Source organism: Magallana gigas, chromosome 4 (assembly GCF_963853765.1).
Source record: "Magallana gigas chromosome 4, xbMagGiga1.1, whole genome shotgun sequence".
Taxonomy (NCBI): domain Eukaryota; kingdom Metazoa; phylum Mollusca; class Bivalvia; order Ostreida; family Ostreidae; genus Magallana; species Magallana gigas.
In genome coordinates, this window is record NC_088856.1 from 56,371,839 (window position 1) to 56,508,895 (window position 137,057).

A 137,057-nucleotide genomic window follows, 5' to 3' on the forward strand; every position below is an offset into this window, starting at 1 on the left:
TATAAAGAGCTTTTGCATTTAATATATGTTTTTATTGTTCAGCTTGATCAATATTGACTTAAAGGCCACTTAAAGACAGTGTAAAGGCAGTGTAAAGAGAGCGTAAATGCCACTTAAAGATGCTTAAAGGTGGCTTAAAGGTGGCTTAAAGAAGTTTGGACATTAAGGACCTATAAGCACTTGCTTAAAGGTGACTTAAAGGCGGCTTAAAGGTTGTATAGCCTTTAAGCTCCTTTAAGTCACCTTTAAGCCACCTTTAAGGACTTGCTTAAAGATGGTTTTTCGCCCTGTGAGATTGAAATTGTATTGACTTGGTATTTACTTCTGTACTATCACAGATAAAGTCATGCATTGGTATTATGTTCACAATGTCCTGATATTAAATGGTGAGGCTCGTGGTCCCAAAGGCCATGGGGCAGAAGTTGAGGCGGGGGGGGGGGGTCAAATGTCAAATATGCCCATATATTGAACATGTATTATTATTAAGGTAAATTGCTGGTTGTCATCCATTAAGAATTTTAACTTCATCTTGAAAACTACTGGTACATGGTAAATTGACACTTGGCAGTATTGAATTGATAGAAGTTAGACGCTTCCATCCCAAGTGGTCCGAAGCCTGTATGACAAAAAATAAAAAAGTTGGAAGTGATTTTTTAAACATTTAAATACTTTCAGGGGCAATAACTACTAGAAGGGGGCTTTAGATCCTTTCGGTATGAATAGACTGAAGAACTCTATTAGTGTACTGAACAGATTTTCAAATGACCTTGACCTTTGACCTTTATGTCATTTTGTTCGGCCAAGGTAGACGCTTCCATCCCAAGTGGTCCGAAGTCTGTATGACAAATAATAAAAAATTTGAAAGTGATTTTATAGAAATTCAAATACATTCAGGGGCAATAACTACTAGAAGGGGGCTTCAGATCCTTTAGGTATGCATAGAATGAAGAATCCTATTAGTGTACTTAAGACATTGGTAAACATTTCAAGTCTCCATCTCTTTTGGTTTTAGAGGAGTGCTATAACATGCTATTAGTACACAAGGGCAATAACTTCGTAAGTTCTGTGAGTTATCAAGCAAAGGGTCATTTGGTACCATGACTTTTAATGGTCAATATCATAATACAAAATTGTTTCAATATCTTTAGCAATAAAAATGCTGTCCCTGGAAAAAAAATAAGAAAAAAAATAATAAAAAACGTAAGAAATACAAAAGGTCTTTCACCTGAAAGGTGGAAAGACCTAAAATGAATTAAAAAGGTCTTTTATTTATTTAAAACAAAACAACTAAAACAGTATTTGAAGTTTTAAAAATTAACAGTAGACTTGTTAATATTAAAGTAAAACTTGGCTGGCCAAAAATACTGAAGTATGGTATATGTACAATCATTTTTGAATAAATGCCAGATGGTATTGTTGAAAGGGGGGTGGGGTGTTGTTTTTAATAAACATGTATACCAGCCATCTTTGTTTTATCGATGAAAACATGTATAAATGTAAATTATAAAAAGCTATCTTGAAATTTAACAAATATGGAACAGTTATTTCCTATCAATGTCCTTGTGTAAGATTTCAGGTAGGAAGGTGGTGGTCATTACCATATTTAAGATTTTAAAAACATTTTACTCTATAATGAAGCTTAATTAAATGCATATATGATAATCCGTAAAAGGTGTTTGTATTGGCTATGGAACTCAGGTGTTCGTTAAGGTCTGTTGACCTCCCGTTACTCAGGGTATTGCTGTGCATGTGTAATCCATCAGCAGTTTTATCTTCTTCTTGGAAACTACATGGTAAAAGTTAACATGTAATGAAAACTAATTTGAACACGTATCAAATGATGCATGAATATTTATTTTAATATGATGTGTTCATTTTTTAGGTTTTATCCTCATTCAAGGTAGTAACAACTTGTCCAGTTATGGGAAACCAACAACTAGTTGTGGTATAGTATGTACATTTATTCAATTATGAAACATTAATAATTTATACAGAGAATCAATCATTATAACGGTATTCCCCCGCTCCGAAGGAATAGCCATTAGGCCTAAAAAAAAGTTGTGTGTTTAGGGTAACCCGACCTAACCTACAAAAATGCCCCGATCCTACCATTTTTAGATGTCTGTTTTTATTCGATTGTCGTTGTGACTTTTATATTATTTCTATTAAAAAAATCCTTTTTTAAATAAGGCACAAACAAACATTCTTAGGATTCATGCAGAAAAAAATATGATAAAATAAAAAAAAAATCCCTACCTACCTAACCTAATTAATTCATCAGTGTTACCCTATACACACACATTTTTTTTAGGCCTTACGGGGTATACTGTTTTACCCTTGTGTGTCTGTCTGTCCGTCTGTCTGTCTGTAACCAAAATTTTGTCACATTTATCTCTGCAACTGTTCATTGCAGATGCCTGAAATTTTAACACACTATTTATTTAGGCAAGCCATTTCATGAAACATAGTTTTGTACCAATTGGACGTCAACTTCCTGTTAAAAGAGGACTTTGTTTATTTTCAGCCTAAATTTTCAAACAAATTTTCGTCAACAATTTCTCAGCAACTATGTATCGCTGATGCTTGACATTTTCACACACCATTTGTTTTGGCATGCCATGTCGTGGGATATATTTTTGTACCAACTGGACGTCAACTTTTTGCTAAATGATGACTGTTTATTTTCAGCCTAAATTTTCAAACAATTTTTTATCAAAGATTTCTCAGTAACTATTTATTGCAGATGTTTACAATTTTAACACACTATTTGTTAAGGCATACTATATCATGAGACATATTTTTGTACCAATCTGACGTCAGCTTCCTGTTAAATGACGAAATTGTTCATTTTCAGCCTAAATTTACAAACAAATGTTTGTCAAAGAATTCTCAGCAACTGTTTATTGCAGACGCTTTAAATTTTAATACACTATATGTTTAGGCATGCGATATAGTGGGATATTTTTTTGTACCAATCGGACCTCACTCAATCTAATTAAAATTAGATCTTTGATCCGCTCCTATTGGATCGCTACACAAATTAGATTTGACCTCACTTCCTGTTAAATGACTTTACTAATTTTGTATATTCACATCAGAGCGGGGGTATTACTAGTGAGCATTGGCTCACAGATATCTTGTTCTTTCAACAATGGTTTAAGTGAATTGATTATTATCTGTTTACATTACATACAAAACTCAAGTCGAGGTAAATTAACACTCTCTGACACTTATTCCTATGTATTCAGTTTTAAAGCAGTAATGTTGTTCATTTTAATCATATTTAATTGAGCTCATATCTTTGTATTCTTTCAATAATAGAATTAATAGATGAATTGATTACTAGATTTTATGTTTACATATACGAATGTGCAGGTTCATTTGGCTAATTGTCTTGGACACCACCACGTTAGATAAAAAAAGTCTTACTGCTCAGACAGCGTGAAAAGGGGAACAACTCAATTTCTTTTTTTCAACAGCTTAAACAAATAGGAGTTATTCCCCTTTTCACATGTTTTTTTAAAGCAAGTTTTTATTTAATGTTAAATTTATTCATCTTCCTAAATCATTGCACTGAAGTTTGATATAGCTACCAATGCACAGAGTAACAAATTTAAGCCATTACCTAGTCAGAATATAAGTAAAATGCAAAGTATCCTAAGGAAACTGATCCAATACTAATGTAAAATTCTTTGAATAAATGCATGTACCTGAAATGATTGATTAAGACACTGCCAGACAGACACAAACACAAGTAATGATGATGATTGTTCAGAGTCAATTTCTATCCCAAGATATCCATACTTAATTTCTTTCTTATCAACAACTTTAAACAAAACTGATTATGACAATGTCGTGTTTTAGTGTCCAATAACTATCTGGCCCCGGCATCCCAACCGGTGTCGGGTCTGACCGTCAAGTTTTCACAATTTTCACCCATAATTGTTTTAAGTAGCGGAATAGCTCAATCCCTAACTTATGGTTTCTGCCATCAGCATTTGTTTGTTTTTTTTCTTTTTTTGCATGTGTGTTATCCTGCTTGTCTTTTGGTTTTTTAAGGCGTCGAGCTAATGCTCGGCAGCCTTCTAGCGATTGTCTGGATTGGCAATCTTCCAAAAATTCATGCTCTGCACCGCCTTTTAAATGCGCATAAGAAATAAGTTCCTTAAAGTATTAAACGTATTACAAGATTTTTTTTCCATTTATTCAACTAAATTGTGTACAAAAAACCCAACTTTGCCTCCCTGGTTATTGACAACTCGCATTTTAATTGGAGACCGTGCCCGATAGAAATAACATTTTAGATGTAAATTTATTTGTTATCGGGCACGGTCTCCAAAATAAATGTAAGCGATAAAGGTATCTATCAATTTTGTTGCAAAAAATAAAAACGATAATGCAGTTGGTTCGGTCGAGCATTTTAGATAGCACGTGTTGTGGATTTGTTTGTAAACAACCATACCATAGGAAATCTTGTTTCATTATTGAAATAAATAAATGTATGTTTTTTTATTATAATTAGGGACACGCTGTTAATGCATTCAAATTATGAACCTGTGAAAGTTGTTCAAAGACTGAAGCAGAAAGAAAAAAAATATTTTTGAACTTTGAAATTTCTTCGATTTTTGCAACTATGATGAGTTATTGTATTATAAAAGCACCACTACCTATTTTATTAGAAAATATACCGAATTTTGTTTTTAAAGCAGCAGAAAACAGAATTCATATACTTTTCTATTCTAAGTCTAACATTTGATATGACTATTAGTACAGAAATTGAAATTATTGATATCATTCTATATAAAAGAAAAAAAATGTCAGCTCGACGCCTTTGTGGCCGTTCCGGCCTTTGATGTTAATACATGTACCATTGTGTAGAATTGTGTGGTCTCTTTTTAGATCTATACAGTATGGTTTTCAAAGATACAGTAGACAAGAGAAAGAAAAGAGGAATTGTATATGGTATAGTATTCATGAATATTATAAACTGTTCATAAGGCAGCTAACCTGTTCCTTTCTTGGTTACTCAGGTGACCTATTGTTATCGTAAGTTCGTTGTTGTGTGTCATTCATAGACATTATATTAAACAGCTCTTAAGTGGGTATGCGGGCAGTAGTCATTGTGTTAGCCCTATGGTAAGAACTAGTTGTTACTTGAGAGCATAGCAATTTCTTACCAAGAGATTAACAAAATAAGAACCACGCTCATTCCCATTTAGGGATTGTTTTTTCAAACAAGGGAAAAAAATCCATGTGGTTATGTGGAATACTGTCAAACTATCTGCCCAGGGGGACAGTCAAATAATCAGCCAGGTTATGTAGAATAGCAAAGCATGGGCCATAAGCCAGTAGTCAAACAGAGAGAGAGAGAGAGAGAGAGAGAGAGAGGAGAGAGTACATTTATGTTAAGGAGAGAAAGTCAGAGAAAGGTAGTTCATACTGAGGAGAGAAAATTTGAGAGAAACAGAGAGAGATATACTAGTAAGCTGAATGTTCAGGAGAGAAGGTCTTACAGAGAGAGATAGAGAGTACATGTTAAGGACAGAAAATCTGAGAGAGAGAGAGAGAGAGAGAGAGAGAGAGAGAGAGATAGAGAGTACATGTTAAGGACAGACAATCTGAGAGAGAGAGAAACGAGAGATAGAGAGATAGAGAAAGAGAGAGAGAGGGTTGTCCAAAAAGTTCATGGACACATGTAATTTTTTTTTAAATTATGGTGCCATTATCAAGAAAGTATTATAATATATTAATATAGTGTAAAATAATGTATGCGTATAAAAATAAGAGCAATGTATGTTTTGTATTGAAGTTGTCATTATATATTCATTGCCTATACAGGCCACATGGCCCAGTCTGACGACAAGTTATAATGACGTTTCTATAACGTCGTAGGCCTGGGTTTATCTGAGAGTAATATGCCACTTTCACCGTTTGGTCAGAGGGTAAAATCGCATACTCCATCAAAATATCGCTTGTGCCACTTGTGAATAAGTAAATTCAAACTATGTCGATGTTTTTCGTGTTTCCAACACCATTTATTTTGTTTCTTTCGGTGATTTGCCTCAGTTGATACAATTATATAATGGCGCGCTGTTCCGTGGTCAGTTGTAGTCGCTTTTTAGGCGTTTTTAAAGACACGTTCTTGCCGCAATATATTTCAAAGTCCTCTGCTAGTTTGAAAATAGCTTCAAATTACGTATGTAAATGACTTACACCATACAGACTACATCATAAATTAATAGAAGATTATGAAGTTTTGAAATGTTTTATAAAAACTATAACTATTCATAATTAAAAACTCAATTACAAACTTTGGACAATTTTTACGCTGGGCCGTGCCTACTTTCCGCGACTCTTTGATACATTAGAATTTTAGTTTATTTCTATTGAAAACATTCAAAAGCACTTTAGTTTGATACGAAATTTTATGACAAAGATTTTGATATACATTATGTATTTATAGATCCATTTAAAATGACGAAAGCGCGATTGTCCACGATTTTTTTGGACAACCCTCGGACATGTTTGACATAGAAAGTTCAATAGATGGAGCATGAGTACGTGTTGATCAGAGAAAGAAAGAGTGAGTAAAAGTTTGTTTGAAAGAGGAAAAAAGAGAAAGAGAGATACACTTATAGAGAAAAAAGAAAGAGAGAGAAGTAGAGAGGAAGGCTACATGTTACGAAAAGAAGACAGGGAAAAGATTCATATTTAATAAAGAAAGTGTAAGCAAGGGAGAGAGAAAGACAGCAAAAGTACAGAGAGAGAAAGAGAGGGAAGACAGTGTGCAAAAGTTCATAAGTCTGATAGATTTACAATGTACATACTATATGTTTGACAGGAAGTTAAAGCTTTAGCAGAGAAAGTTAGATAGAAAGAGAAAATAAAAAAGAGCAATAGTACATGTTAAGTCTGAGAGAGAGTTAGAGAGAGAGAGAGAGAGAGAGAGAGAGAGAGAGAGAGAGAGAGAGAGAGAAGTATACATGTTAGTACAAAAAAACAGAAAGACATGGAGATAGAAATTAAGTGAGAGCACAAGTATACATTTATCAGATAAAGTCAAAGAGAGAGAGAGAGAGAGAAAGAGAGAGAGAGAAAAGAAATCACATGACTGAAAAAGAGAATAAAAGTTAGGTATAGCAAGTATGAGAAAGAGAAGGACACATATACACATAAGTACACGTTTTGCAGAGAAAGTGTGAGAGAAATAAAAAATACATGAACATAGCATACTTCTGAGGTTAAACTCTAGTTGATGATCTATTAGAGACACTCTATCTCTCTCTCTCTCTCTCTCTCTCTCTCTCTCTCTCTCTCTCTCTCTCTCTCTCTCTCTCTCTCTCTCTCTCCTACACAGTCATTTTTGGGGGATAATTTTCATTTTCCTCCTGTTTGAGTCTTCTATGATCTGTACCAGAATGATGAACCATCATATATTTATAAAGAAAAATACATTTTTACCTTAAAGTTACATCTGTTGTAATTCAAATTTTCTAAAGATTTGATTTTATATCTAAAAACAGTTTTGAAAGAAAGAAGTTTACATGAGTGACACTGATTGACAACACTCTCTGTTTTCATTGAACTTGCAGGTAAGGATTAAAGACCTAGACCCTCCAGACCATGGACCCAGCAAGTACAACATATAAAGTGCATCAATGCTCAAAGTGTCCGGGGGGCACGGAGTACTATTGTGAATCGTGTCCATGTGATCTGTGTCAAAAGTGTAAAGAAAACCATGTGAAAAACCTCAAAACAATAGACCACAATGTTGCCACATTCCGTGATAAATTCAACTATATCCCAAAACAAGAGATCTGTGTGAGACATTCTAGTAATGTTTATAGAAAGTACTGTGAACTTTGTCAAGTTCCTGTGTGTGATTCTTGCTTTGGACATAAATCTCACAGATTCCATGTTTCTCTCTTTCGACAAAGTAAGCACAAGATTCTAAGCATACGAGGAAAATATAAAGCAAACCGCCAACAACTCAGAGGAACCATTCACACCATCAGAAGTGAGGCTCTCTTTTACAGACCTGTTCTCCTGCCAGGAATCACAGATGACATCAAAACCTGTCGCACAGAATTCTCCCGCTATCAATCAGAGATGTTAACAAAGGCCCAGAAACTGAATGATCTCATTGACTATGTGGTATATGATCTATTGAATGATGTGTTTTGTGACTTTGATTTCAAACACAGATGTTTAAAACAGAAGATAGAAACAAACAGACATATTGTCAGCCTACAGAGATATGTACACATGTATGAACAGTCAACATTCAGTGCGCTACAATTCCTCTCCTCCATAAAGACAGCCCTCCCCCAGATACATCTTACACTCCACACCAGCCAGCTCTCCATGACTGAGTCACTCAACAAGGAGGATGTGATGGAGTCACTGAGTGCAATCCAAATCACAGAGAGAGGAAACCGACGCGTAGGAAACCAGTGTCTGCTGAAACTGACGTCTGGTGCTGAGTTCCATCAATCTCTCACAGTGACAGGTGTTGATGGTTGTGATCACATTTCCTGTGTGACATCAGACCGGGTCTGGGTCAGTGATCGGAAAAACAATCTCATGTTGACAGACACAACAGGTGTCCCTCTACATCGTTTGAAGGATTCATGTAGTGGTGTATATAGAGGATCACACACAGTGAACAGTGAGAGTGAACTGATTTATGTAGATAGGAAATATAACATCAACAAACTGTCAAAGGATATGAAAACAACCACCACATTTATAGAAAGAACAGACTCTACATGGGAACCACGGTGTGTGTACTGGTCCCCGTCCACTGGGGATCTACTGGTCGGGATGTATAGAGAGATTACAGAGTATACAGGGATAGGCAAGGTAACCCGGTACAACCAGAGGGGGCAACTCACACAGACCATACAGAACAATAACAACACAGGACGGGGACTGTATAGAGAATCTAGCTATATAACAGAGAACAACAATGGGGATGTCGTGGTGTCTGACTCATTCAGTGCTGTAGTGGTGACAGAGCGTGGAGGAAGACATCGTTTCTCCTACACAGGACCTCCATCAGGATCAGAACTATGGCCACGTGGCATCTGTACTGACGCGCTGTCACACATCCTGGTGTGTGATATTAGAACCAACACAGTACAGATGATAGACATGGACGGTCAGTTCCTGTCCCATCTACTGATAAGACCATCAGGGATATTCTATCCACGGAGCCTGAGTTATGATGTCATCACTCACTGTCTCTGGGTCGGATCACGGTCCAACAACACGGTGGTTATATACAGGTATATCACCAGACAGGACGCTCTGACAGGTAAGTCTGAGTCATTATCATTGACAATCATGTAGAACGTATATGTATCATATGTCTGGTATTGATTGATTTGTTTGAGAACAAAATTAACACGCTGTCAGTAGCAGCTTATTTATATTAGTTTATTAACTTCATGTACAAGATTTAAGCTGTTGATAGCTAGTTAAATGCAAATAACACACACAGGAATAGGCTATTATAATTAGTTATTTATAGATACACCTGTGTATGATTTAAATTAATCAATTAATTAAATACAATTACATGACATTGTAATTAATTTATATAAGCTGCATTTAAACTGTTTATGTCTGATGTTTGCACATTTTCTTGCAGCCTCAGCTGATGTGATGGAGTCACTGAGTGAAATCTCAACCACAGGGACAGAAACACCACAGCAGGGTAATTGTTTATTAGATTCAAAATCACATAGGAATATGTTATTTAAATTAAGTATTTAGATACATCTGTGTATGATTTCAATTAATTAATCAATTAAATACAATCACATGCCATTGTAATTACAATGTTATTGATAAACTGCATTAATACACATAGAATGTGTGTTAGTAAACAAAAGCAGACAACTGTTTAAATAAGATTTATTATTTTTATTCATTAATCATATATAAAGCAATACATGTCTGATGTTTGTTTTATTGCAGACACTGCTGATAAACTCCACACCAACCAGCTCTCCATGACTGAGTCACTCAACAAGGAGGATGTGATGGAGTCACTGAGTGCAATCCAAATCACAGAGAGAGGAAACCGACGCGTAGGAAACCAATGTCTGCTGAAACTGACGTCTGGTGCTGAGCTCCATCAATCTCTCACAGTGACAGGTGTTGATCATTATTATCACATTTCCTGTGTGACATCAGACCGGGTCTGGGTCAGTGATGATGAAGACAATCTCATGTTGACAGACACAACAGGTGTCCCTCTACATCGTGTGGAGGATTCATGTAGTGATTTATATGGAAGATTACACACAGTGAACAGTGAGAGTGAACTGATTTATATAGATAGGAAATATAACATTAAGAAACTGTCAAAGGATATGAAAACAACCAAAGCACTGTTAATGAAAAAAAAATTCTTTAATTGGAGACCATGGTGTGTGTACTGGTCCCCGTCCACTGGGGATCTACTGGTCGGGATGTGTAACAATGGTACAGAGACAGGCAAGGTAACCCGGTACAACAAGAGGGGACAACTCACACAAACCATACAGCACGACAACACAGGAATGGGACTGTATAGTGGACCTATCTATATAACAGAGAACAACAATGGGGATGTCGTGGTGTCTGACTGGTTCAGTGCTGTAGTGGTGACAGAGCATGGAGGAAGACATCGTTTCTCCTACACAGGACATCCATCAGGATCAGGACTAGGGCCACGTGGAATCTGTACTGACGCGCTGTCACACATCCTGGTGTGTGATATTGAAACCAAAACAGTACAGATGTTGGACAAGGACGGTAAGTTCCTGTCGCATCTACTGACAAAATCACAAGAGATGCGTTTACCATACAGCCTGAGTTATGATGTCAACACTCACCGTCTCTGGGTCGGATCAGGATCACGGTACAACAACAAGGTGTGTGTCTACAGGTATATAGACACACAGGACGCTCTGACAGGTAAGTCCGAGTCATTATCATTCACATTAATTAGATAAAGATAACTAAGACACACAGTCCGTGTTAATTATCAGTCAATAAGATACATGTAAGACATGTTTATCTGTGTGATTGTTTGTCAATATAAACAGCTCATTGTTACAGGGTTAGTGGCATCTACCAGTCATTGCAAATTATTTCTTTAAATAAAGTTTGTAGAAAGTGGATATATTAACTCAATAATTGGATGTTATTGTACAGTACCATCGCAATGTGTATTTACATGTAGTTGATTTAATTTATTAGAGGTCATTTTAATTAGGTAATAAGACATAGTGACACATATATTTGTAATAATGTGTTTTGTTACAACTCATTATACCCCCGCAAACGAAGTTTAGGGGGGTATATTGGTTTCACCCTGTCCGTCTGTCTGTCTGTCCGTCTGTCCGTCTGTCTGTAGACGCAACTTTGTCCCCCCTATAGAATTTTTTATTACTGCATGGAACAGTTTGAAAATTTGTACATATGTTGAACACCATCTGAAGATGTGCACCTGCAATTTTTTTTAAGATCAGACAAGATTTAATGATTTTATGACAGTTTTCATTTTCCTTATTCTATATATTGTACACTAATGTTGAAAAGTAAGGGAGGTAATCCTTACAGATTTTATTAATTAATTAATAGTATTAAAACACTCAAAGATATATTTATATAAATACATCCAGATGGAGGTTTTTGTCTTTATGTCTTAAAAAATTATTTTTTATAAGTATTCTATCAACTGACAATGCAAAGTTTTTGTTTGTCAATGATAAATTCTTGGGAGCTAATAAGAACATCAAAGACAAGTGTGGCTGAATTCATTTGTCCCAAGGGAGCCATTATCTGAGCCATGGTTCAGATGGAGCATGTGTTTAGGGGAAATTGATAATCTGTAAAATGGGTGATGGTTTTGGGGCTATTTTAAAACTGTTTTATGTAAACCAAAAGTTCTATCATTATAAGGAAATAAATAATATCATTATTAATAAAGAAGTTAAACTATTTTTAGAGGTTGTTGAAATTTATTTGTCAAGTAAATTGATGAAGTGACCCTATTGGGCATTAATTTAAATGAAATTCTAAATTACTGATATGATTGTAGTGTTTTGGCAATTTTAAAATTGTTTGTAATATTAAATTTTCTTTTTTACATATTTTTACATAGTATGGTAATTATGGTAATGTTTTGGGAGTTTATTAAACTTAACAAGCTCATCAAAGAAAATCATAGTCCTATGGGATCAATTTTCTGATATGGAGTTCCATTGTGGCATAGGAGAAAGTGAGGAAAATTTGAAACAACTAATTGCATCTGTCAAGACTCTTATTAGAAAGATATTGAAAGTTTTATCAACAGAAGAGCATTGCTTGGCTACTGGTATTTCCATTTACTGCAAAGGGAGGGGTTATTGTCATTTTGTTGGTTTCTCTTTAAATCAATTAAGTTAAAAAATATATATATATATCATCAGATACATACATTTGTAAATGTATTACTGTTATAGATATGTATATACAGTGAAATTCTGACAATTTTGATTTTAATTTTTCTTTGTTAACTATTTTTTTTTTTTTACAATTCTAGAATTTTTTTTTTGTATGTGTTCCAAACCTTTATTATTCAATTCAATTCTTTGTCCCATTTGAAATTAGCCTTGCGGGGGTATTAGTCCCATTAGGACAGTTCTAGTTTTAATTAATTTTATTGACTAGCTAGAAAATTGAAGAATGTGAAAATGAAGTTGTTCTAAACTTTTTTTGTGAATTTAACTTGATCAATACATGTACATTTACATGTACTGTATAATATCTATTAATGAACAGCTATTAGATGATTGTTGTAGATGAGGACACACACTCAACTGATGAGGACACACACTCAAGAGATGAGGATACACACTCAAGAGATGAGGATGTCTTTTCCAGCTCAACACCAGCCGTATAATGGAGATAGCTTGGATATTGACAGGTTGTAAATGTTTCTGTACAAATCTAGTCTGCTCCCAAAACCACACATGTTGTTTGTCACTTTGTTCAACATCTGCAGCTGAAATTGAGCTGTGTATAATTCACATGGACTGTAATACTTACTCCTGTTTATTTCACACTTGGAGATACTCCAAACATGGCTGTCTGTTGCTATATAGGGAAAAAAACATCCATCAGATATTCAAATAAAGTTGATATTTTAGCAAAATTGAACATTATAGGTTTGAGAATTAATTTTAACCCTCTTAGATATGCCATCATATAATAATATTCAATTGATAAATAATAATCATTTACAGACTCATTAATTGTTATTTCTGTATTATGCAGGTGAGCAAACTTTATCTCCATGCCTTGTGGTGGAGTAACTGCAGCTTGACTTGTTACAGAGAAAAGGAAAAAGGGTCATATCACTTCTATTCTAGAGACTTGCACTGGCTTCCACTAAAATTCCTTCCTACATACAAAACTCTTGTGTACGCCTACCTAGCATTGCGTGGATCGGGTCCAGGACAAGAACTGATTATTATCCGTAAAATAAACCGAATCCTATGATCCGACGGAAGCTTGCTACTTAATTTATCGAGGGTGTGCACTTAAAGGACAATTTGTCTATGATGATCATTCCTACTTATGACAGTATTCCGATGTGTTTTCCTCATGCGTAATCCGTTCAAAGTTTTTAAAAGACAATTAATACAATTTTTCTAATTAGCATTTAATTAACTTCTGAGAATTATCAATCTTGTGATTTTTTTGGTTTGAATTTTAATTATCCTCATTGTTATTTGTTGTAAAATAATGTTCAATACTATTATTTTTTAAGTGACCTATACATGTACTATGTTTTAGGTCATGTCCATTTTATATAAAGTTCGCTAGAGTGATTATGTTATTATATGGAGCGCTACAAAACTTATTTATTTATTACTATTTTATTACATATGTTATGGTAATATAAAGTTTCACCAATGGACTCTGTGTTCTTTTATATGACTTACACACTAATCCGTGATTGTAATTTTTATAAGTTTTATATAGATAAAACTTTCTGTAGATTGTAATAGGTATAGTATCAGTATTTATACACTTTTTCCCTGTATTTATATCCCTTGACATTTTTGTAAAGGGCGGGATGCAGTTTGGTGAAAGGTTAAAGCTGTCCCTTGAAATTTTTGCTGTGTGTGACAAAGTTTTATTTTTCATTTTTGAGAAGTACACAGGCAATCTTGCATATTAGCTTAATGTCATAGTCAAAGGGGAATAACTCAAATCTGTATATTTCAGTTTTAAGATGGTATCATGTTGTGACGTACTATATTTTGAAATAAACAATAAAATGAAGTTTAATTTATAAATAGTTTCTTCTTAAATTTTCATCAAGAAGTTTTAGAAAATAGTTTTAGTTAAATATTGTAAAATTTAAAAACTCTGAATCGGTGAAAGTATTTTGATAATAATGTACTTTTTCACACTAACATTGACAGCTGTCCAATACCTCCCTAAATAAAAAGAGTTAGTCACCTTCTTTTAATCTTAAGATAAAGTCAAAGTATATATTGTGATAGTTCATGTATTATTGAGGTTAACAGAACGAATCTGATGAATATACACTACACCAAAAATATATTTCAATATGAAAGAAGCATTGCTCTAATACAGGAGAGAATTTAGAAACACTGAGTGAATGTTTTGCACTTGAAAACTTTTTGAGGAGTTGTTCGCCCTTTATTAAAATTAAAAACAAATCATTTTCTTAAATTTGTACAATAGTCTGTTTCATTTTATTGCTTCCTTCATATTTTGATGATTTTTGAATTAAAATAAACATGCCTGTCAATGAAGTACAATTCAATTTGATCAAAGGGAAAAAATATCCAAGATTTCCTCTTTAATACATCATCTGTTTATGCGAGGAGAATTTCACATGAACAAAAAACAAACATCGTACAGAGATTCAAAATGGGATATGTTAACATTTTTTCTCCATTCGGAAGTACTCGGAACACCTCGCACATTTATAAAGTTATCATCCGGAGTGCTTAATTTTGTTAACAATGCAAAATTCCCGTAAACTTTCTATTTTTGGTTGTTTATTGAAGCCTGAAGCGATAGAGGGGGCGTTTCAGAACAAATAATCTGTATTTTTTAGCTTACCGAAACGGAGTCGGGCATGCAAAGCTTATGCTATACCCCCAGCGTCGGCGTACGGACCTGCAAAGTTTTTGGTGTAGGTCCTGTATCTAAGTAATTACTTGTCCTATCTTCACCATATGGTGCATCTCTACCTCCTTATAGACTTGAAAGACTTGGATGCTGAATCTGGGTCATGAATTGCAGATGACGGAGGAGGTTAAGGTTTTTGAAACAGGTTAAAGTTTTTAAGCAGGTGCCCTTTGGTAGTAATTCTAAGTTAATACTGGTTCTAACTTCATCACACTTGCATGGATGGCACGTCTTATGATACTGATGCATCAGACAGGCTTGAATGCTTAATTGAGGTTAAGGATTTTGAAGCAAGTGCCCTCCGATGATTATATCTTAGTTATTACTGCTTCTAACTTCACCAAACTTGCGTGGATGGTGCGTCTTTATGATACGAATACACCTGACAAGATTGGATGCTGAATATGAGTCATATGTTCTAGATGTTTGAGGGGGTTTGGTTTTTGAAACAGGCCACATGTTTATATACTAGATACTATTTACATTTTCAACTGTCTTTGTCTGTAAAAACATTACGAATAAATTTTGAACTCTTAAACCCAATAAATTCATAAAACATGAGTGACACAAAATGGGCGAATGTTATAGCATAACCGAAAAACGGTTTTGGCTGCGCCGCCTAGTAATACATAGAATGTGCTACATTAAAAAATAATGCTTTTAGAATAATGTTGTTTTGAAGTGTACAAATTGGAAATATTAAAAATATAAGTAATAAGAAATCGTTCTTTGAATATTATGAGGTGATAATGTCGATCGGAGCGTGGTCAAATCTGTCATAAATCCATCGGACTTTATTGGATTTGACCACGCCCCGACTGAAGTTATCACCTCATAATACTCAAAGAATGATTCTTTATTCCTTAAATAGTACTATTTCAAACTTGCATAGTTGATTTAACTATATAAATGAATCGCAAAGGTAGCTTTAGATACAGATATATAGTGATTTTATGATCTAGATGCTTAGGCCGGTCTAAGATGTTGTAACAACTCAAATTGTGTTATACTCAGAGGGCTGGTTATAAAATATAAAAACAATCTGGCAATTCATAGTCCGCCTCGCCTTCTATGGACTTTACCGACCCCACAAATTTCTGTAAACAGTCAGTAACGAACCTTATCAGTAATAGTGGTTGTCTTGTTGACGTGACGTCACACGAGGTCGCCCATGCAGAGCGCGGTTGCGATATTGCTGAAAACGTCTCCATAATGACTGGGTGGTGTTCCGTTGAAATCCAAAGTGTCTTGCTACGGTATTTTGTGCCATTCCAGCTTGCAGCATCTGAACAGCACGACATAGGTGTTAATTTTGTTGAAACTAAAGTGCATGATTTCCTTAACAATAAAAATTTAAACAAATCCTTTCTAGTTCTTATTCCCAACAGTATTGACCCGTAAAACTAGTGCGTACAAATGCTTTAATAAACAACAGGTGTTCACTAACCATGAAAAAGTCCGTGCACCCGGACGGTTACCATCCGATATTGTCAAAGTTATTACCATTATCGATTGTTGAAATTTTATATTAAATTTTAGTATTCACATAATTTAAATGAAATTCTAAATTACTGATATGATTGTAGTGTTTTGGCAATTTTAAAATTGTTTGTAATATTAAATTTTCTTTTTTACATATTTTTACATAGTATGGTAATTATGGTAATGTTTTGGGAGTTTATTAAACTTAACAAGCTCATCAAAGAAAATCATAGTCCTATGGGATCAATTTTCTGATATGGAGTTCCATTGTGGCATAGGAGAAAGTGAGGAAAATTTGAAACAACTAATTGCATCTGTCAAGACTCTTATTAGAAAGATATTGAAAGTTTTATCAACAGAAGAGCATTGCTTGGCTACTGGTATTTCCATTTACTGCAAAGGGAGGGGTTATTGTCATTTTGTTGGTTTCTCTTTAAATCAATTAAGTTAAAAAATATATATATATATCATCAGATACATACATTTGTAAATGTATTACTGTTATAGATATGTATATACAGTGAAATTCTGACAATTTTGATTTTAATTTTTCTTTGTTAACTATTTTTTTTTTTTTACAATTCTAGAATTTTTTTTTTGTATGTGTTCCAAACCTTTATTATTCAATTCAATTCTTTGTCCCATTTGAAATTAGCCTTGCGGGGGTATTAGTCCCATTAGGACAGTTCTAGTTTTAATTAATTTTATTGACTAGCTAGAAAATTGAAGAATGTGAAAATGAAGTTGTTCTAAACTTTTTTTGTGAATTTAACTTGATCAATACATGTACATTTACATGTACTGTATAATATCTATTAATGAACAGCTATTTGATGATTGTTGTAGATGAGTGACACACACTCAACTGATGAGGACACACACTCAAGAGATGAGGATACACACTCAAGAGATGAGGATGTCTTTTCCAGCTCAACACCAGCCGTATAATGGAGATAGCTTGAGGTGATAATGTCGATCGGAGCGTGGTCAAATCTGTCATAAATCCATCGGACTTTATTGGATTTGACCACGCCCCGACTGAAGTTATCACCTCATAATACTCAAAGAATGATTCTTTATTCCTTAAATAGTACTATTTCAAACTTGCATAGTTGATTTAACTATATAAATGAATCGCAAAGGTAGCTTTAGATACAGATATATAGTGATTTTATGATCTAGATGCTTAGGCCGGTCTAAGATGTTGTAACAACTCAAATTGTGTTATACTCAGAGGGCTGGTTATAAAATATAAAAACAATCTGGCAATTCATAGTCCGCCTCGCCTTCTATGGACTTTACCGACCCCACAAATTTCTGTAAACAGTCAGTAACGAACCTTATCAGTAATAGTGGTTGTCTTGTTGACGTGACGTCACACGAGGTCGCCCATGCAGAGCGCGGTTGCGATATTGCTGAAAACGTCTCCATAATGACTGGGTGGTGTTCCGTTGAAATCCAAAGTGTCTTGCTACGGTATTTTGTGCCATTCCAGCTTGCAGCATCTGAACAGCACGACATAGGTGTTAATTTTGTTGAAACTAAAGTGCATGATTTCCTTAACAATAAAAATTTAAACAAATCCTTTCTAGTTCTTATTCCCAACAGTATTGACCCGTAAAACTAGTGCGTACAAATGCTTTAATAAACAACAGGTGTTCACTAACCATGAAAAAGTCCGTGCACCCGGACGGTTACCATCCGATATTGTCAAAGTTATTACCATTATCGATTGTTGAAATTTTATATTAAATTTTAGTATTCACAGTTTCTTTTTTCCGCTAGTATATATTATGCATAATAATTGCACGCGAGGGTGATATTATTTAAAATTTCAGGAGGAAAATATTATTCAAATATTGCTGTTTTTTTTTTTATCCTTCTGCTTTGTGAAAAATGTAATTCGAGGGTAGCTAAATTAAGAATTGAAGTGAAAACTGCAACGATTGTTGTATTTTAAAATTCAGCAACGAATTGATACAGACATCGTTATGATGCTGTTGTGGTGAATGATCATTATTTTCAAGAAATTGCTTGGTGTTTATATACTCGTTTATATAAACAAATGTTTCTAACTCGCGGTGTTCAATTTGTCTACACGACCCGCTGTGTTTTTGGACCTGTGTTATGAAGAATAATGACCCCCGTAGAATAATGACCGGGGGTCATTTTTCTACGTAGAATAATGACCCCCCTAGCTGAAGAATATTTGGATTTTTCTGAAGAAAAAAGACCCAGGGGTCATTTTTCTTCATGTTGAACATGAAGAAAAATGACCCCCATAAAAAAAGGAACCCCCCCCCCCCCCCCGTAAACATGAATAGAAATTGGTTACCCCGTATCCAAGATACGACTTTGAAATTACTTAATTTTTCACTCTGTTCAACTGACTTTGAAGTTATAAACACCGACCTTGTAAATTAATCGATGTATATAGTTTTTCATATCCGTAGCAAGTACGCGCAAAACACTCTGACATTGCCACAAATTGATTGTTAACAGTTACGTCACTTCTCTCGTCGACATACGGCGGGAAATGACGCAAATAAAGAAAAAAATTCATACACAATGAGGATATTGTGTGATAATTAACGAACAATAATCATGAAAGAATAATTGTTGTAATGATATAAGCAATATTTATTGGTGAATGAATTGTCAATCGAAGAATGATACGTGTACATATCTTTATGGAAAACGACTAAGGGGGCAGGTAACGTAGGAATATGAATATATACTTCTTATTTACATTTCTTGGGGAAAGTGATTTTCCAAAAAATCATTCAGCGTTAGTTTTGTTTTCTTCTACGTAATACATGAACATCAATATTCTAAACATTTGTTGTAATGTTGTTTTGTGATCATGAATAGACTTTATTCTTTAAGAGCAAATTTGTGAGGAGTACCTGACTATAGTAAATCTTAATAGATAATAAACACTGATCGATTATAATAAGAAAAGGTTGTTTCTAAGGGCGTTGATAAGAGGTTAGGGCCCATGTAAGGGGTTTATATCCCGCTAGTGATCACACGATCTTTATTGTATCCAAAGTTACCAATGCTCATACAAACTATTGAAGCATTAATCATCTTGATATTAACTAAACTTACTAAAGTATGCCGAGGATAAAGTAAAATATATTTTCTGTACGAGTACTCTCAGTACTTTGACGATTTTCCTTATTGGCCATTAACCTCTACTGGCGTAATGGCTGCTGTCAGTCCCTACTAACTTCAGCTTGGTTATAATGCCTAATAGTGGAGTAAACTTTTCATAATTTTGGTTTCATCATTAATTCTGGGTGTTGAACTAGTATATCCGGCATTTTGTATTGTGGAAATCCTCAATGCAAGTATAATTCATGAACAATATGAAGCATATAGAAGATGCGACGGCAAAGTGCGAAGATGCGAAGACGAAAGTGCTAAGTTGCGAAGGCGAAGAAGTGATACTACTATCGCTTCTTCGCCTTTGCAACTTCGCACTCTCGCCTTCGAATCTTCGCACTTTCGCCTTTTTAGCTCACCGAGACGAAGTCAATGGGAGCAAATGCTATACCCCCGGTGTCGGCGTCCGGAGCTGGTTAAAGTTTTAGTTGCAGCTCCTGTATCTAAGCTATTACTTGTCCTCTCTTCACCAAAATTACATGGATGATGCATCTGGACCTACTGAATCTGGTTCCTAACTTTCAGATGCTGGAGGAGGTTAAGGTTTTTGGAGCAAGTTAAAATTTTTGTTGCAGGTGCCCTTTAATGGCGATATCTAAGTTACTGCTTGGCCGTACTTCACCAAACTTGCATGGATGGTGTGTCTTATGATACTGATGCACCAGACAGGCTTGAGTGCTGAATCTGAGCTATAGGTTTCGAATCCTGGAGTAGGTTAAGGTTTTTGGAGCTGGTTAAAGTTTTTGAAACAGGTGCCCTCTAATGATTATATCTTAGTTATTACTTGTCCTAACTTCACCAGACTTCCATGGATGGTGCGTCTTATGATACTGATGCACCTGACAGGCTTGAATGCTGAGTCTGAGCCATAGGTTTCGGATGCTGGATAATGTTAAGTGTTTTTGGAACAGGTAACATGTTTATTAGATATCAGTACTATTTCAAACTTGCATAGCTGATTAAACTGTAATATGAATGAATCGCAGATGTAACTTCAGATGCAGAGCTTGATCTCCATTATTAAGGATGCTCAAAATATATATCTTAGTTATTTTAGGTCCTAACTTCACCTAACCTGAATGGATGGTGTGTCTTATGATACAGATGCACCTGACAGGCATGGATGCTGAATCAGAGCCATAGGTTGGAGATTCTGGAGGAGGTAAAAGTTTTAATTGCTGGTGCCCTCTGATGATGATATCTTAGTTATTACTTGTCCTAACTTCACCAGACTTCCATGGATGGTGCGTCTTATGATATTGATGCACCTGACAAGCTTGTATGCTGAATCAGAGCCATAGGTTTATGATTCTTGATTAGGTGTAGTTTTTTGGAACAGGTCACATGTTTTATAGATGATAGCTTGCATAGTTGATTTAACTATATTATAAATGAAACGCAGAGGTTGCTTTCGATGCAGAGCCTGATCTCCATTATCAAGGATGCTACAGAAATCTTCTACCTCACTCAAACCTGCTTGATAGATAGATGTGGTTGTTGTTAAATGACGTAACATGTTTCCTATGATATAGTATTGTATGATTTGAAACACTATTGTTTAATAAGATACAATATAATACCACATGTTATATTGTAAAACGTAATATGATACGATAAAATATTGTATCATTTTTTTTTATATTCTATGATATGATGTTGTATCATGATATTGTTAGGTATAGTATTGATTATTATGATACAATATTGTATAATATTATATTGTATTATTTATTAATTATTTAATCACATGATACTATTACATATGACATTGCAATATATAATATTGCATCCTATGATATTATATTGTATATTCTATGTATTGATTAACATATGAACATATGATTATCAAACAATTTTTTAACAAATAACATACGATATTGTTTCAAAACAGAATCCATGAATATCCAAGATCATAATGGATGGTTTTCATATAATATGAAAAAGGTGGTCTCATAAAGGTGATGCCTCATAAAAGTGATGCCTCGTCTCGGTGAGCTTTGTAATCTGTGATTACATATGTTTTATAATTGCGGAGCTCTCCATCGTTTAAAGGGTTCCAAGGCATATTTTGGATTTTTTAAAAAAAATAAAATTAATAGAAATAAATTATCCAGGGGGATAGGGTCCGGACTCCCTCTCCCGTTTTACTGCGTAAAATTCATTATATTGAATTTTCCGGGGGCGGACCCCCTCTCCCCCTCTAGATCCATGCATGAGCAAGGGGTGTCGCATAATGAAATTAGAATGTTACTGTGTCGGTCCACGGTAAACAGACGGCTGGTAAGTGACAGGAGTCTAGAAGTGCATATGTACACATTGTGGCGGACATTAAATTTTGTGCGGAGTAGATAATGATAAGGCACAGCCAGCACTGGTAAACATATATGTTATATGTACATATTAAAATATTTATAAACATTCATAGTAAGCGCGATGGCCTAGCGCATGGGTACAAATAATAGCATGGATTAATCGGAAAACCTTGGCGAGTACGGTGCCTGTATTAAAATCTATGTAATCGACCGAGACTTGCTGAATGCAATCAAAAAAGGTGAAGGCGAAGTTGTGTCGGTCATTGGTCCGAGTGCTTAATGCGTCTTGAAGTCTCAAACGCTTCGAAACTATTTAGCAGATTTCAAATTCACGGTAATCGATTGGTCAAATTATGCATGACTTGCAAAATATATGCTAATTGTTTTGGGTCACAGACAGTTGAAACAATTAAAATATTAATCAACCTTGTAAGTGCAATAATCAATTCTTGAGAAATCTTTGGAAAAATAAAGAATCTAGGCCTTTTCTATTCAGACGTAACGATAACGTAGGGTGAGTCGTTTTTCGGAAAACAGAACGTACGGGAGAGTAAAAAAAATAGTGCATATTTAATTTTTCTTTGAACGATTATCATTTTGCAAAACGTATTTAATATTACGTATCAATAGGTAAAGTAGAAAATAGTGCATAATGTATAAATTTTAAATATAACATAACATGCTGTATTCGTTTTTGTCATTTGTATATCATATACGTATTTTTTATCATCGTTGGGTTTCCTCTCTATCACACTCTCAATGATACATGTAGAAGTTAAGGAAGGAGTCTTTTCTGGTTTTCGACTTGTCACATGTAAATTTGATTAATTGTTCATTAAATCAAGATGAAAGGAAATTAAAATAGTACATTTTTCTTTCTTTTTTACTATTATACAACTTGGCATAGAAAAATGTAATCAATGTTTAGAATGGAACAAGGACTATATTTTTGGCGTAATATTGGCGTAGGAAAATATCACATGTTGTGCAATTCAGAATTGCTGCAGATTATATATATATAATGAGTCTGTTTTAGCATTTTAAAAACAATAACAATAATGTTGGATTTTTTTTTACTAATGTGAACTAATAATATGATACTTGGGTTTCAGAATATGTTTTTAAAATATGATTTGCCTATCAAATAACATTTTTATAAGCTTTTTAAGGCAGCTCCATACTCGTAAAATTCTCTGAGGAAAGTTGAAAAACCGAACCGATTTCGACTTAATAGACTTAAATTTCATCAATTGTTAGAAAAAATATACATGTCATCACACTTTTTGAGATGCCAGATAAACATAAACTAAAGCATATTTTAGCATTAGAAAAATGTATTTTTTTCTGTTAAAAGTAAAATCTTGAAGTCAGAAATTTGTTTTTCTTGTTTAATTTTAATGTCAACTTTATCAGAAAGATAAAATTACAATTTTTTTTTAAAAATTAATCGTTGGAATAAGAAAAACTATAGCATTTAGACATACAACTGAGAGAAAAGTCAGAAAAAGAGTTATTTCCCCTTTGCATAGATAAAATATATAAAAATTTGGAAATTTAGTATAAAATTAAGTGCGTAAATATCTTTAACCTACCAATAATTCTAATTACATCCATGTGATTATATTCACATAAAATAAATAAAACTATCTTGCACAATTTTTAAAGAATTCAAAGTATTACAAAAAAGTGTGACGTCACAGAACACTGGATCTACTTTAAAGCGCCCATTCTATACATTGATTTTTGTGAAAAAATCACTAAAATCAGTTTTTCTCTCTTATGAAACGGTCAATATATTAGCTTTTCTGTCAATTTATATCTTTATATAAAGTCTTCATAATACATAAAAATTAGAAATATTTTATTATTGGAAGCATAAAAGAATATTCAAAATTTATAAGAAATTTATAAGAAATTTAAAGGAAATGCGGGCTAAGCAATATCAATTTTAGTATAAATATTTATTCCAATTTAGTAGTATAAGCTGATAGACACTCTCATGGTCTATAATTTCATTGAAGATTTGAATCTTCAAATCTTGAACAAATGTCTACAGAACTATAAAGAGCTACACTTATTTTTATCACTCTTTACGTTGAGGAAAAAGGTAGTTACCTTGACCTGACCTTTATCCGAAAACAAAAAGGTCAAATTTAATTAAACTGATAGAATCATTAAATAATATGATCCGTTTGACTGTGTCAAAATTTCATGCATTTCTTATTATAAGAAGTATGTTTGATAATAAAAAGACTCCTTCCTTAAGTTGAATTATCTGCCGCTTTCGTGTTCTTTTAAGGAGACGAGGGTGGTTAGTGGGTGCTCTTGTCGATATGATCATCTAGTAAGGCGTCGATGAGTTGTAAAATTGTTTTTGTGGTGTCTGCAAATTAGTTCTATTCCTGTTAACTGTATACAAACAGAATGTCTGCGGTGTTGTTGTTGTTTTGTTTTTTGTTGTTGTTTTGTTTTGTTGGTTTTTTTTTTTGGGGGGGGGGGGGGGGGGGCGATTGAAACATAGTGTAGAGAAACTATAAATTGAATACTTAGTATTTGACCTTTGATTCTTGCAGATAATGTTAAACAAGCTTCCGAGTCCGTATCTTGTTTCATTCACTACGTCAGAGAGGTGTAATGTGACCGGCATTTACAACAATACAGTTGATCGGCTAAATGTTTAATTTCCACAATTCTTCTTCCATCATACCATTGGACATCTTCTGAATCGTGGTCCTCGACATCCAAATGCAAAGCAACGTCAGGCACGTCCGGCCACGGAGCCGGTGGACAGGCGGCATTTTTGTCATAGAAATAGTCATGGTCGTTCTCTATTTCACCTACATCCCTTTTCTTGTTCATATGTTTTAATCTAGATGACCGCCATGGTTTTATACGACTTACAAACTTCCCTTTTATTCGTGGTATTTGTTTGGACTCTGAATCGTCTGCCCCGTCGGGCATTTTGTTTCGATAGACAATAATGTATATTGTATATACATATACATTGTACGGAGATAATTATCTGACGGCGTTCAGAAATCCGGAAAAATAGCTCGTGCTAAGTGGCGAAATCTGTCAATCCGTCTCTACCTTAAGGGATATATATAATCTTTAAGCTACCTTTTAGTCACCATTAAGCTACACCTAATACAATATTGCTATTGCAAAATCACTCTGAAATTTATACGTGAATCTGATTGGCTACAGGATGCAGGATAGGATAGAATGGGATTTAACTTTTATATTTCTATCATGTATTGTGCATCCTGCATCCTATCATTTCCTGTTCTTGTCAATTTTTAGGATGACAGCACCGTAGGTCCTTATAAATTATTATTAATTTCCAAACGTCTTTAAGCCACCATTAACCCACATTTAATCGTCTTTAAGTGGCGTTTACGCTACCTTTAAGTCGTCATCACACCGTCTTTAAGTTCCTTTATCAGTTAACTTTATCAATGACATTTAATGCAAGACCTCTATTGTAAAGGTAGGGGGGGGGGCAATCTGAGTGATGACAAAGTTTCAAATGTGTGTGTGTGTGGGGGGGGGGGGGGGTGGGGTGGGGTGGGGTTGGTGTTCATGGTGGTCTTAGTTGTCTATACACATCATGCAGAAACATGTATCTACACCCGGGTTTTGCTGGCGTAAACATTTTGCCGCTCCATTGAACACATATCGCCATTATCAACAACATTATCAACAACAATTTGATGAAAATATATCGCCGGTATAAAATTTTCTGGTCCATTTTTTTCAAAATTATTGTAGCGGCAAGCGCAGTCCATATCTCTAGATATGCGCATGGAATAAGATTAAAGTATCATTTCTGCCTTTTATTATAACTGTAACGGGATGAGAGAAATAATGACGGACCAGACCGGGATTCGAACCCGGGCCCCCTGAATCTCTAGTCAGGTGCTCTACCAACTGAGCTATCTGGCGCCGGTATTCGAACCGGTCTGACCGTCACATAACTAATCAGTGAAATCTCTGTCTGTCTGTCTGTCTGTCTCTCTTTCTCTCTCTCTCTCTCTGTGTCTCTCTCTCTCCTTCTCTCTCTCTTTCTCTCTCTCTCTCAGTTTTTGGATGGTGACACGTGATCTTAAATTCATTTTTTTCATTGTACCGGATTTATAATTCAATACAAATCTACTTTTTTTCGTTTTTATTCAAAATTTGTTTTCGTAAAAGAACACGCTATCTCACAAACTAACAACGACAATGGGTTTCTTTCTTTTCATTAAAAAAGTGTATTCGTTCATTAAACAAAGTTAAAAAAGAAGAAATAATACACGATTTAGTTAATAATCAGTTTATGGAATGTATTCTTTCAACTGTAATTTTTTCTAAGCTCAATAAAAAATTGCTAAAAGGTGGCTTAAAGGTGGTTTAAATACGTTTGGACATTAAGGACCAATAAGTTGTCTTTAGAGTTCGCTTAAACGTCGTTTAAAAGGAGTCTTTAAGCAGCATTTATAGCTTAAACGTGGCTTAAAGGTCGGTTAAAGATCGCCTTTAAGCACCTTTAAGCACCTTGAGACAAATCAGCTTTAAATTTTTTTAGTCTTATATTTAACCTATGTAAACAAAAACAGGGCACGAGCCTTGTTTACATGACAAAGAATTGTGAGCCTTGCTTCTAACTTAAAAACTGGCTCTTAAATTTCATTTGATCATTAGAAATGCATTCCTAAAGCGTTGTAAAAAATAAAAACAGAAAAATAGAATTTGACCAAAATCGTGACCATGCCCCTTTAAGCACCTTTAAGCTATCTTTAAGGAGATAGTCATTCATTATGTGACATCTTTTGTTAGTTTGTTATTCTCAAAGTTAAAATAAACATATTCAAAGCATATTGAAATAAAACTTAACAAGACAGCGAAGTGTTAAAACGATGGATGTGTTGAAATGTGTATAATAATTAGCATTGCAGTTGTTTTTCCGGTCATTTATTGGAAAAGTAGAAAAAGATGTGCAAAATTTCTTTACAAAACAAACGCTGCATAAGAGGAGACCACAGTAGTTTACACTTATGAAGATTCGCCCAGAACTTCGAGACGGGTGTGATTGCATTACGACTTCAGAATATAGTTTCTCTTTTATTTTAATACATATATACTATTTTTAAAATGATGGCCACATATGTATGTTACCTTTCATATTTCTTATTAAAAGCGTTAAATAAGTGTTTACCATTGCGAAGTAATACAATTGTATCAAAAGCCTTATCATGTATTTAAAAGATGATACAGTCAATGCTAAAGTATCACTCCAAGGGCACTGTAATGAGTTCTTTTTGGATTTTGTCAGCTGAATGAACAATAAGATTTTGTAAAAAAAAAAAATAAACAAGTTTAATTTGAAAAAAAAATTAATAAACAAAACAAATCATTATTCTCACTCCCCCTTTCACACCACTCCCATTCGAACATAACAAAAAAAAAAGAATAATAATTCAATTAAACCAATGAACAAAAATATCTGATACTATCAACTAAATTCAAGATTAAATCACACTGTATCAGATATAAAATGGAAGTAAACTACCAAATGTTGTTTATAAGCTATTTCAACCAATAAAACTCTTGTTGAAAAATTTACTAGAAAAATGTTAAAGTTCAATAATTCAAAATACCGTGATATTACAATTAGTTCAAATTTCAGCTCAAAATTGTGTATATGAAAATTAAGCCTGTAATAACAGTCGCTTTTAAACACTTAAAACCTTTCTGAAAATGAACTCAAGGTCACTATGCACTCGAGAAGCTCCTGCCCTCGTCAAATTTCCTGTTCCTCTTGTCGCTATCCTAACCGAAAGCCCCGGACTCGCAGGTCTCTCGCTTCCAGTCTACGACCACTGCCCGGATAGAAAGCCTCGCCCCACTCAGCACAGAATGCGTCCCCGACATTCGTCAGTTGCCCACCTGACCTTCCATAGGAAAACTCCCGTCTAGCACACCAGTCTGTATTTCAGGAAATTGTATCAAACACCCTTACGCACTGAAAATAACATACTGTGACTAATAAAGTCCCGATAAACATACAAACATACTACCAATTACACTAAGAACTAAATTACCAGCGAAATGTACAAAATAACAACAAAACAACCTTACCGGCTAGGAAAACATGTGCCCGCCTAACAGAATCCAAAATTCAATGGCTACCCGTTTCTCCTTAGTATTAAGCTAACTGGAGATATTCACCATATCTTAAAACAGGAGCTGCAAAACGTGGCACCCGGCTGATGTCGTTACCGGACCCTCTACTGACCACTACACCCAAACCGGTCACTTTAAATACTCGATCTAAAAATAGCACACTCACCCGACACTCGTCACTCACATACGGTAACCCATTCATAACAAAATTAAAGAGGAACACAAATATAAACATCAGTATATACAAAACAGAATCAACTTTATTACAGGCACCTTGAAATCCTCAAGCTAAATTGTAAACACTCAAATGCACACCAAGATATAGTAGATGGTTAATTGCTATAAAATAAATCTTGTATGCCGAGATTTTGCTTAAATTAATAATACTTTATAATATTGTTACTCTGTTCAACTCAGTCCCATAAAATGATTTTATATAGCATACACGCACAAATGAACATGTTTCCATTAGTTACCTGTTTTTACTTGTTTTTGAAATTGACCCACTTATTTTTCAACCCGATGTAAGGTCACTTTATGTATGTACCACGCACTGGGATTTTTGGCCGCTCAAATACAATTAACAAATTCTATTTAAAAAAAGTCTTCCTTGCCACTGAATATCCAATGTTCATCAACCATGATTTTTTTATTTCACAACTTTCTAAATGTTCTACGGGTTGCAGAGCTTAAAGTATTAAGATACATTTCTCTCCTCTGTATTTTAATAATTTTTTTAATAAATGAGTCATATTTATTTTAATTAAAAAAGAAACTATTAAAGTATAAGTGGTATTTGTTTTTGTGAAGGTGTTATTGAAAAAAAAACAAATTTTAAATTTGACGGAATGCAAAATACGAATACATTGACCTACTTTTTGTCTGAGTTCAAAAGATTTGCATATATTTGTGATAAAAAATTAAAATGCTAAATACGTAGTCAATGATTTCCAAGTGTGTTTAGGATTAAGATGTTATGGTGTTCAAACTAATTAACATATCTTTCCGCATACTTAATATCTTCAAAAGCATTCTTTTAGTAACTATAGGCGTTCTTCATATATTTCATTCATCAAAACCATTTGAAAAAGATTGTTGCAAGTTTCCCTCATAATATATTGAAAAGACAGTATAAAACACAATTTGTTTTTGTCATATAAGCCCCGTTAACATTATAACTGTAATTTAATAATATGAAACATTATTAAAAAAATTCGATGTAAGCTCAATTTATTTACTAGATTTTAACATTAAATGAGGAGAACATATGCCTTAAGCTAACTTTAAGATACTTCAAGTTGTCCGGTTTTGCTTTTAAATAAATAATGCTATGTTTTAATATATAACAGTTATTTTATAGATGTTCATAAACACTCAGACACACACTTGATTTAATTAAGATGACTAGAAAGTTGTAGCCATACGAGGAGTGTTCGAAAATAAATTCAGTTATCTGATTCTATAAAATACAGGGTTCAATGTCTTTAATGCATGATTTTGTGTATATTCTATTTATGGTCGTTTATCTGACCACGTTTCATCATCGAATACCTCTTTGAGAGGCTGATATATAACTCGTACTCGAGACACTGTTTTAAAATGTAACTGGTAAGTCATCATTCAATAAGGCTGAAATAAGAGGCTACATAAAAACAAGTGTCATACTTGGTAAAAATTTGAACAAAGTTTTCAAAACGCTGTGTGATTTGTATACAAACAAGTGTATGTCACCGAGGCGAGTTTACAGGTAGACTGACCATGAGGATAAGCAACGTCTTTGAGCACCTCGTATGGCTTAAACGGATGCAATACTTGCAAAATTACCGATATCATTACTGATGATGGTCAATTAGACATTAAACAAAAGCAAATTTAGTAGGCATTTCATCGGGGACTGTATTTACAATTTTTAAGGAACAACTTGGACTCAAAAAGGTAGGTACAAGGTGGGAACATCATCTATTTAACAGAAAAACAAAAACAATTGCGGGTTGAGATATGTAGAAAATTATTTAAAATATACAAAAATTGCAATGGACGACGTTTATCGAATATTGTTATAGGTGGTGAAACATGGACACATTTAATTGAACCTCAGAGAAAATCTGATAACGCGGTGTGATTGATTAAAAAGGCAAAACGCCATGTTTTTAGCAAACCGATTCCCAAGTACAAAGACATTATAATACTTATTTAACATTTGGGTACGTTTACTTAGTAGATAACATGAGCTATGATTTTTTTTCATTTGCAACAAGTTAACTTTAGAAGAAAAAATTCATTCGGTTCTCATTTTTGATTGAAAAGGATTGCTTTGTATACTTGCTGTTACATATGCTTTAATTTTTGTTTTCTTTAATAATGGATACTACCAGTAACCCCGCGAAAAGCCATGTAAAAAACTGAGCAAATTCTTAACCTTTTTAAATGTAAAAAAAAATCACAAAAGATTACAGTATTCTTTAGCAAAGAAAAGATTTATTCTTCGTGGGCATTTAAAATATATCTAACATGTGGATTATTTTTAAATAACCATAAAGGCAATGACGTTGAAACATATTCATACAAATGAATAAAAAAAATTGTCTCATGCACATTGTTTGCATTTAAATATCATTTTCTGAATTACTAGTATGCTTCATGTTTCTCCTCCTTCTGATGTTTGTCAGTGATATTACAAATATGATAAACCGCTTTTGGCACAAGACAGACGTTATATGAAACCAATATACAGAATGTTCGCTACTTGTACATTAGAATGATTACAAAACAAATGAATGAAAAAAATTGTCTCATGCACATAGTTTGTATTCAAACATCATTTTCTTAATGCAAAAAGATGATCACAGTACATGCAACTTTTTGGAGCATGCACCTCATCACACGTGATCTTACGTGGAATTTAACTACGTTTTGAGTTCATTTTGCAAGCAAATGGGCACTGTCTTAAAAATCATCGCAATTAAAATAACAAATCCTTTGAATATGTAACCAAGCAATGCAATGTGAAAAAAAAAATGTTTCTATATTATCTGTTATCCTAGATTACTCTATTTCATCCAGATTTTTAATTCTTATTTGCAAGCGAACGACTACTAGCTTAAATCAAAGGCCGGAACGGCCACAAAGGCGTCGAGCTGAAATTTTTTTCTTTTATATAGAATGATACCAATAATTTGAATTTCTGTACTAATAGTCATATCAAATGATATTAGACTTAGAATAGAAAGTATATGAATTATGTTCTCTGCTGCTTTAAAAACAAAAATCAGTATATTTTCTTATAAAATAGGTAGTGGTGCTTTTTTAATACAATAACTCATCATAATTGCAAAAATCGAAGAAATTCCAAAGTTCAAAAATAATTTGTTTCTTTCTGCTTCAAACAGTCTTTGAACAACTTTCACAGGTTCATAATTTGAATACATAACAGTGTGTCCCTAATTATAATAATAAAACCTACATTTATTTATTTCAATTCCCGTTTGAAACGGTATGGTTGTTTACAAACAAATCCACAACACGTGCTATCTAAAATGCTCGACCAAACTAACTGCATTATCGAGTTTATCTTTTGCAACGAAATTACTAGATAAGTTTATCGCTTACATTTATTTTGGAGACCGTGCCCGATAACAAATAAATTTACATCTAAAATGTTATTTCTATCGGGCACGGTATCCAATTAAAATGTAAGCGATAAACTAAAATAATATCTAGTGAATCTTTACACTTAGGCCTGATTGTATTCATCCGCCATTTCTTGATTAAGCAAATTTATTCTTATGCAATGAGTTGTCAATCACCAGGGAGGCAAAGTTGGGTTTTTTGTACACAATTTAGTTGAATAAATGGAATAAAAATTTTGTAATACATTTAATACTTTTAAGAACTTATTTCTTATGCGCATTTAAAAGGCGGTGCAGCGCGTGAATTTTTGGACGATTGCCAATCCAGACGATCGCTAGAAGGCTGCCGAGCATTAGCTCGACGCCTTAAAAACCAATGCACTAAAAAAATCAAAATACTTTCAATTTGTGACCTAGTTATGCAATGTGCTTTGCAAGAAGTGAGCACTTCCAACATCTAAAACTACCTTAAACAAAAAAAAAGGAAGATATGAAACGGGTTCTTTTTTATGCTTCCTTTTCGACGTCACCTAATACATATAATTGATATTCGTTCCAAAATAAACGTAGATTGAATTGGTACTTTCAACACCAATTGTCACTCGAATTGCACTTGGATATTAGAATTTTTCATTTCCTCCTTGAAGATTGCATCGAAATTTTCATTCATAGCAACGGTAAAATGGTTCTTCCAGTCTCCGATTTCTCCTGAAACAGAAGAACATATCTATTCCTGGGTCATAAAATTGTTCAATAATCGCGAAATCTGTTTGGCTATGTAAATACATAAAAATCAAATTAAGACAAAATGTTTATCACTACTCTATTGCAGTATGCTTAGTGCATCAAACTCAATATTTGTTATTTCTATTAAATAAGGAATAAGGATTCATTTTTGAGTATTATGAGGTGATAATTTTGGTCGGGGCGTGATCAAATCCAATAAAGCTCGAAAGGCGTTATGATAGATTTGATCACGCCCGACCGAAATTATCATCTCATAATATTCAAAGAATGATTCCTTATTATTTTAATTATATAATTTTCCACCATCGTACAATTAAATGTTTAAATATGAATAAGCAAACCCTGCTGCCGCTTCAATTTGGCTTTATGAGTTAATTAGTAAAAATCGATACGTAGTTTTATCACAGGCATAGACACTGGAAAAATGTAAATATATGGTGATAAAATCCATACCTTTCCTATGAACAAACGGCTCCGTCTTTTTAAAAAGTTCAACATTCGCCACTAATGAGTTGTCTTTGACAGTCTGACTGGCCAGCTTTAGCTTCTTGAAGCTACATTTATCCGATATTTCTGTGATTTCTTCCTTACTAAGTTCAACATTCAAATACTCAGCCAGTCGTTTGGTTTCTTGAACTGGATTCTGAAAGTGTACAAAGTAATTGGTATATCTTTGTTTAGCACATCATTATATATGACCTTTTATTAGTTTGTTTTTCTTTAAAGTTTAATTAAAAACATTGTTGCAACAAATGTTGCAACCACTATTGAAATAAAACCACTATTGAAATAAATTATTTCAATAGTGGTTCGGAATGCATTTCATTAGAAAAATCACTTTGCAACCACTATTGAAATAAAACCACTATTGAAATAAATTATTTCAATAGTGGTTGGGAATGCATTTCATTTGAAGTATCACTTTGCAACCACTACTACTATTGAAGTAATGATTTTAATAGAAGTTCGGGATGTATTTCATTAAAAGAACTACTTTACAAACACCATTAAAGTTCAACTACTAGTAGATTTATTATTTCAATCGTAGATGGGAATGAATTACTTTATAGATATAACTATGTAATCACTAATGTAACACATTTGGAAAAAAGAAGTTGAATATCATATTTGCAAACTATTTTGAAATAAAAGAAATCTAATGAATAATTTCAAATGCACAAGTATGTTGCAATTTTCACTGCTGTGTAGAAATTAATAACCAATTCTCGCAAATAAACATGCAAATACATTTGTTTTTATCTAACAAACAATTTCAAATACACAATTAAGGTACTAAAGACTTGCATATTTTACGGTAATGATTATCAAGACTGTGAAATAAATGTACTTACTTTAGGATTTTTATTGTTGTGCAGAAATAACCAATCCTCGCAGATTAACATATAGAATTGTTTTCATGTTTTTTCTTTACCTATTTCTCTTTCTATAGATATATCAGGTTTTATGAAAATTGTAAATTATTCGTACCAGAGGACAACGCAATAACTTCTATTCAAAACCCCTGCATATTAAAAAATATTTTATAGCTTACATGTCATTATAGATATATGTTATAATGAATATCACTATTGAGATAAATAATTTCAATAGTGGTTGGGGATGTACTTCATTATGACCAATATTGAATGAAATAAATTATTTCAATAGTGGTTAGGTGTGCATTTCATTACAACCACTATTGAAGTAAAGTATTTCAATTATGGTTAAGGATGTGGTTCATTACAACCATTATTGAAATAAACTATTTCAATAGTGGTGGAGATGCATGTCATTTTAATGCCTATTATTCCGACTGTGCATGACACTTTCGGTTCCAGATGACAGGTGGTATGGGAAACATGACCATATAGAGGTAAATCAAAGAACATCATAATCAAAAAGGAATTTATCATCTCATAAGACATACATCTTATATTCAGAAACTCCCCTAGCAGAAAGGAAAGTGTTACAAACAGACATAATAATTGACATAACAATGAAATGCATCATCAACCACTATTGAAATACTTTACTTCAATAGTGGTTGAAATGAAAGGTATCCCTAACCACTATTGAAATAAATTATTTCAAAAGTGGTTGAAATGAAACGCATCCTTAACCACTATTGAAATAATATATTTTAATAGTGATATTTATAATAATATTTATCAATAATTAATTATTCAATATACAGCTGCAGGGGGTTTGAATAGAAGTTCTGGCAATTAAAAAGATGTTCACTATTGTGCAAATAATATACAATATCCATAGGACATGAAATGTTTGTGGAAAGAGAAATTAAAAGAAAAATATATAAATTTTCAAAGTGATATTTATAAAGAAATTCATTCTAAGCTACGATTGAATTTTTTTTTTTAACAGTAGTTTTACTTCAACAGTGTCTGTAAATTGATTTTCAAAATGGAATACATCCCGGAACACTATTTAAATAATTTATTTCAATAGTGGTTGTATTTCAATAGTGGTTGCAAAGTGATTCTTCAAATGAAATGCATTTCCAACCACTATAAAAATAATTTATTTCAATAGTGGTTTTATTTCAATAGTGGTTGCAAAGTGATTTTTCTAATGAAATGCATTCCCACCCACTATTGAAATAATTTATTTCAATAGTGGTTTTATTTCAATAGTGGTTGCAACAAACATTCACACAAAACATTTTAAAATGAAACTTAAAAAGATTGCGAAGTGGTTTTTTTTTTATAGATATATTCATATTATGGTCAATTAATTCTCTAAAAAGTGTTATCATTATAAAGGGTAAGACCTATTTAAAGCAAAATTCCTGAAAGCTGCTTGTTCCTATTTTATATAAAACTTCATTTATATACGCTTTAAAATGATAAATGTGCTAAAAATATGTATAATAATTGGCATTGCGGTTTTTAACGAGGAAACGTTTTCTGGAAAACAAACTCTGCATAAGATGAGACCGCGTTATTTCGCCACTTATGAGGATTCGCCCCCCCCCCCCCCCCCCCCCAAGCAAGACAGGTTTGATTATTATGCGACTTCGTCATTAGCAGTTGATAAAGCAAATAAGTTTAATACCATGATTTCTAAAATGAAGAGTAATTTGTTTTAAATATTTCTTTCTACTTTTATAGTCCACAAAACATATGCAGCTTTAATTAACCTAATATATTTATAAAACAAAACGGTTTTCTTTCTAAACACGTCAATGATACTGGTGTTAACAAAAATAATTTGCTTTTGTAATAGCCACAAAATGGAGTAGCCAAAATGGAGTCATTAGCTTTTTATTGAAATTACCTTTTTTAAGCTCTCATAATGAACAGTGATAATAGCTCCACGTTTGTCGTTCTTTTTTGCTTTTTCAAAGTCCTTCTCAAACTTAAACCATCCATCCATAACTTGAGCTATCAAATAAAATATGTTTTAATTTCTGCTTTATCAATTGACATTTGTAAGAAGAAGAAAACCCCAAAATCTTTTGATTGTAAACTCTACAACCAACGTTAACCAATTAACATTTCTTCAAACATCCTTCTTGCTCCCTCTCTGTATTAATATTTGTCTTTGTCTTACCTTTTGGATTCATGAACATCTTTTCCAAAAAGATTTGAAAGTTTTCGACATCGCCAAGCATCCCAACATTTTTGAAGTGGTGATACATTGACACAGCGATATCTTTAGGATTTCTTAGAACGTGGACAATTTTCGCGCCATTTTCGATATGCTGCTTTGGAAACCATCGAATAGGAATGTGCGTGTTGAAGATCCTAGGGGAAGGCAAATTATGCACAAAATTGAAATCTGGCATAGCTTCCAAAAAGAAACACTCCATTGGTTCCTTTGAGTATTCCGCTCTTTGTTTCAGTAACATGGTTACTATTTCCCACGCCCAGTGCGTGCCTAAACAAGAACAGAAAAAAACGTACGTAAATGACAATCTTCTTAGAAAAACATCTCCGCCGGGGCGGGGCTTTGAACTCACGACCTCTAGAACCTATATGCTTCAGGCATTGAGCGGCCACGGTTCTAACCACTCGACCATCCAGACATATTACCAATTACAAGTAAATTTTGATCATTTTTAAAGTATTTACAAAATTAATATTTTTTTTGGAACTCTTTATAACGAGGAGATACAAAAGGTTTCTTGAGGAACGTGTCGTCTGACCTTAAAGGCAGCGAACATGAAAAAAAAGCTCAAATTGGTCAGTATGACACATGTAAGGATATCTGAAAACCATTTAGACACAGCCTCTTGCAGTAAAAAGACAAACCATTGATAATAGCTATTTTTTGCAATCCATTATCGCTGCCATATTGTTCAAAACATTACTTTCCTGCTGAGTTATCTCTAAACATCCAAGATAGGGCAGCACTGCTGACGTCAGTGATATACATCGCATTTTTGCAAGCGCTTAGCAACAGAGTTAAATTGTTATATTGCCATCATCAAAATGAGACTTTTAATGGATGTACAAAGTTTACATGTTCACAGTTTGTGGAGGAAGATTTTGAATCTCAGGATGAATTCCCACCCGCAGTTAATGTTACATGTAACTAAATAGAATGTTCTTGGATCAACATTATTGTTATCTAATTTTTTTTTCATTTAAGGAAGGTGTTACATATTACAGCAAAACTCGTTTATAACGAACACGGATATAGAGAATTTACGGCTTTAACGATTTTTTTTTCAAGTCCCGGCCAAGTCCTTATATAATCCTTTATAAAATTGTCGCGTATAACGAACACGGCTATAACGAATTTACGGTTATAACAAAGTAATTTTAAGATCCCCGCTGATGAAATTTGAACTTTTTTATCATTCCTATAACGAATTTTTTTTCACTAAAAAATTCATTTAAGAAACGGGAAAATTCCTATATTGAATATATTTTTTCAACAAAATTTATTAAAAAATGTACGTAAGAATTTTAAATTTGTCTTGTGTAGTGATGTAAATAGTAAAGTGTTTACGATGATGATGTTCCGTTAGCGCTGTATGCTCAGAGATTCAACGGGTCATTTGAAGATATTGTTCGTGTGGACGAGAACGTGATAAGTGTTGAGACAAGATCTGAAGATGACATCGTCAACGATATTCTTGGCGTTAACTCTGAACCAAACAGCGCCGATAGCGACAATGATGACGAACTCGTAGAATCGACAGATCTTCCAAATCCGGACGATGGCATTAACTCTATTCATTCGTTGAGGCAATGTCTTGAAAGAAGTGAAAATGCCCCAGAACGTCTCTTTACTTATCTGTGTGAAATTGAAAAGTTCATACACGCCAGTAAATCAAAGCAGTTAAAACCCGACGATTACTTTAACGTGGCATAATGCCCGAGATAAAAACCGGTTTATGCCGTGAACACATATTCATGTATCTATGTTTGTAAATCTAATTCATTTTTATTGATTGCCACAATAAAAGAAATGTTAATAAATTGCATACAATTTCATTGTCTACCACAATTAAAAGAAATTCTATAAATATATATCTTTATTGAATTTGTTCTATTTTTAATTTGCCAGTCATGTATCCGGTTGCAAGTTTGTGGTATGAAGTTAAATGACGTATAATTAAGTTTTATTTCTTTATTTTTGCTAGTTACAACATTTAAAAAAACCCAGATTATATATTACGCACAATATCGTTGAATTGAACAATCACATGAATAAAGTAAAATATTGTATTGACTATTTCTTTTTACTGACGATGGTCTCTATTAACGTACAGTAGTTTGAAGAATTGTCAGCTTAAGTGCAGTTTTATAGCGAATTCGCTATAAAAAAATGCGAATTCGCTATAAACGTATAACGAATTACGGCTATAACGAAGTTTTTTCTGTGGTCCCCTCAAATTCGCTCTAAACGAGTTTTGCTGTATCTTGTTATGAGTTTGGATATTATATGTGCTACATAAAAAAACCCACATTGCTCAGCATCCTAAATTCTTTCTGACAACATAAACCAAACCGGCAAACGTATCATCAAGATTTAATATACGAAAACAATAAGGGAGAAAGATTTCTAGCGCATTTATATGAAAATTAAAAGTCAAAGACCCATACAAAGAAAAACATCCATTTTTTATTTATTTGAAATCTATTAACAGCATTTTATTTATGAGAACACTGAACTCTGACTGCCAAATCACCGTACAAACATTCATAATGCATTGGTCTCATATTTAAGAAATTAATTATTAATTTTTACACAAACCAACTACTGACGGTAGGTCAGTAGAATAGAATGAATGAGTCCTTGTCCTCTCATGACAGAATAAAATTTTGCTTTACATTTAGGCATATTTTTTGAATAAGTTTTATCGCCTCTGTATAAAAAATGACCCAGTTCTATTCAGCAGCAATGCAGCTTATTTACGTAAAAACAGATGCATGTTGGGAAATATGGATTACAACATTAATTCTTTTACTTAGAGTGTTAAATTGATAAAAAATCGTAATGGAAATAAAGAAACATTTACAGGCCTTGTCATCAACTTTCACAAGACTATTACAATTTATTCAACAACAATATTTTTTCTCATTTGCTCGTCCTTCAAAGATGCAAAAATCTATGCTAAAGTATCCCTCGGAAATGTCTTGGAAACCCTTTAGCTAGACTATAAACGTTCAAATGCACAAGCTTTAAGACGATATATATTGTAGATGTAATATGACTAAAAAATCAAGCAATTATTTAGTCAGAAGCTTTTATTGATTATAAATAAACAAATTAATATTTTTTCTATATCTTGTATGCCTAGACTTTCTCTAAACAAATGATAATTTCAAATTTTAATTATGTTATACTCGGTCACAGAAATTACCTGTTTTTGTAATTGACCCACTTATTTTCAACCCGATGTTTGTTTGTTTGTTGTTTTTTTTAATCCAAAATTAAGGTCATTTCTATAAATAACACACCGTTGTTTGCTTTAGGAGATTCAATTGCAGTAAGCAAATTCCATTTTAATAATTATTAATTACCACTGAATATTCACTGTTCACAAACCATAAAGTTGTTCTATTTTATAACCTTCTAAATGTTAAACAGGTTACTGACCTTAAAATATTAAATAAAATAGATAAATACGTCAATCTGTATACACGCTGCTATCATTTACGTTCTTTTGTTGATGACAGAGACCCACTTATTTTTCAACCCGATGTCTTTTTACCGAAAATAAGGCCACTTTTTGTATATGCTGCATAATGTTCTGTTTTGTTTGTTTGTTTTTTTATTTTTTTATTTTTTGTTTTTGCTTTAGGACGTTCCATTACACTCAGCAAAATCCATTTAAATTATTATCTATTTCCACTAATATCCGATGTTCATCAATCATGATTTTTTTCCATTTCATAATTTGAAATGTTCTACAGGTTACTGACATGAAAATATCAAGATAATTAGATTTGTCTCCTTTGTATACTGAATAATAAGTCATATTAATTTGAACTTTATTTTAAAAAATCGTTATGTAAACCTAGTATTTGTTTATGTCAATGTGCTATCGTTAGAAAAATTAGAATTACCTGATTTTGGATAAGTGACTACAATGACGTCGTCTTTCCGGCATTCCATGTTTTTTATTTCTTCAAATCGTTTCCCGGCATCTTGTAAAAGTGGCGGGAACGGCGGAACGACCATTCCATCAAACACAACGGGTCCAGTAGGTTTTGGTTTGGATGTCTCTTCCATATTTGATTGAATTGAGAAGCAACCCCGCTCTGTCTGTTTGATATAACGGAATGGCAAAAAACGAATAAATTGACATACTTTTTGGCTAAGTTCATAAGACCTGACGCACAGGGGCATCGTATCCGCTCTACACTCTATGACATATATATAATTATACACAAGGGAAGAATCGAAAGTAGGACACGATTTGTAAACAATGTCAAAAAACAACTTACTTCACAAAAGTTACGCAAATCCTCGCACACAATGTTGCAAATGTTGTCAAAAAACACGTTCACACTCAAATACTCCTTATAAACTCGGTAAAAAGCGTTTTTATCCCATTAAACCGCTGTCTGCTGCAGAAACCCAATCTCTTCGCCCAAGAAAAGATAACTCTGTACTTTCTCTCTCTATATTTTCAGTAATGATAGTAGAAATGTCGGCGGTAAACATAAACTGTAAAATGTCTGGGGATATTTCCGTCTTATGTAACTACCGTAGGCATAGTAACATTCGTTCCGATATATTTGGCATGTACTTTAATTAGCGTAATTTAATATGCAAATTGTTTAAAAACAAATATCTTTCCTATCATTTTTAAATCTTTTGTAGAAATGTACATATACTAGTAATTTGATGTTGACAATTCAAACAATGCTGAAATTCTTAGGCAACGACAATTAATTTTGAAGAAATGGGTTGCAAAGACAATAAATGAATTATGAATATTTTAATTATTGAATAAAAAAATAATTTAAAAAAATTATATGTCAACACTAACGCAGTTTTTCATTAACATTTTAGAGAAGAGAAATAATATTTAAAAGTAAAAACTGTTTCTACACTTTTTCATCATCATTAATTGTTCATTCTAAAATTACTAAATATATTCCTTACTTAAATTTAAACTATACGAGTCTTTTTCTTCTAAATCAAATGGTCTTGCTCTAGTGGTCTGTATAAAGTAATTGCAGTAGTAGGTCGAACAATTCATTGTTCTCAAATTTCCTATCATTATATTTAAGACCACAAATATATTCACCATAAATATACATTGTGACAGCAGATCTGAACATTATATAAAAAATTATACATATATTTTGACATTTTAAATTGAATTCTACTTATTTATTTTAAAAATAAGATTGTCCATCATTCAAAATTCACCCCTACCCCCGCTGCAAATTCAGATCTGCAGATGACATGTATAAAATTTATTTCTTTGTTTTGTTATTGGTGTTTAGCGGAATTTTACAATGTATCATGACTGAACATATAGATGGTCCCGAGAGTTTTCGGATGGCGAAAGTACAGAGTTATCTTTTCTTGGGCGAAGAGATTGGGTTTCTGCAGCAGACAGCGGTTTTAATGGGATAAAAATGCTTTTTACTGAGTGTATTAGGAATATTTGAGTGTGAACGTGTTTTTTGACAACATTTGCGAGGATTTGCGTAACTTTTGTGAAGTAAGTTGTTTTTTGACATTGTTTACAAATCGTGTTCTACTTTCGATTCTTCCCTTGTGTATAATTATATATATATGTTATAGAGTGTAGAGGGGACACGATGCCCCTATGATACAAGTATAAAACTATGCCTTTTTAATCACTAAGAAGAGCTGTCGAACTGCATATTTTTTGAAGATCTAAATATCTGAAAAATATGAAGAGGGTTCATAGATATCCTCTCTACAACGATTTGTTGAGAAAAACTTTAAATTTTGCACATTAATGTTGAAACTTTGACTTAAAATATGTTACTCTATATTAATTAGTCGACATTGGATCTTTTTTAAGAACAAGAAAAATTCAGTCTATACTTAGAACTCATGCGTCGATGGAGACACACTGACGTTATCTTTTCTTAGACAGAAATAAATGTCAATTCAGAACAATCTGCATTCAATGAGATATATACCACCTAAGTTTGTTCTTTTGGTTTCTTTCAGTTCTATAGAAAAACCAATTATGTGTTGCCACCGGAAGAGGAAGTATCTATGGAAAATGATGTCGAAGAGCCATACAGTTCAAACAACACGAGAAGATTTTTCAGACGAAGAAGACAGTTTAACGATAAGCAGGATCAGTCTGTGGAGTCAGGATCGGATGCAAACCTGGAGCAGGTAAAGGTAAACACAATGATCAAAACTATGAGATTCCCTTAGGTTCCCCAAACGTACCCGTAGACGAAGATATAGACATTTTTGAAATGAAGGATAAAGTAGGTTTATGCTTCACCCCTAACCCCAAACTGCGTAAACCAGTCCCCAAACTGCATAGAAATCTAACTGTTAGTGTACAACAGCATGTAGAAAATTGTCTTGTTATTATGACGGACAAAGGCTGACGTGATTAAAGAAATGATATAACGTTTTTTAAATAAAAAAAAGATATTGAATATTCCTAAGCTTTGCATATAATATTATACGCAGAAGAATGAATAAAGCAATTGGTAAAAAACTGGGAAAGTAAGTTATTTAACTTTAGATGTCTAGTAATCCTGATAGATTAGATACCGGAATTATCGATGATGCCCTCTTGAGACGTTCTTGTTAAAGTGAGACTGAAAATAGGGACAATGATCGACTTTAGATATTTATAATCATGACGTGGCTGAGGGAGGGTCCTCTGAAGTAGTTCTAACCTTAATGGGAAAAATTATGGGTATCGGAACCTAGATCCCCAAAATTACTCGTAATCGCATTAACACATGAATTGTGCATAACAATTATATATTACACGCCTTTGACCGGATAATGAAATACCACTAACTAGTAAAAAACAAACGTAGCACCAAGAAATTTGTGAATGCGGAGTTAGAAGATTTAACAGTTCGAAATATATGAATCGACGACTGAAAATTTAGATATTTAAGATTAATTGTAAAAACAATTGATAAAATATAACGATAAATATCTTAAATTAAGGACATGTTGTTGTTTTTTCGTTTCATTGTAAATACCTAAAGTGTCCCGAAGCATGCCAATTTCAGAATCCTGACAAATTAAAAGGCAGAAAGGATTTCCCTATGAACACACTCATGGCGGAATTGCCAGAAAACAGTAATTTACAATCTATTGAATTATCAGTTTGTATGGGATGTATTTAGGTTTTTGTTTTTTTGCGGTTTTTTTAACTGTGGTTGCTGGTCAGGTTGTCGAAAAGGGGGTAGTGACAGAGATGAGAAAAGCTCTGGCGGACTTTTCGTAAATTGTGAATCGTGGGCAACGAAACTTTAACGAGACTTTAGAGACGTAATTCTTGGTGAAGGACGCCCGACTCCTTAGAAACCCCGACGAATTGGAACTGGTAGCTCGCAAAATCTGTTGCAGTACTAGCGCACCAACTGAGTGAAGGGGAAGGAACTATGATTTACCATGGCCTGGATGTTACAGACCGGACTCGGAATTGACACTTAAATACCTTGAAGAAAACTAGTTTTTGTCTAAGGAATAGATGAATGCAGCAGATGTTCTGCGAGATGTCACCTCGCCATCCGTAAATGCCGTTGATATACAAATAAATATTGTGTATGCAATGCATCTCGCAATGTAAAAGGAGCGAATTAAAATAAGTGGTGTAAAATTTAATAATCTGAAATCAGTTCTTGAGAACTGCAAACTGCAATTAGAATTCGTGAACTCTGAATTATGTACACATTATCCCGATCACCGATACGCCTTCCTTGGACTGGCTGTTATTCTGTGGACACCGAAAAAACTTTATTATGAACTCTTTGTATGCGTGACTTTGTCAACTAAGAAAGTATGCTTTTGTGTTTTATAAAAGTCTTAAATATGTTTTGTAGACATTGCCATTTAATCATGGACATACTATTTGAATTAAATTGATCTTTTATTATCAACCAGTTGACAATTTTGGTCGACATTCATTAATCATGATTGAATTTTAATTTGATTTTCGAGTATTATTGGTAGTGATATTTTTTGACTTAAATTACTTGATATTGATTATTTTCGTTGGTGTGAGTTTTATTGATCTGTATTGACTTGTCGTTTGTAACAATCAAAAGATTCTGTGTAACTATGTTATTGTGTACATTTTATTCAATAACTATAATATCGTGGTGTCCCAAACTGGTAAAGGGAATACACACTTAATTCTACTCCTTTATATAGACGTTCCGACTGGTTTGTCACTAGAAAGTTTTGCTGACTGAGAAGATATTAAAGGGTAATTTTTTACACCGAGCACTGGATGGAAAAAACCTACCTTTGGGATATTTCGTTTGTTAGGTTAACGTTTGTAACCAGGTTATGTAGCCGACTTGGCCGTATTTTTAATTACAGGTAGTCGAAAAAGGTGACGAACAATGATTTGCTATATGAATTTTATTCATTGAATCATTTGCTGAAATTAACACCAGTTTGACATTTTTGGTCGATTCTTTAATGTTGACGTATTTATATTAAGCGCTTCGACAGCCATATAATTAACATTAAGTTATGATGAATAGTTTATTTGTTTTGGTCAAACAGAGTGTTGGCTATGTACACGGCTTAGAATGTAACAGCCACGGGGCTGATGTCGCTATAGGTTAAATGTATAGAAATTATGCTCAATGTGAAGTGTTAATAGTTATAGATGACGATATGATTATTTATGATTTTAACACTTAAACAGAACCACATGTAATCTGAATTATTTTTCTCTTAATGTATAATATCACATATAAGTCAATTTAAATAGATGCTGTTGAGATGGTGAAAATGGCCAGATAGTTCGAGAGTTTGAGAGTTAAATTTGTAGACTATGAAAGTGGCATTCTAAAATGCAAATTGTACAAGTCAAAGTTAAGTTATGAATTATTTAAAATACATTTTTTCAAGGTTTTTAAGTTTTGACCTGTTCATTTTAAATATTAAAATTGTGTAACTTATTTTTTTTTTAAAAACTTTCATTTCATAGTTATTACTATTCTATTGGTTAAGAATCTATGGAATTATTTGTATCTGACTCTTTTGTCGTATCACTTGATATCAGTGTTGTACATCTAACGCTTTTTATACCTCCTTCCATGCATTCATAAAAGAGTTCCATCTAGGGTTTTTTTTTCATTCCTGTATCTCTCTGTATAAATACAATTCTTAAATGGCCTGCATTTTAAGAAACACTTTAGACCTAACATGTTTTAAATTAATGATGCTTTAATTTAAATATATTATTTTCATTAATTTGTTTTCAGATTTTTTAGCGCACAAGTCTTGCGCTACAACAGGGGACCTTCACCAAGCAGATAGTGGCAGCGAAATTGAACTTAGCAAGGACCAAAAGCAGGAAAGTTAACTATGCAGTACAGCAATGAAAGTTCATAAAGGCTTGTGTATATACACATTATAAATTACTGCGTATACTATAAATAGTTTTACTGTAATAACTGTAGTAACTGAAATAATCTGGAAGTTTTGTAATGTTTTTATTATTATCATGAGTGTTGAGAATATAGATATATTTCCAAATTATTTATAATTAAATGTATATGTATCTAGAGTAATAAACCTGAATATATTACTTTAGTTGTTATGAATAGTTGTTGTATTCTTAAAAGGCTGCCAACCACATTCACGGTATATCACTATATGTCAGTAGTTTTGCTGTCCTACCGGCTGGGGTACATGAAATATCTGAAGCAAGCTACATCTCTACTGCCAACCAAAGCTTTCATATTTGGATACTCAATGCTGCTGTGCAGTACTAATTTAAATATTTGAAACATGCTGCAATTCTACTGCCAACCAACGCTTCCATATTTGGGTATACAGTACTGCTGTGCAGTAGATATTTGAAACCCACTGCAACAGTTCTACTGCTTAGCAGCACTATTTAGTACTGCAGGCCAGTAGACTTTAGAGATATTCAAGAATTCTATTGCAGGGCAGCATATACTGCCTTGCAGTATATACTGCCTGGCAGTCCTATTTGCACTAGAATTGCAGTCTTAATTAACATATTTGATACATACTGCAAGACTGCTGCTTCATTGTATTTTTCCATTTAAAAGCTCTGCAGTACATTTGCAGCACTACTGTAGCTCTACTGATAGTCTACTGGGATATTATACTGATAATGTGCTGCATATGTACTGCATTTATGCTGCAATTCTGTAAGGGAATTTACAAAATTTACAATGTTGATTATTGCGATATTTTGAAGTCCTGATCAGGTATATTCTCTATTTTAAAGGTAAACATAATCATGTTGAGAATTTCATTAATTAAAAAAAAATTCAACACCATTAAGAAAGTTTTATTCTTGTGTTATTAATAAGTTCAAAAGAAGCCATCAATTTAATAATCAAATTTATGTATAAATTAAACTCGAAGTTAAACGTATAACTACATAACACAAACTTGAAAAGATATCGCATTAAATCTGAATGATGTCTCTTTTAATAATTAAAAGACAATGATTTGGACGTTAAAAATATTCGTAGTAATTATAAACATCAAGTGATTTTGAACACAAACAGAAATTATCATTAATAACAGTAAAGATATACGTAAATATCAGCAATTCTCAGCAATTACAGTACAAAGTAATTATTAGCAATTTTTAGCAAATTCCGTACATTATCAGTATATATCAGACGTTATCAGTAAAAATTGGTACTTCAAATACTTTTTAGAGCCAGTAGTGATACAATTCCCATTAAAAACATTATATGAATGCATTCAATGCTTGAATATATCGGGTGAAATTATGTGTGTCTGTTAAAGGACAGTATTTAGGGGGTTGTCATTATATAAATAGTGCCTGTTTTGGAGGGTATCAGTTGAAATTGACACCCCAAGAAAACCATGTCAACCGACGCGAAGCAGAGGTTGACAATGGTTTTCGAGGGGTGTCAATTTCAACTGTTATCCTCCCAAACAGGCACTATTTATTTTGTTATACTGAATGTCTTAATGTTAAAGAAAACATCACTGCTTTTAGATAGGAATAACGTGAATTCTAAGCCGAACCGTACGCGCATGATTTTCGCGCATGTAACAATTCTTAATGTTACCCGTTGCTAACGCTGAGGGTACTAGAACAGATTATGAACTGCATCTAAACCAATCAGATTTCAGTATTAAACATGAAAGTATTAAACATGAAAGTATATAACAATAAAAAATAACAAAATATGTGTTATTATATATTTTTGTAAACACAATGACATTGTTGAACATCTGTGAATTAAACTGCCCGACCCCGTCCTGAACCATGGAAATCCAATAGCTGTAAACATTAATAAGCATGCTAAAGGTCTAGTAAAGTAAATTTTATACATAATCCATGTTTTGACAAAAAAAAAAAAAAAAAAAAAGAAATAACATTTTGTGTAAAACATAATAAAAAGGAAATAAATCTTCATTTCTACATTTATTCACTTATTTGAAAATGAACTGATGTAGTATGACGTTTCTCTTTCACTTATCTTCATGGGTCTTAAAAGGATACAATAAACACAAAAAACACAGGTCATCTTTTATTAGATCTACCGCGTTAAAACTTCAAATACACACCCACCCCCCAAAATGTGCAAGACATGTTCATGTTTTCTTTCCTTACAACTGATACATGTATCTAGAGTATGCATATTTAAAATGAATACCAGTAATAAACAAAAATAGCATAATCAAAAGATGGTTTGTGAATGCCTAAATTCTTTTTTCAGTATAATTTGCATGTTATTCAAAATGAAATATATTGACAAAAGTCATTGTCACAGACGTTCAAACTATCCACCAATATGTAGATTATATTTGCCTTCTATAGTATACGCTTCTTTAAACCAAAGAATTCCAGTTACTGCGGACGATTCAAGATAGCATGTAATAGAAGACTGTTAGTTAACAATATGTTAAAATCACTCTAACTGCACCCTGAGCAGCTTAAAAAAATATAAGATGTTCTTACTGAGTTTAGACCCCAGACCAGTAACAGTATTATTCATTATGTCGAAGAGTCCATATTAGATCAAATCCTATCAATTAGAAATCACGTAACATTTAGTATCGACCATGCTTTATCACAGTGATATCGCAAATTGTTATTTATCCATTCTTTATATATTAAATTCCTTAAAATCAACGCTAAAAATATAAAAAGCAAACAGCAAAAGCAAAAAAAAAAAAACACACCAAAATCCACAAAAATCAGTTTCACGCTAAATGAAGAAAATGGGTTTTAAAAAATGATAAAAGCTTCGATACCTTTTCTAGTTTTAGCAAATAGGAAAATACTAACTATATACATATATGCATAAACATATTACAGTTAACATACAATTGTGTTAAATTTACCGAAACTATCAATCACCAAGTCATTTCAACACTGACTACATAGTAACAAGTGAATGAGTAGCGTATCGCTGCCGTTTTGCTACCTTTCAAATCCGTTCAGATGAACAGTCCATTGACAAAGTGGCTTAGATGCACTTTGTGTTTATCTTTTATGTCTGTCATATGTGATTGTTGCATTTATTTAACTGTAGCGGTGATCTGGTTTATCTGGTTTTAAGTGAATGAATAATTATATTAATGGCGTAATCAATTTTTTGAGATATATTTTACCTTAATGTTTTAATTATTGATCGATTGAGTTATATAAATGAATCACCAATAATACAACAAAGGGACTTTATCAGTAATTGTTATAGTTCGTAGTATATTCTCACTATATAACTCTAAATAGACCTGCCCCGAAAAGATGTCATTTCCATTGCTCCAGAGACTTTAGGTGAATATATATATCTGTCTGAACCAGCATAATGTCAATATTGTTAACAGAATACGGGACTTCACGAAAATGTTGCAAATGTGCCAATTTTGTACTTGGTCAGATAACCTTTGACATGAAGTGATATATAAGACGACAAGAACTACCTTTTCTGTACACCGACCGAGACTCGACATCAGGTAAGGTCAAAGTTTAACTAAAATGAGGGAACATCTAAGTTTTCAGGAAACTATAAGACTACTTGTGATGGCGGCTATTTCCAGGCAGTAGAGAGGCTCATTGCAAAACAACATAATCTGAAAATATACGTTTATGGATAACACTACGTGCTCACAGACTATGTATATGGATGTTTTATATTGATAAAATGTGTTGCAAGAATTTTATCTTAGTTGGCCACAAAACTAATTCATTTAAATCCGAAACCGTAACAGACGACCAAAATATATACACGTATTACATCATTTAAATCGCCAGATATTGTGCATTATAGCTTGCATTCACGTCCGACAAAACAAACCATTTTGAGGGACTTGGACACGATTTTAGTCAAAATTTTATTTCTTATTTTTTTTTAGATATAAAATGGTTTTCTTGCACATTTTGAATGATTGACCAAAATTTGAATATTATTATTTAACTTATAAGAGAGATACAGAGGTAACAATTCATTGTAATGTAAACAAAGCTCGAGTCAAATAATGTATAGTATTTCTTTGCCAAAATATCTCGTAAGAAACAAGGCAAACTTGTTCAATGTGTTTATAAAATTAAAATATATTATCAATCGAAGAAAGCAACATTTGATTGAAACTCATACCATTAAAACACTTATGTAAACAATTACAAGACTCGAGCTTTGTTTACAAAACAAAAATTCCAAACTCTGTATCTTGTTTATAACTCCATATCTGACTTTCAAATTTTAATAAAGCATTAAAAATAGTCATATTACCCATTCTAAACATTAAAAATGGAAAAATTAAAATTAAAATTTTGAGCTCAAATCGTTTCCAAGTCCCTTTAAAATACTTATATCTTTGGTTTTTTACATGCAATAGGACTACAGGCTAACTTAAAGATTGTGATGTGATAGACTTTTTTATATTGTCTCCGTGCATTGTATTTAATTAATGCATATATTGCAAATGCAATCATTCCTTGCTATGCGTTATCAACTAAATGTTGCAATGTCCAGGGAATCTAAATGAATTTAAATTTTGATGACCTCACTTCACTTAATGTAATTAACATCAATATCTAAAAAAAAAAAAAACAGTATGAACCATTTTGTTATAATTTAAGAACTAACATGGCTTGGTGTTTTTCCTTTGTAGTCACAAAAAATATTATCATATACGTCTATATAAGAAGTGGGTCTAATGTCATTTTTCTTTAAGAAAAGATAAATTGTAGATCTTTATTTCTTAATAGGCAGAATAATTAAACGTTAAAATTAGATGTCCAATGTCATCCTGTTATCAAGGTATTCAACGTATTTGCATAAATTAACGTATATTAAAATGTTTTATGAGATGGCATTCTTGCAGACTAAATAGACATGCACACTATGTCATTATTATTGAATTATATGAGTATATATGCGTTTAAATTCCACTTTTATACATGTTTATATAGAAATCGTAAATGTAAAAAATATAGTTGGAGGGTAGCCCCAACTAAGTTAAACACATACATGTACACCCTCTTAAAACAATTTCCACAAAATGTGTACTATTAACTATATAATGGGGTCTTAGAATGTTTAAACAATTTCCACAACGATATGTACTATCAACTAAATCACGGGGTCTTAGAATGCTTAAACAATTCCCACAACAATATGTACTATCAACTAAATAACGGGGTCTTAGAATGCTTTAACAATTCCCACAACAATATGTACTATCAACTAAATAATGGGGTCTTAGAATGCTTAAACGATCCCAACAACGATATGTACTATCAACTAAATAACGGGGTCTTAGAATGCTTAAACAATTCCCACAACAATATGTACTATCAACTAAATAACGGGGTCTTAGAATGCTTAAACAATTCCCGCAACAATATGTACTATCAACTAAATCACGGGGTCTTAGAATGCTTAAACAATTCCCACAACAATATGTACTATCAACTAAATAACGGGGTCTTAGAATGCTTTAACAATTCCCACAACAATATGTACTATCAACTAAATAACGGGGTCTTAGAATGCTTAAACAATTCCCACAACAATATGTACTATCAACTAAATAACGGGGTCTTAGAATGCTTTAACAATTCCCACAACAATATGTACTATCAACTAAATAACGGGGTCTTAGAATGCTTAAACAATTCCCACAACAATATGTACTATCAACTAAATAACGGGGTCTTAGAATGCTTAAACAATTCCCACAACAATATGTACTATCAACTAAATAACGGGGTCTTAGAATGCTTAGGCTATTAGTGTAAACAGTGTATTCTGTCGCACAGCAACTTTACATTGCAAAATCGAAGTCTTTACAAGTAGAATGGTAAAAAAACAATATAATTAACAGGTGTTGTTTAAATGAATCAAGATGTAAACTTACACTGAACAACTGATATGTTATATATCAACATCTTTTTTTAAGGTAGAACAACTACATTTCTACCCGAAAAAAAACTTAGGTTTTTATCGTTGTTCAGTCCACATCGCGCCATTCTTTATGCAGTGAATTGGTTTATACATGTACATTGTACATACTTAAAGGTTTATTTCCATTCCTCTTCACCTGAAGTTTTGTTTGCTTTTTAACATTAGGATGAAGGCTGCATTTGTTCTTATTTTCTGTCTTCCTTGTCTCTTTGCTGAGACGGCCAGTGACGTCGCTCTGGACGCTTACAAAAGGATGACCCCAGAAGAGAGAATGTCTGGTAAGGTAAATCTAAGAAAATCAAAATACTGATACCGTTAATGCATTTGGACACATTAAGTTGTGTGTGCACATGACAAATCCCAAACATTTTCTTCTCTGAATGTAATGCAAAAAGCAATAATAATTTACATAATATTGATTTATACCGCCTTTGCATCATAATGCAAAAATAGAGAATTTGATATTTTAACACAATACTTTTTTCTCTACTTGTGTATGATCAATTGTACATAAACCCACAAACATGTTTAAATTGATCGATGATATAACTCTCACAAGTTGTGCGAGTGAATGATAAGCAGTACAAAGTACAAAGGCGGCCAATAAAAATATCGGCAAATTTTTGTGATCAAAACACGTATACTTCAGTTCAACTGGCATGTCCTTTTTAAAACCAATAACAGTCAGTCAAATGAATTATACTTCTAAGATATATACATGTTTAACAGTACAATATTTTATGGTCATAGTAGTCACGTGATATGACAGTCGCATGGTACGAGCAGATGTATTTGTGGTTTTGAGGTCACTTAAAAAATTCAATATTGCAAGGGCATAATCATGTCAAAACTCACAACTGAATTATAAAATAACTTGATGTTATATCGTGGATTTTGAAAAACGTTGCTTTTTTCGATAAGATTATTTGTTACTAGAAACCGTAATTCATATTGCATATGTTGAATAATTTTGAAGGTCACAGGGTTAATTCATTAAAAAAATAATAATTTGTAAGATTTTACAAGGATCGAAGAAGTTTTTAAGTAACATAGCAAATTTCAAATACACATGTAAAAGTTTGTCAGGATCAGGTAAGTGTATGCCCTTGCAATAAAGTGATTTATTTCGGTACTCAGCTTTAAGATATACGATATTTTATACAAAACCGAGGTTGCCTCTTTATACCATGTATATTTATAACAAAATGAAACTAAGACTATATAGGTAGCATTCTACTATAATAATAATGTTAAACAAAATATTCATTTATAATTTTCCGTTAATCTATGACATTTTTTTTCTTCCTTTAAAAAACTGCATGATAGCTTTCAATGACTTAACTTAATGCATCATTTTGATGCATATGACGTCATATTTTGTAGTACAGCGAGCACGATATCTCGCTTATTTTTCAGTGTGTACGATATAACAGACATCAAAATTGTCAGTAATATCATTTGTTGTTTTCAATTAAAAGGTAAATATAAATTAATTTTGCTAAAAAATAAATTAATAAGTACTTTCGAAGTCTGTAATATACTGTGACGTCATTAAGCACATTTCCTGTACTTTTTGTCTGAACCGAATTTATTGACAGCCTTAACTGTACTGCGTATAAATGTTCTTGATAAACAATACAACGCGTTTATTCATTTCATTATTAAGACAATTTGTTTCGTAAAGTCATTTCTAATATTCAGTCCACGAGGCTGTTGACGTCATAAAACACTGGTTTGCGTCACACGGAACTCAACTTAGCGCCAGTGCCTGTACCATTTTCTGTGCAACAGCCACCGCTGCAGAGACCCTGGGGATATCAGCTCCAATCTGTGCTGCGGCTTGTGCTCTGTAAGTAGATGAATCAAAGAAACAGGAAAAAACTGCAAAAGAGTTGTTTCAGTATAAATTCTTTGCTTTTATATGATGACCATCTACATATACTAGTGACTTTTTCCATTAACGTTAGGATTAAAATTCGTCAAAACAGTTACAATCCTCACTTTTTATATTATCAATATATATATTCCTTTCAGCATTGGACTTATTGGATAGATGTCGAGGAACAAAACCTTAAATAAATAAACGATTTGAACAATTTCATGGGTTTGATTTGTCTTATTGTATACTAATGTAAGTAATATACTCTGCCATATTTTTGGTGTCAAGTGTATGATACTGTGGTTTCAGACAATCAAAAGTAACGGTAATACAGATAGAAGCAAGGTTATTTATTTGTGTATCAGTTATACATCCAGAGCGCATTCAATACTCTTACCTGATTTTGAATGTACTTGGGTCAATTTTGAATCTGAATGTTGAAAAGTTGACATTTGGGCTATGAAAGAAATAGTTTAATGCTATGAACTTTTGTTTATCGCAATACTATTTACTACAAAATGCCGCCAGACCAAATATTCCAGTTATGGCTAACTAATTCCCTTTTACATGTAAAATGTGCTCTTAGAGACTTTAAATTTTTGTTAGTGTGTTCTAGTTTACATAAATGATTTCCATTTAACCCGTTTTAGCAATCTAGACAAAGTTTAAACAAATAAAATAAACTGTTTTATTATACTTTCATGTTAAATACTGAAATTTGATTGTTTTAGACGCAGTTAATACTGTGGAATCAACAATTTTCGTGGATTGCTAGAATTTTACAGGTTCGTACAGACGTAATTTCGTGTATTCTCTGATATCTACAAAAGGAAACATGAATTCGTGGAGGATGTTAATTCGTGGATAAGAGGTACCCGCGAATTCCACGAAAATTGAGGCACTACGAAATCTAATGATTCCACAGTAATTCGTTCCATTACATGTACCATCAGCGTTAGCAACACCCTTGGCAACGGGTAACACAACGAATTGTTACATGCGCGTAAAGTATGCGCGTACGGTTCGCAATAAAATTCACGTTATTTCTATATAAAAGCAGTAAAGTTTTCTTTGAAATTAAGACGTTCAGTATAATAAAATGAATAGTGCCAGTTTGGAAGGGTAAGAGTTGAAATTAACACCCCTCGAAAACCATTGTCAACCTCCGCTTCGCGTCGGTTGACAATGGTTTTCTCGGGGTATCAATTTCAACTCTTACCCTCCCAAACAGGCAATACCTATAAAGTGATATATGGCATATCAAATCGTGTAAGTGTTATATGTTTATTCATTCAAGAAACTAGCTACCATTTTAGTTGTGTGGTTCTTTGGTCACTAGAGAATGGTATGCAACATATGTACGCACTCAAAATGGCGGTTTATCCCGTCTATAGGTGCTGTGAAGGTAAATATTTATCAATATTTATCATTGATACTCACAACTACGTGTTATGAGTTGTTATAAACCTCTAAAGTCTGACGGATAAAATCGACGTCTAACTTGGGTAAGGTACATGTAACAGCTGAAATTTTTTTTACATTTAAACATTTCATATATTATATTTATGTGGTTATTTTTGTAATCCCGAACCCGTTGGTAAACTACAGATGGTTCCTAACAGTTATATTTCAAAGTAAATGTATGAAACAGCGAGTCTATGTTTAATTGTCCTTATTACTCTGGATGACATCGTGAAACATTATGCGTTCATATTGCACATACGTGACTCGTGTCCTGAATCAGGCATAGCCTTATGAAACATTTAGACATATGTTGCTCAGTTATTTAGCGTAAGCTAGAGTCAGAGTCTGCAGAGTGCACACAATGTATAACAGAGAATTTTGTTTCAAGGATCCATTGAAGAGTTGAGCTGAATTTTTAAAAAATATTACATGAATAGCTGAGTCTAAAAGGCAATGTTTTGTCGTAGTAATACATATTGTCTACCATGAATCCAAGTAGTTCGAAATAATCTGGATAAATAGGGATCTGTTTATAAGCATTCTCAAGATCTGTCTTTGCTAACAACGCACCCCTTCCCAATTGTCTAATTATATCAATAGCCGTTTCCACTGATTGATTTTGTACTGTACACAAAGTAGTTTAGGTATGTTGTGATTTATAGACGTACCCTCGGGATAAGATAAATGATGTATCAAACGAAATTCACCGACAGCTTTTTTGGGTACCAATCCAAGAGGTGAAACTTGTATATTAGGAAATGGTGGATTTGGGTAAGGTCCGGCTATACGGTGTGCTCGTAACCCAGTAATACGTTTACTTTGAAGGATTCCATCATTATTGTTCAAAGAAGAGAGATTTCTAGAAACTCTAAAAGCGCGTTGCTCTTGCTATGAGATTCTAAAACCAAAGGTAAACACATTAATTAAAAATTGAGCTAAAAATGGATCATAGCCGTCAAGATAACTGGCCAATTTGTCGACTTGAATTGGTGTGGTGATACTTATATCCCTATCACATAGTGGAGCCTTGTTGGTTAGAGGTGCCGGCTGGTTTTCAAGCATTTTGTTTTGCAAAGGTTTGTTTTGGTCTATTGGGACACTGTCGACGCGGATGCTTTCCCGCACAGTACTGGCAAACATGTTGATGGGGGCAGTTATTTTTTGTGCACGAGCCAACATTGTTGAAGGAATAGCAGTAGTTATGTGACTTGGATTGGGCACGAAAGGGCTGTTTCTTGTACTTGAGTTTAAAATAGAGTCCAGAAACTAAAGCTTCTTGGTATAGCTCAATATTATTCTTCTCTCAAGCTTATAATGAAGGGGTTTTTTTTCGCGCCATCGCAATAAACTTTTCATCATACATTAAAGCAGCAGAGTCCGCACACGAGTCGGCAATTTTTTGCACAGTGTGTGCATACGTCATTCAGTTTCTAATTTCGTGGGGAAACTTTTCTGCATGATTGCGACAAATATGTGGAACGCCTCTACCCATTTAGTTTTAGGTTTGATAGGGCCCCTCTCGTTAGCCTTAACAGAAATGAGCTCGCCATTTTTATCAACCGATTTATACTTGTCTGTCTCATCATGATCAAAATCATTTGGCAACAGGACAGCAAATTTGATGAACTCATTGGCGTGGATTTTTGCCCTAATTTTGGAATCTACACCCAATGATAAACCTGTTGCCGGGCGTGAATCCCCTTCAGTATTTTGGTTAATCAACTGGATACCTTGAGAAGTTATCCCTTGCAGTAGGGAATGGTCAGGTGTTACTGTGGCTTGCAAAGAGGCCTGTTGAGTTTCAGCTGGTTGTTATTGTGAAGTTGCAGTCTGCATGGGGATTGATGATGAAGATTTGCCTTCACCATGGTGATATTCCTCCATATAGCGTCTTCCTTGGTTGGAATGATAGAGGCCATGCACGTCCTTATCATCTCTCTGTCCTCATGAGACATAAGACCGCTTTGAGGTTGGGTTTCTGTGGGAGGATGCGAGGCTGTCTTGTTCCGCCTCAAGCGCTTTGATGTGGATGGCATCTAAATCTAATAGAGTAAAATATAAAGGAAATGAAGATGCTAATATTTAAACTAAAGTGATAATATACATGAATTTGCATAGCTAAACAGTTTTCATGCTATCCTTTAACTCATTTGGTGTAAAGTAAAACTGTGGTAGAGCAGCTTGTCATACCGTATACCCCAGGTATATATATTATGCTCTAAGACAATTAGTGTTAAGCTTGTTATAAATGTTAGAACACATTGCTTATAGCATAAAGAATTCTGCCATACATTTAGTAATTTTATAGCTTATATATATGCCATAGCACTAGAGTTGTACATTTGTGCTAAGCAGCATCATAACATGCCATGTATCTAAAGACTTTGGCGAAAGTAATCGATTGCATACTAGCATCAAGCTAAATCATTTTATATATAAACATTGCAACATATACAGTGCTGCTATCGTAAAATACCCTATCCTATCCTATATCCTGTATCCTGCATCCTATCCTGAAAATAAGCTCTATCCTATCCTATCCTATCCCATACCTTCAAAATATAGGAATGCAAGTTAAATGAAACGAAATTTAAGAATTAAATGATTTTATCAATTAATGTAGTACTCAAAATGAATTATTAAATCTTAAAACTGAATATTCTTCGAGCGGGATAACTTACTTACCTGTGCTACGGTAAAATTAAATAGTACGCGGGATGGACACAATAACGTAAACAAACAGGTAAGCGATTCGATTTTTGATTTTATTATATTTATGCATAAAAAAACAGATAAATAACTTCGATGCACTTATTGAGGAACTGTTTAGTCACATATTTTTATCAAATTATTTTCTTATCACATATAACTGAGCGTTATTATTCGAGCGATTCGTTCGGCGATAAATTTAAACACGATCTGGAAATAAATAATTCCTTTAGGAAGTTTATATCGTTAATAGTTAAACCACTCGGAGTTATTTTTAAAGTATACATAGCTAGCTAACATTTATCAATTCGATATATTCAGGTTAGTATCGGACAGAAATATGCGTCCGTTATTGGGCATCGAAGAAATTATATGAAACGTGAAGCATTGTCTGTTTCTTGTATACATGTTTATCTTTTAAAATGCCGACTTGGTCGTTTATAAATTCAAGCTTTTATTACTTTGCAGACTTAAAATGAAGTAAATACATAAATCTATTTCAGACGTTGTCAAATGTTGCATCGAATTATCGCAGTAACTCCGTACTTGCGTACGAATTGACAAAGATGTAGCACCGACATTTTAGCGCGCATCAATGTTATGCACCGCGTTCTTGATCTAATAATTATTCTTAAATGGTTGAACTTGTACAACGTATTCAATTGACATTGAAAATACATTGTTAAGCCAAGTTTCGCAAAATGACTCTGAAATTTATACTCGAATCTGATTGGCTACAGGATGTAGGATAGGATAGGATAGGATAGAACTTAACTTTTATATTTCTATCATGTATCGTGCATCCTGCATCCTATCCTATCCTATCCTTGTCAACTTTCAGGATAGCAGCACTGTACACCATTTAGTTGCTAAGCATAGCCTGAGGCTCTGTTTTATATGTAAACATTGCAAAACTGCTTATTATATCACACATGTATCATTGCTCCTGCTGCCATAGCATTGGAGCTGTATTATATTCATTCAAAATAAGCTGAGATAGCTTGAAAATAACCAGAAATCTTCATATTCTAGAATTTGTTTGGTAAATTGTTAAGACCAAAAAAAAAACAAAGCTGTTACCGGTGTCCAAACTAATTATAACAAGTGATGTAAAGTCTTGTCTGCAGATTGATCTGGACACTTTGAACTATGATAACATATATCGGGTCCCGTGAGTGAATTGTTGAAATCGCAGAATATCGTACCATTGGACGGACGTGGTCGCAATTTTTGTAGACATCTTCTTTCCCAAGCAGTGGACAATCATGGATGTTTACAAAATGAACAATGACAACGCATGTGCAGACTAGTTAATATGCATAACTTGCCAGTGTGCTTGCCTTAACTAAAAATACAAAGTAGTGGAAACAATAGACGTGGTAAACAAAAACATACAAATAAAGTGATCAACATGCATAAACTATTTATGGACATAATTGTGTTAAAGTACAACAATTTATTTATTCTTCTAATGCTATCTTTGCATCATCTTTTCATGTAGTTGTGCGAAATGAAGGACACCTTATTCTCGTTCACTGCTTATCTTGCAAAAGAAAAGAATAAAACTTTCTCATTTCCTCCCATAAAAAAGCTTCACATTATTTATATAGAGCAAACGCTGGTCTACTGAATGTTCATCAACAAGTCTTGAAATGTGACTAAAACACACAGTGTACAAAATCACAAATCAACAGGAAAGACATAAAACAGGAGCAGAGATTGAGGTAAAGTTGGGTGTTATGGAGAAAGGGGCACCCTCTGCTGACCGGTCACACCACCGTGTGCTCTTTGTCGTAATAAAACAAATTCGGAAAAGCCTGTAAACAATTAAATTAGGTGATTATTTATATAAGCATGCGTCCATCAGCGTGCGACCCAGTGTAGGTTTAAGTTCGCCGACAAGGTCATTGCATCGACCATAGAATTAACGAAAATGACTACACTCGAAAATGTTGGTAGGCCTGTTTTATCAACTTGTCTGTCAGTCACTTGTCCTGCAAGAAACTGTCCATACGAAGAGTATTCCCTCTTGTATCAAATTAACTGGGAGACAAAGACACCATAGCAGGTGATGAAAGTATATTGCTACATAAGTAAGGTAGGTTGACTAAAACAATTGAAGTCATCACATTTATCAAAAAGTTTTGTTGTAATATATCCAAATATGAAACAGATGATACAGACTTCGTTGTATTTTTTTTTAAGATCACTGGGATATATCGAATCGACAGAAGGATGAAAGTATCAATTGTTAATTGATAATACGTCGCCGATATATCTGAAAGTTGACCTGATGGTCACAGTAATTGATGTACTTTTTGCACGTAAAAGTTCTTGAAAAAATTCTTGTTCATATGATTACAAAAACATGTCTGCTAACAATAGGGTGCAATTGGTACTCGTGGGAATTCCGACAAAAACCACATAGATGTTGTCTATCAGAAACTCAAGCATCTTTTAAACGTCAACATCAGAGTATCTGTTTGTACAATCCAAGGGGTTTTGCACAAAATAGTTTTGCAAATGACCGATGACAAGGTAAAAAAATTTACGTTACGTTAATAAATAAGCAGCTATCAATGATGTCTTAAGCCTTGATATTATAAAATATTGGGGGTATTCTATTCTAGTATACGTAATTTGCATACAAACAAAATGACAATACTTTTACTGCTTTTTTTAATTTTTTATTTTTTTTTTGCTAAAAATATTTGGTCAGTTTCGTGTAGAAACAAGCCAGTTCAAGGAAATTAACTTTTTTTCAAATGTGAAAAATAGCCACACATCCACCTTTAAAAAGAAATGATCAACATTTCTTCGATTTTAGATATAAAAATTTGCATTTTATTTATGCAGAGTTCTTCAGTTTATAAAGATCAATTTATCATGTATCAAATTATATATATCAAATTACAATCTAAAATTCTTCATCCATTCCTCCTAAGAGATATATACCAAGAATTTGACTTTAACTCGTTGACTTTGCGATAAGCGGTCTGCTCCCAATTCAAGTTATTGTCAGCAATATTACATGATATGGAATTATAATTACCTTCCACAGTTCACGATGTAGTAAACAAATGTAACACGTATGTTTGGTAAAGTTAATACGATTTATCAATGCACACAATTCTAAAAGAACGGGTTGAGATCACAGATTTTTTTTATGTTATATAGATATTTTATGTCTACTTTACATAATGTTGAAAATACCCAAAAAACCGATAATCTAAATAAAGTACTTCATCAACTATCTCATAATTATATATGTATGCTTTTTTTGGCAAAGAACCCTCAAGATTAACGTCTGTGGTTATGTTTCATCAAATCGATTTTTATAAACGCATTAAATTCTATATCTTATAAGTTTTTTTTTTTTCATTTTTTTGTTTGTGTGGGTATCAAGCTCTCCTTAAAATCCAGGCAGCTGCTTTAACCCTTGGATGATTGAGGTAACAAACAATGAAAGCGATTTTCCGTATGTTAAAATGGCAACGTGACACCTTCAGACGGGGCTCGTACCATTGGCCTCAGTGTCCACATCAGTCGGTACAATCATATGCATCTGCACCTCTTTTTTTAGTGCTTTAAATAAGGAATAAGGAATCCTTCTTTGAGTATTATGAGGTGATAATTTCGGTCGGGCGTGATCAAATCTATCTCATAATATTCAAAGAATGATTCCTTATTACTTATATTTATATTATTTTAAGCCATCGTACAATTAAATCTTTAATTATAAATAAGCAAACCCCGCCGGCGCCTTAATTTGGCGTCATTTGTATTATGAGTTATATAGTACAAAATCGATACTTAGTGTTATCACAGACAAAGACACTGGATGATGTAAATATCAGGAGATAACAAGTTGTCTAGTCAAAAGTAAAGAACTAAAATTGTCAACATATTTCTTTTCTCTGAATTCTTTTCATACATGTACATGTAGTTCATGTTAAAAATAAATCTGCGTAAATATATCGATGATTAAGACAAAACAAACCTCCGTTTTTTAAGTAAATCTACACTGGATAGTACTGCATAGAACATTTATTTGGCAAAATTGGTATCCCCCGCATTAGGCATTTTATTAACGAAGACTGCATGTGTACAACTATCTAGTACATATAAACCACAATTATATGACATATAACATAGATCAGGTTAGATAACAAATGACCGAATTAATTAAAACGGTAATATTGTATAGTGGGCAGCTCTAGACATAGTTCAAGGATAACTACTCAGATAAGACAATTGCTTCATATATAAGACTTTAATCTCTTTGCATTTACAGTTCGTTTGTGGATCTGCAATCAGGTAAGATTAATACGTCAATGCAATAATTGAACAATTAAATCAAAACCCAGTTTTAAGTTTCAGTAAAAAGTTTTGAATAAAAATGTGTATAAGAATCAAGTTTTAAATTAATGAATGTTCATAATATGTTTCATTTTACATTTTTCATAAACACCTTTTTTTTACATTGTTCAACGAATTATAAATATAATTTTATTTATATTCAAAACTATATATCAAGGAATGCATTTTTTCTTCAATTGGTTTGATTGTCTTCTTTTAACAACTTGATATGTAATGATATCAGATATAATTTTTATTCTGAAAACGACAACTAAGGTACAATATTCAGAAATGCTTTCAAATCTCCACAAATATTATATAAAGGACTCTATTTGTTATGGTCAAACATCTTACTATCTTCCACTTTATTTTTAATCTGGTCATAGAACTTTAATTTTTTTTTTTTTTTGGGGGGGGGGGAGAGAAAATGCACGATACCGCAAATAATACTTTCTTTATACATAGGCAACAATCTGAGGGAAAAAAACATATTAAGAAAATTTTGTGAATTGATTTAAGTAATAGTATTGCATATTTTACTTACTTCCTTTCTTCAGAATGAAAGCCGCCTTCATCCTCCTCGTGTGTCTCCCCTTCTTGTTCGCCGGACCGGCCGAGGAAGCCGCGCTTAAGGCGTACAAAAGAATGACTCCTGAAGAAAGGCTATCAGGTCATTAAACAGATTATAACTGTAGATCATTTTCTAGTATTTAAAACATGACCAAAAACAACAAGTAAGTGTGCTCTGATAAACACTGTAAACTGAAATGGAATCATAACAGCTAGTTGTATATGTTCAAAAATCAGAATTACCATATACTAAAGTTACAGTTTGGCTAACATATTTTATAAATTGTTACAATCGGTCAATAGGTTCAAATACCGAGTACCTTTTGAATTAACAGTAAAACCCTAGTACATTACGTTTAGTTTCTCCTCTTTAATTAAAGCAACATAAACCAGAGAGAATGATATAATTATTGTGTTATGCAACACAATATCGTTGAGAAAAGAAACTCAAATGCAGATTGTATCGCAGTCATGCTAATTTTCCGTTGGTGTTACCAACCACTGGTACTCCGAGTGAAAAAATTGTTTTATCAACAGAGTTTCAATTTTAAATAAACAAAATGTCCATAAATCAACTATTTTGTCCAAATTAGCTTGTTATCGAAGCAAAGTAAAGCACGAACAGAACAGATAACAACTTTTATGTATGGATAATTAAACTTGGTATAAATGGAATTATAAAATATTTACATTATTTATATATCAGTCCACCAGGCTGTTGATTCTATCAAGCACTGGTTCGCCAGCCACGGAACTGCTCTCTCTGCTGGATCCTGTAGCATTGTGTGCGCTTCCGCCACCGCTCTGGAAACCATGGGGATGTCAGCTCCAATCTGCGCTGCAGCATGTGCTTTGTATGTACTGATGAAATTTATCATTTATCATACTGTGGTTTCGTCGACATTTATTGAATGCCAATGTCTGTGGCTACCGTTGATGGGTAAATCGACGAATTGAAATTAGATATTTATTTTAGTGCTTTTAGTCATTGAACCTTGTATCAATACACCCATGACAACCAATTCATGTATCCTTCAAACAGTATTTTTAAGAATGTCCATAAGAAGTTATATCTTCGAGAAATAAAGAAACCACAGTGCAATATAATCAAAATTCAGGCACACAAAACAGTAAAAAAAAGAATATATCAAAATCGATTACCAATTGTTTAATCTTATTTATAATATTATTTTTAACATTATATATATATATATATATATATATATATATATATATATATATATATATATATATATATATATATATATATATATATGATTACATGTATCCATTCTACATGTATCTATACATAACCTTGAAATAATAATTTGGATTAGAGTAAAGAATGAATACATCTTCATTTCTATTGAAAATAAACCGATCTTTTCTTAACCAAACCAAATACTACATTGCAAACTTTTTTTGATGTCATATGTATTAAATATTATTTACCAATTATTTGTCTATTTGTTTTCAGGATCGGACTCATTGGCTAAGAACAAAATAAACAATTACAAAACATTTATTGAGGTTTTGTTTTCCATTAAAAATACAGGAACATTTTATTGGGCACTAGACTTGAAATGGGTCGTATTGTCATATACTCTGCGGGTTTTATCTTCTATTGGTATAATTCTCCACAATATATTTTTATGATGCTATGAATGTACATTCGTGTCTAGTTGACGGCTTGTGTTTTGTGTAAACTTATTGTATTTAAGCAGTTTGGTCAAAATGTTTTGAGCATCTAAGATATTCTTACGGTTGCCTAGTTTTGCGGGATGTTTTTTGCATGTTGTAAACTTTTGAAATCCCACTAATATAATGATCACCTGATGAGTAGTGTTGGATCTGTGTCGCACTGAAAAAAAAGGTGTGTAACAACATTATAAAAGTCTGCGTGACCTCATTTTGTAACTCTTCGACCAAAAACTCTCGTACCGTGTTTGCCTGTTCTTAATGATCAAAGACCTTGACCCCAATAAGAGAGGTAATCCAGTGCATCATATTAAGTTTGATCTTTTGATATTGTTATATTGACCTACTATTGACGATATCATAAACCCAATACCACTACCTTCTAGTTTTCAATCATCTGCTTCAAATATAAATGGAATTGATAAGTCTTAGTGCAATACGCAATATAAGTATCATGTAATAAAATAGATTGGACACACCTCATTAATATATGAAGTGCTTTATTTCATTGCGAAAACCTTACTAGTTAATGAAATTCTAGCGATAAGAAATAGCGTTGAAAATGTATTAATATCAAAGGCGGAAAATGAAATACATACAAGTCGACCTAACTTACTTAAAGCATGTTACGCACTGTTGTACTGACGAATATCATTAAAAATAGTTGGTTAGTTCACACAAGTTAATATAACACAACGTCCGTTTAAAAGCGGGGCATCAGACCAACTTTCCTTTATTCTACATTGTACATGTGAGATTTTTATGGCGTCTGTGAAATATTGGTCTTTGTTAATGACAAAAATTGTACTTTTGGCTGCTTTGTGTGGGTTTGTTGGTTTTTTGGGGTGGGGGGGGGGGCTACGATATTGTTTATATTTCTTCTTTTCAACTTTGTGACGTGAATATTTCTCCATTCCCGCATTTAGAGGGAAACGTTGTACAAATTTGTGTATTTAAAGAATTTTTTCATGCGGACTGAAGCTTAATGTCTATGGACACTGCATGTTGTACAACTTTACCGTATTATAAATAGAGCTGAAGATAGTTATTGTATGTTGTAAAAGTAAACCCTACCATATATAAAGTTAAATGTATAGAGCTTACATTCAAACGTTTTATCTCTGATAAAAAAGTATTTTTAGAGGAAATGGGCGTACTTGGACGCTTAATTCAACTTTAAATATGCATCGAAATTAAATTCTTTTTAAGGAAATATCTTTTACTTTAAACAATATTATTTACTACAAATTCAAATACATTAACATGGTAATTAAAATTGTAAGACCTGGAAACAAACCATATGGATTATCTTAATCCCTCTCTTGCATACACTGCAGGATGGAGAGGTGTAAACTGAGATGTAAATACAGGGAACGAAAAAAGAAAAATACGTCAAAAATCAAATTTTGAATCATTTTTTAGGGGTTAATGAAAAAAGCCAACAAATATCACATGAAAAGAATATTACAATATAATCGTCGGTTGACCATCATAACAGTATCTAGTATAGAGAACCGAGTGTTAATGTTCATACACATCCATACATAAGGAAATTGTTTCTTACACCAGTTCTGTGTAGTTTACAGTACGAACATTGATTTTATTTCTTTTTTAATTTTGACTCAATATATGAGCTAACACAACATAAAAGTACCATAGGATTTTTGCCGATTTCTACCCAATATTGTCATAGATATAAATAAGATAAGCTGGCAAATGAAGAATAGGTATTATTATTGTACAACATTATTCTTGATATTATGGCTGCTGAATCGTTTACTCTCAAGTATAAATCTTTGTGCGGTGTGAAAAATCTGTTCATTGTTAGTTAGATCCGTTGAGTAGTAAGTTAGGATCTGTAAAGTATGCGAGTGTGTTTATTGTTTTATTTCGTATTGTAGCATATTTTGGACAATATAGAAGTAATGATCAGCATTTTACCAGTATCAGTATAGAAAAATATCTTTTGACATTGTATTTATATATTACATTTTGTTGTATTTTATCTGTATCAGAAAAATCTTTTGTTTATATACTGGGGCAATATTTTAAAATAAAAGTATTACAACTTAGTTTCATTTGATCTTTTATTGATAAATATGAATTTGAATATTAAATATAGTTGATTCTTTATACTTCAATAGGTTTTGAATTTTGGTTTAAAAAAAAAAATATTGATAAGACTATTTTCAATTACTGGTTGATTATTTATAAACTTCAAAATGATATTTAAATGCCAATTTTCTTGAATACGACGCATTTTACGCAAAAAAAGATCAACCTAACTGCTCAATTTAAAAGTAAAAGAATATCACTGATTTGCAAGAAATTAGAACGCATGATGGATAATGTGCGACAAATAAGAACGATTCGATAAGTCTGTTTAACATGTTTACGTCAATTAAACCGCAAAACAACAAATTCCATTGGTCATGTACATCCATTCATCAATTCATACCTTGTCGTCTAATTCATCTTAGTTAAGGAAAATCCATAATTAAAGCTACTTAAAAGAATTTTGAAACATTTTAAATCTGCAGTCGATGCAGTAATAAAACAAAAGGTTAAAACATTGAAGGGGCCATGTACCTAAGCACATTGGTTTTGTGCCTGTGTGTTTGTGTACCTGTAAGCCTTGCGTGCTACCCCAGTGTCAGACACGATCAACAAACATTCTGTGACTCAAGATATGGTAAGTGATTGTTATTTAAATTTCATAATATGCATAATATGTTAAATACAAGTACAACATTGGACCCTAAGGCGATGTACTGCTATATATTGGGCTGCATTTTACAAAAGAACTTACGACAAAGTCGTTAATATTAACAGTCTCGTAAAATGATCTTTAAAGAACAAAATTGACATAAAACCATTTGTTTACAAATATTTCAATTCCCATAATTATATTTTCAAGCTATAAGAATAAATCATTGATTAGTTGATGATAAATTAGCATTCGTTATTTTGGTCTTAAATCCGCGGGGGTGTTAAGGAAGCATGTGGCAATTTAGCGTCTTATTTTGACTGTTATATTCAAAATCGTGAAATAAAATAATTATTTTGAATAAGATCAAAAACTTAGTATTATCCTTTAAAATAGATGTCAGTGCAATAAAATCGGGTAGTACATTACTGCCACATTGGTACATTATCACGTGACAACTATAAATAGCTTACGTATATTCCTTAACATAAAATGAGATAGAACAACACTACCCCGCGGTTTCCAAAATAAAATAAGCATACCAAGTGAAAGCAAAACATCTCAGTTTAATCAAAACCGCTGCTAGAATCCTATGTCTGTCCTTATTAAAAAGTTATTTATCCGGTTCTAGTAAAACCTTCCAAACTTTTATATAGTTTGCACGGAAAACGGTAAATTGCATCATATCAACACACAACATGGGATTCTAGCAGCACTTTTCAATATAAGCATTGATCAAACTAACGATACGTATAAAATTTCAAGTTCAATATATACGGGGTAGTGTTGTTCTGGTCGGGTTTTTACGTCGTAAACAACGACAGAGGAAAGCCTGGCTGAGAAATAAAAGCAAATTTACATACCTTTTAGCGAATAATTGATAAAACTAACATCTTCCCCAGTATTCTTATGTTCAATTCTCAATAAATCACACCACAATACTTTATTAGAGTTCTTAGATTAGTTATATTTTGAATATGTTTACAATGCTTTCCGATCAAATTCACACGACATTCAACTTTTAGTAATGACGTCATCGATGTGTAAATCTACGTAACACAAACTTATTTCTGGAAAAAAATTGTCTTCAGTATTTTTTATTTGTTTTTGATCTACGTTTCTTTGCTTAGATATTTGAATATGTACATAATAATTAAGATTTGTGATTTCACGGAATTACATGCAACTCAGATTCCATATGCTTCCTTAACACCCCCGCGTCGTAAGTTCTTTTGTAAAACGCAGCCCTGTATACTAGAATATATATTTAATAATATTTTGCTTATCGAGGCAAAGAACGTATAGTTATTGGATTATGTTAAGACTTTTAAAATTATCTTAGATTACGTTTACTAACGGGTGCAGTCATTTTTAAGAATGAAAAATTATATACCTTTATTACCAAAGGTCATATGCACTCACAGACGCATTCTTTTTTAAGAACAAAATCATGTTGTATTTCTAGTACTGTAGTACTGTAACTCGGTCAACATTCATTTTGTGTTAGTTTTCTTTGTTTATTGAAAAGTCCACCCAAAAATGTAAACCCTTTACATAGATGTTCTAAACAATTGATAAAACATTTAGAGAACAGAAATCAGTGAAACATGAATAATTTTACCATTACTTATCTCAGTAAATATTTAAACATCAAGTTTCAGCTTATTTTTTGAAAATTATTTTCGTATTTTCTTCATCACTGATTCATATTTTACCAATTTTTGAGCATTACAAAAAATAACATGACAAAAGAAGCTTTAGATCACTAATTTTAATAAACTACATGTATATTGTATGTATTATGTGGTTGTTTGTATTTTGCTTGGCTCTTTTGGCTTCTTTATATACTGATATTTCCAGCATTTTCTTCCCTTTCTATATCAATATTTCAAGGTAACTTTTAATTCCATTTAAATTATTTGCTGGGGTGGTTCGTTCCGTTCGTTTATTTATCTCTCTATATAAGTATATTCAAGTACATTTCTTTTTTGGTATCTTTTGTAGTGCCTATATCCTTTCATTATCTTATCTTTGTATACAAGAATTCTCAGCGATCTTTCCTCACAATAATATTTTATTGAGGAGGCTAATTTCATTTATTTATTTGTATTTCTATATATGTTTATATCGGTAACTTTCTTTTTATTGTATTTCTTGTGATGCATATATTCTTCCATTTGTCTATCTGTATATCGAGTATACTCTGCTCTCCTTCCTTTTCAGTACATTTATTTATTCATCTAAATACACTTGTATATTTTTGACCTTTCGTTTACAGTATTCGTTGGCGTGGTACAGCGGACAATTGACCTGAGATCTGAACGAGCTTTTCTTGTGACAGTACAGTCAAACCTCAGGGTACAGCCATCAAAATTTTATCTGTTAGATAATCGTTGTTTTCTAAAATTAAAGCAATATGAACTGTATCTGTGTGTCATTTTAATTTTATATTGCTATAAAACTTATTAGTATGCTTAGTTTGCATGTAACTTAAGGTATCCGATCCATATTAGGACCAAATTTTTCCAACCTTGAATATTCATCATGTATTTTTAAAAATACTTTGATATTCATTTAAAGCATTTAAGAGTAGAAAAAGATTTACCAAGAGAAATTTCAAAAATTTTATTAACTAGTAAGCAGTAATTAATTAATGAAGATCGCATTAAGGTCTATGGAGACAAGCACATTTTTTAAGATAAAAAAAGTAATTACTAGGAGCATTAAAAATTCTTTGGTGGAAAGTTGTATTTTATCAATTGGAATACAAAAACTATTGAAAATAAATTTTATACCGTGTAGATTTTTTTAGAATTAATTTTTATAGAATAAAAGCAAAGAGGGACAACTCTTCAAAAAAGGAACAGGTAATTAATAAGGACACATTCAACACTTACATATTGATACTTAAATAGGAACATTATGTTTAAGTATACTGAGTGTTAAGCACATACATATCTGTTATGCACCCAGATTCATTGAATCTGAGGCCATTATGGATCCGATACCTAAAACTTTTACGATAAACAAGATTTGAAAAATAATCATTATTTTTTGTCAGTAGAAAGATTCCTCTTCTTAGGAATATATAGCAGTTCAATTTTTTAAGAGGACGACAATAATTCAATTTTTCTTCAACTGAGGCTTCAAAATGACTTTTACCACAAAAATAAGTCTAACAGATGATAAAAAAGCACGTGATATTTTTTTTTCATTTTAGTAGAAAATCACATTAATTTTTGTCCAACAAAAATTTCAGCAGGAAAATTTCAGCCCATATTGCTTTGACAAATTGCATGTTGATATTCATTCAAGAGACTTTTTTTATATCCAGATATAACTAATAGCCGAGAATACTTTATCACTTGGAAATGTTTTACTCAAATTAATTATATTTCACCACAGGAAAGATACAATGTATAAAACGATGTGTCAACAAGCAATGATAAGATAAGATTGTTAACCATTGTGTCTCTGTCTTGATTTTATTTCAGGGAACAGTTAGATATCCAGGATCTTCCATATTCGTGTTTGGCTTCGGGAGACAAAACTCTTGTGGACCCACAGTGTTGCAAAATGGACAACGGTATATTTTATACGGTACGTATTTCTTTACAGTTTTGCCCGTTTCATGTTATTCATTGAAAGAATATATACATTTTTTTTCTCTTGCAAAAATATCGCTTGTATATTAAAAAAACATTGTTCATTAGAAATTAGGATGCTAATCTAGAAATACCTATTTGCTTGAATTTATACATTCATGTTTATTAATATCATCATATTGTAGGCAGCAATGATGTTCTAGAGCCAAGAAAAATTAGTTTGGTACACCACGAATTTCTTTCTACCTACAACATCAACAAACTGCGAAATTATGATTGCTCTTGTAGAGTATGTATTTATATCAAATTTCAATTTTTATCTATTTTAGTCTCTTTTTAACATTTAATTAACTTTACGCGAAAAAAAATCATTTTTTTTCCTTTTGATTTATTTAGCTTAATACAACAGGTCTACAAATGAAATCTATTTTTAGTTGATATGTTATGAATAACAACATCTGTATTTGTTTGACAAGATCGCCATAGGTAATCGACGATTGAGTGATCTTAATCCTGTCAACATCCAAGTCCCCCAGAATGGAGTTTCACCACGAGATCAATGTATTGTAGTGCATGACAGCTGGAGCTGCGCCTTTAGAACCGGATTTTGCGCAAGAAGACTAACTCCTTATGGACGCATATGTACATACCAAGTGCCTTTGTCAAATTGTGTTGATAGAAACCTCGCTTAGATATTCGGTACCAAATTGTGACCCGTTTAGATTATAAATTGATAATATGCATAATGTTGACTATTGTTTTGTGTTACAGTACTATATACTTTTTGAAGGTCTTCTTTATCATGTTTTCTACTGCGTATTTCATTCGTTAGTATCAGACTCATTTGATTTGTTATCAAAGAAATGCAAACACAAGGAGAGGAAAAACACAAACATCAGCCGATGAAATGATATTTGTTTTGATTATTTTAACCGCTATCATGAGCTGGTACATTTGTAAATTGATATGACAGGGGTCACTGGTAATTGTCATTTTACTATTCTAACGTTCAACAGCAAAATACAGTGAGCTTTCCGGGTTTCTTTTTTTTTAATTTTTTTTACGTATACATTGGTCTTGTGACCAGGTGGATTGCAGCTGGACTCAGTCAATAATGTTAGAACACATGGTCGTTTTGAAATCGCATGATTTTATTTAATCTCACACCCAAAAAAACGTAAAGGAACAAAATCATGCATTTCCTCATCAACAGGAACATAAAATCTGATAAAATTAACGAAAGCTAGAAATAATAAAGAAAACTAGAGCAAAGCTCGTTGCAAAGCATTGAGTGGGTCTTCCGTTAATGTCGAAAGTAAACCTGCTAGAAATTCCTCTTAGAAGCAGAGTTCTTTAACCAATAAACATAAGAAACTTAAACAAAAAGAAAAAAAGGAACATTATTCTTGGTTCAAGTTAACAAAATCCGAATAATTTAAGTGCGAATTAACAAACATATTGCCGATTTCAAGAACGACTACGCAAAAAAAAAACCCGAATGTGTTTAAGAACGATTTAACAACTATCGAATTATTTTAGGTACAAGTTAATTGAACTTTGAACATAACACTATTTTCTTTACCAAGAATGCGGAATCAAAATTTCCGGAGAAATCAATTTTAAAACCCCATTATCTCTGTAGTGCATCGTTCGATTTTTAAAAAGATTTCAGCGTAAGTTTCAGATTACAAAGTTCTTTGTTTTTTGTTTAATCATTTATTATCAAATAATCGCTGAAGAAATTGTTATTATGGTCCCTAATTTGAGGGGTCAGCCCTTTTTTTTATATCAAATATAATGTATCGCAAATATATACCTTAGGTATAGTACTGTATAGTTAAACAGCTGTACATTTTTGCCTCTATAATTAAAAACAAATCATTTTTCAGTAAGGAGTACTTGTAAGAAGACTTTAGTGCCCCCTTAACCTCTCATTTGAGGAACCAGTCCCTTTGTCTTGAAATCAAATTAAAGGTCTTGCAAATATAACCATATTTTGTTCACAAGTGTTCACGAATTGTTAACTGTTATCGATAACTGTTATCGAGATATCTGAACAAATGGGTTTTAGGGGCCGAACCTTCAACTCCTTAATGGGGATCATCAACAGAAATATTTAAGAAGCATATTGTACAGAACATTTTTTTGAGCAACTTTTGATTTTTATTGCTTTTCAAAATGTTTCTCCTTTTTCAGATATTAATGACCAAAGTTTTTAACTTTTAGCCCTTGAAACTCCTTATTACGTAATATATGACTTAGATATGGTACTGTATAGATAACAGCTGTACAATGGACATTTTTTTGCTTCTGCAATTGATAACAAATTATTGTTTAGCAAAAGAGTTATTGTAAGAAGACTTTAGAGCCATCTTGGCCCCTAATTTTAGGAGCCATGTCCTTTTTCTTGATATCAACTAAACGCCCGTGAAATGCGAAACAACTTTTGCTTTACATGTTTAAACATAATATTTATACGTGAAAAGATATTACAGAAAATGTGCGAAAATTTCGTGAAAATAGTAAGTGCTAATTTTCAGGTTCAGGCTTCAATGCCTTAAGCAATTTTTCTTATTTGAAAGCATGGGGTTACATCTACAGACATTCATCTACAAACCCTGAAAATTTGAAGCTTCTATCGCGATTAGTTTTGGAGGAGATGCGTGGACAAAATGAGGTTTCGGAGTACAAAATGTAAAACAACATTTTAACAGCTTACTCTGATTGCCACAGAAACTAAATCAAACAACTTGAACATTTTATAAAAGATTTCATGCAAACTTAAAGTGCACATCAGATTTCCAAATAAACAAAGATTAGATATATTACATACATATAAATCACATAAACCAACAGGTAAATCACAATTAAAAATAAACATGAAACTTTTTGGCAAAATGTTCAAGCAAAAAAATACAATGCAAAGAAATTGAAAAATACGAAATAAGCAAACCCTGGCCATTCCCATTTCTCAGTAATAGTTTAAACTACTACACAGACCGTCCTTATGTAAACTTCCTTGCACACAATTGTAGGCCTTTTTATTCCCTAAAGGACCACGTTTAAAATGACTAACAGTAGCTCCAAAATATTTATCGCTTAAAACTATTTTAATTGTCTGTATTTTGTTGATATTAATATTATATAAGGTCAGGGGGCAAATTTTGGAGTTATAATCTCAACTTTTCCGATTATATTGCTCAAGAAAGTTTAAAAAAGAAAATGACAAAAATTTGTCCGAATATCCTGTTTCCATAAAAATCTACCTTTGTTAAAGCATATCGTCCTCAAGTAAACAAAACATGGGTATAAATATCAATATATGTTTATATCATTGTTATTTTGTGTTATTAAATCAATTTTGGACTTGAGGTATTACACTTTTGAGAAATATTATTTTTAAAATCGCAAACCCTGAGTAAACGTAATCGTCTATTTTTTTTATAGGTCCGTGTTGCTCTGCTTTGAATTTTTATTTTGCTTTATGGATTTTTGAGATGGTCGACAATTTGTTATTCTTCATACTAACATTTCAATACAAACAGGAATTTCGAAAAGAAATTGCTTGTCATAACATCTTTGATACCATAAAAACCTTAAATGGCTCAAAAGACTGTGCTTAAAAACGTTAAAAAATTAAATGGTGAATTTCAGATTGTAATTTTATTTGGAACCTACATCGGTACTTAAAAAATTAACATTTATGTGGTGGTAACAAACAGTGTTAAAAACCAAAAGTCTAAAGGAAAAATACAAAACAGAGCAGAGCAAACTCGGACTTCTAAAAACGTAGAGGCACGATCATGTGTAAGCATCATCTGCGGACACGTCACACCCGCTGTGTGTTCTTTGGCATAATCAGGAAAAACGGAAATTCCGTTGACAATTAGGTGATTAATTTTGGTCTAACTATAAAACGAAACACAAATTCAAATTGGGGCAACACGGACCTCCAAAAAAATAGAGGTAGGATCAGGTGCTTTGGAGGAGTGAGCATCGTCTGCTGACCGGTCACACCCGCCGTGTGTTCCTTGCTTAAAAACATTATTCATACATATATGTCTCAGATTTTACGAAATCAGTGAAACAATCCTACGTGATTACTACCATTCATTTAAGAAGATTATCTGACCAAAGTAATTTTGAGACATCATTATATATTTCCTTATGAACGATCGTTGTATCAAGACGCACGAATTACTTATATTCTGAACCTTATTATATAAACAATATTTTTTCTTAAATAATTCATATCAAAAAGTTTAATGGAGATCTTATGATAAATGCGTTGACTAGATATCTCAATCATTCCGATATTAAAAGAAATATAATTCATTTCTCAGTTGTCAAATAACACTCTCTGGATTTATCTATTACTACATGTATATTGCTGACGTATCATCTTTATCCTGAGACACTATTTCAGACAAAATAAGTGTGTTGTATTCATTACACACACTATTTGTTTCTGTATAAACGTCATCATCCGTACAGCTGCTTTTAATATGACCACTGTCAGCGTTGTTTGCGTCATTCATGACATCATCTTCAAGAGGGTTATCATTAAATTTGCCGATCGCAATTTTAGCATCTGTTATGTCTGGATCATCTCTAACATTGTTGTTCCTTTTATCCATCTTATTGCTGGTTGCATTCAACAATCCATCGCTGTAAGAACAATCCTTGGCATACTTATTTTGCGAACCACGAATGTTGGAAGTAGTTGCACCAGTACTGCTGTTGTTTTGGTTTTCAATACTATCACGGGTATGATCGTGAGCATCATGGTTGTCGGCACGATCTTTGTTATTCTCTAATACAAAATAAGTGTCCGTTTGCTCAATGAATGTTATCTGAGTTGCTGAACTCTGATCTTCACAGCTTGAAGATGACATCCGAGCATCAGATTCGGAATGGCAATTTGAGATATGTACCGTCGTTTTGTCTTCTTCGATGCCGAAATAATGATCAGGTGAAGTTTCTCCTAGTTGCTCTTTGTTTAGAGTTTGAGCTTTGTGGACTACTTTTTTTGGACTTGTTAAGCGGCAATGTGCCTCGCAATCTCTATAAATTGGCTTAAAATATCATAAAACAAACAATTAATTCACACCGAAAACTTGTTGATTATAACCACTGTCGTGTATCCGCGCCGGTAGTGACGCGTTTCGATAAAGTGAAAATGGCAGCTTCACTTGTTTCTTGATTTGTGTTATTTAATGCTTTCATTGTTTACTTTTACATTAAAAATATCGTCAAATTTATTTAAAAGCATATTAAATCTTCAAAGTTCTACGAAGTTTATGTTAAAATTATGTAAATAAGCAGTTAATGTCGATTAATTTTGAACAACGGAACAGGTTTAGATGACATTGTTTTTCAAAATAGGAACGGTTTGGATACGCATCTGGTACGGTTTGGATGTGGTTAATATGAGTTATCCCTAAAAAGTACAGAGGAGAGTGTCAGACTCGGCACATTTATTTATTAGCACGCACATATATTATTCAGAATGCTCTCGATTTCATAATTCCGGGAAGTAGTCTGAGTTTTCTTCCGTGAAACATTAAAAAAATATAATGGGGTACCAGCAAACGACCTTACAGTACTACAATGTGAGTGCAAACATTTCTTTTAGTTATCCCCTCGCGAAGGGGATATAGCATCGCTGCTGTGCGATATACATGCCCTCACTGCAAATCATGCTTTCAATATTATGGAGATCGTCATGTGATAGACATATGAAGTCACATTGTTTAAAAAATAAACATACACAATTATAAATATTATTTCAGAATAACTAAAAATACACATCATATAGTCGCTTGCCATAAAAGTAGTAGACAGTTGTCTGTTTAGGTGTTTATATGATGTATTGCTTTTTAAGTTAAAAGTGAAAAACGTTCTTTACATTGTTTTATATAGTTTTAATGTGTTCGTCAAGTTTAAACACATATTTTCTTCATAATTTGAAATTAAAGAAAGTGTTCTTTTGAGATGTTAGTAAAAAAAAATTGATTAAACTATATATATATTTTCAGGGTTTTTTTTCATGTGATAACACAAACGTATCAATTTTGTACACTATATTCAGTCCAATTAATTCAAATGACGTATAATTGAGGTGCAAGTGGGGTTCGCTTATTTGTATCAAATATTAAATCGTACAATTGCTGTGAATTAAATTAATATAAGTAATATGGAATCATTCTTTGGATACTGTGAGGTGATAATTTAACTTCGGGCTTTATTGGATTTGACCACACTTCGACCAATATTAACAATTATATACTAAATATACCATTTTATCAGAAGAAAATAAAACATGCTTGTCTACAGAAATGAACTTAGTCGTCAAGTTTTAGTCCCCTTCGAACAACTGGAAGTATTTTGGTTTCATCACGTTTATGAAACTGTCGGACAGGAAAGAAAAATTCACCGTTTGCATATAAAGTTCTTTTGATCGTTTGCATGCTGTATAATTGAATGGTCAACTATTTTTTAAAAAGATGTATCTTCGGTTGCACACCGATGAAATGCAAACTGCTCCATTTATGTCTAAAACATCAAAAATGCTATATCTTTAAATTATGCAAACCGTACCATTTGCACAATTTATATTTTAGCATCCAAACCGGAATAATTAAATTATCCAAACCGTACTACTTCTTTAGCAGGTGCAGGAAGTTATTGCTATTTCTATACATTTTAATGTATTAAAAAGATATTAAAATGATTTCATTTGGTTAGTGTAGTGTTTCAGATTAATTTTGGCTGCTTCAGATTTTTAGTAGGTGTTATATTATCTACGTTATCTCGAAATAGATCTTGGTTTTTGCGTTTAAATGACACGTTAACGATTAATATTCCTATAAACAAGTCGTTATTATTTACGATGAAAAAAATAACGCACACTTTTTTCAACTGCAAAACTTTCAGAAAAATATGAATGCTTATTACGATCTTTTAATTAATATTTACCTCGTTGTCGATAGAAAAAAGGACACAACACTCATTGTTTTTGAAGTGGATACACAATTTTCACGTTATCCAAACATGTCACTACCGGCGCGGATACACGACAGTGATAACAATAGACACGGATCCGTACGACATATATATATATATATATATATATATATATATATATATATATATATATATATATATATATATATATATATATATATATATATATATAAAGCACAGGGAAATTCACTTTTGTTTGAGCTCCACCGACCAAGGCTTGAACTCACGACCTCTGGAACCCATTCTCAGTGAGCAGTGAGCGGCCACCGCGCTAACCACTCGGTCATCTAGGCAAGTGTTCCCTGTGCTTCATATATATCTATATCATTCACTAAGGGCAGGTATATGTCAGTTTGAGAGTGATTGCAATGTTTGCAATGATAAATATATATATATATATATATATATATATATATATATATATATATATATATATATATATATATATATATATATATATATATATAACCAAATGATTTTCATCATAAAGTTACTGACCTTTAAAATAACTACAAATCCAGCAAACTTATGCTTACTGCCTAAGGCACATAAAAATAGCCAAAAGTAGCTTTGTCTTTTCTGATGTTGTGCATATCTTTAAATGTGATGTGTATTACTTACAATCATTTCATACTCATCGATATCCTCATAAACAGTGGACATCTTTTTCTTGTTGTTCTTCTTTTTATATATTTCTTTTCCCCTTAAAAAAAAATAAAAAATAAGTAACATATTACATTTATGTATTTCAAAATTAACTACTGTCAACTTTAGAATTAAAAATAAAAGATTGCTATTTGGACTTAATATGATATATATAATAATTTATTAAACTCAGAAGTTGGTGCATTTTTTAAATTTGACGAATGGGATTCTACCTTAACATAATTATGCAAATATTTAGTTATAGAGAGAAGGGAAATAAGGGCCATATGTGCCATTTGTCAGGAAGAAGATAAGTGCGATGATTTTAAATGCACCTACAAATGTTCATGTGCTAGAATGACATTCTATGTGATAATTGCCTATACCTTTGTTGGTACGACTTGTATAACCAGACTAATAGGAGAATCAAAGCGGAAGTGAGGAATCCCAGAGCAACACCACCTGCGAACCATCCAACGTTCATAACTGTACTCTATTAATAGAAACATTTCATTTATAATTCCTTGTTTATTGGAATATAAAGTAATAGTTCAAGGACAGATCGAGGACATGTTTGTGTTGTTACAGGACACAGAACAAAGTAAACATCTTGATGATGACTAATTTAAAAAATGCTGAACGTTTTCGTTCCTGTGTCACCAATTATTCAAAAAAGATATCGCTGCAAATGAATATTTTGAACACTTTATATGAATATTTGGTGTTTTGTCTCTGAATTAGTAATGGTAATGATATTTCTTTTTTGTCTTCACCCACAGTTGTACTACATTCAACGTGTCAGCCAACACAATAAATGGCTGGTTTTTTATGGGGTGCATTTATTTTGAACACAAACAGTTGCTTACATTAATTGCCTTTGTGCTGACATTAAACTCGTATGCACTTTGTGTAGAAGTGATGACGGTGTTGATGTTAGTACTCTGTGTAGGTATCACATCACGCTTGACTTTCATAGAGCAACTGATGCTATCCCCACCTCCATTCTCTCCAAAAAATTTCCCTGCCTTGGAGTTTTTCAGACTCTTCTTAATGGACTGTTTATGCAAGCAAATTTCATTGACTTCCTCTGGAACCGGTTGATCCAGTACCTCAGAAAAACACAAGGATAATTGTTCGGTTGTGTTCCGTATTATAACTTTTAAATTTGATTTCCTGCTGATTTCCTGGAAAGAGGTCTTCACTGTTGCTGTTTTACAGAAAAAAGTAATATAGCAGCTGATGGAAGCAGGCAATGTGCCCATATTATAATAAGGGGGAATGTATTATTAATACATGGTAAAAAAAATACTCAGTTTTTGAAGTCGAGGATTGGTATTGAATTTAATACTTAAACTCAATTAAGGAAAGATATGGCAAACAAGGATGCAGTCTGAACACAGGAGTTGATGTCCAGCAAAGATCAGAAGTATTTTTCGATATTATTGCAGTAAATGAATATAATTTACAAAAGTGTAAACGGTGTTCACCTTTTTAGAAAGTCAAGCGCGCCCTTTTTGTTATCAATTTAAGTTGATCATTTTGGTTGGGGCCTAAGCAAATGTAATAACGCCGAAAGACTTAAAGAATATTATATGAATAATATAATCCCTTATTACTTATATCTACATTATTTTCAGCAATTGTCGATTAGACATAAGACAATTGAAATTCATTCAGACGTTGTTTTCTTTTAGTATGATTATGGTAACCCTGCTTATGCCCCGACAACACGTCATCGATATACCGTATGTAACTAACTGATACGAGGGTTGTCCCAAAATAGCGTAGACAAAACACATAACTTATATCTGTTCACTTAAATTTCATTAGACTTCTATGTTTTCTTCAATGACCCTTTGGCAAACAATACTGAGAAATTCAAATCTGTACCTTAATTTTTATTTCTTGAGAAAATGAATAATTAGTAACAACAAGTTTTGTCAGGCGGCGCAATGTGTGACGTCAAAAAATTCCAGTCTTTACGTTGTTGCTAACCCTCCACATCGTTAACGATGAAATTTACGTTTTATTTCCGAAAATGTCTTGGAAAAAATATTTTATTTGAATATGTACACTGAGTGCACATTCAACATACATTTCTAGATTTTTTTTTCTGAGTATAAACGATCTAATGACTCCAAATTTGCCTTGCATTACTTGTTGTCTAACGTCCGTCTTATCAAAATGTTTCATTTTGACGCCCAATGGGTTTTTTTGTTCCACCTACTGTCATCATACTCGAACAAATATGTTCAATGTTGTTAAACTACTAATTCACAAAACGCATTTCTTATCAATTTAGTTACTTTTATTTACTTCAAAAGCCGCGTATGATTTGTTTCAAGGTCTATACGGAATTTTATCAGATACTGCTGCGCCGCCTTAAACGCTGACGTTTTATTTTATTATGAGTTAACGCTTCAACTTGTCACAAAACGCTCTATAAAATATTTAAAAGTTTTGTTAAAGCCAAAACATTTTCTGCGTAAATGATAGAATTATTATTAGACACAAATGTATGTTTTATGTGTATTTTTTCATTCGAAAAGTACTCTTCCTTGCAATTTTTCTTTTCATTATGTTGATTTTAACTTTTAGTTCTTTTTCATTGCGCCGCATGTCGAATTTCTGATCTAACATGCTTTCATTTCACTAATCTAATCTCAAACAATATTTGATTTTAAAAACATTATTTGAATGCAAATTACTTGAACCCTTTCTGGCACAAATTTCATCTTCATGTGTCTTCGAGTAACTGAATAACGCCACTTGTCTGCGCTATTTTGGGACAACCCTCGTATGTCGAAGTAAAATAAACCACTTGTCTAATGAATTTAAATTTACGCAAATTGTGACCCTTTTATGCTTATCTCCTAAATATATTAACTTAAACGAAGTCTCCAAATAATGAACGAAATTAAACATTAAATACAAACAGTCATATATTTTTTTTAAAAAAAAAAAAGGTAATGGCTTGATTAGATCTGGTTGGTAAGAAAAAAACAAGACTGATTACCATTACGACAGCTGGCTTCGAGTTCATGTTTCCTGGATGCCTGGAATTTCTGTGATTCCTGTGATACATAGTCAGCGAGCGTTTTATTGAATTCTTTAAAATAAGTTCCTATAATTTCAAGTCCTTTCATGATATTTTCTTCATTAGATCTGTCAAATAATCAAGAAATGATTTACAAATTTAATAGAGGGCAAGTATTTTGAAATTGTATAAAAATACTTGTTTGACTACAAAACAGCATATTTTGTTAAGATATTAATAAAACAACAATGTTCCTTTTAACATATTGCGTAAACTATTCATGTTCTAGGTGATCCTAGACTTTCTGTTTGTTTTATGCTTAAAAGAAAAAATGAAGTACCTATTATAAAATTTCTGAGTTTTTATCTCGCTCATCATTGTCTGAAGAACAAGGATTGCTGTCAAAATATAAAAGTTATCACATGTACAGCTCAGGATAACAAGATGATTACTCAAATCATACACATCATAGACAAAAGGAGATAAGTGATATGTGCAATACTCACTGAAGCACCAATATGACAGGTTCATTTTCTCAGGATATTTTCTAACAGGATCTCTAGGTTACAAAATGTCACTGAAAAAATTGTCATTGTGTAGTGATTGAAACAATTAGATAACTGTTTATGCAATATGTTTTAAACTTGTTGCATTAAAGATATAAATGGTAAGAAAGCTGCACATCGTTTACAAATTTCGTACAATTGAATTCTGCAGGATATTATTGGTCGTTTTGTTTCGTTTTCAAAAAAGTAAATGTTGGTTTACACACGTACGCCTGCCACATTTCGGATGCGTCCTCAAGGCCATTCTGCTGCGTTCAGCTGTTGCTAAGATTATTGCACTCTCGTGGCATTTATTTTATTTAGCATTTATAGCGCGCCTGCACGGCGTGTCAAGTTGTCAGCCAGACCACAAAAACTTAAAACAATGGCTGTTGTACAATAGCAAGCAAAAAAGTATTCTCAAACTTGATGTGAATTATATGTAAAATGTAGCATATATTTCAATTTAGGAATTGCCATTTTCTTTTGATTTCAAAAACCCATTCTGTTTTCTTACAATTGATAAATTACATATTTGTAGACATATCTTGTAAGTTATTTTGTCTTTCACAAAATACTATATACAGTGTATTTTCGCCCTGTGATATTTTTGCCCTTTTACATTTACAAACGGTTTCGCCTCGTCTTGAAATTGTCCAGATGCAATTATGTTACCAAAGATATTATTTTCAATATAGATTTCGCCCAGTCTTTAATTCGCCCTCGGACAACGAGGGTGAAAGAAGCGGAAACAAAACAAATTAGCTGCTTTTTAATTACATTAAACCTTATTTTGTTAAAAAAACAAACACAGTGTTTTCATCATTCATCTTGTTGGTTTCCTGTGCAATTGTACAAGTTAATATTTATATATCAATATGGAAAGAACGTCCTGCACACGCACTCAGCGAGCAGAGCACGCCGTAAAGACAAGGTAAAAACTCGTACAACGTCATGAAATCTAGGCGGATACTCAGCAAGCGCGCAGTCAATCGCCAAGTAGAACTCAGTTAAACGCCGTGAGAGCTCTGTAAGAATGCCTCAGTCGCCGTCAAGATGTCGAAACATCTTTACTTGTAAACATTTCAAATTAATTAGTACATTTTTTTTCAGAATTTTTCCTGCGATCCCACGGCGATTCCAAGAATCCGTGAACACGCCGCGGAAATGCAACTCGATATGACAGGGCTTTACATGGAAAGCTTTGATAACTTTAAGATTGAATTTATTTAAGTAAAAAAAAATCTTACTTACATTTTCTGAAGAGGAAGTTTTCTTACATGTTCACCATAATTTACTTTTTTCATAATTTTCACAGTTCATTCCTGTGTTCAGCTAATACAAATATGATAGTGTACTAAAATGGTGGTAGCTATTTACGAATTGCCCCTAAAAAACATTATCGGAGAATACGGAAGTTTGCTTCCTGAACTGATCAATTTCCGTCTGTTATGTGCATGCTCTATTTGTAGCTTCTTCCGCATGAACTGCATCTTGAAACAAAATCGTATATTGTATATTATGCAAGACCGTTATGCTGGTAAATTCATTTGATTTGAAGGCGTGGCCATTTTTTAACTAAGCTTGATGAAGGCCAATGTAAATAATCACATGATATGCCTATACATGTATTTCTACAACACGCTAATTGTTGCCTGCTTAGTTAACATTTTGATCTATTTTTTGAAACGTGAAACAAACTTGTTTTGTGCATGGAAAAGCTGAAAAAGTCCTTCATATACAGTAAAACTCGGTTATAGCGAAGTCCAAGATACCAATGGATTTACTTCGTTATATCTGTAATTCGAATTAAATGTATACACGTTCTCTTTCACCAGACTATATTTTTGCTAATTGAGGCTTAGAATAAAAAGACATTACTTCGATATCTTTAATAAAAATAGTGTGAGTAGAAAATTTATATGAAAATAAATTCATTCAAACTATTATGTTAAATGGTAGTGCAGTCTTGTTTAAACTTTTCGATATTCGTTATTGACATGTTAAATTTTGATATTATTCAGCTCTACGGAAATCGAAGTCAATTTGCTATATCGGTAAACTCGTTACATCCGGATTCATTATAACCGTAAACTTTTGCAAAGATTTGTTAAGAATTTTACCGGAGACTCAAAGAAACTTCGCTATATCCAAGAATTTGCTATATCCGTGTTCGTAATAAACGAGTTTTACTGTATAATGAAATGGTTTGCTTATTTTTTTACAAGACATTAAAACTATAAATCCTAATTAGTTAAATTGATACATGTACTTAATATGTACGTAAATTATTACATTAGTATATTATATAAGTACATTAATTAAATAATAAACAAGTCAAGAATATAGATTAAATGTTGTTGTGAAAATATAATTTCGTTTGTGAAATCAAAATCCTTTTTCTAATTTCTTTGGTCGTAAGCAATGTGTGGACAGTTAATTATGGAGATAAGGGTTGTTAAAGGCAATATCACGTCAACTACTGCAGGTCTTTTAGTGATCCAGCTAACTGGTGATAAATACTGTAAAACGAGAAAATTTGGCGCATACGTATTTTAGCGCAAACGCAAGTGCCAGTACATTAGCGCAATTATAATTTAGCGCATACATCTTTTCTTTAAAAAAGAATACAAAAAATGTTGTTGTTTGATAAACGATCACGCCCAAAATTTAGTTCTGTGTTCACTCTAGCACGTGAAGACAACGACTTTGATTTCTATCTCGCATGCACGGTAAACTGTCGTTGAGAACAATACACTTACTTTTGTGTAAATCGTCAGTAGATAGATATGAAAACCTCATTTATTGGCGATGATGTGTAACTTTCGTTGGTAAACAAATTTGAGTTATCGGACTTTGAATTTAACGTGTCGACTTGGATAACACTAGAAGAGTCCCGAAACTAAAAGTGAAATCGAATGCTACATTTACCATGAGTTTCGATCACCATGAAAATCTTTTTCACGGTACTTTTACATTAAAAAAAACCACAAAAAATAGGTATCGTCTTGTTATCTTTATATCCACTAATCAGAGATCAAACAAATTATGATCAATTATGTATTGTCAGCGTTAACGATCGCCGCGCTTAATCGCATTTTCATCTCGAGGCGCTAAATGGAAGTGGCAGTGGGAGAAGCCCAATTTTCAAGGTGCTAATGAGAGATATTAAAAAGAAATTAAAACTGAATTAATTAATCCATGTTTGGGCACTTATACCTGATAACCTATACCGTTTACCTGTGAAATTGTTTAAACAAACAGAACCGAGAGCATCTGATATGAACACTTCTATATAGCCTTAAAATGGACTGACGTTATTGTTTTGCAACTTGAAGAAATTTAATACTTATGGAAAATTGTTGGCGCACTATTAATTTTAGCGCTCATAGGCAGTTACGCCAAAGGCGCTAAAATTTGTAGTGCGCCATATTTTCTCGTTTTACAGTATGGCGGCACCCAAAATCTGTTGTTGTTGCGCTAAAAGAACGTTTATCTGAAAGTTCATCTATTTTTTTTTTTATCACACACACTAAATCTGTACTACAAGTGTTACTTTTATACCACACACTCTGAGTGGGCGTCGATAACTTTGCTGCGCTTGGTATTATAAAAATATTTTCTGGGTTAAAATCGGTTCTTCAGATGGGTTGGTGTACTATTACAAAAATGCAACATTGACAATATCATAATGCTATTTAATGTACCATTTGTTGAATACCTAGTGATAAATGATGAGTGTCGGTTTTGTATATACATCTGAATGTTAGAAAAAAAAAACACTTGGTTTTTGTCAAAAATCAATCGTTTGTAAAAATTGATAAAGAGATACGTTGTGACACAGTGCATACAAGACAGCTGCAATTATTACAATTGTAAACATAATACTGCTAATTGGCAAAAATCACGATGGTTTTGATTTCATAATATTCGCAATTCATCGTTTTTCTGCAAAATTAAACCCACTGTAAATTTTAAGTTTCTAAAACGTGTTTATGCTTATACTTTGGTCAACTGGTTTTCTCGGAGCGTGAAATTAAAATTATCGCGATTGATACTTCTTGAGAAATTGTGAAATTTTAACATTGTCAAATTAAAAAACTTACACAGTTCTTGAAATGAAACCATTGAAAAAACAGAAAGTTTGCATGTTTTTATAACTTTAAGAAATTTCTAGTTAATGTCTTGTATAATTGTGTTTTTTAGGGGAAGGAGGAGGTGTTTTGGGCTGCAGATTTGTAGTTCTAAGATTCAGATAAACAATTAAATTGAATCTATTGCAATTGCATAGGACCAATCTTACTATGACAAAGGAAAATGTTCATCTTACTCACCATTTAGGACTGCAGATAACAATGGCTCTATTCCAAACTTCTGCCGTAAGTTCCGTCTTTTGACGGCAACGTGTGTCGCGTTTGAAATATTACGTACGAGCTGAATTATCACAGTTTTCGCAATCAGTTAATGTATGCTTATGAATTTGTTTACTGTTTGTTTAAAGTGAAGAAAAACTTAATTTTTTCAAATATGTACGTTATTTTGCATGCAATAGAATGATATTTTTCTCTATTTTCATATTTTTTAAATCTAGATATTTGTCAATGGTATAATTTAATATACATTTAAATAACATGAATATCATATGTGTCACATGTGACACAAGTTCTACATACGTGCATGTGTACATGTGTTAACACAAACATGTTAAATATACATTTTTAGATAAAAACTCATCAATATAGGATTTGCAGGTTTTTTAGGAAAAATTGCTCTTGTAAATCGTGAAACATACATTGCACATGTTTCTTTTGTCAATTGAAAGGAAACCAAAATTGAATTTACTTTATAAACATGAATACTTGCTAGATAAAGAAGCGAAACAAATGAGTGAATGAAGTGATGATTGATTTAAGAATCGGTTATTGTTTATGCAATCTGTAATGTCAACACTTTTTGAAATAAATTTCCATTATTTTAATAAGAATACATAGTAAACATAATGAACTTTCTGTATGTAAATGATAGTCATTCTTTATATTACTTCTTAATCAGAATAAAGTTAACGATAGATACATTTAAAAGAAGTGTCTATTTCTTACCTCTTAACTTTCTTTCACTCTCAAGAATCTATATCCAACAAAAAATAATTTGAGTCAACTTTAACATGGACCTTTTCTTGTATTATCGTACCTAAAATATGATTTATTTTTATTTATGTTTTTAATTTGTTTTGCATAAAATATGGCTTCTGTCAATAGAATTTGTAAATATGTCCGAAAACAGTTAAAACGTCTTAGACATTCATGTAATATGAAATTTGTAAATCTGTCCGAAAACTGTTAAAATGTCTAGGACACTTATGTCAAATAAAATTTGGAAATTTGTCTAAATACAGTTAGCATGTCTTGGACATTCATGTTAAATGAAATTTGTAGGTTTGTCTGAAAACAGTTAAAATGATTTCTTATACAACCATGTCAAATGAAATTTGTAAATCTGTCCAAAAATAGTTAAAATGTCTTGGACAATCCATGCAAAAAATATTTGTAAATTTGTCCGGAAACAGTTAAAATGTCTTCAACATCCATTTCAAATGAAAATTATAATTTGTCCAAAAATAGATAAAATGTTTCAGACGTTTCTTATTTTGTTATTTTACCGTTAAGTCGCGCTAAGCAATTTTTCAAAATTATATAAACACTCTTCAGAAATCGTCTTTGATGGGCAACTATTAACTTGGATTCAGACATATGTATTATTAATCGGTTAAATTTAAACTTTGTTGCATTTTAAGCACAGATAGTTTGTTGTTAACTTGTATTAGTAAAATAGCTGGGTGGTTGTGGTCAATTTAACATTATATTAATGTAAGAAACGTAGTCACATTTGTTTAGCTTAAATTTTTGGATTTTTTTTAACTAAATGTATAGTTACGGACTAAGATAGTAATAGTACTGTCTTAAAAAACTCTAGGGTAGACGTAATGAGTACCTTAATGACCACCCAAACTCCTTTATTTAGCGTTAGTTTTACATTCATTACCTTTGTGTGAGTGATAGTATTGTTTACACTTTGCATAGATACCAGGCGATGCTTCACATCCACAGAGCAACTGATGCTATCCCCACCTCCATTCTCTCCAAAAAATTTCCCTGCCTTGGAGTTTTTCAGACTCTTCTTAATGGACTGTTTATGCAAGCAAATTTCATTGACTTCCTCTGGAACCGGTTGATCCATTTCCTCAGAAAAACACAAGGATAATTGTTCGGTTGTGTTCCGTACTATAACTTTTAAATTTGATTTCCTGCTGATTTCCTGGAAAGAGGTCTTCACTGTTGCTGTATTACAGAAAAAAGTAATATAGCAGCTGATGGAAGCAGGCACTGTGCCCATATTATAATAAGGGGGACTGTATTATTAATACATGGTATAAAATACTCAGTTTTTGAGGATTGGTATTGTATTTATTACTTAAACTCAATTAAGGAAAGATATGGCAAATTTAACAAGGATGCAGTCTGAACACAGGAGTTGATGTCCAGCAAAGATCAGAAGTATTTTTCGATATTATTGCAGTAAATGAATATAATTTACAAAAGTGTAAACGGTGTACACCTTTTTGGAAAGTCAAGCGCGCCCTTTTTGTTATCAATTTCAGTTGATCATTTTGGTTGGGGCCTAAGCAAATGTAATAACGCCGAAAGAACTTAAAAAATATAACATGAATATTACAATCCCTTAATACTTATATCTACATTATTTTCAGCAATTGTCGATTAGACATAAGACAATTGAAATTCATTCAGACGTTGTTTTCTTTTCGTATTATTATGGTAACCCTGCTTAAGCCCCGACAACACGTCATCGATATATCGTATTTAATTAACTGTTACATAGTTTAGTGACTCGAAGTGTTATTGAAGACAGGAAACTGAAAAATATTAACTAAAAGCACATTTTTATGAATAAAACTGAAATAAACTTTTTAACATTTATTTGTATGAACAAAAGCAGATCATCGAGAAAATATCAATGATATTGAAAATGAATACAATCAATTGCTAAATATGGTCGTTACATAAAAATTCGTATAAAAGAGATGGTTTCGCTTCGTCTTCAATTTGCCAAGACGCGATTGTGTTACAAAAAGGATACTATTTGATACCTTTGAAATCAGGTTTTAAATTTGTCCGCGCTCACAAAGAGGACGAAATAGACCAATAAAAAACCAGGCGGATAATTCAGTTGTTATATGTCAAAGTGAAATAAACCACTTGTCTAATGAATTTAAATTTACGCAAATTGTGACCCTTTTCTGCTTATCTCCTAAATGTATTAACTTAAACGAAGTCTCCAAATAATGAACGAAATTAAACATTTAATACAAACAGTCATATATTTTTTTTAAAAAAAAAAAGGTAATGGCTTGATTAGATCTGGTTGGTAAGAAAAAATCAAGACTGATTACCATTACGACAGTTGGCTTTGAGTTCATGTTTCCTGGATGCCTGGAAATTCTGTGATTCCTGTGATACATAGTCAGCGAGTGTGTTATTGAATTCTTTAAAATAAGTTCCTATAATTTCCAGTCCTTCCATTATAATTTTTTCATTGGAACTGTCAAAGAGGGCAAGTATTTTGAAATTGGATAAAAAAAATGTTACTTGTTTGACTACAAAACAGCATATTTTGTTAAGATATTAATAAAACAACAATGTTCCTTTAACACATTGCGTAAACTATTGATGTTCTAGGTGATCCTAGACTTTCTGATTGTTTTATGCTTAAAAGAAAAAATGAAATACCTATTATAAAATTTCTGAGTTTTTATCTCGCTCATCATTGTCTGAAGAACAAGGATTGCTGTCAAAATATAAAAGTTATCACATGTACAGCTCAGGATAACAAGATGATTACTCAAATCATACACATCATATACACAAGGAGATAAGTGGTATGTGCAATACTCACTGAAGCACCAAAATGACAGGTTCATTTTCCCAGGATATTTTCTAACAGGATGTCTAGGTTACAAAATGTCACTGAAAAAATCGTCATTGTGTAGCGATTGAAACAATTAGATAACTGTTCATGCAAAATGTTTTAAACTTGTTGCATTAAAGATATAAATGGTAAGAAAGCTGCACATCTTTTACAACTTTCGTACAATTGAATTCTGCAGGATATTATTGGTTGTTTTGTTTCGTTTTCAAAAAAGTATATGTTGGTTAACACACGTACACCTGTCACACTTCAGTTGCGTCATCAAGGCCATTTCTGCTGCATTCAGCTGTTGCTAAGATTATTGCACTCATGTGGCGTTTACTTTACGTTCATTAGCATTAATAGCGCGCCTGCACGGCGTGTCAAGTTGTCAACCAGACCACAAAAACTTAAAACAATGGCTATTGTACAATAGCAAGCAATAAAGTATTTTCAAACTTGATGTGAATGACTATGTAAAATGTAGCATTTGCTATATATTTCAATTTAGGAAGTGCCATTTTGTTCTGATTTCAATAGCCCTTCTGTTTTCTTACAATTGATAAATTACATATTTGTAGACCTATCTAGTAAGTTATTTTGTCTTTCACAAAGTACTGTATACAGGGTATTTTCGCCCTGTGATATTTTTGCCCTTTTAAAATTAAAAACGGTTTCGCCTCGTCTTGAATTGTCCAGATGCCGTTATGTTAACTAAGATATTATTTTGAATATAGATTTCGCCCAGTCTTTAATTCATCATTCATCTTGTTGCTTTCCTGTACAATTGTACAAGTTAATATTTATATACCAATATGGAAAGAACGTCTTGCACACGCATTCAGCGAGCAGAGCACGCCGTAAAGACAAGGTAAAAACTCGCATAACGTCATGAAATCTCGGTGGATACTCAGCGAGCGCGCAGTCAATCGCCAAGTAGAACTCAGTTAAACACCGTGAGACGTCGTAACATCTTTAATTGTAAACATTTCAAATGAATTAGTACATTTTCTCTGAATTTTTCCTGCTATCCTATGGCGATTCCAGGAATCCGTGAAAACGCCGCGGAAATGCAACTTAGTGTGACAAGGCTTTACATGGAGAGCTTTGATAACTTTAAGATTTTAGTTATTTAAGTAAAAATAAAATCTTACTTACACTTTCTGAAGAGGAAGTTTTGTTACATGTTCACCATAATCTACTTTTTTCATAATTTTCACAGTTCATTCCTGTGTTCAGCTAATACAAATATGATATTGTACTAAAATGGTAGTAGTTATTTACGAATTGCCCCTAAAAAACATTATCGGAGAATACGGAAGTTTGCTTCCTGTACTGATCAATTTCCGTCTGTTATGTGCATGCACTATTTGTAGCTTCTTCCGCATGAACTGCATTTTGAAACAAAATCGTATATTGTATATTATGCAAGACCGTTATGCTGGTAAATTTATTTGTTTTAAAGGCGTGACCATTTTCTAACTAAGCCCGATGAAGACCCAAGATATGCTTATAGTTCTACAACAAGCTGATTGTTGCCAGCTTAGTTAACATTTTAATCTATGATTCTGATACGTGAAACAAACTTGTTTTGTGCATGGAAAAACCGAAAAAGTGTTTTCTATATAATACATTTGTTTCCGTATTTTTTTTTTTACAAAACATTGAAATTATAAGTCATAATTAATTTATTTGATACATGTACTGATCAATTTCCGTCTGTTATGTGCATGCACTATTTGTAGCTTCTTCCGCATGAACTGCATTTTGAAACAAAATCGTATATTGTATATTATGCAAGACCGTTATGCTGGTAAATTTATTTGTTTTAAAGGCGTGACCATTTTCTAACTAAGCCCGATGAAGACCAATGTAAATAATCACAAGATATGCTTATAGTTCTACAACAAGCTGATTGTTGCCAGCTTAGTTAACATTTTAATCTATGATTCTGATACGTGAAACAAACTTGTTTTGTGCATGGAAAAACCGAAAAAGTGTTTTCTATATAATACATTTGTTTCCGTATTTTTTTTTTTTTACATAACATTGAAATTATAAGTCATAATTAATTTATTTGATACATGTACTTAATATGTACGTAAATTATTACATTAGTTACACATTACTTAAATAATGAACAAGTCGATAATATAGATTACATGTTGTTGTGAAAATATAATTTCGTTTGTGAAATCAATATTCTTTTTTCTAATTTCTTTGGACGTAAGCAATGTACGGACAGTTAATTATCGAGATAAGAGTTGTTAAAGGCAATATCACGTCAACTACTGCAAGTCTTTTGGTGATCAAGCTAACTGTGTCGATCAAACTGGTGATAAATATGGCGGCACCCAAAATCTAAAAGAACGTTTAGCTGAAAGTTCATCTATTCTTTTTTGTCACACACACTAAATCTGTACTACAAGTGTTACTTTTATACCACACACTCTGAGTAGGCGTCAATAACTTTGCTGCGCTTGGTATTATAAAAATATTTTCTGAGTTAAAATTGGTTCTTATGATGCGTTGGTGTACCATTACAAAAATGCAACATTGACAATATCATAATGCTATTTGATGTACAATTTGTTGAATATCTAGTGATAAATGATGAGTGTAGGTTTTGTATATACATCTGAATGTTAGAAAAAAAACCACTTGGCTTTTTGTAAAAAATTAATAGTTTGTACAAGTTGATAAAGAGATACGTTGTGACACAGTGCATACAAGACGGCTGCAATTATACCAAATTTAAACATAATACTGTAAATTGGCAAAAATACGATGGTTTTGATTTCACATTATTTAAGAAAAGAAGTTAATAATTTTTCTATTGATCGACGTATCAAAGAAAGAATCGACCGGAAAACTTCATCAATCCGCGTAGCGCATTGATGAAAAAGTTTTCCGGTCAATTTTTTCTTTGATACGTCGATCAATAAAGAAAGTATTATCTTCATTTCTTATCATTTAATAAAACATTTTCAAATAAAAAAATGTGAAATGTCATTAATAAAAAATGTGAATATTGTAAATGAAGTGGTGCGTATGAATACAAAAGCAACAATATTCAAAATGGATGCTCCTTCAGCTGATGCAGAGCCATTGAGCTGAATTTAATGGATTAAACACAAATAGTGAGTTAAAATCTGAACTGGCTGAATTAAAAGCGAAAGGAAAATACATGCGACAGCTTGTGATATTATTCACTGTGCAGAAAAACTCGTCATAAAAATAGTTTTCATGTGAGATCGCTGGAATATGCAACTAAACATAACCAGCCAAGGAAAGGCGATCTTGGATGAAAATAGCTGATATGTCGACAAAAAATAGTATGTATAAGCGACTTTTGTAAACGTTGTGGTAACTAGATAGCCAGTGATGTACTTAAATGGTATATCTGCCGCTTGGAATGCGCCGCAGGAGTTGATGTTTTACTCATAGCTTTTCTTTACTACGCTTATTCTAGTGACCGATCATGTACGTGTGAAAATTTAAAAATTATCGTTACCAAATTTGAACAGCAGCGTTACCGTGAAAGTTTATAGGCCAATATGTTCTTTATAATATTCCTGGAAAATGGAACAGCCAGACTCCCTGTAATGTTGATTGATCGCAAGCAGACGAAATCGTGAGAACACGCTTAGTTTTCTATTTCGTGAATCAAATAGTATGTTTTGTTTATTTGAAGGTTAAACTTTCAAGTTTTTATATTCACAAGGTTGCATTTTGTTTGCTGACAATAAAACAGACACAACTTTACATTTTGTTGACAGTGTTTATCTTGGAAATCCCCGTTCTATAAATAGTGTTAGATCAGAACAGTTGAGAAAAGTAGATCCGGCAAAAATTTTATTGATGTAGGTATCAAAGAAATATTTAGACTAATCAAAAGCGCCGATATCTCATCAAACGAATAAACATTAAATGATTCGCAATTCATCGTTTTTCTGCAAAATTAAACCCACTGTAAATTTTAACTTTTTAAAACGTGTTTATGCTTATACTTTGGTCAACTGGTTTTCTTGGAGCGTGAAATCAAAATTATCGCGACTGATACTTCTTGAGAAATTGTGAAATTGTGCAATTTTAACATCGTTGAATTAAAAAACGTACACAGTACTTGAAATGAAACCATTGCAAATCCACGGAAAGCTTGCATGTATTTATAACTATAGGGAATTACATGCAGACAGATTTCTAGTTAATGTCTGGTATAATTGTGTTTTTTAGGGGAAGGTTGGGGTGTTTTGGGCTGCAGATTTGTAGTTCTAAGATTCAGATAAACAATGAAATTGAATCTTTTGCAAGTTGCATAAGACCTTTCTTACAATGACGAAGGAAAATGTTACTAACCATTTAGGACTGCAGATTACAATAGGTCTATTCCAAACTTCTGCCGGAAGTTCCGTCTTATAACGGCAACGTGTGTCGCGTTTGAAATATAACGTACGAGCTGAGTTATCACAATTTTCGCAATTAGTTAATGTATGCTAATGAATTTATTTACTGTTTGTTTAAAGTGAAGAAAAATCTCTTTTTTTAAAATGTGTTATTATGCATGAAAGTATTTACATAAACAATAGAATGATATTTTTCTATATTTTTATATTTTGTGTTCTAGATATTTGTCAATGGTATGATTTAAAATAACATTTAAATAACATGTATATCATATGTGTCACATGTGGCACAAGTTCTACATACGTGCATGTGTACATGTGTTAACACAAACATGTTAAATATACATTTTTAGAAAAAAAACTCATCAAGATAGGATTTGCAGGTTTTTTAGGAAATATTGCTCTTGTAAATCGTGAAACATACATTGCACATGTTTCTTTTGTCAATTGAAAGGAAACCAAAATTGAATTTACTTTATAAACATGAATACTTGCTAGATAAAGAAGCGAAACAAATGAGTGAATGAAGTGATGATTGATTTAAGAATCGTTTATTGTTTATGCAATCTGTAATGTCAACACTTTTCGAAATAAATTTCCATTTTTTGAATAAGAATACATAGTAAAAATAATGAGCTTTCTGTATGAAATTGATAGTCATTCTTTATATTACTTCTTAATCAGAATAAACTTAAGGATAGATAGGTACATTTAAAAGAAGTGTTTATTTCTTACCTCTTAACTTTCTTTCACTCTCAAGAATCTATATCCAACGAAAAATAATTTGAGTCAACTTTAACATGGACCTTTTCTTGTATTATCGTACCTAAAATATGATTTATTTTTATTTTATTTTTTTTAATTTGTTTTGCATAAAATTTGGCTTCTGTCACTAAAATTTGTTAATATGTCCGAAAATAGTTAAAACGTCTTAGACATTCATGTAATATGAAATTTGTAAATCTGTCCGAAAACTGTTAAAATGTCTAGGACACTTATGTCAAATAAAATTAGGAAATTTGTCCAAATACAGTTAGCATGTCTTGGACATTCATGTTAAATGAAATTTGTAGGTTTGTCTGAAAACAGTTAAAATGATTTCTTAGACAACCATGTCAAATGAAATTTGTAAATCTGTCCGAAAATAGTTAAAATGTCTTGGACAATCCATGCAAAAAATATTTGTACATTTGTCCGGAAACAGTTAAAATGTCTTCAACATCCATTTCAAATGAAATTTGTAATTTGTCCGAAAATAGATAAAATGTTTCAGACGTTTCTTATTTTGTTATTTTACCGTTAAGTCGCGCTAAGCAATGTTTCAAAATTATATAAACACTCTTCAGAAATCGTCTTTGAGGGGCAACTGTTAACTTGGATTCAGACATATGTATTATTAATCGGTTAAATTTAAACTTTGTTGCATTTTGAGCACAGATAGTTTGTTGTTAACTTGTATTAGTAAAAGAGCTGGGTGGTTGTGGTCAATTTAACATTATATTAATGTAAGAAACGTAGTCACATTTTTTTAGCTTAAATCGTTGGATATTTTCTAACTAAATGTATAGTTACGGACTAAGATAGCAATAGTACTGTCTTAAAAAACTTTAGGGTAGACGTAATGAGTACCTTAATGACCACCCAACCTCCTTTATTTAGCGATAATTTTACATTCATTACCTTTGTGTCAGTGATAGTATTGTTTACACTTTGCATAGATACCAGGCGATGCTTGATATCCACAGAGCAACTGATGCTATCCCCACCTTCATCCTCTCCAAAAGAATTCCTTGCCTTCGAGTATTTCAGACGCCTCTTAATGGACTGTTTATGCAAGCAAATTTCATTGACTTCCTCTGGAACCGGTTGATCCATTTCCTCAGAAAAACACAAGGATAATTGTTCGGTTGTGTTCCGTACTATAACTTTTAAATTTGATTTCCTGCTGATTTCCTGGAAAGAGGTCTTCACTGTTGCTGTATTACAGAAAAAAGTAATATAGCAGCTGATGGAAGCAGGCACTGTGCCCATATAATAATAAGGGGGAATGTATTATTAATACATGGTATAAAATACTCAGTTTTTGAAGTCGGGGATTGGTATTGTATTTAATACTTAAACTCAATTAGGGAAATATATGGCAAACAAGGATGCAGTCTGAACACAGGAGTTGATGTCCAGCAAAGATCAGTAGTATTTTTCGATATTATTGCAGTAAATGAATATAATTTACAAAAGTGTAAACGGTGTACACCTTTTTGGAAAGTCAAGCGCGCCCTTTTTGTTATCAAACCAGTTGATCATTTTGGTTGGGGCCTAAGCAAATGTAATAACGCCGAAAGAACTTAAACAAGAGGCCCATGGGGCCATATCGCTCACCTGAGCAACAATCGACGTTCAAAAGATACTGTGCCATATGGTCCCTCGGTAGAATAACAAAAAATAAATATTGTAAAGTATTCGAATTTTACACTTATTTTTGCATACACGTAATCTTTGACATTGTACCTTCATGAAATACTATTTTTTACCAGAATAAGAAAAACCTACGCAAGATATAAAACTAAACATTTGGTAGGGGTACACTGTTAAGTTGTTAACTTCCAGTTCCCTATATTTTCGTTTTGCCCCCCCCCCCCTACTTTGTAAAGCGATCAAAATATATGAGAGCATATAGGTACATTTTTTTTCATCAACTACTTACTAGTTATTGTATTTTTAAAAAAATATATATAATAGTTTTTGTTTTTTATTTAAAAAATTCTACATGTATAGATGTGAAGAAGAAAATTGTACCTCAATGTGCTCAATTCCTCAAATTAAAAACATTCAAAAATTTTATTTGTCTTCTCCATTATAATTAAATGACTGTTATTTACTTCGCGTACAAACCAGGATAATTTTCCGCTGTGATATTTTCTTAGGAATAGCGATAATTACTTTATCCCCGCAACAGAAATGTGTCAGACCTATGGAAACTGTTTTAAAAATGTCGTTTTTATTTACTCGTGTCTGAAAAACTATCAAAATTGATGTAAATTTCACATTATTAATTGTATAAAGCTTTAAGAGGGGGCCCCAGAAAGTAGTTATATACAGAATATTATTCTTTAATTTGCTTGTACAAGTATTTAACATACTCTAATTCATGTAGAATTTCTAATGTTCAACCAAAATTTCAACGTCAATCGTAGAATTATAAGCAAGATACAGAGCTCACAGTTCGCCTAGGTTTGAGTCATATTTTGTTCAAATGAGTTTATTACATTCAGCTTAAAATTTTTAACTTGGTATTTCCTATTCAGCATTTAAAAAGGAAAAAAAGAATGGCCGAAGATTTTTAATTCTTTTATTCACTCAAGACCAGTTCACTGGTATTTGAGGTTCAAAATCAGTTTACACAAATGTACACAAACACAGTCAAGGATCACATGTACAGTAGGAGTAATAATGACGAAAAAAGGTTAAGTTTACAATACAATAAGTTGTGAAAGTTGGTTTCTGGAAGAACAGACTTTGAAAATTTTCTTAATAAATATTGACCATTTTTTTTTAAATCGTTAGTTTTTAAGATCTGTGTACAAACATAGAATTGTGATCAAATCTCTGTATCTTGCTTAAAATCGAAGCTTAACACTCAAATATGGTTAGTAAATAGAAATTGTAAACAATTAAACACAAGAAACATGCACTATAACAAATAAAGAACACAATTTATTTTTTCGAAATGAATCATATACATATACATGTATATACCTACATATTTCCGTCAGCGATATCAAACTCTATTTAAACTGAATAAACTCGAGAAAATGACGAGCATCTCAACAAAATCTATTGCATTAATCTACCATTACGCAAAAGATAATGCCGAATTACCGATAGAATGAATTGTATTTCAGTACATTCTTGATACATCAGATTTTGCTTAATTTGCGCAGGTAAACAGTTAACTGTTTGATTTACCGAAGTCTCTGTTTGATTTGATACGTAAAAATCACGAAATGCAGGCGATAGTTCCTACAAAGCATAAATAATGAAAACTAAACGAAAATCAGAACAAACTAACACCAACGTCATGTGTGAAAACTGTCAACGCATTGAAATATTTAGCCTCAATTTACTTCACAAAATCGGCACCAATATATTGTGCATGTTTCAAAAATTTCCCTTCATACGCGAACTGTTGCACAACAAGCAAATTCATCATCGACCCTTTTTCGTATAATGTCATGGCTGCTTTAAACTATTTAGAAGTATGGAAGACGAGTCTTGGTAAACTGGGTATGCAAACCCGGGCCGTGGCAAAATAAAAGCCGGGGCAGATCGGCAATCGTCAATCGTCAATTCCAAAATACGCATTATTTTGCAGCAATATTTACAGCGAATACGAATATACTGGTCCATCAAATATCCTGAAATTTTAATGAGATTGGCAGATTAATAACTGCCAATCTTTTGTTTTGCCCAGGCCAAGTCTTGCCTACCCATTTTACCGTATGCCGAACCCGAAGCTATTAAACTGATTGAAACACGCCTTTCCTTTATTATCATTTTCGTAATAACTCAGATTTGAAATAGAATTAGCACTTCATTTTTGCAATTTATATTTGCCCTCCCATAAGGATAATTTATGCTAAACTACGTTGAAATGGACTCAGTAGTTCTTGAGAAGAAGATTTTTAAAAATGCATCCCCCTTTTTTCTACAGGTTCAAGGTTTTCTCCGCTTTGAATACAGATCGGACTTTAATTTCTGCAATTTATATTTGCCCTCCCATAAGGATGCTTTGTGCCAAATTTGGTTGAAATTGAATCAGCGGTTTTAGAGAAGAAGTTCAAAATGTTCAAAGTTTACAGACGGACAGACAGACAGACAGACGGACACACATTTAGACATATATTGGGTACTTAGTGTCCAAAACTTTATTGGGTATCATTATTGGGTACATGATATGGTTTCACACGAGAATACATTTATTGGGTTAAATTTCTTTGCAGATGTATTGGGTATCAACAAATGTCCATCAACTTCTTGGGTACATAATTCTAGATATTACCATGCATTTTTGATATAAACTAATTAAAATAATTATTTTTATCTAATTCATGAAATTTTTTAAATAATTCACAAAGCATAAAATAGTAATTTTTTTAAGTATATTTTTACAGTACCCCAACAAAGCATGTGTTACAAGATAAGATAAAGTAATACTCAACAGAGAACGAACAGGCCTGTGACATACTTTGTTTTAATCTAGTATAGGAATTTATTTGATTAATAGGAACATTAAAGAAAGGGGGGGGCTACTAGGTCATAGATATGGGGATTACCATATAAAGTGACTTATAGGGTATTACCCAAGTAAGCATTGATCATTGACCATGTTTCGTTGGGTAATACCCTATAAGGCACAGACTTGTCCAAGTTCTGTTGGGTAATACCCTATAAGTCACAGACCTGTCCATGTTTTGTTGGGTAGTACCCTATAAGTCACAGACTTGTCCAAGTTTTGTTGGGTAATATCCTATAAGTCACAGACTTGTCTAAGTTTTGTTGGGTAATACCCTATAAGTCACAGACTTGTCCATGTTTTGTTGGGTAATACCCTATAAGTCACAGACTTGCCCATGCTTTGTTGGGTAATACCCTATAAGTCACAGACTTGTCCATTATTTCTTTGTTTATACCTTATAAGTCTTACACTTCTCCATGCTTTCCTGGGTATTGTTCTTATAATAACCCAATAAGTAAACAGTAAGTAAAACACTCACTGTTTTTGGGGGTAAATACCTATACTAGTATCCATTACCCATTAAGTCAGAGACTTGTCCATGTTTTTTTGGGTTTATTCCTTATAACATTTACCCAATAAAGCATGGAAAAGCCGGTGGCTTACTGGGTAATACAGAAATGTGCAATTTTAGCCAACAAAGTAATTCAGGGAAACATCTGAGTTAAAGTACTGTCTTTGCAACATGTATGCAATACCGCATATAGTGTAATTTTTGCAATGATCTACATGTAATTTTCGCGACCACTTTTATATCTTAATTTTTTAAATTCACAGAAATAATATCCCGTATTCTTTTCTTTTAGAAATTTTTCAAAACGCAAGAAATGACTGACGCAAATTAAAAATATTACATATCTCTCCCATTTTCGCAAATTTGTGACACGTAAAAAAAAACCTTTATGCGGTATTTTAACTTTCAGTTATGTATGCTTTTCCTTCGAGTAATTTTTGTGAGTTGATTTTAATCAACTCTCCTATGCAGTTACTATGGCAAACGGGAATTGAAACAGAGTTTGTACCTATGCACACATCATCACTGCTGACAAGACTTAGTACTTGGAAATAATTAATAATTTTGTTGTAATGTATTCAGAACCATTGTTTTTCACAGAAACTTATTTATACATACCTTATAATAATAGTCAGATTTTAAATGGTACGAACAATTTAGATATTTTTTGTAGTCGTATGTATTCCTTCGCCAAAGTTCAATATTGCTGGGATGCAATTTTGAAGATATATTTCAATTACCGATACATAATGCTTGGCAGAGTTTGATGGCGTTAAATCTATTCTTAAATATTACACAACATTATTCACGTGGGGTTTTCCGTCTATAGCTCGGAAAAGCCCGATAATTCATAGTAGAAAAATTGTTTTAATACAGCTATGAAACTACATATTATACTTACAATACAAAATTACACATCGTTGATTTTAAAATAAACAATAATCAATAAAATTAACTCCCGTCATTACTTCAGTACTTTGATTTAAAAAATTTAACACACTCAAGTTTTTGATAACTTCATCTTTAAATGCATCGACTATACTGTGAAATCATTAAAATTCGTGGATTGCTTAAATTTTACAAGTTTGCAGGGACGTAATTTATAACCCTTAATTATTTATCCATGGAGGACGTTAATTTGTGGATAAGAGGCACCCATAAATTCAACGAAAATTGAGCATCATTAATATTTTATTAAGGAAAGTGAAAAACAACAACTTAAAGGAACTTTAAACAACAATTTATGATCATAAACTCAAAATTAATCAATTTACATAACTGTCATAAACTTTGAAAATCTCAACATTATCAACAATTTCAACAATTATCATCAAATATGTAATATACACAAATGCATATGCATGTACACAAATTTATCAAATCTTGCAGAAAGATTGTCAGACATCTTACATGTATGCATTGGTTAAGAAGATCAAACAGACCATTCCATAAACCTTAAAACTGGCATAATATTCAGCTCGCATACAAAAATGCAGAGAAAGTTTAAATATTCAACAGTTATTGGCTGACTCATAAAAATACACATCCAAAAATATTCAAAAAATGTTCATATCCACATACTGGTACATTTCGGGTTTTTTTTTTAAAACAGTGACAAAGATTTTTGTATGTGTGGAATTACAATTCACATACCTTAACTCATCATAAACTTTGAAAATCTTAACATGATCAACAATTTCAATACAATATTTACTGGTATTACAATGCATATGCGTGATGTTCTTTTCTATGAGCACACACATATATTATTAACAATTTCATCAAAGTTATATGTACACTAAGACATAACTCAATCAAAAGTGCAAATCTTAGCAAATTTATTACTTTTTAACTCTCTTAAGGTCATTCCATATTTTTTCTTTATGGTCTCCCATATATCCTTTTCCACAATATTCTTCTGCACTTTTAGTTACATTCTGTAAGTCTTGGGCACATTTTCATTCATGGGAGTGTATTTGATGTGCAACAGTCTGAAAAATATTCCCTTACTTCCTTTTCCTCTTGTTTGACCATTTTACTCTTGTTGCTATATATAATATATAAAATAAAAATATCGAATGTTTTTCCTGTATCAACATTCTGTATTGAAGAAAATTGTAAATGTTTATCTTCATAACCACCCTCTAAGGTCATGACCTACACAATGAACAAGAATATTTATTGTTTAGGGGTGAAGATCCCATTTGTTTTTAAGATATTTGGTCATCATTTTAAGTTTATGGGGGTTGAGATTGTACAATTAATCTGCAAAATTAAGATATCCCTATCTTCAAAACTGTTGGGAGTTATTTGCACAAAAGATGTACCCTATAAGCAAATGACTAGTTCAAAAGTGGGTATTTTTTTGCAAAAATTTATAAAGTTAAAATCCTAGCAATAATGCATATCTCGATTATATATACAATTGATCTGCAAAACAAAAAACCTTAATATCTTGAAAACTGTATGAGTTGTCCAGACAAAGGGGTACCCTTTTGGCAACCGCCTGTCATTTCACCACTTCAATTACCAGATTTTTCTGATGGTGAAACCCATTAAACGCTTTCTAACACTAGCTGTGTATTTTTCCTGCAATGCTCTCTACCTTACTATCCACATGAAACGCCTGAGTATAGTCCACTGATGCATTTTCCATAGGCGGTATTGTAAACATTCCGGTTCATAGCTCCGGCCCTATTTTTCGTTCAGCAACGAGGGACCTCTTGAATGAAAGCTCATCAAATTGCCTCTTTCCTGTTAAAATTTTATGGTGTGAAGTCTGTACTGAAAGTCTCTAAAAATGAAAGTAAAAGTAGGGAATTTCACAGTTTTGAACAGAGTGTACATCAAACAATTTCAATTCTTTCCTTCAAATGATAATTTAATCATGACACTTGCTTTTAAAATTGCAAATCCTTTTTTCTAACATGTGTCAAGCATTCTGATTTCAAATGTCCCAATAAATGTATATACACTCTGCAATTTAGCAATTTTTTTGCTTAAAGAGGTTCACTCCTTAGGTTTTGGGTAGCCATTTTGGGTCACCTCTAGTCTGAAAATTTTGCATCACATATTAATTCTAGTAGTATATTCATATTTTCAGGTTTTCAAGAAGGAAACTCACTAGTTTTAGAGTACCGGGTACTGTTACTTTAGCTTCCTAATTTTCAGCGCAGACCAAACTTCTAGATAGTTTGTGTATTACGATATATTCATAATGTTCTAAAAAACATATTTAAACAATATTTTGATATTCCTATCAGTATATTTTGGCATATTTAGCTTATATTTCATTGAAGTTAAGAAAAAATTAACTCCAATTTTGGCCTAATATTAGCTTATTCCATGCTTTATCTCAAATTTTTGAGATGTGACCCCTACTTGTTTTACTTTTAAATGAGACATTGAATGTATGTCTATTTGTATGCAAAGTCTTGGAAAGATGACACTTTACTATAACTTTTTAATTTGCGTTATAATTTGATTACTCCAAAATTTTGTAACATCTGTTGTTGTGTTCATTATGTACTGGCCTTTGAAGCCCCAGTAAAGCAAGAATTTTTAAATTTTGACTTAGATTTTACTAAAAGAATAAAAATACCCACTAAGTCTGTGAAATATGTATAATCAATATAAAGTTTCCCAGTAATTATCTGCATGTCAAATACTGAATATATAGTTCTTACAGGTTCCTTCTTTCAAACTTGGACAAGTGTAATTACCCGGTAGACATCATTGTTACAAAAATAAATTTTACTTACATCTAGTGTGCCTCATTGTTGTGTTTTAATCTTTGATGAAGTTCCAATTCAATATACAAGGTATCTAAAATGAAATGTTTTGAATTTAATTCTACATGTATCAAACACTATCCCCAACATTTGTATTTTCATGTCACAATCAGCCATTTATTTAATACTCAGAGAGAGAGAGAGAGAGAGAGAGACAACAACTACTGTAACATCTCCGACACATTTGTACAACCTAAAGACCAACACCAACACTCCCCCCCCTTCAAACATTCAATATCAACCCCCACCCCCAAAAATTAATCTATTGTTTTAAAAGTATGAATAGATAAATACAGGTAATTATCTACATAAAATGATTACAGATAATTTCATTCAATATTTTGATTATGAGGCCTAACAAAAAATAGGTTTGTTTCCGCTTTCAGGCTAAAAAAAAATAGGGGCGGTAGGTCGGCTTCTTTTTTTCTTTTTCTTTTTTTTCCCCTCTCCATCTGTTCAATTGTGCATATTAAACAATTTATCTATTAAACTGGGTAAGATAAAAAAAACAACCCAAGTATTTGTTGTCATTGTTTAAATGATCTGATGAACTTTTTCCACGGCTGGTGGGAACATTTCTCTACCTCAACTGGCACGACATGTGCTGCCATTTGTAAATAACAAACCTCTACACAACACTGATGACATCTAAATAAGTTCTATAAGCATTTTTATGACTTAAATTCAGAGGACACAATAAATTTTTAAATCGGATAAAAACGAAATTTTAACAATAAACAGATAAAACGGAAATTTACGAAAAAACTCGAAAAAATTTTTTGGGTCAGTGGGTTTAAGTATGGGTCAGTTTCAAGCAGAAACAAACCTTTTTTTTGTTAGGCCTGATTAACAAGGATAGGTTTTATGGATTTAGTACTAAGCAACATGGTAGGCTTTCACATATTAAAGTGTGCATACGTACATCTACAGTCATGTCACATACATGGCAGATTTGTTTACACAAATTTAATGCACATCTATAATCATAAACATAGAATTGGAACCTACAAGGCATTAAATGCAACTCCCTTACAATGCAAACTAATATTACATGTAGATAGCTAGACACTGCTTAAATGAATTATTTTCCTTCACTAGAAACTTTCTACTTATCTACGTTCACTTTTACTCGCTTGAAATGATCGCACTAAAAACCAAATGCGATATTTTTTATTTTTTTTAATATAAAAACTCAAAATAAATTACATTCAAGTCAAAATCAGAATTTCTTCAATTCATTAAATTGGTTTTCTGAAAATCCCAAAGGGGATGGGGGTGGGGGTGGGGGTTGTGATGGATTTTTTCTTATAGAATGAGTTATTTAAATGATTGAACTTCTTGGAAATTTAGGTTGTTCACATAATTGAGAAGATGTACAACAGAGAAAGGATGTTTATCATAATAATTGTAAATAAACAAGGAATATACCTTACCAGCATGGAGTTCAATATTGGTATAGTCCACTAATGTATTTCCATCTGAGGCGGTAATGTTAACGTTCAGGTTCATAGCTCCAAAGCCTTAATTTTCGTTCAGCAACGAGGGACCTCTTGAATGAAAGCTCATCAAATTGCCTCTCTCTTGTTAAAATTTCGTAATGTGAAGTCAGATTCGTTTTCTGGCAAAATGTGTCTGTATTGAAAATGCAATGTAGTGAATTTCACAGTTGTAGGTCAGGTAGACTGCTTGCTATTTCTGCAATTGATAAAAAAATATATTGATTAAATATTGAAATCAAATTTAATTTCTATTTAAATAACATAGATGATATCCCGCACAAGCACTGGAATTTGTACATTAATATGATACAATGCCTCATGTACTTGACCTTTATTTATTCATTACAAATTGTTTTATTTTATATCAGATCAGGGAGTGGATGTATACTGTAGTGCATCATATCTCTCTCTTTTCTAATTTTTTTTTTAGGTCAATTTTCACTTTAACTATTATCACTGTCCCAAATAAGAATTTTCGGATAATTCAACTTCCTTGTTTTATGCATAGATCATCTATTTATACAGACAGAGAATTGTTAACACAATCTGTTCATGGTTCACAAATTAACGTACAAGCTTAGAGTACATGTACTACCGATAAAAAGTGGTATAAAAATGTATGTAATTTAAAATTAATTTATATACATACATAATTATTTATTTGCATATCTTAATTCAAAATTTTCAGATCCAAGGTAACTGCCCGATGATTAACCCTAATAATATATATCATAAATCAAATTCATAGGGCCTATCAAAAAAAAATTGTTTGTTTCCGCTTTCATGCTGAAAAAAAGTAGCGTCGGGTCGGTCGGAATTTTTTTTTATTATTTTCAAATATTTTTTTTTCCTTCAATATTGCAGTATCCATACATGTCGGTTAGATACTGACACTGCTGAATGGTATAAAGTGAGAAATACTTTTCATATCATTCCTGACCATTAAGCTGGTCTTAAGAAAACACAAAAATGATATTATATATAACATACTTCCTCTGACAACGATGAGAGCATTATTAAAATCTATAACACATGGAAACATACAGCCATATTGAAACAAAACATTTGTGTTACACTGATTTGAGAAGAGTAACTGCTTCAAGCGTTTTTGTGACCAAAATTTTGAGTAATTTTTTTCAAAATCGGATAAAAACGACAATTAACGATTTTCCATCAAAAATCCTTTTAAAAAGTTTTGAGTCGGGGGGTAAAAGCAAGGGTCGGTCGGGAAAGCGGACACAAACAATTTTTTTTTAGGCCTAGGATAAACCTTTGCCCTTCTGAAAGTTAACAAAAACTTGACTGAATGACATATTTTTGCCAGAAACCTTTCAGTTTACAAATAGCAGTTTTCTCTTATGATTATTTTTACACATAGGAACCCGTACATATTTAATGCACATACCTTGCCCCTGGCCTCAACAAGGTCTTGCGTGTCCAAGGTTTCTTTTCCAGAGTTGAAAGGTTTGCATGCAGTGATTTTTCTATGCTGCTAACCTAAATTCTGTTCACAAAAACTTTCAATCTACAAATTAGAATTAATATTTATGTGTGTGTGTTTCATATGACCGCTAGCATTCTTTTATGATTGTGTACAGCTGACACTTCACAATGAATTAGAAAATTTGTCTTTGTCTCCAATAGAAATAATGCAATATAATAAGTTAACAAATTACAATAAAAGTCTTTTTTTTTTAAGAATGTATTTAGGTATGTTTAGAAAATTATTATTTATATTATCCAAGGTTCAACTCTTTTTTCTACAGAATCAAAAAAAAAACTTAAATTGTTTGACAGGTACAAGATAATATAATTATAAACATACATAATTATACAAGTGTTGTACATACCTTTAAACTGTGAATCCAGGCCTCGATCCACTTTTGCTCTTTGTCCAGATGTCAGTATAGCTGATCTGATCATCATCATGTGATTCTACAACAACAAAGAAATATTTCAGATTTTATATAAAGTTATAACACAGGCACTTGACCTTATATAATTTTCTTGTAATACAAAAATACTCTAATATTACACAATTAAGGTACACCTCGCCGCCATTTTGGATTTTTCTAGGACAGTCATACCTGCAGGAATTTCGGTGGAGATTCATTGATAAAGTTAATTAATTTGCAATACTCTCCATCTTCAAATGGTCGTTCGACATCTACATAAGCTTTAACGAATTCAACCAAATCAATGCATTTCATCTGTCAACAATGAAAATGACCCCTCATCCTGCATCTACTGCTTTTGATATGGGATGAATGGTTAAACAGAGGACAGAAGTTGACATTTTAATGTCATACTTAGGGTAATCCCTTCCAAATAAAGCAATGATACAGATACCAACAATTCAAGGCTTACTTATTTACTAGACCCCCAATATGTTCCGAAGAAAAATGGCACACTATATATACAAAAGCCAAAATATCATTGGTCAACACTTTATGATTAACCAATGAAAATCAATGAAACATAACATTACGGCGGGGAAATTGATGTCAATCATGATATCACTTAATAAATCATAAAATCTCTCCCGAACCAGGATATATTAACCAATATAATTATAATTATTTAAGGCAGTTAATGTGAATTTAATAACAACAAAGAGGTTCATGCTGAAAGGAACGCTGATCCAGAACATGATGTAAATGGTAGTCGCAATAAAGAAACAGAGAAAACTCGGAAAGGTCTTAGTGACGGCACTAAGCCTGTCTCCTAGTATGGTCATTAAGAAATTTAGTTTAATTAAATGTATATGAAAGACTGCAAAACCAAGAGGATCAAAAATAGTTTTATGATTGAGTTTCAGGCTTAAAGTCGGACTGAAGTGTTAGTTTTAAATAAATTAATCCAAGCTATTAGATGGCAGCGATGTGTACCTTGTGTATTTTTAGGTATAGGGTATATTATTTTATTATGGAAAAGATATATTACATCATGCAAGTGCCTGTGAACATGAAACATGTACATACATTACACAAATGTTGTACATACATCGTGCATGTGTTGACTTACCATTAAAAAGCTTATCCAGGCTTGACTTCTACTTCCAGGTGCTAAATCAAATGGGTCATCATCACATGATTCTGCTAAATCAAAAGGGTCATCATCACATGATTCTGCTAAATCAAATGGGTCATCATCACATGATTCTGCTAAATCAAAAGGGTCATCATCACATGATTCTACAAAAAACAAAGAAAAAGTATATGTATATGACATAGTTAGCTTATTTGTTCATTTTGGGGTCCAAAGAGGTCCATACAACTTTCCTACTGCACCCAATATATACATGTACATATATAGCCATTAGGTTTCTAAAGATCCCATACCAATGAATCTTATCACAGGTAAATATTGGTAGCTCGAACAAGAGATATCTCGAATACCCTGCTTATGTTGAAGTCTACCGCTGGTCCCGACCGTTTAATCTCTATAAAAATGTAACGATTTTAAAAACTCCTGATATCTCGAATATGGTACGTATTTTCGATTACCCTTCTTATGTAAAAGTATATTGAAGGGCTAAAACGTTAATTTTACCTGATTTATCTAAAAGTGGAGTCATTTTTTTTTAACAGCTGAACATAATTGCATGGTATCATTACTTCACACGTTCACACGGCAATATTTACACCTTTCAAAACTATTGTTACCTCAATCATGCGAGACATAGTTTATTAAGATGGCAGCTTGTGTGTTTTGGGCATGTAAGGTGGTGTGGGGCACATCTTTTTTCAAAAGCTTTTTTGGGGTTCAATATTGTAAAATTTGAAAATTCTAAACCGGTGAAAGTATTCTAATTATAATTAATAAATGTACTTGAATCCACAGTAATATCGACAGATGTCCCATCCCATACCACCTTAATACATATCTATAAAATTTAGATTAAACACAGCCATGATTATCGCAAATGTGTTTAATAAAACACACGTACTGTATACGGACATATTGAATACACAGCTTGTGAAGTGACTATGATTTATCATACATGTGAAATGTTTCCACTTTTCAATATAATTACTAGATATGAGGACTGATGAGCACAATAAATCAATATAAAATACATTAGCTTCACAGACACAAAAAATACAAAAATATACTGTGTGTATTAGCTAGATAATAGAAATTATATGTGTTATTTGTTTAATTTCAAGCCGTATTTTTCATTTCATACGTGATAAATTTCAGTAATTACATGGTAAGTGTTTCATCCCATTGCAAGTTGTAAACTGTCGAGTGACAAAAATTTTAAGTCATATTTAAAAGGAAACATTGATTTAATAATCAAAAAATATAAGTCATATTTAAAAGGAAACATTGATTTAATAATTTATATAAAAATGGAATTAATCAGAAAGCCACTTTAGATATCTTGAACCCCTGGATACTTGTATCTCGAAATTTTGTTGAAGTCACCTCAATTAAGTTCAAGATACCAATGTTTACCTGTATTTTCAATCTATTACCATTTACAATTTTCCCGAAAATGTTTCTATGTTAGACCCCAAGAAGTGGTTATATAGTTGATTTGGAACAGCTAAAGAAATTTTAATCATTGAAACAATGTCAATTTTTAAGACAAAAAGTTAATTAAACAATTAATCACTATGAAAAAAGTATTAAAGGGACAAGGTCACAATTTTTGTCATAATTTATTTTGCTATTTTGAATGCACAAATAAGGCATTTAAAATGATTAATCGAAATAATTGTCAGTTGTTAAGTTTTATGCAAGATAGTTCACTGTGACACAATTTTAGGCTTTGTAATGTAAACAAGGATTGTGCAATGATTTTGTTTACATACATTAAAGACCAGTTGTAAAACTGAAATCAATGTGTAAAACGATTGGAAATGAAAATTTATGCCAAAAACAAACTAGCAGATAGAAAAAATCTTCTTGGAGGAAAGTTTTACAATAAAACTTCTTAATAACAAACACAAGAAGCACTGACAAACTTGTTGGGTACTTAGACTAATTCTTCCATATCAGTATTGTTGTTTATGATTAAAATAGATTTTGTCAATATATCTTTAAAAATATGAAAAGAAAAGAAATATATAAGACTTTAAAATAACTTACATTCTTATCCAGATAGCAATAAGGCCTTGAATGAGTTTTCTCTAGTTCCAGGTGATATGTTCATCAAGCATCTGTTTCAGTAGCCATTGCTACTTTCTGATTGGATAATCTTATCACATGTCATAGTTGTTTGGAACTCTTCTGAATTCTTCATTGTTGATGATAAAACCAAAGGCATTCCGAAAGAATTTGATTTCAACAAACAGTAAAGTCCATTAGATGGACTAGATTTTATAGACAAATCTCAGACAAACATTTATTGGGTTTGTGTTATCCAATACCCAGTAAATGTCTCTGGAACACAATGAAAGCAATTGGATTATTGGGTATACCCAATAAGTCAAAAGTACCCAATAAGTGTTCCAATGACATAAATTGAACCCAATAAATATTCTCTCGTGAACACAGACGGACAGACGGACGGACAGACGGACGACGGACAAAATGTGATCAGAATAGCTTACTTGAGCTTTCAGCTCAGGTGAGCTAAAAATATTACATGAATATTATGATCCCTTATTACTTATATCTACATTATGTTCAGCAATTGTCAATTAGACATAAAATAATTGAAATTCATTCAGACGTTGTTTTCTTTTCGTATGATTATGGTAACCCTGCTTATACCCCGACAACAGGGCATTAATATACCGTATGTAATTAACTGATCGTATGTCAAAGTGAAATAAACCACTTGTCTAATTAATTTAAATTTACGCAAATTGTGACCCTTTTATGCTTATCTCTTAAATATATTAACTTAAACGAAGTCTCCAAATAATGAACGAAATTAAACATTAAATACAAACAGTCATATATATTTTTTTTTAAAGGTAATGGCTTAATTAGATCTGGTTGGTAAAAAAAAAACAAGACTGATTACCATTACGACACTTTCACTCTCAAGAATCTATATCCAACGAAAAAAATATTTTAGTCAACTTTAACATGGATTTTTCTTGTATTATCGTACCTAAAATATGATTTATTTTTTTTATTTTGATGCATTAAATATTGCTTCTGTCAATAAAATTTGTAAATATGTCCGAATATACATGTAGTTAAAACGTCTTGGACATTCATGTAAAATGAAATTTGTAAATCTGCCCGAAAACTGTTAAAATGTTTAGGACATTTATGTCAAATGAAATTTGTAAATCTGTCCAAATACAGTTAACATGTCTTGGACATTCATGTCAAATGAAATTTGTAAATATGTCTGAAAACAGTTAAAATGATTTCTTGGACATTCATGTCAAATGAAATTCGTAAATTTGCCGAAAACAGTAAAAATGTCTTAGACAATTCATGTAAAAATATTTGTAAATTTGTCTGGAAACAGTTAAACTATCTTTGCAATCCATGTCAAAAGAAATTTGCACGATGTTTCAGACATTAATTATTAGGGTCTTCCGTCTTCAGCGGAAGACCCTTCTATTATTCTATTGTTTCTTTTTCACTTTTCTTCTTATTATTCTTTTTTTTTCTTACCGATTTTGTTCAGACGATTTCTCGGAGATGGCTTAATCGATTTCACTCAAATTTTCAATATAAACGTGTTTTTATCTTAAGCGGATACTTTTTTTAATTTTTGAAAAAACACTTCCGGTCAGAAGTAATCGTCCGTTTACGATTTTGAAAAGTCAATTTTGTCTGTCGGGTTTCTCAAAAATGAGTAAAGATAAAAGGCTGAAAATTTCAGATGTGATAGAGCTACCGTTTTGTCTGGTGCACCTCGGTCAAGAGAATGTCCGCCGTCACTTCCGGTCGTCCCCGGAAGGAAATTTGAAAAGTTTAATTTTTCGACTTTTTTATTTTAAATATTTTTTTTTTTGAAATATTTACACCTTATAGTGACCCCTTTACTGATTCAGAATATGTAAATTGTTTTAAAATTGATAAAGGCATTTTCGAGAAATTAAGCGTCAAAGTTCTGAAGCGAGAGTCCGAGTAGCTCAGTCGATAGAGTCGTGGACATGGCCACTATTTTACGCTTAGATCAACGGTTTTATCTTTGAATTGATAAGTTTGATCTAATCTATTCAAAAATCGGACGGAACACCCACTCGTTGCTCGCAACGAGATCGTGTCTAGTTATTTTTATTATTATTTTACCGTTATGTCGCGCTCAGCAATGTTTCAAAAATATATGAAAACTTTTCAGAAATCGTCTTTGAGGGGAAACTATTAAAATTGGATTCAGACATATGTATTATTAATTGGTTAAATTTAAAATTTGTTGCACTTTGAGGACAGATAGTTTGTTGTTAACTTGTGTTAGTAAAAGAGCTGGGTGGTAGTGGTCAATTTAACATTATATTAATGTAAGAAACGTAGTCACATTTTTTTAGCTTAAATCGTTGGATATTTTCTAACTAAATGTATAGTTACGGACTAAAATAGCAATAGTACCGTCTTAAAAAAGGGTAGACGGAATGAGTACCCTAATGACCACCCAACCTCCTTTATTTAGCGTTAGTTTTACATTCATTGCCTTTGTGTGAGTGATAATATTGTTTGCACTTTGCATAGATACCAGGCGATGCTTGACATCCACAGAGCAACTGATGCTATCCCCATGCATTTATTTTGAACACAAACATTTGCTTACATTAATTGCCTTTGTGCTGATATTGAACTCGTTTGCACTTTGTGTAGATGTGATGACGGTGTTGATGTTAGTACTCTGTGTAGATATCACACCATGCTTGACTTTTATTGAGCAACTGATGCTATCCCCACCTTCATCCTCTCCAAAATATGTCCTTGCGTTGGAGTTTTTCAGACGATTCTTCGTGGACTGTTTATGCAAGCAAATTTCATTGACTTCCTCTGGAACCGGTTGATCCAGTTCCTCAGAAAAACACAAGGATAATTGTTTGGTTGTGTTCCGTACTATAACTCTTAGATCTGATATTCTGCTGATCTCCTGGAAAAATGACTTCACTGTTGCTGTGTACAGAATACATGAAAACAAATAAACCGATAAAAGCAGTCACTTTGCTGTAAGGGGAATAGGATTTTTTTTATTACACAGTTTTTAAAAAAATACAAAATGTTACTTGTTTGTCTACGAATCAAAATTTATTGTATTTAGATAAATAAAATCGAATAACACTTACAAAAATGTGATATAGTTGTAAGTGAAATTAACCATATGGCTAATAGTTAAATATTAAAGAAAACAGTTTTTCGGGGGGGGGGGGTTCTTTTTTTTGGTGGTTAAGGTGTTTTCAACTTGCAAACAGTTTCGCTCTGTCTTGAACTCGGCAAGACGCAGTTATATTACAAAAAGAAATATGATTCATTTGAAATCAAGTTTTAAATTCGTCTGCGCTGACAACGATGGCAAAAGAGGCCAGTACAAAACCAATTACCGGATATATTTCCTCTACACGATAGATAGCTGTATATCAAGGTGAAATAAATCAAATAAATTATGGATAAAAATTCACGAAGAATTCACTCCCTAATAATGTTCATCTCTTAATTATATTGACTCTAACGATGTCTCTAAATAATTTGATATTTAACATTAAAAGCTAAACAGTAAAACTATATAAAAAGAGGAAATGTCTTTAGGATCGTTAGTAAAAAATAATAAGCAAGACTGATTACAATTACGACAACTGCCTTTGAATTCTTGTTTCCATGTAGAAGGTTGTGACACATATCCAATAAGACTTTCATTGAATTCCTTAAAATATGTACTGATTATTTCCAGTCCTTCCATTATATTCTTCTCGCTAGATCTGTCAAAAATTTTAAAGATGTTTCACAAATTTAAAGGAGAGTAGATAATTTGAGAATGTAAAAAGATTGTTACTTGATTGATTACAAAACCAAATTTATTGTAAATAGATTAAAATGTTCGTTTTAAAACATTATGCAAACTTGCATATGATCATGTTTGATGTTATATTTGACCTCTTGTTTGTGATATGCTTAACAAGAAAAACAAATACCTATCATACAATTCCTCAGTTTGCATCTTGCCCATCGCTAGCTGAAGAACAAGGACAGCTGTCAAAATATATAACCTATCACATGTACAGCTTAGTACAATGAAATGATTACTCAAACCATACACATAAAAAAGGAAATTAATAGCATGTGTAAAACTTACTGATGCACCAGTATTTTAGGTTCATTTTCTTCAGGATATTTTCTAACAGGATGTCGAGGCTAGTAGATGCCGCTGAAAATAATCGTCATTGTGTTGTAGTGGAAAAAATATGTTTACTGTATCTGCATTATGTTTTAAACTCGCTGCATTAAATATATAAATAGTCAGAAAGCTGTACATCATTTACGATTTTTGAACCGCTAAATTCTTCAGGATATTATAAGTCATTTTGGGGTTTTTTTCAAAAAAGTATATGTTGGTTTAAATCCTGTCAAACTTTGGTTGCGTCCCCAAGGCAATCCTGCTGAGTTCTTAAAAAATGTAAAACGCCAAGGTTCACGCAGTTTTCTAGTACAGTGCCACAAAAACGCAACGGAAACTTCATTTGTCGCGGTGGGATCGACTAAAACATTGTAGAACGCCATGCGACGGCGTGCACAAGTACGCGCTTGAGCTCTGCGTTTTGATAATTATGCAGTGGAAACGTTAACAAATGGCAGTCGTCGTGGCATCGCTGTAAGCTTTCCAACGGCGCAATTAGAGGTTAGTAGGCGCGCTGAAGGAACGTACATCATCGCAGTATAGACGCAATGATAAGTCATCTGCGCTTCCGTAGACACCTGTCGGAGTCCTTTGTGATGTCACTGCATCCGAATCACGCTCTCACTGCGCATCCACAGCCTATAAACGTACTTTTTGTGATCGGCTTCGGCCGATCACTGTTGTGTCCATATGAGGCATCCGGCAAATGCTTCCACGTGCGCACACATTCCTCTTGCATAAGAAGTTCTTATAAAAACTTGAAGTTTGGTATACATACATACATAAACATACATAAAATACAGTTCGACCTATTAATTCAAGAATGCACAGTTTGTCTCGCGCGTAAGAATTTCGATCGAAAGATTCATTCAGTAATGCAGTTGACCTCGATGAACTGACCTCAATCATAAGAAGATGCTCCATGAACTGACCTCGATCTATTGATGTTGCATAATAGTAGCTAGGAAGACGGCTTGATTTATAAACAAGGTTACGTTATAATGCGACCTCAATAGCAAGTTATGATGGCATTCAATGTTTTTCAGTCGCATTAAATTATTTTAATACAACTCTTTCTTTGTATACGTTTTAAATAATGCTCTTTGAAGAGCTCTACTCAGTATTCTGAAGAAGAAGATGCATTAACATTTAATAATTACGTTAAAAATATAAAACTAGACAAGGAGTTTACTAACGGCTTTCCCCAAATTAATTTCAAAATTAAATTTGTTGACGGTTTATAATTGTGAATTATGGTGTACAGATTCAAAATATTCTATATTTTGTAATAATACAGTACTTTTTTAATTATTTTACATCAAACTGATCATGTTGATTGCTTCTAGCTATCAATATATCATTATTGCCGATCATTCGATTCCTTTAAAAGGAATACTTGTTTTATTTTGCCACGTTCACACAGCGACCCTTGTAATGAAGAAAAATGACCCCCGTAGAATAATGACCGGGGGTCATTTTTCTACGTAGAATAATGACCCCCCTAGCTGAAGAATAATTGGATTTTTCTGAAGAAAAAAGACCCAGGGGTTATTTTTCTTCATGTTAAACATGAAGAAAAATGACCCCCATAAAAAAATGACCCCCCCCCCCGGTAAACATGAATAGAAATTGGTTACCCCGTATCCAAGATATGACTTTGAAATTACTTAATATTTCACTCTGTTCAACTGATTTTGAAGTTATAAACACCGAACTTGTTGATAAATCGCTGTATATATCCGTAGCAAGCACACGCAAAACACTCTGACATTGCCACAAATTGATTGTTAACAGTTACGTTACTTCTCTCAACGACATACGGCGGGAAATGACGCAAATAAAGAAAAATTTTACATGAACATCAATATTCTAAACATTTGTTGTAATGTTGTTTTGTGATTATGAATAAACTTTATTCTTTTAGAGCAAATTTGTGAAGAGTACCTGAGTATAGTAAATCTTAATAGATACATGTAATAAACACTGATCGATTATAATGAAAGATTGTTTCTAAAAGCGTTGATAAGAGGTTAGGGCCCATGTTAGGGGTTTATATCCCGCTTGATTTTGATCACACGATCTTTATTGTATAAAAAGTTACCAATGCTCATACAAACTATTGAAGCATTAATCATCTTGATGTTAACTAAACTTACTAAAGTATGCCGAGGATAAAGTAAAATATATTTTTTGTACGAGTACTCTCAGTACTTTGACGATTTTCCTTATTGGCCGCTAACCTCTACTGGCGTAATTGCTGCTGTCAGTGCCTACTAACTTCAGCTTGGTTATAAAGTAAACTTTTCATCATTAATTCTAAGTGATGAACTTGTATGTACCCAGCAGTTTGTATTGTGGAAATCCACAATGCAAGTATAATTCATGAACAATGTGAAGAATATAGAAGATGCGACAGCGAAGCGCGAAGATGCGAAGACGAAAGTGCTAAGTTGCGAAAGCGAAGAAGTGATACTACTATCGCTTCTTCGCCTTTGCAACTTCGCACTCTCGCCTTCAAATCTTCGCTCTTTCGCCTTTTTAGGTCACCCAGACGAAGTCAATGGGAGCATATGTTATCCCCCCGGCGTCGGCGTCCGGAGCTGGTTAAAGTTTTAGTTGCAGCTCCTGTATCTAAGCTATTATAATTACTTGTCCTCTCTTCACCAAAATTACATGGATGATGCATCTGGACCTATTAAATCTGGTTCCTAACTTTCAGGTGCTGGAGGAGGTTAAGATTTTTGGAGCAGATTAAAGTTTTTGTTGCAGGTACCCTTTAATAGCAATATCTAAGTTACTACTGGTCCTAACTTCACCAAACTTGCATGGATGGTGTGTCATATGATACTGATGCACCAGACAGGATTGAGTGCTGAATAGGCTTTGGATCCTGGAGGAGGTTAAGGTTTTTAGAGCTGGTTAAAGTTTTTGTTGCAGGTGCCCTCTAATGATTATATCTTAGTTACTACTGGTCCTAACTTCATTAAATTTGTATGGATGGTGCGCCTTATGATACTGATGCACCTGACAGGCTTGAATGCTGAATCAGAGCCATAGGTTTATGATTCTTGATGTGGTTTAGTTTTATGGAACAGGTCACATGTTTTATAGATGATAGCTTGCATAGTTGATGTAACTATATTATAAATGAAACGCAGAGGTTGCTTTAGATGCAGAGCCTGATCTCCATTATCAAGGATGCTAGAGAAATCTCCTACCTCACTCAAACCTGCTTGATAGATGGATGTGGTTGTTGTTAAATGATGTAACATGATTCCTATGATATAGTATTGTATGATTTGAAACACTATTGTTTAATAGGATACAATATAATACCAAAATGTTATATTGTAAAACGTTATATGATGCGATAAAATATTGTATCAAGTTTTATGCCCCCCTTCGAAGAAGGGAGGGCATATTGCTCTGCTGCTGTCGGTCTGTCAGTCTGTCCACTAACAGTTTCAGTTCATTTTCTTCGCAGAGGATGAACATATTGAAATGAAATTTGGTATACAGGTTTATCATGATAATATCTAGGTCAAGTTCGTAATTGGGTACGATCGAGCAATTTTCGACAGAGCTATGGCCCTTGGACGTAGAAAAATTCCAGTTATTTGCAGTTTCCGCTCATTTTCTTCGCAAAGGATCAACATATTGGAATGCAATTTTGTATACAGGTTTATCATTATATTATCAAGGTCACGTTCGATATTGGGTACGATCGAGCAATTTTCGACAGATTTATACCCCTTGAACATAGAAAAATTCCAGTTATTTGCAGTTCATTTTCTTTGTGGATGTTTCCAAGGGAGGTGGGCATAAGTGTTTTACAAACATCTCTTGTTTTTATATTTTATGATATGATATTGTATCACGATATTGTTATGTAAAGTATTGATTAATATAATACAATATTGTATAATATTATATTGTATTATTTATTTATTATTTAATCACATGATAGTATTACATATGATATTGCAATATATGAGTAACGATGAGTGCAAACAAATTTTCATTACGCGCTAGCGCGCGTTATACAATTCGTATGCACACCGTTGCAGTTATGAGACCACTTCTTTAAGAAAAATAACGATTCAATGCTTAATTAAACAATATAATATCATATGTTTCAATGTTATGATGTATTATTGCAATATGATATTGTTTCATATAATACTATATTGTATTATGTTTTATGATATTCTATTATTAGATCAAATACAATTATAATGTATAACACAATACAATGTCATATCTTACGTTATAATATCGTTATAATATCATATCTCACAATTTTTTACGGTATTTTATGGTAGTATATGATATGTATTGTAAGTATGATAGGATGCAATTTTAATTATATATTATTGTATTGATAAACATATGAACATATGATTATCAACCAATTTTTAACAGATGATATTCAATATTGTGTCAAAACAGAATCCATGAATATCCAAGATCATAAAGGATGGTTTTCATATAATATGATAAAGGTGGTCTCATAAAGGTGATGCTTCATAAAGGTGATGCCTCGTCTCGGTGAGCTTTGTAATCTGTGATTACCTATGTTTTATAATTGCGGAGCTCTCCATTGTTTAAAGGGTTCCGAGGCATATTTTGGGGGGAAAAATATAAAATAAATAAAATTAAATTATCCAGGGGGATAGGATCCGGACTCCCTCTCCCGATTTACTGCGTAAAATTATTAATATTGAATTTTCCGGGGGGGGGGGGGGACCCCTCTCCCCCTCTAGATCCATGCATGAGCAAGGCGTGTCGCATAATGAAATTAGAATGTTACTGTGTTTGGTCCACGGTTAACAGACGGCTGGTAAGTGACAGAAGTTTAGAAGTGCATATGTACACATTATGGCGGGCATTAAATTTTGTGTGGAGTAGATAATGATTAGGCATAGCCATTACTAATAAACATATATGTTACATGTACACATTAAAATATTTATAAACATTCATAGTAAGCGCGATGGCCTAGCGCATTCGTACCAATAATAGCCTGGATTAATCGGAAAACCTTGGCGAGTACGGTGCCTGTATTAAATTCTATGTAATCGACAGAGACTTGCTGAATGCAATCAAAAAAGGCGAATGCAAAAGTGCGAAGATGCGAAGGCCAGAGTGCAAAGTTGGAAAGGAAGATAGTAGTATCGCTCCTTCGCCTTCGCAACTTCGCACTTTAGGCGTCACATCTTCGCGCTTCGTCGTCGCATCTTCGCACTTTTGCTACTACGCCTTCGCTCTATCGCCTTTGCAACTTAGGTCGAAGTGGCCCTATCAGAACACCATAGATATATGTAAATGTAATTGTTAAGATGACAACCATACCCCGATGCAATACGTCAATATCTTGTTATAACGGAAGGATTTTTATTTTCTAAGATATACCCCTTTTTTCACTTTAAGTTTATTTGAATATGAATTATAATTTCTGTTACTTTCTGTACACTGCAGCAGTAAAAATTACAATAGTGTAAAGACTATTTCACAATATATATATATATATATATATATATATATATATATATATATATATATATATATATATATATATATATATATATATATATATATATATATATATATATATATATATATATATAATATCTACAAGGGGGTCATTATTCTACAGGGGTCACTTTTCTTCATGTGGAGTGTGCTCATTTTTATGAAAATGACACTTATTCTTCAGGCAAAGGGGTCATTTTTCTACGTAGAATAATGACCGGGGGGTCATTTTTCTGTGTAGAATAATGACCGGGGGGTCATTTTTCTACGTAGAAAAATGACCCCCGGTCATTATTCTACGGGGGTCATTATTCTTCATTACAACCCTAAAGAGGTTTTGCTGAGATTATTGCAATCTCGTGGCGTTTATTTTACGTTCATTAGCATTTTTATCGCGCCTGCACGGCGTTTCTAGTTGTCAGCTTGACCACAAAAACTTAAACAATGACTGTTGTGCAATAGCTAGCAATAAAGTATTCTCAAACTTGAAGTGAATGACTATGTAAAATGTAGCATTTGCAATATATTTCAATTATGGAATTCATACCATTTTGTTCTGATTTCAATAGTCTTTCTGTTTTCTTACAATTAACAAATTATATATTTGTAGACATATTTACTAAGATATATTGTCTTTCACAAAGAATTAAGAAATTAGTTACGTTTTAATTACAATGAACATTAATTATTGCATTAAAACAAACAAACAAACACAATGATTTTATCATTTATTTACTAGTTATAAATTACATAATTATTGTTTGTATTCCGTACAATTAAACAAGTTTAAAACTACATACCAATAAGTAACGAACGTCTTACGCACGTATTCAGCGCACAGAGCATGCCGTAAAGACGAGGTAAAAACTCTTACAACGTCATGAGCGCTTGCAATCAGCAGATACTCAGCGAGCGCGCAGTCAATCGCTAAGTAGAACTCTGTGAAAACGCAGTTATGCGCCGCGGTGGTTCCTTAAAAACGCCTCGGTCGCCGTCAGGACACCGTAACATCTTAACTTGTAAACATTTCAAATAAAATATACATTTTTTCTGAATTTTTCCTGCTATCCTCTGGCGATTCCAGTAATCCGTGAACACGCTGTGGGAACACAAATTGGTGTGACAGGGCTTTAAATGGAAAGCTTTGATAACTTTAAGATTTTAGTTATTTAAGCAAAAAATAAATATCTTACCTACACTTTCTGCAAGGGGAGTTTTGTGAAACGTTAAATACTCAAATTTCAGTGACGCCTCCTGACACCGGTTGGTCCCGTTCCTTAGAAAAACACAAGGATAATTGTTTGGTTGTGTTCCGTATTATAACTCTTAGATCGGATTTCCTACTACTGATGTCCTGGAAAAATGACTTCACTGTTGCTGTGTACAGAATACATGTAAACAAATATACTGATAAAAGCAGTCACTTTGCTGTAAGGGGAATGTGATAATGTTATATTGCTTAGATTTAAAGAAAATAACCCTTATGGGAGCATAAAAACTTAAAAGCATTAATTAAAGCGATTAAACAATTAGTGAAATGAACATTAGTTCTCTTTGAAAAAGCGGATCAATTTAAAAAATTTTGAAAGTGAAATTAACCACATGACTAATAGATTAAAATTAAAGAAAAAAGTTAATCCTTTATCATCGTCACATTTTAGGATTGATATAAACCATGTTTCAAGATAACTTACTTAAAACAAAACACTAATCTATCAAAATGGACAACCGATATTTGATCCCATTAATTAAAATAAGTACCATAATGACAACTGAGTTTGATTTCATAATTCGTTGAAGAAGGTTGGGAAACATATTTAACAAAGGTGTTACTAAATTCATCAATATCTGTTACAATAATGTTCAGTCCTTCTATTATTTTGTTTCCACTATATCTGTAAAGAAATTAAATGCTTAAAATAAAGTACGGGAGAGCATGTAATAGAAATATGCTTTTAAAAAATGTAACTTGTTTGTCTATGAACCAAATGACTTGTAGTTAGATTAATAAAATCAAATATTACTGTAATACTGTGGAATCATTAGAATTCGTGGTGGCTCAATTTTCGTCGTATTCGTCGGTAGCCCTCCCCCACGAATTTACATCCTCGACGAAAATAAATTTTGAAAGGTTAGTTTTCTTATTGAGACTAAAAAACGCCGCATCCACGAATTTACATCCCCACAAAAAAAAACCCCACGAATTTAAATGATTCCACAGTAATATGTCTATAGAAATAAGCATGTTTGAGTTTATGTAAACAGGAGCCTCTTGTTTGTTATATGCTTAATAAGAAAAAAAGTTCAGGTACCTATCGTACAGTTTTGAAGATTTTATCTCGCTCATCGATGTCTGAGGAACAAGGGTAGCTGTCAAAATATAAAGCTTATCACATGTACAGCTAAGGATAATAAAATGAATACTCAAATCATACACAGTACATTCAAAAAGTAAATCAATATCACGTAGTCACTCATGCACCAGTATTTTAGGTTAATTTTTTCAGGATATGTTCTAACAGGATGTAGAGGCTATAGATAATGTCGCTGAAAACATCGTCATTGTGAAGTGTTGGAAACAAGTAGATAACTATACAAGCATTATATTTAAGACTTGCTGCATAAATATATAAATAGTAAGAAAGCTGATCATCATTTACGAATTTCGTACATTTACATTGTTTACGACAGTTGAGTCGTTTTGTTTCGTTTTTCAAAGACGACATAGAAAACCTTGATTCCTTTAAGATTTTTGACATTGAATCCAATTTATCTCATATTTACAGTTTCTGCAGGAGGAGTTTTGTTTCACGTTTACCATAAACTACCTCGATTTTCCCATTTAATTCTTGTGCTCCACTGATACGAGTATGAGAGTTTAGTAAAAAAAAAAAATAGTAGTTTTAAAGAATACATGTATGTCTATAAAAAAGAGATATCAGATAATACGGAAGTTTACATCCTGTAATAATCAATTTCCGTCCGTCATGCACGTGCATTGTGTACGTGCATTGTTTATGCTTTCTTCTACATCAACTGCATCTCAAAACAAATCAAAGTACTGAAGAACTGATGGGAGTTGATTTTGTCGATGTTTATTTATTTTAAAATCACTGATGTGTTATTTTGCATGACAAGTACATGTAGTTTCTAATTTGAATTACGCACATTTTTATAATATGCATTTCTCGACTTTTTCGACAAGAATGTCAAACTATGTATCAGTAATAGAAATATTTCTCGAAATTGCATGGATCCAAGCAATATTGAACTCTAGTCTCGTTCAACCAAACGCTCGGCTGACACCGTAAATCTCCGACAAGGATTTACGGAGACAGCCGAGCATTGAGTTGAACGAGACCATATTGAACTCTGGCGTAGGAATACATACGAATATATACGAATACATAAGGTATTTATAAATAAGTTTCCTTGAAAAACAATGCTTTAGCATACATTACATAGAGTTTATCAATTATTTTCAAGAACTAAGTCTTGTCAGCAGCAATGATTTGTGCTGAGGTCCAAACACTGTTTCACTTTCGGTTTGTCTGAGTAACTGCATAGGAGAGTTGATTTAAATCAACTCCCAAAAAGTATATTTTATATTATGCGATATTGTTATATTTTTAAATATAGTGGTTTAAAGGCGTGAACATTTTGTGACTAACGGATGAGGGTGACTTTGGGTTTTTTTTATCAATGTGTTAAACATGTCTTAAACTATAAACATATCGAGAAAAAAGATTAAAATGGTGCAACTATAATTTTGTTTGTTTAATAAATATATCTCTTTTTATGTCCTTGGATGTGCGCAATGGAAAATTATTTATCATTTTTACTTCGAGGCGCTAAAGAAGTGACATGGAAAGACGCCAAATTTTCAAGGTGCTAAGAGATACTAAAAAGAAATAAAAATTGAATTATTAATCCATGTTTAGGCAAATTTAACCCGATTACCCATACCGTTTATCCGTATATAAATTGCTCGTTTTGATCTTAAGAATTAAGACATTGGTATCATGATACCATGCTCGATAGGGTTTTACAATTCTTGTTCGATAAATTTTCGTATACGGCGCACTGAACGACTTGTAACTTCGAAATAAATGTACTTGCTTATGAAAAGGCCGAAACGATTAACACGATAATTTAAACAAAAAAAACTATTAAATTTGAACGATAAACCTGATAGGATTAACGCAAGATATATGGAGGGTAATCGTGTTCAAAAATCCAGACATGTAAACTTGTAAATCCTTAGCCCCCCCCCCCCCCCTCACTTTTTTGCCAAGTTAGACCTAACCATTAGGGACATAGCAACAGGGAGGATTCAACCCCCCCCCTACTTTTTCCTCGCAACAAACAAAATTGTTCCTTAAAAGACCTTAAAGAGAATGAAATATTAATAGTGATATTGAAAATTAGAGTCATAGTAGGTATACTAGCACCACCACCACCACGGATTGGGAATTTCATGATATGGGGGGGGGGGGGGAATTGGGCAGATAAGATTGGAGTTATTGGTATACCCTCCCCCACGGATTAGAATTTTCATGATTATGGGAATTCTTTTTATTTTTCATGATTAGTCTAGCCCCCCCCCCCCTTTCAATTTGCTTCCGACGCCACTGTTATTAGAGTACATGCAACAAATTGTTAAAGTATAGGCCTCGGCTGAAAAAATATCTCCAAAATGCATCTTTATCGCTACCACAAAGTTGTGACAAGAACCCCCCCCCCCCCCCCGCGAAAAATTACACGGGGTCCGTCAGCTGAGTTGCAAAGTTATCGATAAGAAAAACAAACTATATAAAGACATTGGTTTTGAGATTGTGATTACCCGGTAATATGAGACATAAGAAGCGACACCCTCTTTATAAAAAAAAATGAATAAAAATTTTCTGGAGAGCTAGTATAATACAGCTTTACAGCCACTTGTGAACTAGCTGCAGGTCTGTATCTCCCTGTCTAAAAATACAGATGGACGATCTTTGAGCTACAGTGCCTCCCATAGTAAAACTTCAATTTACGGCGCACAAAAAATATGCGCTAGTTTTTTTTTTATTATTATTGAAGATTGTGTTATTATTTATCTTTCACTTACACAACAACAAAAAGTATAAATACATGTAAAGTAACATAAATTTTTCCGCGATAAATTACCAAATCCTTTCGTTTATTCTAACTAATTCAGAAAAAAACCAAAAGTAAAAATGGGGTACTCTATATGCAATGTCTTTGCCCAAAAATGACTAAGTTCAACAGCTGATATTTTTTATAAATTATCAGAAATCAAAATCCTAGCAATTTGCATACTTCTGATATATATATATATGTATAAATGATCTGCAAAAGAACAACTTCCTATCTTGAAAACTGTTCGAGGAGTTATCGGTACAATAAGGGTACCTTTTTGACAGCCACTCGCCCGTCTGCAATTTTGATTATTTCAATAATCGGAAACCCGGTTAAAAATTCACTCTCAAAATTCTTAGAATTCAGAAGCAATGTAGTTACATGGGACCTCACGGCGGTCTTCGAACCCCATGCCGCTCAAAATATATTTACCCCCTTAGGAAATTTCTTGATCCGTCTCATTTCTAGAAAAGAGTACGCATTTACATGTCAATTTTTTTTAGAGATATAAGATACTAGTATTAGGCATTTCCTTTTATAATACCATGAAAATTATATTACGGAAATTAGCGCATTCGTCACATCGGCAAAGATTTTTTTTTCTACATGAACCTCTTCCTGTTGGGTTCAGTTTCAATCATACCTCATTTTTTTTTCCTAAAAATAATACCGGTGTTTTCGATAGAAAAGGTGTCGTTCCTTAAAAGCTTATTGCAACAGTTTAGCTGAATATTTTGTTTATTTTTCGTTCATTCCGGTCCGGCGGTTACGGCATGCCTTTTCCCGCAGCAAGGCAGTTGCCATATAAGGTCATGTCGAAATTCGACAAACTTGTAGACTTTACATTTGTCAATTTGTATCATGTCAGATGTGCTATTGCCGAGCCTGAAGTTACAAACGCAGAAACTACGGATTGAAAGTGTGCAAAGTTGAAGGTTTAATTAACTAATATAAACAATAAAGTTGCAAAATGTGCATCATGCGAAGGAACTAAGTCAAATCTTACACGTGTTTATGCCCGAGTTTTATAGGTTAAACGTTCAGAATTACACATATTCATGCTCAGGCTCACACATCAACACGATTGCATATTCGGATTTAGTTCAGTTCAGTTCAGTGTCTGGATTTTTGAACACGATTAACCTCCATAAAGATAGGATATGATTAACGCAAAATAGAACAGTATACATGCACAATACGATAAGATTAATACACAATACGTTAGGATAAAATTGTAAAAAATGACGTTGCGAGTACTGTACATATAAAAAATTGTTGGTGCACAATTAATTTCAGCGCTCAGAGGCAGTTGCGCCAAAGGCGCTAAAAGTACTATACTTGTATTTAATATGATCAAAAATCTGCCCCCCAGTGTTAACAAATTAACCATTTCAATTTCCAAATGTTCCCTTAGCTGCTCAACTGCAGTTCAACGACTATAAATTGAATCTATTGCAAATTGCCTAAGCTCAATCTCACTTTGAAATATTGAGATAATAGAGAATGCTTCTCTTACCATTTAGGCTGCAGAAAAAAATTCTCTTTTCCAAACTTCTGCCTTTTATGACGTAAAAAGTGACGTATGTTCGCGTTTGTAATATAATAATTATACGAGATGATTTATCACATTTTTTTTGCAATAAGATAATGCATGCTAATGAATGTATTTATAAGAAGACATCATAATAAAACAATTTTACAGCATGCAAGAAGAAAGATAAATCATAATGTTTTATATGATTCTTACATGAAAAAAATAACACCAAGAAACTTTATTTCAATTGTGATTTTCATATATACTCTGTCACAAGTTTTTGCTTCCACCACTTTTTGCTTGATATTTCGATAATAAAAAAATACCTTTGTGCTCAAACTACGTTCATCCACTAATATGAAAAATGTCCAGATTATCTGTTTTGAAACGCCCCCTCTACCATTTCAGGTTTCAATAACATCCCAAAATAGAAAATCTACGAGGATTTTTCATTGCATCAGCCATTAAGAAGCCCGGATGATAACGTTTAAAAATTGCGCGATGTGCCCCGAGTACTTCCGAATGGAGAAAATATGTAAAAATTTCCCATTCTAAATCTCCGTAGGAAATTTGGTTTCGTTCCCGTAAACTTTTATGAGTGAATAGGGATAATTTGTCAATGAAAATACCGGTATCTCGGATATTTTCCATTTCATTTATTTCAACTGTACTTCTTTCACAAGTATGTGTATTTTCATTAAAAATTATCAAAAAGTGATGGAAGCAATAACTTGGGACAGACTATAAATATAATTACTCTTAATATTCAAAATACAATTTAAGATAGTACATCTTTTTCGGAAATCTGTAATCATTTTACTTTTCTGTTTTTCTACACCCGTTTTCAGTGAGTCGGGTTTTCCAGAAATTGTGCATCGGTTGTACCGCTTTTTTAAAGATATGTTTTATCTATATAATAGTATATAGTTTATAATTAAATATATTTATAAATTCTATAGCTTTATAGTTTTAATGTTTTGTGGCTTCTTTAACAGAACTAATTTTTTGCAAGGAGATAATCCCAGAGTGACTATCATTCTGCGTTCTTCATGCATGATCGGATGCATTGTTAGAGTTCACAGCATGTTCATCAGACCGGAAACCTTTCATAGAAAAGAGTCTTTTAGTGCCAGTCCAATGAAGCGGTAAATCCCTGGATTCAAGAACATATGTGTTGTTTTCTGGGGGTTTTTTTTTGGGGGGGGGATGGGGGGTTGGAAGGGGGGGGGGTGTTGTTGCACTACTGTTGTCTTTTGGTAAAACATGCGATCAATATAACTTGGGTCTCAAGATATTCGTTTTGACGATAAAAATTAATTGGAAATTAAAAAAAACGCTAACTTACTTATTACATAGATTTATATAAAATAGACAGAATTTACAATGTATCTGTATGTGTTTTCGACATTCTTTAGCATTGAATTGAACTGAACATGATTTATTGACGATAATGGTGTCAAAATGATTGGGAACAAAGTCTTTGTGTTCTCCTTGTTACATAATTATATTTCATTTTTTACAATGCCATTTAATAAACATTTATAAACAGAAGTTGGATGAGCATTTGCATATACAATTAACAATATCCGATCATCTAATTATCCGGATTTTTTTCTTCGTACAATAAATCTGCCATTTCTATCTAGACAAATTTAATTAGTCTTGTGGAGTTAAATTAAATATTACCCACAGCTATTCAACAAACTGCTTAGTGGCTTCACGGAAACCTAAATGTACTACATCAAGATTGAGGGGTACGAACCACTAATGCACCAAAACAACCATTTTTATTTCTATTTTGATCTCAACTTGTACATGTATATTTATTCCATTATATTCATCGGGACTAAAATTGCAAAAAAACTTCCTAAAATACATGGATACCATAAAAAAATATCTTTTTGTTTTATTTCATGTTTATTTTAATGATGAAGTAAACTTTGTGGCTGAGGATCGGAGTACCATAGATAAAACGGTTTAGTGAAATCTACTAATCTCCTGTATGAATGTTTAACCTGCTTTAAAACATTTCACATGTTCATCATTAGACAATAATTCATTCACTAGAAAATTTGCGAAAAGTGTATGGGCATTTGCATCCAAGAATATACGAGTGTCCTGCTATTTAAATGAAGCCTTTGATATAAGTAAAAATGGATTGTTTGGGGTATACTAGAGAAGTTGTTTTTCTTAAATGCCCAAATAAAGAGATAACTAACAATGCCGTGGTGTAAAGTTCCAGTTAGTCTGATATCTCATAGTCATTTTTTTTCTCTTTTTGTAATTTTTAAATAAAATTTTGTCATTGAAGTTTAGATTAAAGTTATCCACGTCCTTCTAGGCCTTGACGTCATGCTGTTTGTACCCGGGGGTCACCTGAAAGTTTCAATTGACAAGCACATATTTTTTTTTAATATATTATTCCATGTCACGTGCAATTGAAAAGTTACATCCTAAATGTAGCCATCGGCAAAATTGTATCATAACTAGCCCCATTAACATCAACACTTGTGTTGTAACTGTATATGGGACTTCTCACGTTAGGCTACACATGAACTGATTCAGCACACAAACCGTCATTTTCCTGCACTATTGCCACCTGTGGGTAAGTAGACTCTCCAATAAACTTTATTCTAGTTCTGATTAACTTTTTTATACAAACATGTACTCTGAATGATGATTTTTTATTATCTTCTGATTAACTTTATTTCATATACTGATCTACTTTCATCAATCACTTAATAAACTTATTTCCATGTTTTTATAAGTTGTATCCACAACCGAAAGGTTTCATCTAAATCTGAAAAGTTTTATTCCGCTTTCTTAGGTCAAGATCTAGTAAATGAAAGATGCCTATATGTTTATGAAATTCAAGATATAAATTGTTTTAATGATGCAGGGTGTACTGGGACTTAAAGTTTTGGTAACCACAATGAAAAATCATGTTTCATGTCTATGAAACTTTCATTGCTATCAAAATTACTTACTGAGCTTCAGTGACCTAAGTAATTTGCACGTGTCGGAACTTCGTATTTGTAAATCCATGTTTTAACTTGCTCACGTGTACGACAATCAACACTTAACTGGGATATTCTGAGCTAAAACATCTGTAAGTCTCCAAAACAATTAATTTACACATCCAAAATATTTTGACACGTATTTTCAGAACATGGATTTTTATGCGTTGGAGTTTTAAACAATTCGTTTGATACGTTTTTCCAAATGAAAGTTACCGTGAAGACATTACGGACACACCCGCCCACAAAAAGTCCGGGTGTCTCGAATCAGACATAACTGGCAAAACTCAGTCCGACGATATCATAAATGTAACGTATTTGTTTCTATTTGATCTCTACAGTCTAAATAAATTGTTAAAATGTTAGCCCATGCAATTGAGTAATTTAATTTCAATAGCACGTTATCTTTAGAAAGGCAATAGAGCCGTGCAGAACTAGTATTAATCCATCACTGATGATCAGCATATGCAAAAGAAGACTTTAATATCCCAATCATTGTTATATCATTGCATCAACCAAAACAATTAAACGACAAATATTTAACACACGTGTGTTGTGAGCGTTTGTGGTCATTATGTACATGTACACACGTGATTCGCTATACCCCGAAGTAAAGGGGGTTACGATGTTTATAAATATACGGTGGGTCAATTTTTGTCAATTATTATTATAATACTTAAAAGACTTTTCACCACATCCTACACTTCGAACAGGAAAACGAGTGCATCAGTTAAATCTCAAACTATTTTATTAATGTACAACATTTTTTATTTGGTAATGCTTCTTACATTGCATCGAAATACGTCAAACTTCCTAAAACACGAAACGCGTTGGTTGATTCGAATTATTGAAAATGACTGAATTGGGATTCATGTGGTCAATTACAAAACAATCTTAATGGTCAACATTTTTGTAGGGGACGAAGAAGGAAGTTATCGCGCTTTGATGTCGATAAAAGTTACCTACGTTGATATTATTCCGCCCAGGAAATAGAAGAAACTAAGACTGAGGAAAAACTGGGACAGTCATCGAATTTTCATATTTGACCCAGGGTTACACAAAAGGGTCAGGTAAATGCTGCACTAATTGCCAATTAAAAAAAAAACATTTGAATCCCCCCGCCCCCTTTCCCCCAACCCCCCTCTGGGATTATTTTTAAAAAAAATCCAAATAGAAAAATATATATTATATGAAATTCTAATACCGATACATTTAAATGCTGTTTATCACATGGTCTTATTACATGTAGAAGAATGCAATCAAGATATTAGAAGGATTTTATTGATTTAAGGGATTAAATTCTTTCCTGCGGGATACCTGATTATGTCAAGTAAGTGCACCGAGAATCGGTTCAGATGGGTGCAAGTTATTTTTAATATCTATAATTATTAATGTTAATTTTACCGATAATTATCAAGGACCGTGATTTCAAAGACAACATGGTGTCGCATTAATCCTAAGCGGAATAACTCCCACACGATGCCATGCACATACATTCATTTCATACACAGCACAAGGGACGGAGTCGCAATATTAATACAAATCAGGCATCAAATGTACAAAGTTGCACACGTTCTAGCCTGTAGTCGTTAAGCTCAGGTATCAATACCACTTCTTACGTAGTAACTTATATCGACGCGAGGAAAACGTGTAGATTTACATGGGAAATCGCAGGTATACGAGGAAGTGATGTCCTGTTGTTGCGTCACCATGTCTCAGCCCGCAGTCAATGTATAAGTACAGGCCACGCCTTTTGATAGTTTTTTTTCAAATCTATTTTTTCCTCATTTTAAATGAATGAGTTGTTTATTGTATAGTTGAATTATTGATTTTAACGATTTTGCTATTTTTTTTATTATGAAAGTTATAATCAACACTCCTTTGTTTTGTTACTGCCATGGCAAACTAAATACACGAAGACTGTGACTGGATATCAGTCAGTGTGAGACACGCGAGATTTAAAACAAGACCAGTTTCATTTATTTCTACAACAAAGGGCTACAATTTCCGAGATGAAGCTTAATGGAACCTAACCATCAGTGTTTCTAACTGACATTATCACATCGGTGTTAATATAACAGGGCATTACATTTGTATCACACCAGTGTTTATATAACTGACATTACATTTGTTTCATACCATGCAGTGTTTATAACTGACAGTTTCACATCGGTGTTTACATAACTGAACATTTCATTATTACAATGGGTGTTTCATTATTAAACAATTATGATCAGGCCTGACGAATTTTTCTCTTTATAAACATATAAATGTTAGTAGGGGGCAGGGAGAGACGAGTAGGCTGAAGGCTCAAATAAAGTTTTTAACATTTAATGATTTGTAGTTTAGAATGGCACAGGTTTGTATGGTTTTAGGAAAATTTACATTGTAAAAACATTAAAAAACTTAATGAAGAAACAACTGTAAGAAACATCAAAATAAACACAAATCCAGTAAACTGTCTAGGTACATATACGGTATCTATTTATGGCATAATAAAGCAAAATGTAACGAAAAAAAATATTTATTTAAGCTGAGAGAGTTTAAAAAATTAATAATATCGGACCCTTGGCGACCAAGAAAACTAAAACTTCGGGAAATGCCAGATATTTAATTTCTTATCATATCTAAGCTTCTCTGTGACCCAAAAATACATGTACTTGAAATCCCTGTCCAAACTATATTCAAACTATATCTAAACATGTAAACAAAATTAGTTCCTTATTTCTATGGGCCGAAAAGAAAGAATAAAACGTGGAGAAATTGGTACCATATGCTTTGAAATTAAGGTCAACGCTTTGAAAGCATTATGCATGTAAAAATTAATTCAGTCTATCAATGATTTTAAATCACCTCTTGAATACTTTTTAAAAAAGATATTAAGAGAAAAAGGAACCAATTATAACCCCTTAGAACTCTATGTTAATCCTAACACCCCTGGCTAGTTTGCTATTTTACTTGAAGTCTTATCCTTGGTCACATTTGAAAGTTTTTTCGAGGACAAACAAAATACTATTAGAAATGAATAGGGTCAAAAGGCGTTTATAGGTCAAAATTGAGCTTGTTTAGAACTTACAGCGATCCGCAGCAAATACGTCTAATATCCAAAAATACCCCCCACCTCCTATTTCAACCCCTTTTATTTCAAATTCCTTTACTTTCTGCAGTATTTCTCCATTCCACATTTTATTTAAACAGTGCTTAATTTACTTCAAAATAATCATTATTTCAGCAATCAATTCAGTCAATCGCCTTTAGCCTTACCTTATTTTCTGCTCAGCTTAATCGTATGGTATCGTATAGGCATTAGTTGGCACATTTTAAGTTATCTTAATTGCAGTGTGACAATTGCTTTAAGACCACTTCACAATTAGCGAACGAGCAGAAGCGACCAAGTATTCTTGCGACCGACAGGTTTGGATTGTAAACTACTGTAAACGTATTATATTTGGCGTGTACGATATCTGGCAGAAATTAGTTTCTGAACAAGTAGGCGTAGATCTGAATTAGCATATTCCTAAATGTGACTATTTGTTCTATGGAACGAATGCGCTCGCGAGTCAGATCAGAGGGGATAGATATATAAACCGGCCGTTACCGACGCTCTTTGGTAGACATAGTTAAATGCGAGAGAAGTTCTAATCATGGTCAATTGTGGTCTGAATCTGGGAAGCTTAATATATATATATATATATATATCTATATCTATATCTATATCTATATATATATATACTCGTGGCAATACATGACAAATAAAAGGTGTTAAACTTTTATTGAAAGTAAAACGCTGCAAAATAGCACGAAACACGTTGGGTAACGCGTATCTTGGTCACATATCACGCGCAAAGAAAGCTGCAATTCGTTTAACGATCATTAAAAGTCGTGCATCACTCTTGCAAATACACATAACGTTGTATGGCGTTCGTGCTAATGTTTCTGCGATATTGCCTTGCGACAATTTTGATTGCATTCGATCGCGTCTGAATAATATGTGCATTTCCACTATTTTGAGGAGACTTGATGCGACCACTGAAACGCACGCAACGTAAACGAGACATCATGCAACGCATGCAAGAGCTCTCTTGAAGCTGTAACATTCTAACTACAAAGTGGTGTAAAGTGTTCGTGTGCCAATTAACGGCTTTAAAGAATAAAACTTTTTTAGTTTGGAAATTATGAACACAGTAAAAGAAATATTTCTGAAATGAAATGCGTGCCTCTGTATCTTTGTTTGCCTGACTTTCCGCCTGTTTTACCTCCTTCTGTTCAATCTTCCAGTTATTCAAAAAAGAAAACAAATAACTTTAAATATTACGAATCTGGCACTTGGTTACTGTTTTTATTTAGTCTTTGAAATTTGTTTATTTTTTAAAAGGAACATTTTTCAAGCCTCAAAATATACCATGATTACTAGCTTATAGATTTGATTTTTCAGACTGCCTCTTACGATGGTCTTAAAAGTCTTCATGCTTCTGATGGTTTGTCTTAATGTAGGTAAGTAGAGGGACCTAACTGATTCATTCTGCGGTCTATTCCAACTACAATAGTCTGTCCCAAGATATTTTTGTCGTATTTTCTGACAATATTCATTACATGATATGAAAGAATTCACGAAATGCCCGCGAAAGAGATGGAGGTACCTGGATATCATGTCGAAAAATTGTGCGAGGTATTCCTAATGACTTCCGAACGGAGAAAATTTGATGTAAACATTCTCCATTATAAATCTCCGTAAGAAATTGGTTTTCGCTTCGTGAATTTTTCTGAGTAAAAAATGATAAATTTTCAATGAGGATATCTAGAAAATGTTCCCTTTAATCAACTTCAATCGCACTTTTCTCACAGGTATGTGTATTTTTAATTAAAATCATCCTAATGTGGGGTATATACATGTATATCTTTGGACAGACTATAGTTTAAACGGAAATGTCGCACCGCGGAATGTAGAGAGTTTGCATTAGAATATCTTCTGGTTCAAAATTGAAGCGTGGAGATCAAAGGTTAAAGTAATGACGTCACATCCTACCTAATTAGCATGCCGAGGATATGGCTCAGTTAATAACAATTATCTTTAATTTTCAGGACTTCCGATCGTTAGGGCAGGTTTTGGGGGATCCCCATGTGCCATTCCCGCGATTGGAAGCCCCGGGGCCACCACTGTGTGTACCGCCGACACCAATGGCTTCTGTCTGATAGACCACCTCACTGTCACAGCACCAGTCCCCGTCCCCGTCACCTCAATCACGTACGATGGTGTCTGTATCTGTTACTACGGATTCAGTGGGCCCAGCTGCTCTACAATGGGTATGAGGTTTCTTCTCCTTTATTACGGTCTTATGTTTCCATTAATGGAAGACCTTATTCATGTATTTAGTTAAAATATATATAAAAAGGGAAAAAGAGAGGGGAAGAGAGAAATAGGCAGAAATGGAGAGACAAAAACACAATAAAAAACGTAATGAGAGAGAGAGAGAGAGAGAGAGAGAGAGAGAGAGAGAGAGAGAGAGAGAGAGGGGGGGTCAAAGAAGAAAAAGTTTAAACCCTGACCCATACCGGTATTTGTATTTTTTAGCTTCAAGTCCATCAACCTCTAACGTACCCACTCTGGTCGCTGCAGCAACGTTAGCTGGCGCAGGCGCATACTTTTTGGGTCAGTTGAGAACGGGAGAAATTCCTTTAGGAGGATGAGGATTTGGTTCCACAAAGAGGACATTTATTTGATACATGAGCAATTTGTTTCCTATCAGAATAAAAGAAGATTCTATAGAATATAAATTCCGATAGGATTTTTTAAAAAATCCAACAGTGTTTCAAAATCCGAGAGGAAATCTTAATTTCCTATAGTAAAACTACCTGTCTGATTCATATTCCGGTTGAAAACACTTTAAATTGTTATAGGAATTTCAGAAAACTTTTTCCATACACTATTACTGGTTTTTTTTTACTGTTATAAGAGGACAGAGTTTCAATAACTTTCCGTTACCATTTCTGACCCTTATGTCGGCGATTAACTATATATGATGGGGGGGGGGGGCAAAAATGGATAATGAATTATTTGTGAATAATGCGACCATTATATTACAGGTAACTGTACGGATTTGTGACAGTGAGTGTTTAGTGTTTACTTGACTAAAATGCTGTTTGTAGACTTTATCTAAATAAAGATGGTTTTCTTTATCTAAATAAAGAGGTGTTTGAGGAAAGGACCTCCCCCCTCCCTGATTTATATCCCCGAGGTAGTTAACTCCTTTCTTATATAAACCCCTTTAAAGTCCTGCACACAACATGTTTTTATGTCAGATATTTGAAAATTAACTGAAAATAAGCGATTTATTTAAAACTACTCCAACCTGCAAATAATACGGGCTTCTTTTTATATGCGGGAGGGGGTGATTTACATTTAATTAATCGTTTATTTTCCGCGTTTATTTTCATGTATTGAGATATTTTTATTAATTGAACATGTTGTTCACATAAAAAGTATTTATATTAAAAAAAGTCAACAACCCAGTGAGTTTCAATCAGCACGGGGGGGGGGGGGGGGTCCTGTCCTCAAGCTCCTGAGAGGTTTAAGTTCCTGAATGTTTCTTTTTATTTATAATTATATGTATTAGAAGGCTTTTTCTCTGTTTTTATCTTAAATTAGAACTTAACGATACATATTTCGGTCGATAAGTTGTAAAATGGTTTAAAGTAAACTACCTTAAACCAATTTTATTGTCTAAAATTAATGAGTATTGAATTCATGGCTAATAATTCATTTTTTTCAATAAGTTGTAGATAAAAACAGTCTTTTGATCTTTGAAAAGACATCGAATTGTAAAAAATTCAAACATAACGGCAGTCGAATTGATACGTTTTTGACGTTGGTTTAACAGTGACGTAGGTAACACTCTTTATACGAAATTAATTTTTTTTGGCCAATCAGAAATCGCGTTACAAGCAGAATTAAATTTTTGATTAAGAAATAAACAACAAGTTACATTCCACTTATTTTTTGCATGAAAACAATTACAGTAAAGTGTGTTGAAAGTTACGGCAGAAATTACGCCTAAACACACAGGGT

At 32.7% G+C, this 137,057-nt stretch overlaps 4 protein-coding genes, 4 long non-coding RNA genes and 1 other non-coding gene across 36 annotated transcripts in view; 5 read left to right on the forward strand and 4 right to left on the reverse strand.

Annotated features, from left to right (window-relative positions):
* LOC105327694 (uncharacterized) overlaps positions 1–14,331 on the forward strand; it is a 137,310-nt gene extending 122,979 nt beyond the window's left edge. For all 12 annotated transcript variants that reach the window (XM_066083150.1, XM_066083143.1, XM_066083140.1 and 9 more), the window contains 6 exons: positions 4,900–4,962; positions 7,593–9,316; positions 9,653–9,718; positions 9,982–10,965; positions 12,837–12,961; positions 13,312–14,331. In XM_066083150.1, coding sequence (XP_065939222.1) covers positions 7,624–9,316; positions 9,653–9,718; positions 9,982–10,965; positions 12,837–12,937 — 2,844 coding nt within the window. In that variant the 5' untranslated portion in view covers positions 4,900–4,962; positions 7,593–7,623 and the 3' untranslated portion in view covers positions 12,938–12,961; positions 13,312–14,331. The remainder of the gene's footprint in view (positions 1–4,899; positions 4,963–7,592; positions 9,317–9,652; positions 9,719–9,981; positions 10,966–12,836; positions 12,962–13,311) is intronic.
* An 11,708-nt stretch (positions 14,332–26,039) lies between these two features.
* Trnas-aga (transfer RNA serine (anticodon AGA)) lies at positions 26,040–26,114 on the reverse strand. Its single transcript has one exon. It is a non-coding gene; the product is annotated as a tRNA-Ser (tRNA).
* A 6,343-nt stretch (positions 26,115–32,457) lies between these two features.
* LOC117683169 (sulfotransferase 1E1) lies at positions 32,458–42,337 on the reverse strand. Of its 3 annotated transcripts, none has more exons than XM_066083169.1 (6): positions 42,319–42,337; positions 40,252–40,450; positions 36,281–36,607; positions 36,005–36,111; positions 33,164–33,353; positions 32,458–32,671 (listed from the first exon to the last, which is right to left on the reverse strand). In XM_066083169.1, exons 2-6 carry the CDS (start codon positions 40,415–40,417, stop codon positions 32,562–32,564), a joined length of 900 nt encoding a protein of 299 aa, XP_065939241.1. In that variant the 5' UTR covers positions 40,418–40,450; positions 42,319–42,337; the 3' UTR covers positions 32,458–32,561. The 3 variants fall into 3 exon arrangements, with proteins under 3 accessions (XP_065939241.1, XP_034308043.2, XP_065939240.1); XM_034452152.2 differs by lacking the exon at positions 42,319–42,337 and adding an exon at positions 40,633–40,792; XM_066083168.1 differs by lacking the exon at positions 42,319–42,337 and having other exon boundaries at positions 40,252–40,792.
* On the forward strand, positions 41,695–45,914 carry LOC105346829 (uncharacterized). Of its 2 annotated transcripts, none has more exons than XR_004597284.2 (3): positions 41,695–41,864; positions 42,347–42,526; positions 45,604–45,914. It is a non-coding gene; the product is annotated as an uncharacterized lncRNA (long non-coding RNA). The 2 variants fall into 2 exon arrangements; XR_903296.4 differs by having other exon boundaries at positions 41,699–41,864; positions 42,347–42,520; positions 45,604–45,910.
* Positions 45,915–62,053: 16,139 nt separating this feature from the next.
* On the forward strand, positions 62,054–64,280 carry LOC136274990 (uncharacterized). The gene is made up of 4 exons (XR_010713472.1): positions 62,054–62,143; positions 62,743–62,855; positions 63,462–63,609; positions 64,233–64,280. It is a non-coding gene; the product is annotated as an uncharacterized lncRNA (long non-coding RNA).
* Positions 64,281–66,967: 2,687 nt separating this feature from the next.
* On the forward strand, positions 66,968–71,515 carry LOC105346827 (uncharacterized). Its single transcript, XR_010713473.1, has 5 exons — positions 66,968–67,145; positions 69,439–69,518; positions 70,655–70,760; positions 70,951–71,054; positions 71,242–71,515. It is a non-coding gene; the product is annotated as an uncharacterized lncRNA (long non-coding RNA).
* Positions 71,516–71,895: 380 nt separating this feature from the next.
* On the reverse strand, positions 71,896–121,640 carry LOC105346830 (uncharacterized). 7 transcript variants are annotated; one of them, XM_066083175.1, is made up of 13 exons: positions 121,495–121,640; positions 114,728–114,799; positions 114,567–114,624; positions 114,220–114,353; positions 113,213–113,553; positions 95,143–95,170; positions 89,824–89,881; positions 89,487–89,635; positions 88,061–88,356; positions 87,118–87,145; positions 81,980–82,050; positions 81,814–81,871; positions 81,519–81,601 (listed from the first exon to the last, which is right to left on the reverse strand). In XM_066083175.1, exons 2-11 carry the CDS (start codon positions 114,750–114,752, stop codon positions 82,001–82,003), a joined length of 1,167 nt encoding a protein of 388 aa, XP_065939247.1. In that variant the 5' UTR covers positions 114,753–114,799; positions 121,495–121,640; the 3' UTR covers positions 81,519–81,601; positions 81,814–81,871; positions 81,980–82,000. The 7 variants fall into 7 exon arrangements, with proteins under 7 accessions (XP_065939246.1, XP_065939244.1, XP_065939243.1 ...); XM_066083174.1 differs by lacking the exons at positions 81,980–82,050; positions 87,118–87,145; positions 88,061–88,356; ... (5 more) ...; positions 114,728–114,799; positions 121,495–121,640 and adding exons at positions 71,896–75,840; positions 78,413–78,494; positions 78,823–78,929; ... (1 more) ...; positions 89,990–90,060; positions 96,088–96,409 and having other exon boundaries at positions 81,453–81,601; XM_066083172.1 differs by lacking the exons at positions 89,487–89,635; positions 89,824–89,881; positions 95,143–95,170; ... (3 more) ...; positions 114,728–114,799; positions 121,495–121,640 and adding exons at positions 71,896–75,840; positions 78,413–78,494; positions 78,823–78,929; positions 79,303–79,643 and having other exon boundaries at positions 81,453–81,601; positions 88,061–88,170.
* On the reverse strand, positions 101,728–111,069 carry LOC105330916 (uncharacterized). 6 transcript variants are annotated; one of them, XR_010713467.1, is made up of 8 exons: positions 110,602–111,058; positions 108,529–108,698; positions 107,355–107,439; positions 106,910–107,029; positions 105,439–105,700; positions 103,976–104,039; positions 102,820–103,008; positions 101,728–102,261 (listed from the first exon to the last, which is right to left on the reverse strand). It is a non-coding gene; the product is annotated as an uncharacterized lncRNA (long non-coding RNA). The 6 variants fall into 6 exon arrangements; XR_010713468.1 differs by having other exon boundaries at positions 101,728–103,008; positions 105,434–105,700; positions 110,602–111,069; XR_010713469.1 differs by having other exon boundaries at positions 101,728–103,008; positions 108,529–108,665; positions 110,602–111,067.
* A 7,805-nt stretch (positions 121,641–129,445) lies between the features above and the next one.
* Positions 129,446–136,502, forward strand: LOC105323840 (uncharacterized). Of its 3 annotated transcripts, none has more exons than XM_066083179.1 (5): positions 129,450–129,579; positions 130,908–131,061; positions 134,427–134,485; positions 135,074–135,295; positions 135,564–136,502. In XM_066083179.1, exons 3-5 carry the CDS (start codon positions 134,440–134,442, stop codon positions 135,677–135,679), a joined length of 384 nt encoding a protein of 127 aa, XP_065939251.1. In that variant the 5' UTR covers positions 129,450–129,579; positions 130,908–131,061; positions 134,427–134,439; the 3' UTR covers positions 135,680–136,502. The 3 variants fall into 3 exon arrangements, with proteins under 3 accessions (XP_065939249.1, XP_065939251.1, XP_065939252.1); XM_066083180.1 differs by having other exon boundaries at positions 130,908–131,056; XM_066083177.1 differs by lacking the exon at positions 130,908–131,061 and having other exon boundaries at positions 129,446–129,579; positions 135,564–136,500.
* The last annotated feature ends 555 nt before the right edge of the window (positions 136,503–137,057 follow it).

Coding starts and splice junctions, on each gene's coding strand:
- LOC105346830 (XM_066083174.1), bottom strand. CDS start 90,014: ATGAACCTGTCATTTTGGTGCTTCA. Junction 81,872..89,989: donor CCTGTCATTTTGGTGCTTCA/GTGAGTATTGCA, acceptor ATATTTTGACAG/CAATCCTTGTTCTTCAGACA. Junction 75,841..78,412: donor TCGATGAGTATGAAATGATT/GTAAGTAATACA, acceptor TGATATTTTAAG/CCAATTTATAGAGATTGCGA.
- LOC105323840 (XM_066083177.1), top strand. CDS start 134,440: ATGGTCTTAAAAGTCTTCATGCTTCTGATGGTTTGTCTTAATGTAG. Junction 134,486..135,073: donor GATGGTTTGTCTTAATGTAG/GTAAGTAGAGGG, acceptor TTTAATTTTCAG/GACTTCCGATCGTTAGGGCA. Junction 135,296..135,563: donor GCCCAGCTGCTCTACAATGG/GTATGAGGTTTC, acceptor TGTATTTTTTAG/CTTCAAGTCCATCAACCTCT.
- LOC117683169 (XM_066083168.1), bottom strand. CDS start 40,534: ATGCCCCTGTGCGTCAGGTCTTATGAACTTAGCCAAAAAGTATGTCAA. Junction 36,608..40,251: donor AGTCACTTATCCAAAATCAG/GTAATTCTAATT, acceptor GTTCTTGTTTAG/GCACGCACTGGGCGTGGGAA. Junction 33,354..36,004: donor ATTATGAGAGCTTAAAAAAG/GTAATTTCAATA, acceptor GTACACTTTCAG/AATCCAGTTCAAGAAACCAA.